The 143,375-nt window shown below is 50.5% G+C and overlaps 1 protein-coding gene across 1 annotated transcript; it reads right to left on the reverse strand.

Moving 5' to 3' along the window:
- Window positions 1-10,092: 10,092 nt before the first annotated feature.
- LOC128336063 (sarcoplasmic/endoplasmic reticulum calcium ATPase 3) lies at window positions 10,093-112,889 on the reverse strand. Its single transcript, XM_053275201.1, has 21 exons — window positions 112,328-112,889; window positions 73,993-74,010; window positions 72,184-72,266; window positions 66,899-67,003; window positions 65,063-65,201; window positions 64,556-64,636; window positions 59,357-59,442; window positions 56,303-56,767; window positions 36,100-36,188; window positions 32,879-32,981; window positions 31,735-31,866; window positions 30,736-30,861; window positions 26,418-26,636; window positions 25,580-25,915; window positions 23,466-23,686; window positions 22,144-22,346; window positions 21,180-21,265; window positions 19,644-19,777; window positions 16,356-16,473; window positions 15,002-15,119; window positions 10,093-12,049 (listed from the first exon to the last, which is right to left on the reverse strand). The coding sequence occupies exons 1-21, from the start codon at window positions 112,443-112,445 to the stop codon at window positions 12,030-12,032; spliced, it is 3,000 nt and encodes a 999-aa protein (XP_053131176.1). The 5' UTR covers window positions 112,446-112,889; the 3' UTR covers window positions 10,093-12,029.
- Window positions 112,890-143,375: the final 30,486 nt, after the last annotated feature.

Consider the following 143,375-nt stretch of genomic DNA (forward strand, 5'->3'; position numbering starts at 1 on the left):
CTTCTACTGGGGCCTCCCTGGGGTTTCTTTCGAGAGTGACTGGAACCTCTTTGGGGCAGGGAACCATTTTCTTCCCCCCTGGTGTCTGGCAGGGAAACGGCTGTGGGAGCTTTTCCGTGGCCAAGCCGGCTGGGCAGGTGCTCCATAGATAATAAACGAGCTTCCCCCCACTCAGGCAAAAGTCAGCCTCGTTAAGGGGCCCCCCAGGCCAGAAGTGGGCATCTTTTCAAAATCTTTTCACTCCCTTGGAGTGAGGGAGAGAAGGAAGAAGATTGTTGTGGGGCAGTTAGGGTGGGGTGGGGTGGAGCTGGAGGTGGTGCCTCTAATTTCCCCCCTCCGTTCCGCAAATGTCTGAAGCCGGCCTGTGTCGGATGACATCTGCACCTGCTAAATGGTCTGGGACATAGAAACATAGGAAGCTGCTGTATACTGAGTCTGACCCTTGGTCCAGCTAGCTCAGTATTGTCTTCACAGATTGGCAGCGGCTTCTCCAAGGTTGCAGGCAGGAGTCTCTCTGCCAGCCCTATCTCGTTGGAGATGCTGCCAGGGAGGGAACTTAGGACCTTCAGCTCTTCCCAGAGCGGCCCCATTATCCCCTGAGGGGGTATATCTTCCAGTGCTCACACTTCTAGTCTCCCTCTCATATGCAACCAGGGCGGACCCTGCTTAGCTAAGGGGACAAGTCGTGCTCGTGACCACAAGACCAGCTTTTCTCTCCTAAAAAGGTCTCAAGTACAGAGCCAGGAAAGATCTGAGGGAATATAGGAAGCTGCCACATACTGAGTCAGACCATCGGTCTCTCTAGCTCAGTATTGTCTTCACAGACTGGCAGCGGCTTCTCCCAGGTTGCAGGCAGGAGTCTCTCTCGTTGGAGATGCTGCCAGGGAGGGAACTGGGAACCTTCTGCTCTTCCCAGAGCGGCCCCCCTTATCCCCTGAGGGGGAATCTCTCCCAGTGCTCACACTTCTAGTCTCCCTTTCATATGCAAGCCAGGGTGGACCCTGCTTAGCTAAGGGGACAAGTCGTGCTTGCGGCCACCAGACCAGCTCTCCTCTCCTGGTCCCAGACAGAAGCACCGCCTTAACTTTTTGCAGTGGTCCAACAGGGAGGTTTTAGCAACCGTCCCTCTTCAGCCCAGCTCAGCATCCCTCCAGTGGCTGTTGCTGGTCTCTCCTTTTAGACTGGGAGCCTCTTGGGGCAGAGAACCATCTTCTCCTTCCTTTTGCGATGGGGAACCCGGCGGGGACTTTTTCCTGTGGAAAAGCAGCATCGGCCCGGCATGCAGGAAGTCCTGGATTCAACCCATAGGGCGTCCAGGCCGGACTGGGAAAATACTTTGACCTGAGACCCCGGAGTGCTGCTGCCAGTCAGTGTAGACCATCCCGAGTTAGATGAACCAAGGGTCTGAATCAGTGGGAGGCATCAGGAGCCTCCATAGCTCAGAAGATGGGCGTCTGCTTTGCATGCAGAAGGCCCCACTTTCCACCCCTGGCAGCATCTCCAGGTAGGGCTGGGAGAGACCCCTGCCTGGAGACCCCGGAGAGCTGCTGCTGCCAGCCAGTGTGGACAATCCTGAGCTTGAGCGACCAAGGGTCTGACTCCGCACACAGCCGCTTCCCCTCTTCCGGTGGTCCATCCATCCTAGTGTTTTCCCCTCAGAAAAGAGGTCAGAGGCACCTTTCCAATGGCAGACGCAGCAACTGTCCAGCTCCGCATAGCCTCCTTCCCAGGGGCTGTGCCTGGGGCCTCCCTGGGGTTTCTTTTGGGATTGGGAGCCTCTTTGGGGCAGGGAACCATCTTTTGGCGTGGAAAGCGCTGCGGGGACTTTTCTGGGGCCAAGCCGGCTGGGCAGCTGCTCTATAAATAATAAATGAGTTTTCTCCCCTCAGGCAAAGGTCGGCCTCGTTAAGGGGCCCCCACTGAACAGGCCAGAAGTGGGCATCTTTTCAAAATGGTGGCGCTCTCGTCTTCTGCTGACTGGACCATATCAAAATGGCGTCTCTCTCATATCCAGCTGACTGGTCCAAGGGATACTCTCTCAAAATGGCGTCTCTCTCATATTCAGCTGACTGGTCCGAGGGACACTTTCTCAAAATGGCGTCTCTCTCATATCCAGCTGATTGGGCCGAGGGATACTTTCTCAAAATGGCGTCTCTCTCATATTCAGCTGATTGGGCCGAAGGATACTTTCTCAAAATGGCGTCTCTCTCATATTCAGCTGACTGGTCCGAGGGACACTTTCTCAAAATGGCGTCTCTCTCATATCCAGCTGATTGGGCCAAGGGACACTTTCTCAAAATGGCGTCTCTCTCATATTCAGCTGATTGGGCCGAAGGACACTTTCTCAAAATGGCGTCTCTCTCATATTCAGCTGACTGGATCAAGGGATACTTTCTCAAAATGGCGGCACTCTCATATCCAGCTGACTGGTCCGAGGGACACTTTCTCAAAATGGCGTCTCTCTCATATCCAGCTGATTGGGCCGAGGGACACTTTCTCAAAATGGCGTCTCTCTCATATTCAGCTGATTGGGCCGAGGGATACTTTCTCAAAATGGCGTCTCTCTCATATTCAGCTGACTGGTCCAAGGGATACTCTCTCAAAATGGCGTCTCTCTCATATTCAGCTGACTGGTCCGAGGGACACTTTCTCAAAATGGCGTCTCTCTCATATCCAGCTGATTGGGCCGAGGGATACTTTCTCAAAATGGCGTCTCTCTCATATTCAGCTGATTGGGCCGAAGGATACTTTCTCAAAATGGCGTCTCTCTCATATTCAGCTGACTGGTCCGAGGGACACTTTCTCAAAATGGCGTCTCTCTCATATCCAGCTGATTGGGCCGAGGGACACTTTCTCAAAATGGCGTCTCTCTCATATTCAGCTGATTGGGCCGAAGGACACTTTCTCAAAATGGCGTCTCTCTCATATTCAGCTGACTGGTCCGAGGGATACTTTCTCAAAATGGCGTCTCTCTCATATTCAGCTGACTGGTCCGAGGGACACTTTCTCAAAATGGCGTCTCTCTCATATCCAGCTGATTGGGCCGAGGGACACTTTCTCAAAATGGCGTCTCTCTCATATTCAGCTGATTGGGCCGAAGGATACTTTCTCAAAATGGCGTCTCTCTCATATTCAGCTGACTGGTCCGAGGGATACTTTCTCAAAATGGCGTCTCTCTCATATTCAGCTGATTGGTCCGAGGGATACTTTCTCAAAATGGCGTCTCTCTCATATTCAGCTGATTGCTCTGAGGGATACTTTCTCAAAATGGCATCTCTCTCATATTCAGCTGATTGGTCCGAGGGATACCTTCTCAAAATGGCATCTCTCTCATATTCAGCTGACTGGATCAAGGGATACTTTCTCAAAATGGCGGCACTCTCATATTCAGCTGACTGGGACAAGGGGGTGTGCCCTTTCCAAATGGCGGCTCCCTCATATTCAGCCGACTGGGCCTTTTCAAAATGGCGGCACTCTCGTCTTCAGCTGACTGGACCAATGGAACCCCCGTTTCAAAATGGCAGCTCCTTCATGTTTAGCTGACTGGGCCGCTTTTCAAGATGGCAGCCCTCGTGTTTAGCCAACCGGGCCAAGGGGTCGCCTTCTCACCACGTTAGCGCTCTCATATGGAGCAGGGTGGGGAGAGCAACTGTCCCTGCTCAGCCCAGGTGTTTCTTTCGAGACTTGGAGCCTCTTTGGGGCAGAGAACTATCTCCTCGTTTCTGTCCCTATGAAAGCTCAGGGTGGGAATCTTTTGTGGTGGTTTAAAAGCAAATTGGACAGACGCTGAATAAATAGAGGAGAGGCCCCCTCAGGCAAACATTAAGGTGCCCCTTCTAAAAATGGCAGCATGGCTTTGCGCATTTCTTTCGTCTCTCCCCTGTCTACCCTACCCTCTGGCTCAGGGCTGCACAACTTCAGCCCTCCAACTGCCATTGGACTACAACTCCCATTACCCCCTGCCACTGTGGGGATGATGGGAGTTGTAGTCCGACAGCTGCAGGAGGGCCGAAGCCATGCTTGACTGAAAGAGGGCAAGCATATTATTTTAATCTGTCCACATTCTCTGCTCCACACCCTTTTTACAGAGCTCTATGATGAGGTTTTTAAATGGGATGCATCCAGACCTTTTTCTTTTTCTTTTTTTTTTTGGTCAATAAAAATGCTAACAAATTTTGTTTTTCCTTTCCTCACAGGGATTTGGAGAACGCTCCACATTCCCCAGCCACACACCCATTTTCTCCTTAAATGAGCAGGGGGAAACCCTCTTTTTTCTATGATGTAACAGATCCAGGTTTAAACCCACAGATTATCTACGGTCATGTCTGGTCTGGCCCTGGGATATTAAGATGGGGTATAATTAGGCAGGCCTAAAAATGTCAGGCGTCCTGCTTAAACCACCCAGAGATGGAAGTTTGGAGTGATCTACAAATCTAATAAAATAAAATGTGGTGCACCCAGCCTCATAGGAACATAGGAAGCTGCCATATACTGAGTCAGACCCTTGGTCCCTCTAGCTCAGGATTGTCTACACAGACTGGCAGCAGCTTCTCCAAGGCTGCAGGCAGGAGTCTCTCTCAGTCCTCTCTTGGAGATGCTGCCAGGGAGGGAACTTGGAGCCTAGATGCTCTTCCCAGAGCGGCCCCATCATCCCCTGAGAGGAATCTCTTCCAGTGCTGCTCACACTTCTAGTCTCCCATTTCAGATGCAACCAGGGCGGACCCTGCTTAGCTAAGGGGACAAGTCCTGCTTACTCCCACCAGACCAGCTTTCCTCTCCTAAAAAGATCTCAAGTACAGAGCCAGGAAAGATCTTAGGGAATATAGGAAGCTGCCACATACTGAGTCAGACCTTTGGTCCACCTAGCTGAGTATTGTCTTCACAGACTGGCAGCGGCTTCTCCCAGGTTGCAGGCAGGAGTCTCTCTCCCAGCCCTCTCTCCTTGGAGATGCTGCCAGGGAGGGAACTGGGAACCTTCTGCTCTTCCCAGAGCGGCCCCATTATCCCCTGAGGGGGAATCTCTTCCAGTGCTCACACTTCTGGTCTCCCTTTCCTATGCAACCAGGGTGGACCCTGCTTAGCTAAGGGGACAAGTCCTGCTTGCGACCACAAGACCAGCTTTCCTCTCCTAAAAGGATCTCAAGTACAAAGCCAGGAAAGATCTTAGGGAACAAAGGAAGCTGCCACATCCTGAGTCAGACCCTTGGTCCATCTAGCTCAGGATTGTCTTCACAGACTGGCAGCAGCGGAAACTCGCTTTGGAATCTCTCTCAGCAGGAATCTCTCTTAGCCCAGGGGAATCTCTTCCAGTGCTGCTCACACTTCTAGTCTCCCATTCATAAGCAACCAGGGCAGACCCTGCTTAGCTAAGGGGACAAGTCCTGCTGGCTACCACATCTCGAACATCACACCCCATTCAAATTTTCCACCCGGCTCCCTGCGTGACTCCACACAGCCTGTGATTCATCCGCAGAGTCCCTTTCGCTTGGGGGGGGACGGAATCTCTGGGGAATGAGGAGGAGATTAATCAAGAAGGGACTCTAGGAAAGCTGGGAGGGAAAGCTGCCAAGAAGGAAAGCAGAGAAGCACTCGGGCGATGCAGAAGAGCACCAGGCAGACCTTTTGCAATAGTCACGTGGCATCTAGCCTCCATCTTTTCCAGCTGGAAATAGGCACACTTTTGCTAGCGATCGCACTGAGGAACAATCTGTTATGCTGAAGTTTTGTGGGTTGTTTTTTGTTTGTTTGGAATATTCTTTTCCATTCTAGTTGGCATGCAGGTGCTGAACAAAGTGAAGTTTTTCAGAGAGGCCTTTCCTGAGATTTGCCTCTGTTCTGTGCTTGTCCCCTTCTTTGTCCCAAGGCAAACTGGGAGGAGAGCTGGTCTGGTGGTAGCAAGCATTAAATCTCCCCCTTTGCTAAGCATGGTCCACCCTGGTTTGCATTTGGATGGGAGGACTGCATCACCATTGGATGGGAGTACGGTAAGATATTCCCCTTGGGGGAAGGGGCCACTCTCGGAAGGAGCTCTTACAGGCAGAAGGTTCCCAGTTCCCTCCCTGGCAGCATCTCCAAGATAGGGCTGGGAGAGAGACTCCTGCCTGCAACCTTGGAGAAGCTGCTGCCAGTCTGTGCAGACAATCCTGAGCTAGATGGGACAATGGTCTGACTCAGTAGAAGGCAGCTTCCTATGTGCCTATGAGATCAAGGAAGCAGCCACAGTTTTATCCTCACAAGCTGCAAGGTCAGTTAGGATGAGAGAAGGTGACTGGGCAGAGTCCAGCCAGTGAGGCTTCATGGTCATGTGTACATTCGAACCCAGGACTCCACAGTTCTAAGTCCACCACACTGACCCAGTATTTCCCAAACTTTGCAGCGTGCCTTTGCCAAGACTTCATTTTATTTTATTTTATTCTTGCATTTACAGGTGAAACTCGGAAAATTAGAATATCGTGCAAAAGTCCATTAATTTCAGTCATGCAAATTAAAAGGTGAAACTGATCTATGAGACAGACGCATTACATGCAAAGCGAGGTCAAGCCTTAATTGGTTATCATTGTGATGATCATAGCGTACAGCTCATGAAAACCCCAAATCCACGATCCCAGATAATTAGAATATTACATGGAACCAAGAAGACAAGGATTGTAGAAGAGAACAATATCGGACCTCTGAAAAGTATACAGTGTACTGTGCTTGATTGGCCAACAAACGCGCCTGACCTGACCCCATAGAGAATCTATGGGGCATTGCCAAGAGAAGGATGAGAGACATGAGAGCAAACAATGCAGAAGAGCTGAAGGCCGCTAAGGAAGCATCCTGGTCTTCCATAACACCTCCTCAGTGCCACAGGCTGAGAGCATCCATGCCACGCCGCATGGAGGCAGGAATTGCTGCCAAAGGGGCCCCAACCAAGGACTGAATACATAGGCATGCTTCTACTTTTCAGAGCTCCGATATTGTTCGATTCTACCATCCTTGTCTTCTTGGTTCCATGTAATCTTCTAATTTTCTGGGATTGTGGATTTGGGGTTCTCAGGAGCTGTACGCCATGATCATCACAATGATAACAAATTAAGGCTGGACTTCTCTCGCTTTGCATGTAATGCGTCTGTCTCATAGATCAGTTTCACCTTTTAATTTGCATGACTGAAATTAAGGGACTTTTGCACGATATTCTAATTTTCCGAGTTTCACCTGTATATCCCGCTCTCCCTCCAAGGAGCCCAGGGCGACCTACATGGCTATGTTTACCTTCACAACAGCCCTCCTAGGTAGGAAAGGCTGAGAAGTGACTGGCCCAGATTCGCCTGCCGAGTTCCATGGCAGACCGGGGATTTGAACTCGGGTTCCCTCGGTCCTCGTCCAACACTCTAACCAGGACATCATGCAATTCCGAGAGTTCCCTCTCCTAAAAAACAACCCCCCAAAAAACAACCCAATAGCAACAGCCTTTTGTGTGTTGTTTATATTGACTTAGAAGTTAGCCATCAGAGCACTACAAGGGACCCCAAGAAAGCCCCCAAGTACCTCTTAAGGGCACATAAACCCCCCAAATCCCCTCCTCACACCACTCCGGTCCTGGTCCTTGCAGAGACCTGCCTGCTCGACAGAACAAGAAAAGACACCCAAGACATTCAGAAAATGAAGAATAAGTTTTCTTTCTTTGTTTCTTAAAACAACTCTCCTGTAACCACACAGTATCTATAAAGGGTTATTTTTTTTTCTCAAAAGCTCCATATTAAAATTCCTTGAATACATTTATATATTAAATACAGCAACAACATTCCATGCAAGGTGTGTTTTTCTTCTTCTTCTTCTTCTTCTTCTGTACAGTTCAACCAATTTCAGTAGTATATTCAAGTCTATACATTTCCAGAGGTTTGGTGACACCCTATTCCCGGGATGGGGAATCTTGGCACTCCTGCAGATGTTGGCCTACAATTCCCATAATCCCTAGCTATTGGCCTCTGTGGCTGGGGATTATGGGAGTTGTAATCCAAAAACAGCTGGAGTACCAAGGTTCCCCATCCCTGCGTGATTCCTTCCACCCCACTTACTTTATTTTACACAATTCTGGTGATAAACAAGGGCATATTATATTTTTTTGGCATGGACCTTTGAGGGGATGGTTGTCTTCATGAAATCTATGGAGACGTTCAAGGCCATTGGGCATGGTCTCTGTTTATTTTTTAAAAGCCCAAAAGCAAGAGGGTAAAATAATCACTGGCATCTTTTCTAGGGTGGTACATGTGAGATTTTGCTCGGTAAAATAAAATATGGTGGGTGTTTCCGACACATGAGAAGGTCCCAGCTCACCCAAGGCCTTGGAAAGAGACCAAATCATCAGTGGCATCTCAGAAAAGAAAAAGGTAAGTCAATGATAACAAATTAAAACCAGACTGGAAACTGTAATAGCTTAACTGTAAGGGCATTCCCGGTAACAAAGAATTCCAGCTGATGTTGACTACAACTCCCAACATCCCCAGCCGAAGGTCACTGCAGCTGGGGATGCTGGGAGTCGTAGTCAACCACATCAGGGATCCCCTGTTACAGAGAACACTGCTTCCACCTGAGACTTTTTAAAAAATGAAGTGGTTTCGGGTACATTCTTCAGATCAGAGCTGCAGGGAAGATCCTGCAAGTTCTGATCTTGGGGTAGAAAACCAACTATTTCAACCAGTTTGAAATTCCCCCTTCCACCCAAATTCAGACTGTATATTCATAGTTGTAGCCTGTTCACGGCCTTGGTCCTACCCAGCCGAGGAAGCAATCAGAAACCAGGCAAATACATCACAATTCTATGTTGCCAAACAGGTTCAGCTAAAGTGGTGGACAGTGAGGACAACTGAGGGCAAACATTTTCACAAGGATTTCCAAGAAGTCACCCAAAGAAAAGGCTACGGCCATAAATATGATAGTTCTCCGCGATATTTTGCTTAACAGATAAGCAGGATCACAAAACTAGTTTCTGGGGGCATATGAAAAGAATCCAGTTTCAATGCTTCACAGCCAGATTTGACGATGTGATGAGCCAGTGAGGACAACTGAAGGCAATGGCTGTAAACAAGGACAACCCCATCCTGGGACTGAGATACCCGGGGAAAGGGGGGTTCCCAGCCGGTGGTACTCCAGAAGTCACTGGACTACAACTCCCATCACCTTCCAGTCATTCATTGTAGCTGGGGGTGATGGGAATTGCATTTCTGCCACATTGGGGAGTACCACGGGTTGGGAACCCCTAGTCTGGGAGAGAAAGCCAAGTTAGCACATACAGGTGAAACTCGGAAAATTAGAATATCGTGCAAAAGTCCATTAATTTCAGTCATGCAAATTAAAAGGTGAAACTAATCTATGAGACAGACGCATTACATGCAAAGCGAGAGAAGTCCAGCCTTAATTTGGTATCATTGTGATGATCATGGCGTACAGCTCATGAAAACCCCAAATCCACAATCCCAGAAATTTAGAATATTGCATGGAACCAAGAAGACAAGGATGGTAGAAGAGAACAATATCGGACCTCCGAAAAGTAGAAGCATGCATATGTATTCAGTCCTTGGTTTGGGCCCCTTTGGCAGCAATGACTGCCTCCGTGCGGCGTGGCATGGATGCTCTCAGCCTGTGGCCCTGAGGAGGTGTTATGGAAGACCAGGATGCTTCATTAGCGGCCTTCAGCTCTTCTGCATGGTTTGGTCTCATGTCTCTCATCCTGCTCTCGGCAATGCCCCATAGATTCTCTATGGGGTCAGGTCAGGTGGGTTTGCTGGCCAATCAAGCACAGTACACTGTCTACTTTTCGGAGGTCCGATATTGTTCTATTCTACCATCCTTGTCTTCTTGGTTCCATGTAATGTTCTAATTTTCTGGGATTGTGGATTTGGGGTTTTCCTGAGCTGTACGCTATGATCATCGCAATGATAACCAATTAAGGCTTGACTGATCTCGCTTTGCATGTAATGCGTCTGCCTCATAGATCAGTTTCACCTTTTAATCTGCGTGACTGAAATTAATGGACTTTGCACGATATTCTAATTTTCCGAGTTTCACCTGTACAGACCACTCAAGGGAAAAGCAAGCCACACAAAAGGGTTGCCAGGTTTTCTGGTAGGACTTCTGTCTTTAATGGCAACCTCACAGGTGAGAATATTAGTATCGCTTTTCCCAGAATGAAGGGAAAGCTTTGTTGACTGAACACGCAGCTCAGCCCTCGTTCAGCCTCAGAAAAAATGCACTTTCCGGATGCATTTCGGGTCTAGATATACTCGCCCCAACTCTCCACTGAATCTCCTTTTTGGTTAACAATGCCCACTCAAAAGCTAAAACTTTTCCGGGGGACTCGGAAATGCACCTCGATAACCCTAGCGGAGCTTCACGGCAAGGTGCCAGGATTGAGATCCTTCACCCGAGACACCACACCCCAATCCCTCTGCCGGACAGACTGGCGCCAAACTTTTAGCAAACGCCTTGTGCAAAAGGAAATATACAAAAGGCATCAACCGCTTGCAGAACTGCCGTGCCAGAGGGACATCCCTGAGAGGATCAGGCAATGCCGTGACGTGCGGGGTGTGTGTGTGTGTGTGTGTGTACGCTGGCGAGAGCATTTATTCCCTAGGGCAAGAGCATCTATGCTACCCCTTCAAACTGGATCAAAATCCATTTCCACTGTCATAGCATCTCCCATTAAAAACAAACCAACACATAATGCACACACACCCCCAAGTCCTAGGCATTGCAGATGCACGACACACAGAGAAATTCTTCTTGCATCTTCTTCTCAAGACTACAGTTTTCCAGGATTCCTAGACAGAAAGGGGTGGAAACGGGGTCAGGCTTCTCGGGGGATTGTGCCCAAAGGGCGAGTCGGAAGTTCCCAGATGAGAACGTGCAACTCGGAACGAACGTAGGAAGCGGACGCATCCTGAGTCAGACCTTTGGTCCCTGCCTGCTTTGACGGCTGGCCCCTTCCTAAGGTCTTTTTCAATCCTACTTGAAAAAGACCTACTAAGGTCTTTTTCAATCCGGTTCAATCCCAAGGACTGAACCGGAGATCTTCTGCATGCAAAGCAGATGCTCTTCATCGGAGCACCTGCCGGATGGTGTCAATCCACTGGTAGTGGGAGTGACCATTTTGTCCCCCAAATCCTGCCCCCAGAATGATGGTGAGTACTCTGAAAGACTCTGGGAGGGAGCCGGGGGAACTCCACCGGGAATGAAGTCAGGTTGGCTTAAATAACGGTGGGATAGTGACAGATTTCTCTGCCCAGGAGTGCTAATCGAGGAGGGCTATGGCTAAAGTGCCGCCATCTTGTTCCAAACTCCAGAGGAAGAAAAGCAGCTCTTGAACCTCCAAACTGGTGGGAGATCGGATCTCCAAGGTCTGCCCCGTAGGAGGGAATGACAGCTGGATCTATCCAACCAAGAGGCCTCTTGGACAGTGATAGGGCCGAAGAGGTCACGGGACATTCCCTGACCTCTGTAGAAGGATCCAGTTCAGGCATTATTCAATCAAGGAACTCTCCTACTTTTTTCCCTGTGACAGATAAGAGTGTCTGATGGGGGGGCGACTACATCGCACCTTGAAACCAGCCAAGCTGTTTTCTCAAGACGGGGTGGGGATCAGTTATTATTGAAGGAGGAAAAACGAGGAGAGAAGAAGACAGGAAAAAGAGCAATGAAATCTTCAGAAGCAGATCTTCTAAAATCTGGGCTACCCTGCTGCCATTCCAGAGCAAGTTCCCACGCCCCCACCCTGCACACACACACACACCCCAAAACCCATAATTCAGATGTCCAGTATTTGCTCCATTATATACAGAAAAAAGGAGACACAACCTAACAGGCGTAAAAAAACAAAAACAAAAGAAGAGATCCGTTTTTCGTTTCTTTTGACGATTCACCCGCATCGAGTCCGAGACTTCAAAAAACATGCAAAATCCTCGCTGTCTTCTGGCAATGTTCAAGCATGCAAATACTTCAGTCCCAGTGGAAAGTTTAGGGTTCGCTTTGCTGTGTTTCCTGGGTGTCATTCATTTCTTGGCCTCTTTGCCTGCAAGAGAACAAAGGAAGGGAAGGAAACGACTTAAATGCTTGTGTTAGCGAACAAACTTTGTGTATGTGTGTATATATAAAATACTTAAACTTGACCACTTCACCCTCATATACAGGTGAAACTCGGAAAATTAGAATATCGTGCAAAAGTCCATTAATTTCAGTCATGCCAATTAAAAGGTGAAACTGATCTATGAGACAGACGCATTACATGCAAAGTGAGAGAAGTCCAGCCTTAATTTGTTATCATTGTGATGATCATGGCGTACAGCTCATGAAAACCCCAAATCCACAATCCCAGAAAATTAGAATATTACATGGAACCAAGAAGACGAGGATTGTAGAATAGAACAATATTGGACCTCCGAAAAGCATACAGTGTACTGTGCTTGATGGGCCAGCAAACTCGCCTGACCTGACCCCATAGAGAATCTATGGGGCATTGCCGAGAGAAGGATGAGAGACATGAGACCAAACAATGCAGAAGAGCTGAAGGCCGCTAAGGAAGCATCCTGGTCTTCCATAACACCTCCTCAGTGCCACAGGCTGAGAGCATCCATGCCACGCTGCATTGAGGCAGTCATTGCTGCAAAAAGGGACCCCAACCAAGTACTGAATACATATGCATGCTTCTACTTTTCAGAGGTCCGATATTGTTCTCTTCTACAATCCTTGTCTTCTTGGTTCCATGTAATATTCTAATTTTCTGGGATTGTGGATTTGGGGTTTTCATGAGCTGTACGCCATGATCATCACAATGATAACCAATTAAGGCTGGACTTCTCTCGCTTTGCAGGTAATGCGTCTGTCTCATAGATCAGTTTCACCTTTTAATTTGCATGACTGAAATTAATGGACTTTTGCACGATATTCCAATTTTCTGAGTTTCACCTGTAGAAATCTAGCATGCTGGAGAAAGGCTAAGGTGGAACTAACCCTCCTTGGTACGGTCATCGTCTGCATGCAGGAAGCAGAGGCGGGGGGGGTGTGCACGGCGGTCCATCCAGTGAGCAGTCCGGAAATGGGACCGTGAAAAACCACGCAGGTTCGCAACCGGGCCGAGAATGAGAACTAGGACCTCACCAAGAGCCCTTTCCTTATGGGACGAGGCTGCCGCATCGGAGACTTGTTTAGTTTAGGGGGGAAAGACGCCTAAGGGGAGGCTTATAAAACTATGCATGATGGATGGGTGGGGAGTTCCCAACCAGCGGGGATGATGGGAGTCGTAGTTGAGCCACACCTGGAGGACCACCGGTCGGGAACCCCGGATCTAGGGTGGAGAGAGTGTGGACAGAGAGAAATGTTTCTCCCTCTCGCACAACAGTAGGCTGCAAGGCAGGACGCCTCTCAATCCCACTTGCAGGGGAGCAAGGGCGGCAGCAGCAGCAGGAGAGAGGGCTAGCCATTAAATGCGATGGACTGTGGAATCCCAGGCCTTTTGTTTTCTTCTAACATGCGCTTGTGTCAGCACTGTGTGACATAATCACGGGCAAATTCATGTGGCGGGGGGTGACACAGCCCATCAAATTAGGCGAAGGAAGACCGGCAAAGAACAGCACCCCAAAGGCCACCAATGTGTTTGCAATCGTGGTTGAGGAAGACGGGCGATAGAGGCGCTTTTAGACCCATGCCCAGCACACATGGAAATGAGGCTCTTTCGGCGCAGTCTTCGTTGAGCTGAACATTCCTGCCCTCCACGACCCCAGATTATTTCCACTAGGGCTAGGGCAACGCCCCAGAGCAAGGAGGAAGAAGCCCAAGAGAAATGGATATTTGCTTTTGAGGAATGCGGGGGGAGACCGATGAACAAGGGCGTCAACGCAGAGAGGAGAGATGGCCTGGTGGGAGCAAGCAGGACTTGTCCCCTTCGCTAAGCAGGGTCTGCCCTGGTTGCATAGGAAAGGGAGACTAGAAGTGTGAGCACTGGAAGAGATTCCCCCTCAGGGGATAATGGAGCCGCCCTGGGAAGAGCATTGAGGTCCCAAGTTCCCTCCATGGCAGCATCTCCAACGAGAGAGGGCTGGGAGAGAGACTCCTGCCTGCAACCTGGGAGAAGCCGCTGCCAGTCTGTGAAGACAATACCGAGCTAGGTGGACCAAGGGTCTGACTCAGTATATGGCAGCTTCCTATACTCCCTAATTTCTTTCCTGGCTCTTTTCTTGAGATCTTTTTAGGAGAGGAAAGCTGGTCTTGTGGTCGCAAGCAGGACTTGTCCCCTTAGCTAAGCAGGGTCTGCCCTGGTTGCATAGGAAAGGGAGACTAGAAGTGTGAGCACTGGAAGAGATTCCCCTTCATAGGGATAATGGAGCCGCTCTGGGAAGAGCATCTAGGCTCCAAGTTCCCTCCCTGGCAGCATCTCCAACAAGATAGGGCTGGGAGAGAGACTCCTGCCTGCAACCTGGGAGAAGCCGCTGCCAGTCTGTGAAGACAATACTGAACTAGATACACCAATGGTCTGACTCAGTATATGGCAGCTCCCTATGTTCCTAACATTCCCAGTTGCTGAGGACTGTACCACCTTCATAAAAACAGAGGGGAACCTGCACGCTTGAATGCAGCCATGTATTACATTTCCCCGTAGGTGATAGATTTTTATTTTATTTTTTAAACTTAATAACTCCCTGATTACTTGCCTACATTTCTTGGAAATCAAGTCAAGGGCTTCCCAGTCAGATTTGTACATCGTCGTCAGTCCATACAACCAAGTGTGGGCAAGAGGGAAGGGGAGAGCCGAGAAGCAAGACCAGGCCAAGACCAGAGCCAGGGAGACCTGGGTTCAAATCCCCATTCACGGAGTAACCTCTGGCCGACCACTCTTTCACAGCCTGGCCTACCTCGCCGGCTTGTTGTGAGGCTGAAATGGGCAGGCATGTCACCCCCACTCAGCTCTCTGAAAGCCGGACAGGGTCGACATTGAACAAGTGACTGGTCAATCACAAGGTGTGCTCACCGTCTAAATGGTTGCGGGAGAGATACTTCAGCAATTCGTCCAGCAATATGACGGGCAGGGAGATCTTCAGCACAACCACCCATTGAGGCCAGCTGAGAGGTGTCACTTGGAATATCAGCTGCAAAGCAAAAAGAAAAAAGAAAAGAAAGGTATCGATATTGCATTTTCTTTTTTAAGAAACCATATATTTCATTGGCATCAAACATGATAGGCATTGCATGGGGACATCGGCAGCTGCCATCGACTGAGTCAGACCCTTGGTCCACCTAGCTCAGTATTGGCTTCACAGACTGGCAGCGGCTTCTCCCAGGTTGCAGGCAGGAGTCTCTCTCTCCCAGCCCTATCTCGTTGGAGATGCTGCCAGGGAGGGAACTGGGAACCTTCTGCTCTTCCCAGAGCGGCTCCATCCCCTGAGGGGGAATCTCTTCCAGTGCTGCTCACATTTCTAGTCTCCCTTTCAAATGCAACCAGGGTGGACCCTGCTTAGCTAAGGGGACAAGTCCTGCTTGCGACCACCAGACCAGTTTTCCTCTCCTAAAAAGATCTCAACTACAGAGCCAGGAAAGATCTTAGGGAATATAGGAAGCTGCCATATACTGAGTCAGACCCTTGGTCCACCTAGCTCAGTATTGGCTTCACAGACTGGCAGCGGCTTCTCCAAGGTGGCAGGCAGGGGTCGCTCCCAGCCCTACCTGGAGATGCTGCCAGGAGCCGCCTTCTGCATGCAAAGCAGATTCTCTACCACTGACCTACAGCCCCATCTCCAAAAGGTGGGGCGAACGTTCGGAAGCACAGCAAATATTTTGCCCAGGCAAAGTCTAGCTGCCAGCTTCCAACCCGCCCTCTTCAGCCCAAGGCCACCCCGACGGGCCAGGAGAAATTTAAAATAATTCAGATCGATTAAGCAGCAGCAGAACAAATCGCCTGATCCACACAATCATTCCAATCCAGGTTTCATGTGGCTTACCAACATTGGCATGGTTCTATGAACCCAAACCAAGGCAGGAATCTCAGACTCGTCTCGGGCCATACACCGCCTTGGCGTGGGTCCGCACCCCCACGCTAATTTTAGTCGCCCACATTAAACCCAAATTTGTACGATACATTAGCCGGTGTCGATACATTGCCGATATCGAACCAGGCCGATACATTAGCCAGTGTCGTAAAACTCCAGCAGAAAGATCTCGCAGGCCTGAGCAAAGAAAAACGCCTTCGCCTGACTCAGAAAAGACCTTGGGGTCTGCGCCAGGTGGAGCTTCTTGGGGGGGGGGACCAGTCCACGGGGAGACACCCTGGCCTGCCAATTTTTGGTTCTGAGGGGTTCCCGTCTCAAGGTGCAGATCTGGCTACTTACAGGCAACGGCTTCACATAGAGAATCAGGAAGTGCAATGCCATCGACACGACAATGGCCCCCAAGAGCCAGAGGTTAAGCCAGGGGGGCATCCTCAGTAGCGACTGGTTTTCGGACACACTGCGAAAGAAACAGGGGTGAGTATCAGAGGCGTATCTAGGGAAAATAGCGCCTAGGGCAAGCACTGAAATTGCACCCCCTGTCCAAACATCTGACACCCATCTTTCCAATAACTTTACCATAATATCAGTGGAAAAATACAAGTCTGAAGGTCACATACAAGTCACATATCTGAATATGTGTACAGTGACTTTTATATATATATATATATATATATATATATATATATATATATATATATATATATATATATATAAAAAATTACCTTTAGCCCCTTCGGGGGGCTTCCTAAAGGCTGTGGGGGGTCTGCAAAGGTTTCCCCTCCCCCCCTGCTGGCCTCTAGGGCCTCACAGGGACCATTTAAGCAAGTGCAGTGGCCATTTTTAAAAATAATTTGTTTTCAAAAAATTGCAACTGAAAACAAAATGGCCACCACAAATGCTCAAATGGCCTCTGTGAGGCCTGGTATGGCCTAGGGCCTCACAGAGGCCATTTGAGCATGCGCAGCGGCCATTTTGTTTTCGGCAGCCTTTTTTTTTTTTTAATTAATTTTAAGAAATGGTGGCCCCCTTCAAGTGGCGCCCGGGGCACGTGCCCTGCCTGCCCCACCCTAGATACGCCCCTGGGTGAGTTCCTCGGCCTTTTTACCCACACGCCTAGAGCTTGTCGGCTGAGCCGTTTCCCCCTTCAAGACCTTAGGGCAGGGGTCTCCATCCTGTGGGGACGCCAGATGTTGCTGAACTACAACTCCCACCATCCCCAGCCACAGCTGGGGATGATCGGAGTGGTAGTCCAGCAGCGTCTGGAGTACCACAGGTTTTGCACCGCTACTTTAGAGCAAGAACTTACTTTCGCTCGAAGACCTGGCCACCTCGTTCTCTGGAACATACACAGCAAGAGGCCTTCTACTGAGTCAGAGCCGTGGTCCATCTAGCTCAGTATCGTCTACACCAGGGCTGCTCAACTTTGGCCCTCCTGCAGATGTTGGCCTACAACTCCCATAAACCCTGGCTATTGGCCGCTGTGGCTGGGGATTACGGTGCTGGAGACAACTTTGGAGGAGACCGTGGATAGCCAGGAAAAACAAACCAATGGATCATACAACAAAGCAACCCAGAATTTTCACCCGGGGCACAAATGACCAGGCTACAATCAAACGATCCTACTCTGGACACATGATGCAAAGACCCAGCTCCCTTGAGAAGTCCATAATGCTGGGGAAAGTGGAAGGCAAGAGAAGAAGAGGATGGCCAGCAGCAAGGTGGGTGGACTCGATGACGACAGCAACGACCCTGCTTAGCTAAGGGGACAAGTCCTGCTTGCAACCACAAGACCAGCTTTCCTCTCCTAAAAAGATCTCCAGTACAGAGCCAGGAAAGATCTTAGGGAATAGAGGAAGCTGCCATCTACTGAGTCAGACCCTTGGTCCACCTAGCTGAGTATTGTCTTCACAGACTGGCAGCAGCGGCTTTTCCAAGGTTGCAGGCAGGAGTCTCTCTCCCAGCCCTCTCTCGTTGGAGATGCTGCCAGGGAGGGAACTGGGAACCTTCAGCTCTTCCCAGAGCGGCCCCATCCTCTAAGGGGAAGACCTTCCAGTGCTTGCACATGTAGTCTCCCATCCAAATGCAAACCGAGGAGGATGCTACTTAGCAAACGGGACCATTCATGCTCAGTACTTCAAGCCTGGCTTTAGTAGGGCGACTTCTTCCTCCCTCCCTTCCACTCTGCCATGCAACGCAAACTGAGATCCCCACACAGATGAGGCCTTCCCAGTGGCGGCATCTCGGCTGTGGAACCTTCTTCCAAGAGCGATTTGCTGGGCTCCCTGATTGTTTGGTCTCATACAAAAACTCCACCAGTTTCTTTTTAGACTGTGAGCCCTTTGAGGACAGGGAGTCATCTCATTTATTTATGTATTATTTCTCTATGTAAACCGCTTTAGAAACTCTTGTTGAAAAGCAGTATATAAATATTTGTAATAGTAGTCGCTAGTAAGTTAAGACAACATTAGCAAAAGATAGTGAGCCATTGGCAGCCATTTTGCTTTCCCTTCGACCCTGGAGACCCCCAAATCTTACGTCGCCAGTTCTCAGTGGAGGACTTTGAGCAATGTCTTACCTCCAACCCTCACGCATCTCCAACACCACCTACCTCTGCTAAATTTCTACCACTGTCTGACTGACAAAGACAACCTCTACAGGTGAAACTCGGAAAATTAGAATATCGTGCAAAAGTCCATTAATCTCAGTCATGCAAATTAAAAGGTGGAACTGATATATGAGACAGACGCATTACATGCAAAGCGAGATCAGTCAAGCCTTAATGTGTTATCATTTTGATGATCATGGCGTACAGCTCATGAAAACCCCAAATCCACAATCCCAGAAAATGAGAATATTACATGGAACCAAGAAGACAAGGATTGTAGAAGAGAACAATATCGGACCTCCAAAAAGTATACAGTGTACTGTGCTTGATTGGCCAGCAAACCCGCCTGACCTGACCCCATAGAGAATCTATGGGGCATTGCCGAGAGAAGGATGAGAGACATGAGACCAGACAATGCAGAAGAGCTGAAGGCCGCTAAGGAAGCATCCTGTTCTTCCATAACACCTCCGCAGTGCCACAGGCTGAGAGCATCCCTGCCACGCCGCATGGAGGCAGGAATTGCTGCCAAAGGGGCCCCAACCAAGGACTGAATACATAGGCATGCTTCTACTTTTCGGAGGTCCGATATTGTTCTAGTCTACAATCCTTGTCTTCTTGGTTCCATGTAATATTCTCATTTTCTGGGATTGTGGATTTGGGGTTTTCACGAGCTGTACGCCATGATCATCACAATGATAACAAATGAAGGCCGGACTTCTCTCGCTTTGCATGTAATGCGTCTGTCTCATAGATCAGTTTCACCTTTTAATTTGCATGACTGAAATTAATGGACTTTTGCACGATATTCTAATTTTCCAAGTTTCACCTGTACTTCTGCTAGATTTCTACCACTGTGTGACTGCCAAAGACAACCTCTATTCGCCAAAAAAAAAAAAAAGTTGCCCAAATCTACCCAGGGTAGTTTAATGAACAAATGCCCAGTCCCCTAATTGATGGATCATTTCCCCATTCCATATCCTAATTGTTTTAAAAAAGCAGGCCAGAGAAAGAAGATGCCAGACCTGTTGAGGGCATTGCACATCTCAATGGTCACCAGCACGGAGAGGGCCATGGTGGTTGGGTAGCGGGACTCAAAGATTTCGCACTCGACGCCTTCAAAGATGGGGTTGTCTTCTGTGCATCTCATGAAGTTTCTCTGCAGGGAAGAGGAAACGGAGCAAAAATGAGGACGCCCTCCCGTTTCCCCCACATGGGTGGAAAATGGGGATGGGACACATTGGTAACTTCCTTCGACCACGTCAGACCATATCCAGAAGAGAGTGGCAGCTTGGAGTAGCGGTTAAGAGTGTTCGACTACAACCAGGGAGACGCTCGTTCAAATCTCTGCTCAGCCACCAAACTTACTGGCTGACTCTGGACCAGTCTCCACTCTCTCAGCCTAACATACCTCACAGGGTTGTTGTGAGGATGAACGATCACATACATCGCTCTGGGCTCCATGCAAGAAGAGTGGGAGGTCAAGGTGAAAATTGAAATAAGACGCCCAACACTGCCCAATCAAGGACAGAACAATGAGAGGAGGGCGGTTCTCCACCCCGCCCCAAATCTCGAGTGGCGAAGACCCTTTGCTCAGCCCTGTCTTTTGACTGCTTTATGATTTGAACCATTTTTGTTCTCTGTTTGGGGTGCTTTCAGCAGGAGGAGGAGGTGCAGTTGTCTCTTGCCAACCACAAGGGTTATAGTCCTGGAAAACCTCGCGGCTGTGAATTCACATAGGAACAGAGGAAGCTGCCATAGACTGAGTCAGACCTTTGGTCCATCTCGCTCAGTATTGTCTACCCAGACTGGCAGCGGCTTCTCCAAGGCTGCAGGCAGGAATCTCTCTCAGCCCTCTCTTGGAGATGCTGCCAGGGAGGGAACTTGGGACCTCGATGCTCTTCCCAGAGTGACTCCATGATCCCCTTAAGGGGGAATCTCTTCCAGTGCTCACACTTCTAGTCTCCCTTTCGTATGCAACCAGGGTGGACCCTGCTTAGCTCAAAGGGACAAGTCATGCTTGCAACCACCAGACCAGCTCTCTTCCAGGGTTGGCAAGGCATTAAAACCAATGGGAAACAAGGGGTTAGGGGAATCGCTGTCGCAAAACAACTGGAGGGAATAGTTTAAAATAGGAAAAAACCACCCCCTGAGCCCCAGAAATCGCCCCGACCTCTGGAAATCGTTCCCTGATCCCCGAAATCCCTCCCTCAAAATCCACAAATTCCCCCAAAATCTCACCAAGCCACGGATACTCAGGTTGCGGCTGGCGAGACCTGACACAATTTCCCAGACTCGCCGATACTCAAATCTGGGATGGGGGGCAACCCGTGGTTGGCCAGGGACAACTGCATACACATTTTGACCAACTAAGCAGGGGCTCATCCTTTGAGCCTTGAGCCGGGAGGAAGCGGCATCCAACTCAGAAGGATTTGCTTCTCAGCAGACGGCCTCGGGATCCTGCTGCCGAGAGAGCCCAGCCATTCCCGAAGCTTCGGGGTAGAAGACAGCTGAGGATGCCAAGTGGGCCACCATGGCCCCGATCCGGCCGATCCACTTACCAGCTGCTGGAAAGTAACCTGAGGCCCCTCCGCGTCATACAGAAACCACCAGGTTGCTGCTCCCACGGTGGCCAGGCCGACATACACTACAAGGGAGGGACATAAAAGGCCTGTTCACACGACCATTGGGGGGCAGGGGAGACCCTCCCCCTAGATGCAAACCCAAGCCAGGCATGGTTGAAAGCGGGAGAGTCCTCCAGGGCTTGCAAGCCTTCCCAGCATGCTCTGCGCTGCCAGTTGACCGGGACGCCTCATGGGCATCAGCCACTGCCCTTCGATTGGCCAAGAGGAGGATGAGGCAGGCCCAGCCCTGCTGAAGGCAACAGGATCATAGAGTGGGCTTGGCAGAGTGGCACATCTGTGGCAGGCAGCCCCTCTAGCCACAGCTCTCTGTGGTTTCAGGCCTGTCCCCAGGGTAGGAAAGGCGAGCGGGTTCACACTACCAGCAGAGCAAAAAGGACTTCTCCCTTGGTTAAAAGCAGGGTACAGAGTCTGGGTTACCCCAGTTGGAGAGGATTTTTGTGAGTTCACACAAGCATTAAAATGTGGGTAGCCCAGCTTTTACCACCCCCCCCCATTTGATTGTCTGAACAAAGTGTAAAATGAGTGAGAAAATTCACGCAGCAGGTTCACGTTAGGCGGTTTTTCCTGGGCTGTACCATTTCAGGGTGCAGTCAGAGACCGGCACCTTCCAGCACTCCATGCCAAAAAAAACAACCCCCAAAGTCTTCTCCTTGCAAGCAGAAAGCTAGGACAGGTAGCTTCCAGCTAGTTTTCTACACGCAGGGAGCATCCAAATATGCAAGGCCCTGCCCTGCAGTCTGAAGTGCTACCGTCCAGGTAAAGTATGACCACGTGGTTCCACCCCGAGTATAAAATGGGCTGCCGTGACCTGGGGATACAAATGCCAGTTTAGGGTGAGGTATGCCACACGGCCCACCTCTATCGTGCAAGGGGTTCTCACCTCCAATGGCCAGGTAGCGGAAAAAGAGCCAACCACTGATGAGAGGCTCTCGTGGATTCCGAGGAAGTTTGTCCATGATGTCGAGATCGGGGGGGTTGAAGCCGAGGGCCGTGGCCGGCAGGCCGTCGGTCACCAGGTTCACCCAAAGCAGCTGGACTGGGATCAGAGCTTCAGGGAGGCCCAGGATGGCCGTTAGGAAGATACTGAAAAGTGACGGGGGAAACAGAACATGGAGATCTGGGCAAGGGTTACAAGCACTGGTCGAAACACATTTGGCTGCAGACACTTTAAGGGTAAAGTGTGCCGTCGAGTCGGTGTCGACTTGTGGCACCCACAGAGCCCTGTGGCTTTTCTTTGGTAGAATACAGGAGGGGTGGACCATTGCCTCCTCCCGCGCAGAACAGGTGAAACTCGGAAAATTAGAATATCGTGCAAAAGTCCATTAATTTCAGTCATGCAAATTAAAAGGTGAGACTGATCTATGAGACAGACGCATTACATGCAAAGCGAGAGAAGTCCAGCCTTCATTGGTTATCATTGTGATGATCATGGCGCACAGCTCATGAAAACCCCAAATCCACAATCCCAGAAAATCAGAATATGACATGGACCCAAGAAGACAAGGATTGAAGAATCGAACAATATCGGACCTCCGAAAAGTAGAAGCATGCATATGTATTCAGTCCTTGGTTGGGGCCCCTTTGGCAGCAATTCCTGCCTCCGTGCGGCGTGGCATGGATGCTCTCAGCCTGTGGCACTGAGGAGGTGTTATGGAAGACCAGGATGCTTCCTTAGCGGCCTTCAGCTCTTCTGCATTGTTTGGTCTCATGTCTCTCATCCTTCTCTCGGCAATGCCCCATAGATTCTCTATGGGGCCAGGTCAGGCGAGTTTGCTGGCCAATCAAGCACAGTACACTGTATACTTTTCGGAGGTCCGATATTGTTCTATTCTACAATCCTTGTCTTCTGGGTTCCATGTAATATTCTAATTTTCTGGGATTGTGGATTTGGGGTTTTCACGAGCTGTACGCCATGATCATCACAATGATAACCAATGAAGGCTGGACTTCTCTCGCTTTGCATGTAATGCGTCTGTCTCATAGATCAGTTTCACCTTTTAATTTGCATGACTGAAATTAATGGACTTTTGCACGATATTCTAATTTTCCAAGTTTCACCTGTATGAGATGATTCCTTTCAGCCAGCACTGTGCAAAGCCCTGGCCGCCGAGGAAAGGGACAGAGCCTCCCCTCTTCCCGAAACGGCCTTTCCTTTTCCCCCTGGAGCGACTCTGCTCAGAAAAGGGGACCTCGCGCTCTCACCAGACGACCTCCCCGACGTTGGAGGAGATCAGGTAGCGGATGAACTGCTTCATGTTGTTGTAGATGGCCCGGCCCTCCTCCACGGCGGCCACGATGGTGGAGAAGTTGTCGTCGGACAGGACCATTTCCGCAGCCGACTTCGCTACGGCGGTGCCGGAGCCCATGGCGATGCCGATCTCGGCTTTCTTCAAGGCCGGGGCGTCGTTCACACCGTCGCCGGTCTGCGGGAAGCAAAGATACCCCTTTTTAAGTCTCGAAGGAGATCCCGGCAAGAGCAGACTGAAGGGCGAGGAGGACGGTGGCTCAGGAGAAGAGCCTCTGCTTTATACGCAGGTCTCGGGTTCAGTCCCTGGCAGCATCTTCAGGCCGGCCTGGGAAAGACCCAGCTGAAACCCTGACGAGCTGCTGCCAGTCAGAGCCCATCTAGCTCATCGTGAGCCAGCCGGACACAGGTCTGACTCAGCGGAAGGCCGCTCCATTTGTCAATCAGGAGCCTCTATCATGGCAGAGCATCTGGTTTGGCATGCAGAAGGTCCCAATTTCCATCCGGGGCATCTGCAGGTAGGGAAAGGCCCCTCTCTGAAACCCTGGGGAGCGGCTGCCTGTCAGTGTTGACAATACTGAGCTGGACAGACTAAGGTTCTGACGCGGCTTCCTATGTAGCCTCTGCTCACCTAGCCTGATGTTTCCAGCAGTGGCAGGCAAGAGACAAACAAGACCTGAAGGCAACAGCCCTCCCTGTTTGCCTCCTGGCACCTGGTATTTGTTGGTATACTACCTCTGAACATGGAGGTTCCATATACCCATCAGGGCCAATCACCAAGGACAGACCTACCACCCTCTGCCACAAAAGTGCAGAAACTTTCCGAGAAAGTCAGCTTAGCTTCCTTATACTGACTTGGTTTCCCTTGAACAGCTGTTTTGATTTCGGTGGGAAGCTTCACTCCCAAAGCCGCCTTTTTTGACATTTCTGCACAATCCTTAAGAATCCTCTTTTTTAAAAAAAGTCTATATCTGTTTATTTAAAAGACTGATATGCAGCTTGCATCAAAATATGTTTATAAAACAGAACACAAGTTCTAAAATCATAGAAAGGAAGGATTAGGCAGCCCTTAGAACAAGGAGCCATGTGTGAGCATTGTAAGATATTCCCCTTAGGGGATGGAGCCGCTCTGGGAAGAGCAACTAGGCTCCAAGTTCCTTCCCTGGCAGCATCTGCAACGAGATTGGGCTGGCAGAGAGACTCCTGCCTGCAACCTTGGAGAAGCTGCTGCCAGTCTGTGAAGACAATCCTGAGCTAGGTGGACCAAGGGTCTGACTCAGTAGATGGCAGCTTCCTATATTCCCTAAGATCGTTCCTGGCTCTGTACTGGAGATCTTTTTAGGAGAGGAAAGCTGGTCTTGTGGTCGCAAGCATGCCTTGTCCCCTTAGCTAAGCAGGGTCTGCCCTGGTTGCATATGAAAGGGAAACTAGAAGCGTGAGCACTGGAAGAGATTCCACCTCAAGGGATCATGGAGCCACTCTGGGAAGAGCTGAAGGTTCCCAGTTCCCTCCCTGGCAGCATCTCCAACGAGATAGGGCTGGGAGAGAGACTCCTGCCTGCAACCTTGGAGAAGCCGCTGCCAGTCTGTGAAGACAATCCTGAGCTAGGTGGACCAAGGGTCTGACTCAGTATATGGCAGTTTCCACTGTTAGGCAATCACAGAGAAATGTATGAAATTAGGGGAAGTCCTACTGAAATAAATAAGTCTTCAACTTCCACTTAACATTAAAGAGGGCGGGCGCAAGCCTAAGATCAAGGGGGCAAGGAGTTCCACAGAGCCGGGGCCACCAGGGAGAAGGCTCAGCCCATGTCTTGCTGACAAACGTCCTTCAGAAGGGAACTGAAGGAGACCCTCCCTGCGTGATCCAATGGGCCGGGTGGGCAGAACGTGCCATCTCTGTGGCATCGGGCGAAAGATCTGAGCTCATCTAGCGCCCTCTTTCCCCCACCGTGGCCAACGAGAGACTTCCAACAGGTTGGGCATACGGACACTGGACCGCAACATATCCAAGAACCCAAGAGGCAAACCTGACCCCACAGAAAGGCCCGCTGGCATCAACCCTAGCTCACCATCGCTGTGATCTCATTGAACGACTGCAGGTATTCAACGATCTTGGACTTGTGGGCGGGCTCCACCCGGGCGAAGCAGCGGGCCGAGCGGCAGGCCTCGCGCTGAGCCTCCGGCGTGAGATCGTCGAATTCTCTCCCCGTGTAGGCTTTGCCTGTCACCTCCTCGCTCTCCGAGAAGATCCCGATCCTTCGGCAGATCGCTACGGCCGTCCCCTTGTTGTCTCCCGTTATCATGATGACCCGGATCCCGGCGTTCTTACACATCTCGATGGACGACATCACTTCCTTCCGGGGCGGGTCCAGCATCCCCACGCAGCCAACAAAGGTGAGGTTCGTCTGCAAGCAAGAGGGGAGGGGCGGGTTAATCCTTCCGGGGATATAGCAGTACCTTCGTCTTCCCAACGGCCTGCACCGGGATGGGCAAACCTGGACCCCCAGCTGTTGTTATTCAATCATTCATTCATTCATTTGATTTTTATACTGCCCTTCCAAAATGGCTCGGGACAAAACCATTAAAATCAATTAACAATTAAAACAAAAACTATGAAACAGTATAAAACAATCAACAATTAAAAACAGTAATGAAACCATTGTTGAACTGCAACTCCCGTCATCACCAACAAATGGTGTTTGGGTGTGATGGGGATTGTAGTTCAGCAGCTCAGAGGGCCAAGTTTGCCCACCACAGGCCTACACAGAGGACCGCGGCAGAAAAGGAAGGACGGAGCCGGCTGCAGGGATCGCCTTGAGCCGGTGCCGTTCCGATCTGCATCGGGCGGCCCCTTGGGGTAGCCTTGTGGTTGTAGCAACATGGGTACTTTTGCCGACTCTCTGTTACCTCGTAGATGACAAACTGGCTGGCGTCGTCCAGGCGCATGTCCTCTTTCCGCGGGGGGTGGTCCCGAGTGGCCAAGGCCAGGCAGCGCAGGGTGTCGATGCCCGTGCCCCACTCCCGGATCTTGGAGAGGATCTTCTCCTTGGCGGAGTGGGTCAAGGTGACCCGGTGGTTGCCGATGCGGACGTAGTTGCAGCGCTCAATGACACTCTCCGGGGCGCCCTTCGGGGAGGAAAGGAGAGGATGGGATGCATCACAGAACTGGGCACGGACAAAGAGAAGCGGGCAAGGCCGGCAAGATGGCGAGGAGTCCAAGAGGAAACCGTTCAAGGGTTCCCAACCGGAGATAATAGTGTCCCAAAGGGTACTGAATGGCCCAGAAGGGAAGGAACCTGCCTACAGAGCAGGAGGCTGTTGGTCCGAATCCTCATGGGGGTGTTTCCCAGAATATGGGGGACTCCGATATCGGGCAGCAGCCATATAGGAAGGTGCCGGAAGGCATCGTCTCATACTGTGCGGGAGGAGGCAATGGTCAACCCCTCCTGCATTCTACCAAAAGAAAACCACAGGGCTCTGTGGGCGCCAGGAGTCGGCTCCGTCCCGACGGCACAAAGGGTACCTTTGTGTCTTTGTGTCTTTACCCGGGGGTAAAGACCCTCCTCTTCTGCCCCTGACTGGCCGGCTGTGTGCTGGCACTCAGAGCGCCCCTCGCCTCGGCCTGACTGACCCGCTCCAGGAAAGCAGCGCTGCAGACCCCCATTGAAATGTGTCTCATTAAGGTCAGTAAGGCTGTTTATGGGTAACTTCATAAGCAGCCCTTTAAATTAATGGGACACGTTCACTGGTCCTGTTTTCAGTCAGAGGACTCATAAGAACATAAGAACAGCCCTACTGGATCAGGCCCAAGGAGGCCCATCTAGTCCAGCATCCTGTTTCGCACAGTGGCCCACCAGATGCCGCTGGAAGCCACAGACAGGAGTTGAGGGCGTGCCCTCTCATCTCCTGCTGTGACTCCCCTGCAACTGGTACTCAGAGGCACACCCTTGAGGCTGGAGGTGGCCCACAGCCCTCCGACTAGTAGCCATTGATAGACCTCTCCTCCATGAAGTCATCCAAACCCCTCTTCAAGCCATCCAGGTTGTTGGCTGTCACCACATCCTGTGGCAGAGAGTTCCACAAGTGGATCACGCGTTGTGTGAAAAAGGACTTCCGTTTGTTGGTCCTAGACCTCCTGGCCATCAATTTCATGGAGTGACCCCTGGTTCTAGTGTTGTGTGAGAGGGAAAAGAATCTCTCTCTCTCCACTTTCTCCACACCGTGCATGATTTTATAGACCTCTATCATGTCTCCCTGCAGTTGTCTTTTCTCCAAACTAAAAAGCCCCAGGTGTTGTAGTCTTGCATCATAAGAAAGGTGCTCCAGGCCCCTGATCATCTGGGTTGCCCTCTTCTGTACCATGAATGACCTAATCTGGATGTAACCCAGCGACTGGAGTAGCCCATCTCAAAACGGTAACTTTTAGAGTGTGTGCGTATGTACACACATAGATACACATCAACAGATTTTTAGTGTCACAGGCTACCCCCATCACTGGCTCGTAATACACACACTGAAAATCTTGAAGAGGGACCTGAGCTGAAGGTGTGTGACCAAAGGGATATACTCGTCTAAAAAGGCTGGGAACCCCTGGAATGGGTGTGTGTGTGTGTGTGTGTGCAGACATTCTAGCCCTGCGGTACTTTGCCCAGCTTAGACTCGTTGCAGTTCCGTCACTCGGAATCGGCTATGTGACACCCCAGTTGAGCATTCTCTTTCTTTCCCAGAATTCACGGAAGGGCGCATTTCTTCAAGCCCTCTAGATGGCAGCATCTTCCCAGCCTTCCATGCAAGATTTCTTGCGAAGGACAAGGTTGGCTTTTCCCTTCTTTTTTTTTATATATAAAGTACAGCTAAGAGGATGAATTTCTGCTTAGGTCAACTGATCCAGGAGGAGATCTCCAGTTCAAACCACCTTCCCCCCTCCCCCCGGCAATGATTTTGTGTGGAAATCTCTGCAAATTGGATTTAATCAATCAATCAATAAGAATAAATGACTCTCTCAACAAAGTGGACTGCCTTAACAAGCAACTACTGGGCAATTCCAAGGGTAACGGAATCAGGCACGTTGCCAGTTTTTCGATGACTGTAACCATAAGCAAGTTTTCAAGTTGATATTATAGATACCCATTGGCAAGAGAACATCTCTTACTATAAGGCCGTATTTTTACAAAGCCCTTAAATACTATAGTGTCTAAAATGTGCAAAACACGTCGATAACGGAATCAGTATTTTTGGACAGCACTTCTGATTCCGTTACTGGTGCATTTTCACACCAGCACACTTACGCTTTGCTTATGGCTACAGTGAATGGCAAAGTGCTAACCTGTCCAACGACGTCCACCTTGGAATTGCCCAGTTGAGCAAAACTGAAACTTCACTTGTGTAGACTTGCAGCACGAAATTTGGAATATAGGATAGGAAGTTTCCCTGAGATGTCCCACTCCTTTTCCCTACTCCTTTAGGCAGCCCCCATTTTCAATTCTTACTGGTCTCTATGTGACGATGTCGTTTGCTCCTGAGGGATTGTGGGAAACAGACATGTCTGCCACCCACAGAAGTGCTGCCAGCAGAAAAGCTCCTCTGTTTTGCATCCCTCCAGCATGGTGTGGCGGTTAGGATGTTGGACAAGGACCAAGGAGACCTGAGTTCAAATCCCCGTTCAGCCATGAAATGCACCGGGTGACTCTGGGCCCTTTTCTCTCAGCTCAACCTACCTCACAGGGTTGTTGTGGGGATAAACATAACCATGTAGCCTCCTTAAAGGAAGAGCAGGGAATATAATTCATCACCACCACAGTAAAGTGCTGTTGACTACCTCTAAAGCCCTAACTGAACCTCTGCTAACTGGGCAAAGAGGCACCTTTTACCATGGTGATCCTCTTGATTTAGCAGGGGGAGAGTAACTGGCCCTCTCCGTCCCCAGCACAGGACTTCCAGTGACTGTTGCTGGTGTGTGTCTTATGTTTCTTTTTAGAATGTGAGCCCTTTGGGGACAGGGAGCCATCTTATTTGTTTTATTTCTCTTTGTAAACCGCCCTGAGCCATTTTTGGAAGGGCAGTATAGAAATCGAATTATTATTATTATTATTATTATTATTATTATTATTATTATTATTATACGGCTTGGGCTCACGGTGTTTAAGGGAGAGCGCCTTCAGCTTCACTTCTTGGAAGGTCTCCTTGAGAGGTCCACCTGTGGTTCTCACTTGGCGCCAACTCGGGGCCAGGCCTTTTCTAGAGCGGCCCCAAGACTTTGGAACAAACTTCCCGTGAGGGTAAAGAGCCTCCCCATCTCTGCTAGCCTTTAAAAAAAGAGCTCTCGTTTTATTCACAGGAACCTTCGGCCACTTGGGTTGGTTCCAGCGCTGCTATAAACTGTTTTAAATGTGCGGTTTTATTTCTGTAAACCGCCACGGGGCATTTTCGGGGGGCGGTATAGAAATGTAACAGACCAACATCAGCACAGCCCTGCTGTATCAGGCCCAAGGGGGCCCATCGAGTCCAGCATCTCGTTTCCCACAGTGGCCCACCAGATGCCGCTGGAAGCCACAGGCAGGAGTTGAGGGCGTGCCCTCTCTCCTGCTGCTGTGACTCCCCTGCCCACAGAGGCTTATCTAGGGAAAATAGCACCTAGGGCAAGCACTGAAATTGTGCCCCCTGTCCAAACAGCTGACACCCACCTTTCAGATAACTTTACCATAATATCAGCTCAAAAAATACAAGTCAAGCTCATTAATCTTTTAATATTTCAAAAACTATTTAGCAGTGGATGTAGCCAGACCAAAAAATGCTCAAAAACTACAAATTTCAGTATGCTGGGGCTCATGAAATACCCAAATACGATGTGGAGGTGTACTTGGAAAACTAAACATTAGTGCCTGTCTAATTCTCTACTATGCATTGTAGCATCACCATTACATAAGTTTTTTTTAAAAATGGAGAATTTGACTTTTCCCAGATACAACGGCCTTGCAGAGGCCATTTGAGCATGCGTGGTGGCCATTTAGTTTTCAGTAGCCATTAAAAAATTTTTTTTTCATTTTAAAAAATGGCGCCCCCTTCAAGTGGCACCCAGGGCACGTGCCCTGCCTGCCCTGCCCTAGATACGCCCCTGCCTGCCCTTGGTGTTAAAGCCCAGCGCGCAGGTCACAAAAATCGAACGGCCACACCCCTTTGTCCCGGGGGTGCTTTTCCCCAGCCCAGCGAGGAGCCTGCCCATTACCTTGACGAAGAGTTTGCCACTGGAGGAGTTGTGACTGGGTGTGACGGGCGCACAGTACACCGACATGGACTTGCGGTCGCGGGAGAACTCCAGGGTACATTCCTTCTTCATGAGCTGCTTAATCACCTGGAGAGAGAAAGGCAGGTGGCATTACTCAAGCTGCCAGGAGGGGCATTTCTGGAAAGCAGAGGGGGAAACGTTCGGGCTCACCGTCCGTTGTGGATGCCGCTGGACTACGACTCCCATCATCCCCAGCAACAAACATAGGAACATAGGAAACTGCCGTATACTGAGTCAGACCATTGGTGTATCTAGCTGAGTATTGTCTTCACAGACTGGCAGCGGCTTCTCCAAGGTGGCAGGCAGGAATCTCTCTCAGCCCTATTTGGGAGATGCTGCCAGGGAGGGAACTGGGAACCTTCCACTCTTCCCAGAGCGGCTCCATCCCCTGAGGGGGAATCTCTTCCAGTGCCGCTCACACTTCTAGTCTCCCTTTCATATGCAACCAGGGCGGACCCTGCTTAGCTAAGGGGACCAGTCCTGCTTGCGACCACAAGACCAGCTTTCCTCTCCTAAAAAGATCTCAAGTACAGAGCCAGGAAAGATCTTAGGGAATATAGGAAGCTGCCATATACCGAGTCAGACCCTTGGTCCACCTAGCTCAGTATTGGCTTCACAGACTGGCAGCAGCTTCTCCCAGGTTGCAGGCAGGAGTCTCTCTCCCAGCCCTATCTCGTTGGAGATGCTGCCAGGGAGGGAACTGGGAACCTCCTGCTCTTCCCAGAGCGGCTCCATCCCCTGAGGGGGAATCTCTTTCAGGGCTGACACTTCTAATCTCCCTTTCATATGCAACCAGGGTGGACCCTGCTTAGCTATGGGGACAAGTCATGCTGGCGACCACCAGACCAGCTCTCCTCTCTACTGAGCAGCAGATCCTTTACTACTGAGCTAATCCTAACTTGGTTAGCATGCAGGATAGGACCCTTCTTGGCTACTCACTGTGTTGCAGGCATTGGCTCTTTCCACCTTGGAGAGGACGCTGGTGTCCGTGTCGAAAACATTCATCTTCTCCACCAGGCACGTCAGGGCCGTCTCCGTCGCCTCCCCGACTTTCTCGTAGACTTTCTTAGACTGAGAGCAGGAAAGACATTACAAATCACTGAGAGAGAAATCTCCCCCGCGTTCTCGCTAGAGTTCACGCTTAGCAGATCATACCATAAGATCAGTTCTGGTTTATAGGGTAGGCAATATATGAAATTTAGTCCAGCAGGAGAGAGAAACTCTTAATCTCCTCCACAGTTTTGCAGGAGGCATGAAACATGTCCACTCCTTCAGTTCTGGAAAAATGGAGGGCTGCTTTTGTTAGATATGGATGCCAACAATTAATCGGCAGTGACACTAGATGTTACTCCGAGGCTTGTGGAACTTTGTTCTCATTTTGCTTGTATTGCGTTTGCTAGTTTTGTGGGATGCATTTTTTATATTATTGTTTTGTACGTTTTAAATGGAAAAAATGAAAACTAAATAGTTTTTTAAAAAACAAAAACAACTTATCAAGGAGTTGAACTCAATCCAAAAGCTTGTTGAAAGAGGGTGTTGTTTTGTTTTTGTCTTTTCCCAGTGAACTGAAACTGAATCAAATCCTAAAATCTCTTGGTTGCTTTGAACCTGAAGCAGAACAGAATCCCCAAACCACAGGAAAAGGTAAGGAATTCAAAATAAGTGGTTTAATAATCTGGCAATTAACTTTCAAGTGTATCGTTTTCTTGTCTGTTTTTTTACGGATTTTGTCTGTTAAAAAAAATCCTCAAAAATAAGCACTTGGAAATAATAAATGTTTTTCTTGCATCGCTATAATTGAACTCATTTTCTCGAGTTCAGCTGTAAATGAGAGTTTTATATTATTCTACCTGAAACATTCTCTAAACTAGTTCGAAGTGTCGGCACAAGTAACCAAACCACTTTTCAAAGTGTGGGTTTGCGCTGAAGAGTCCAAAGTGCTGATCACAACCAGAACAGACTCCAGATTTTGACTCCCTGCTGGGCACACCTCACAGATGGGGACGCGATCTCTCTCTGCCACTTGACAGAGTTCTCACTGTGCAGAAGCAACAGAGGTGGCAAGGTGGCAGGTACCACCCACCTCATTGTAATCCAGCGAGGAATCATTGCAGAGGGCGCAAATCGTGGCCAATTCCACCAGACCATCATATTTCCCGCACTGAACAGGGCTGTCATTTTTCAGGCTGCAATTAAAAGAGAGAGAAAACCAAACACACACACACACACACACACACACACACACACACACCACAATTTAATCTGACTGGAGAACAAACCCTCTTATGACATGCACTTCAGACATGCTGAATGACAGGACAGAACAAGATCCGAGAGTAACGGAATCAGAACAAGATCCGAGAGTAACGGAATCAGAACAAGATCCGAGAGTAACGGAATCAGAACAAGATCCGAGAGTAACGGAATCAAGCATTTTATCACTTTTTCCGTGTCTGTAACCATAAGGAAGTTTTATTCATTCATTCATTCAACACATTTTATTCCACCCCAAACCCAAGTCTCTAGGTGGTTTACAACAAAAGAATAAAAACGAGAGAGAAAAAGATGAAAACATTTCAACAATTAGAATTTAATTCTTAAAAACACAATTAAAACAATATCTAATTAAAAGCCTGGGTGAACAAATGCATCTTGACTGCCTTTTTAAAAGTTGTAAGAGATGGGGAGGCTCTGATTTCAGCAGGAAGTGTGTTCCGGTGGTGTGGTTCATAGCAAAGAAAATGTTCTCTTAAATACCCAGGGCCCAAGCTGTTTAGGGCTTTATAGGTTATAACCAAAAGCTTATATTTTGCCCAGAAACTTATTGGCAGCCAGTGTAGATCTTTTAAGCGAGGAGTGATATGGTCTCTCCGGGATGACCCAGAGACCAACTTGGCTGCCGCATTCTGGACCAACTGCAGTTTCCAGACTACGTACAAAGGCAGCCCCACATAAAGTGCATTGCAGTAGTCAAGTCTGGAGATGAGCAGCAGATGTACTACTGTTCTGCGATCATTTATCTCAAGAAACTGACGCAGCTGGCTTATCAGCCAAAGCTGATAAAAGGCACCTCTGGCCACTGCCTCAACCTGGGACACCGGGGAGAGTTTTGTGTCCAGAAGCATCCCCAGACTGTGCACCTGTTCCTTCTGGCCAAGTGTGACCCCATCCAGAACTGGGAGATCAAAATCATCTCCCGAGTTCAAGTCAATCTTATATATACCCCCTGGCAAGAGAACAAATATCTCCTACTATATGGCGACATTTTTACAAAATGTCTGAAATGTGCAAAATACAACGCTGATTCCGTTACCACCATATTCTGCATCTTTCAGACACATTCCAGGGTCAACTGCTGGTGAGCCTCAACTCAAATTAAGCCCCAGGTCTGCCCTAAAGAATCTCTGAACCGAATGCGGCAAGGAAGGGACATTTTTGGTACCGCGTAGGACGCCCGTGAACGGCTGCTGTCAATTAGCCGTGTCTAAGCAAGCGACAAATTATAGCCTTTTCCTGACAGATGCCTCGGACAAAGTGCAGCTGAGATGGAAAAGGTTTGCTAATTGAAGGATCCTCCCTAACGGGGAAGAAGCTTCGCACAAATAGCACATGTGTTCTTCCCACTCTGTCGTCAACAGAAGCTGGGGTGGGGGGGGGAGGCATCTCTTCCAGGATCCTCAACGAGGATTTCTAGAACCAAATTGTGGAACTTGACGAGAATTTAAACTATAATTCCGAAGAAAACGGGCAGAGAATGTGAGCCCTTTGGGGACAGGGAGCCCTCTTATTTGTTTGTTATCTCTCTTTGTAAACCGCCCTGAGCCATTTTTGGAAGGGCGGTATAGAAATCGAATTATTATTAATAATAATAATAATAATAATAATAATTCCCCCCAGTGAGGCACTACCTTGACGTGGTTGTGGGGCTTGTGTGCTCTGAGGAAGGTGAGAGCTATGCCAGAGGTCCAACCATACTGGACAGGTCTCACCAGAGGAGCCAGACAAAGAGTGCCTCTCCCATCAACAATATGGTGAGACGTAACTTTAATAAATCTATACCGGATCGGTCGTCGCCCGGGTCAACAAGGACCGCGCCAGGTGCTATAGTCCCTGGACATCTGGTGGCAAGTGGGCTACAGGACTCAGGATCTTCAGTTGAGCAACCAGGGATGGAGACTGCAAGGTTACTGGAAGAAACGTCGCTTAACCGGAAAAAATATACCAAAAATGCCAACAAGAACCAAAATAATCCCAGTGGTCATTGGCGCCCTGGGTGCAGTCCCAAAAGACCTTGAAGAGCACCTCAACACCATCGGGGCCACAGAAATCACCATCAGCCAATGACAAAAAGCAGCTTTTCTGGGAACAGCCTATCTTCTGCGACGATATCTATAACCATTGACAATAAAATTCTGGCATCCCAGGTCCTTGGGAAGGACTCGATGTCTGGATAAAACAAACCGGTCAATAACGCCTGTCTGACTGTGTGAACAGTCAGTATTATTATTATTAGTATTATTATTAATAATAATAAAACCAAGGAAGGGATTGTGCGGGGGTACCCTCTCATCCCTACAAGAAGATCCTGCCCTTATTCTCACTGCACTGTCGTGACACTCCACATGGAAAATAAATCAAACACAGGGTTTAAATCTCTTCAACCAACATGGTAATGACAAAACGAGATATTTTCAAGACTCGGGCTCCACGACCCCCTTTGTTTAGATCCTGGGAGAAAGACACCCAGGCCATCTGGAAAGCTAGAGAGAACTGGGGAGTGGTTTGTATTTTTTAAATTTTTTTAATTTAGAGGGGGAAAGAACTGCAGACGGCTGGAAGGCCCTGGAAAAACCCAAAGCAAACAGAGGGAGTGTTTGCAAGAAACACAGGATGGATCTTCCTGTTCTCTCCCCCGTGGCATATGCTGCATCCCAGGGCTAAAGGAGGAGGCTGATCTGCAATGCCTTGTGCTTCGGTGGCTCGATTCAGACATCACAAGGACATAAGAAAAGCCCCGCTGGGTCACATCACGAGCCCAGCAAGTGACACACATTTCCCAGTAGTGGCAGGCGTGAACCTCTTTGGGGGCTGCCAGCAATTTTTATCCCCCAGAATGCCCCTGAGAATGACACTGCATCGTGCCATGCAGAGGGTCTTTCTGGGGGGAACATGGCAGCCGCTAAACTGCAGCCCCCAGAAGCAACACAAAGCTTGCGCCCTTAGACACATTATCAGGAGTGTGGGCTGAGTGATCCACAGAAATGTAGGCGTGTGTGTGCAAAAAAAACCCCAGACAAAACTCACACTTCTCCCTCTGGGGTGTACGTCGTCCCAGTGATCATGAACTCATGAAGGCTGCTGTGAATCCCCTCAATCTTCTCCACAATGAACATCTACAACAGAGTGAGAGAGAGACGGGTACAATTAAAGGGTGACACAGCGACTGTTGGTGACCTGCAAAGACGCCCGTCCTGTCCCACGAAACAAGCCATTTTCTAAGCTCCCGGAAACGCATGCGCACGTACGTGTGTACGGATATCTGTGCGGACATATACCACGTAATGCAGAGGCGGAACTGTGATTGAGCAGACATGTTCGGTGAACACAGGCCACCTTGGCCGCCGGCGGCCCCACTGAGGGGCCACTAAGGACTGTGCACTCACCAGCCCTCCCTCCACAGCTAACCCACTACAGCAGCCACACTCAGCAGACCGCTGCCAGAGTTTAGCAAGCTAATTGTGTGTGGGTCTGTAGTGGGTTTGCCGCAGAGGTGATCTAGAGGGAGGTTTGCACACAAGCAAGCAGCTACAGGTGAAACTCGGAAAATGAGAATATCGTGCAAAAGTCCATTAATTTCAGTCATGCAAATTAAAAGGTGAAACTGATCTATGAGACAGACGCATTACATGCAAAGCGAGAGAAGTCCAGCCTTCATTTGTTATCATTGTGATGATCATGGCGTACAGCTCTTGAGAACCCCAAATCCACAATCCCAGAAAATTAGAATATTGCATGGAACCAAGAAGACAAGGATTGTAGAAGAGAACAATATCAGACCTCTGAAAAGTAGAAGCATGCATATGTATTCAGTCCTTGGTTGGGGCCCCTTTGGCAGCAATGACTGCCTCCATGCGGCGTGGCATGGATGCTCTCAGCCTGTGGCACTGAGGAGGTGTTATGGAAGACCAGGATGCTTCCTTAGCGGCCTTCAGCTCTTCTGCATTGTTTGGTCTCATGTCTCTCATCCTTCTCTTGGCAATGCCCCATAGATTCTCTGTGGGGTCAGGTCAGGCGGGTTTGCTGGCCAATCAAGCACAGTACACTGTATACTTTTCGGAGGTCCAATATTGTTCTCTTCTACAATCCTTGTCTTCTTGGTTCCATGTAATATTCTAATTTTCTGGGATTGTGGATTTGGGGTTCTCATGAGCTGTACGCCATGATCATCACAATGATAACCAATTAAGGCTGGACTGATCTCGCTTTGCAGGTAATGCGTCTGTCTCATAGATCAGTTTCACCTTTTAATTTGCATGACTGAAATTAATGGACTTTTGCACGATATTCTAATTTTCCGAGTTTCACCTGTAGGAGAGGAAGGCTGGTAACACACACACACCCCAACAATCGGTGACATCGATGGCACCACAAAAAGAAAAGAAAAGGAAGCACCCATCAATGTCACCTTCTTGAACGTGGCCCCCTTCAGACCTTGTTACCCCCGACGTAATGTCTGAATGGGGCTTCAGTGTTTTGTCTAGTGCAACTAGCAGGCCAATTCTAGATGAAGTTAGTCGGAACTAAGCACCAAAGCATCGGAATCAGTAAGCCAAGTTAGTCAGGACTAACCTGGACAGGGGAAGGCCCTGTGAGCTCATGGCCTGGTTGGTAGTGCCCCCTTGAATGCTGAGACGCATCTGTTTGGTGGGTGGAATAAATGAAATTCACATTCATGCGTATCGGATCAAGCCAGGGATCGGCGCGAGCTGCATGTCAGATTAAAGTGGTGCACAAACCCATGTGAACATTGGTACGCAGTTGAGAGTAGACACAGTTTTAGTACTCATTCGGGGCAGGGCAGAGTGCGGGGGAAAGAGGCCAAACCCGCGGAATCTGCTGCATCCGAGTGAGACCTTTGAAGCAAGAGCAGAAGCCGTCCCATCAAAAGTCGAAGAGCTTCCTATTTGGATTCCCTCGCAGCTGGAAGAGATATTATGAAGTGTCGCACCCCACCAGAACCAAGCAGGAACAAAGCCTTCCGCACGCTGTTCTCCAAATAAAAGAGCTCAAAAAGAAATACCTTCCTATCTGAACCGTATCCGATTCCCTGGCTAAAATTAGACAACGGGGGTATAAACAGTGAATCGAGCCAAGCCGCTATCCTCCACGGGCAGAGATGAAAGCTTGTTCAAGGCAGCCAGTGGTTCTTGAAATAAATAGCCGCGCTTGAGATGTGTTACGCACTTGGCGAAGACAGATGGGGCTGTTGCGTAGGCCCAAAGAGCGAGGTCTCTCCCTGGATTTTTTTTTTTTTTTTTTTGCACAGCGGGGAGACGCTTGACTCACAAGCAGAAGGTTGCCGGTCCAAATCCCCAGTGGTTACATGGGGCAGCAGCGATATAGGGAGATGCTGAAAGGCATCATCTCATGTTGTGCGGGAGATGGCAATGGTCAACCCCTCCTGTATTCTACCAAAAGAAAACCACAGGGCTCTGTCGGCACCAGGAATCGAAATTGACTCGACAGCACATTTTACCTTTACGGGGGATAAGCTGCAAGATTTAGGCCTGTTTCCCGAGGATTTTACTTGTGTATGCATTATTAATATTAATAATAATAATAATAATAATAATAATTCAACTGTGAAGTCTGTGCACGGGTGGTGGGAGGGGGAGGGCAGAGGGGGGGCAGTGTTCTCAGTGGGCAGAGTAAAAAGATGCTCTTTTAGCTCCCATATAAGGAATACGGAAAGGAACAGTATGCCTGAACCAGGCATGTGATGCTCCGCTATCAGAACTCACCTGCACCCGGCTCCCCTCTCAGGAGAAGATCAAATCCCAACTGAGACCCCCAGCACCAATGAGAGGCCCACAGACCCCACACACCAAAGTTCATTTTGCCCCTGACTTTAGGGCAGTCTCCTAAGCAATAGGGCAGCTCTGTTTACCAATTTTGCGGAGAGCGGGGTATGTGCCCTGAAATGACAGCTGGGCCGGAGGGCTTTTCCTCCTCCTTCATCCAAGACCTGGGTACAGCTCCTGGGTAGGACAGAGGCCTCCCACCCAGTTGCCGCTTAGCGAACGAGTCACCGATCGCGAATGGGCAAACTCCCCAAATCCTCAAAACTCAAATTTGCAAACAATTTGAAACATTTTGCGTTCACAACATTGTGAGTTCAAACACTCAAATCTGCAAAATTATCAAACATCCACAAGTATTTTTTTTTTTAATTGCATACCATCACAAAATGTGCACTGCCTAGGACGCATCTCGTACTCGAGTACCAATTGCATGAACGGCCCTAATAGATAGTCCTTACGGAAGATGCCACCTCCCCAAGTCCAAACCCAGGAGAACAGAACTGAAAGAGTACGGAAGACGAACTGTCCGTGTTTGCACATTGCGGGTCCACCATCCTCTCGCATGGATTTTCCGGCTGCTTCCAATCAGTTTCCACTTTGTGTGATGTGGACTGTCAGTGCTGCCGAAATCCGATTCGTGTTCCAGAGGGAGGAAGACATGGCCAAGGAGGGAAGATGAAAAGTGGAGTCAAGCTACTGAGCGCTGAGTTGACTGGTGCTAATTTAAAACTCAGTCTCAGGGAACAGGGCCTTGGTGCGTCCCTTTGCGCATCCTCTCCTGGAGAGCCAGTGGGGGAGATACCATCCCCACCCATCTCAGTCAGAACGGGACATGCCACGAGCGTACCAGTTGGAACATCCACCATGGATGCCCCAATACCCTTGTAGGGCATTCCTTTGTTGTATGGGGGCCCGCCATTCATCTGAACTTGTTTTTTAAAAAACAAGTATCTGGGGTGTGTGTAAATGGGCCATTTGGATGAACTGCACCCCCATGCGAACAGCACCCGCCCCCATATGCCAGGACGGCATCAGGAGGCACCCAAGAGCTGCCATCTTGGCCCACCTCTTTCTAAACTCACGGGAGGTGATGGCTTCGTCCAAAAATAGCCGTATCTCGGACTAGTGAGCTTCGTCCAAAATAGCCGTATCTCGGACTAGTGAACCAGCGTGGTGTAGTGGTTAGAGTGCTGGACTAGGACCGGGGAGACCCGAGTTCGAATCCCCATTCAGCCATGAGACTCGCTGGGTGACTCTGGGCCAATCACTTCTCTCTCAGCCTAACCTACTTCACAGGGTTGTTGTGAAAGAGAAACTCAAGTATGTCGTACACCGCTCTGGGCTCCTTGGAGGAAGAGCGGGATAGAAATGCAGAATAATAATAATAATAATAATAATAATAATAATAATAATAATAATAGAAGATCATGGCTGCACCACTCTGGCCCATGAACTGTTAAGACGACAACTCCCACCCATCCCAGCTCTTGCCACTATGGATGAGGGGAGTTGTAGTCCAGCAACAGCGAGGGCGCCAAGGCGGTGCCAAGCCCTAGACCAGATCGGCAAGGGGTGGATTTGGTATAAAGCCGCGTTCGACGTTCTGGGGAAGGGGCCACTGATCTCAAACAGAAGGCCTGAGGTCAGTGCTCTTCACTGTAAGGCCCGGGGGGCAGTAGCCACCCCGTCAACACAAAGCGTGGCTCCCGGACGAATCGCCTCTGTGAAGCTTCGGCCAACGCTGAATCCTCTGTACAGCCCCCTAGAACTTTCCCAAACAGCAGGATTTCCCACAGGTTTGCTGGAAGGCTTTGTTGCGCGTTCAAAGTTGCCCCCGAAACCCGACATAAAAAGTGGATTTTTTTTTTTTAACCCCAGATATAAATCGGGCTACACTCCGATGCGTGACGAAAAACCCGTATCGTGTGTGAAGTGCTCCCCGAGAGCTTGCAGGGACTTCGGGGTAAATCTGGCCGATATGTGAACACACGTCTCCATTCCGGAGGAGATGCGAACTAAAAGCCGGGTGCGGAAAACTTCCGGGCGCCCTGCAAAGACGACCATTTCCTCCGTTCCCTCTTAGGTGAGAAGTCCCGAGGTGTGGACGGGGGACGATCCAGAAGGAAGGGTCCGGAAATGGCCAAGAGCAGGCTGGAGCCATCCCCAGATCTCAGGCACGTGTGGTTTCACCCATGTTTAATCGGTTGTTGGGTGACTTCAAGAACGGTCCGGGCATGCCTAGATTGACTTGAGTTCAGGCTTTGGCCTGCAACGCCCAGAAAGACTCACGCCGCCGGGCAAACCAGGGCTGGAAGTCCGGCGGCTGAGAAAGCCGACTGAGGTTCTCCCTCAGGTGCACCATTGTGCTTTCTCCCTCCTCTGGGTGGTGGGTCTTTCCAAGGAGTTGGCAACCCAAAGTAAGTAGCGGAGCAGACGCTGCGGAGGGCCAATCCCCGGACCAGATAGGCAAGGCTTCGATCTTCCAGGAACCTTTTTATTTTTAAAGGGACCTGGAAGGCACCCAATGCTGCAGGGCCGCTGAACAAACACCTGGCCACGTTTCACCTTGCAAGGTGTGACGGGTGCAGAGGAGAACACCTGGGTCCCAGCTGTGGAAAACTCCACTGGCCTGTGGCCAAAAGCTCACTTGGACACAGAAGTCAACTTGACACCTGTCCACACATCCTTCTTCAGGGGTTACTCCAAGGGGTAGGGGCTGTTCCCCGTGTATATATATCTCGAATCGGTGTCGACTCGTGGTGACCATAGAGCGCTGTGGTTGTCTTTGGTAGAATACAGGAGGGGTTGACCGTGGCCTCCTCCTGCGCAGTATGAGATGATGCCTTTCAGGATCTTTCCTCGATCTCTGCGGCCCGATATCGGTGTTTCCCATCTGGGGAACATACCAGCGGGGATTCGAACCGGCAACCTCTGGCTGGCTAGGCAAGTCCTTTCCCCACTGCGCCACTAGGTGGTGCTCATGCTCTTTTTCTCTCTCATAGATAGTTTCTTGCACTCCCATCCTCCAGCAAAATGGGTTTTGCTGGAACTTTACAGCCCAGCGTCAGACCGCACCATCATCGTGTTAATGTCTAACTGTTTTAATGGGGTTGTTTATTTTGCTGTTATTTGTTTTTAGTCATACACGGACTGCCTAGAGCCATCTGGGTTGTATAAAAATATATATAAATAAATAAAAATAAATAGAGTACATGATGGTAGCATTGCGTGTTTTTTAAAGGCCTCTGCTCAAAGAAGCCTCCTTCGCTCCGTCCCTCCCCAGGACAAGCCGCAGAAACCAACCGAGTCCTTCGCCCCCTTTCCGGCCAGGAACTGGGCTGGGGGAGACCATGTGTGCAGCGGGGGGGTTAGGGTGGGCAGTGTCACCCCCCTTGCAGATTGCAGCCGGCCTGGCCCTGGTCGCCTTCTCCCCCCACCACCCCAGTCTTTCTGGCCACATGGTCTTGGACAGGAAAAGCAGACCGGCTTGGGCTGGAAGCCTTGGCCGAATCCAAGACGACCGTCTTTCCCCAGAGGCATCTGGCCCATTATTTGAGTCTGGAAAAGTCAAGCCAGCTTCGTTCACAAGATAACTGACCCAAGGAATTGCTCCATCAGTACTGAACAGAGAGCCACAACCTCGCTCCCCTCATGACGTTCTTTCCCACCCCTTTGCTCTCCAAAGCTCGTTGTCCTAGAGCAGGCCTGCTCAACTTAGGCCCCCCCCAGCTGTTTTTGGACTACAACTCCCATAATCCCCAGCCACAGTAGCCAATAGCCAAGGATTATGGGAGTTGTAGGCCAACATCTGCAGGAGGGCCAAAGTTGAGAATCCCTGTTCTAGAGGCACCCCGGTCGGTATCACAGCCTGGCAGCGGCCGCTTCAGGCGCCCAAGGGGTGCCCAGCTGCCCACAGTAGGGTGGACAAACCCTTCGGGACCGGCCTGGCTTCTCCAGGAATTGGCCTCCGTCTCCTGGTCACTCCTGCAAGGCCTTAAGAGAGGGATCTTGGGGAAGAAATCTCTCTAGCAATCCGAGTGGGCACGCCTGGCTTCTGCATCGCCCGTTCCTTCTATATAAAGCCCTCCTTCCCAAAGGTCCCGTGCAGACCTCACGACGTACGTGTGTGCACAAGCAACAGCGTACAGGGACACGTCTGCGTGTGCACAACGGCGCGTTTCAGAGGGCCTCCTCTCACGCAGGAGGCAGGTGGGAAATTCACTCTGGGGCGTGCGCCGTGGAACATAATGTTGGAAATTCTCTGTGGTGAGAGAATCCCTTTCTCATGATAGCAGAGTGCACAGAGGCACAACACACAGCGGTAGATTAGTTAGGCATGCGTGTTTGCTGAGAGTAAAGCAACTTGGAGCCAATTCATAGTTTCCAATCAATATAAGTGGTATTTATTAGAGAACTCCATTCTAGATAGGAAAGTGAGGAGTTAGGATCTCTCATCTATCTATCTAGCTCAGGGGTTCTCAGCATTGGGTCTCCAGAGGTTATTGGACTTCAACTCCCATAATCCCATGCCCCAGTGGCCTTTGGTTGGGAATTATGGGAGTTGACGTCCAACTACATCTGGGGACCCACATGTTGAGAATCCCTGATCTAGCTGGATGCAGATGGATTCTGCATCCTCTCTGCACACGTGGTTCAGGGAGAGAGGCTTGCCATGTTGCAAGGTAGGAGGGCAGGTAGGGAAGAGAGAGAGAGAGAGGAAGTTAATCCCTGAGATTAGCAATCTACATATCCAAAGGGATTGGGTCAGAGCAGTGGAGAAGGGGTGACCAATGTCTTGACCCTCTAGCCCTCTGACTTACTAGTCTGTCCTCCACTGTCTGAGGCAAAGAGGCAGCACAAAGTCCTTTAACTTCCAACACATAATGGGTGAATGCAGGTACACTGACCTGTGTGCATTGAACATGCTGTGTGAATAGGACTCAAGATTCTCGGCTGGCATTTGAATGGGTGACTACATGTCCGCGCCGCCTGCTTTAAGATAGTTCAGTGGAAGAATATCTGCCTTGCATGGTAGGCCTGGGAGAGAGGCCTGCCTGAATCCTCGGAGAAGCGGCTGCCGGTCAGTGTAGACAACACAGCGCTAGATGGGCCCATGGTCTGACTCCGTAGGCAGCAGCTTCCTGGGTTCCGCCTGCATTTCTGAACCCCCGTCTTCCAAGACCTCCTGGACGGTGCCGGCATTCAAGCGTCAAGCATCGGTGACCACCGTGAAGCCTGAAGACTGAGTCGCAGGGATCCGCCACGCCTTTCCCAACGCCCGCATCCTGGGTCGCACCCACGGGATTATCACCGCTAATCACTTCATCTTCTTCTCAGCATTCTCAACACACACATAAACACACACACACACACACACACACACTTAAAGCATGCGGTTAAATACCTTGTTGACGGAGCGCAAACGCGATTTGCTTAATCAAAAAGGCCCTGAGGCCAAGCGGAGGTACCGACACAAAAAACAGCCCTAATTGTCAAGAAAAAAATTAAGAGATTCGGAGGGTTACGCTGATTTTACAAGGATGACGCCTGGGAATGTGGGCCAAACCAGTTATGCGCTGCTGAGGGAGAGAAAGAAGGGAAAGGGGGGGAGGCATGTGTGACCATTTCTGTAACGCCCCTCATGAGGTGTAGTGGTCAGAGCAGGGCTGCACCAATCTGGCCCTCCTGCAGACACTGGACTGAGCAGAGGGTTGAACTAGATGACCTCTGGGGGTCCCTCCCAACTCTAAAAAGTTATGATTCCACCGTTCGGGGCCGTGTGCTTTTTCGGAACGTGCCTTCCAACCACCCACCCCGCGGAGGCATTTGCAAATGGGTGCTCAATCAAGGAGCGACCCTAACGAGAAAGGAAGCCATCCCTGCTTTCGGAGCAGAGAGAGAGAGAGCGAGGCAGATGAGTCATATGCTTTGGCAGGGCTGCTGCCTATAAGCGACACATTCGCGTTGAATGGGGGCGGGAGAAAGTCAGCATATTGCCACCTTGATCCATCTGTGGGCCGAGGCATTTCAGAAAGCCCTACCAACAAGCTCCTGCAGCTAAGCCGTCTGTTAATTAAACTTTCCCCAGAGGTACAGGTGAAACTCGGAAAATTAGAATATCGCGCAAAAGTCCATTAATTTCAGTCATGCAAATTAAAAGGTGAAACTGATCTATGAGACAGACGCATTACATGCAAAGCGAGAGAAGTCCAGCCTTGATTTGTTATCATTGTGATGATCATGGCGTACAGCTCAGGAGAACCCCAAATCCACCATCCCAGAAAATTAGAATATTACATGGAACCAAGAAGACAAGGATTGAAGAATAGAACAATATCGGACCTCTGAAAAGTATACAGTGTACTGTGCTTGATTGGCCAGCAAACTCGCCTGACCTGACCCCATAGAGAATCTATGGGGCATTGCCGAGAGAAGGATGAGAGACATGAGACCAAACAATGCAGAAGAGCTGAAGGCCGCTAAGGAAGCATCCTGGTCTTCCAGAACACCTCCTCAGTGCCACAGGCTGAGAGCATCCATGCCACGCCACATGGAGGCAGGAATTGCTGCCAAAGGGGCCCCAACCAAGGACTGAATACATATGCATGCTTCTACTTTTCTGAGGTCCGATGTTGTTCTCTTCTACAATCCTTGTCTTCTTGGTTCCATGTCATATTCTAATTTTCTGGGATTGTGGATTTGGGGTTTTCATGAGCTGTACGCCAAGATCATCACAATGATAACAAATTAAGGCTGGACTGATCTCGCTTTGCATGTAATGCGTCTGTCTCATAGATCAGTTTCACCTTTTAATTTGCATGACTGAAATTAATGGACTTTTGCACGATATTCTAATTTTCCGAGTTTCACCTGTATAGACCCTCAGCAAGCAAGACCATCATCCTGGGTTACGAGGACAGCATGGATTCCAGCGCTCTGAGTACTGCCCAAAGACAAGAGCCAGGGTGGCATCATGGCTGGTGTTTGGGACGAGGGCCAAGGAGTCCAAATCCCCATTCAGTCATGAAACTCACTGGGTGACTTTGGGCCAGTCTCTTCTCTCTCAGCCTCACCTCCCTCACAGGGTTGTTGTGAGGAGACACCTAACCGCCCACACGGCTCTCGGCTCCTTGGAGGAAGAGCGGGAGAGTAAAAATAAGTCAATGCATGTTTGTCAGGGCTGTCAACACAGAGGGCTTGATCCCTTTGGGGACATTTTAGGCCACTCCCTGAATGGCCTCCTTTCGATTTTAAAAAGAGAGCTAAGCCTCTAGTCCCTGTTGCTTGTGGAGACGTAAGGAAGAGCATGCAGGGAGGACAGTGTTTATCGCATATATTTTAAGGATTGCCTTCCAACCAAATCGATCTCAAGGCAGATTCCAATGGAGTCCAGTCATGTTAATTAAAAACAAACCCACAGATATACCCGCAGATCCGTGGGGCTTAGCCCTCCAGCTGATAGCAGAAGCCAGTGAGTGCCTCCTTTGGGAACTGCAGGCTTCCAGCCACTTCCCAATTACCTCTAACCTTGCTGTTGGTTACTAGAGTAACTCACACATGAGGCCAAGCAATGGCTACCATCCTCTGGCTGCCTGTGGCCGGGTCCTCCGACGTCCAGAGAACCTGAGCCAGCATCCGCTCTATGAACCGAGGCCGCAGCCCTGCCTTCACCCACAAACTCAGAGGAGTCCCTTGAGGACCTGGCACGCCCAGTAGAGATCGCAGGAAGAGAGGAAGCTGCCTTCTACTGAGTCAGGCCCTTGGTCCGTCCAACTCAGGATTGTCTACACGGACTGGGAGCCCTCCGTGGTTTCAGGCAGGAGTCTCTCTCCCAGGCCTACCTGGAGATGCTGCCCGGGATTGAACTGGGGACCTTCTGCATGCAAAGCAGATGCTCCACCACGTGCCACAGAGCCGGAAAATTGGACAAGACCCAAGTGGAAAGGGAAGGAGTCTGTTCCCTGTCTAGAAAGCAGCTATTTAAAAAAAAAAAAACCTGCTTCGAGCAACTGCTGGAGCAACGTCTCTCTTGCATTGCTACATCCAGCTCTTGTGTGCTGCTGCTGGAGCAACGTCTCTCTTGCATTGCTACATCCAGCTCTTGTGTGCTGCTGCTGGAGCAACGTCTCTCTTGCATTGCTACATCCAGCTCTTGTGTGCTGCTGCTCGGCACTCTCCGTGGTCCTGAACTCTTTCCCTTGGGAATCGGTCCATGGCCGGGGTCCCTCCTGGATTCTTGGCCTGGTTTGGCCTGGCACAAGCCCTCCCAACCCCCCTAAAGAGGAACACCTGGATCCTCCATGCCCCCCCAAGCAAGGAACCCCAAAGACTCCAGCCCATAAGCTCAGTTCCATCAATGGGCTGGTACCTGCTCAGAGCTGTCTGTCCTGAAACTCCCACTCAACAAAAACTTCTCCTATTCTGTGGATGGCTGCACTCACAACAGGGGTCTAGGAAGCAGCTATAAAAAAAACCCAGCAGTCTGCTTCGAGCAGCTGCTGGAGCAACATCTCTCTTGCATTGCTACATCCAGCTCTTGTGTGCTGCTAGATGAGCGTCAGGGTCAGCGCATGGCATGGGATGTCCCCAGGGGCGTCCCAAAAGTCTCGAGAATGTCTTTCCTCCACTTCCAAAGCAGTAACAGCCAAGGCAGGCAGGAAAGACGGTTTTGTGGTAGCGAGCAGGAACTGTCCCCTTTGCTCAGCAGGGCCCACCCTGGTTTGGATTTGGATGGGCATGTAAGGGCTCTAAGATATTCCCCTTCCGGGATGGGGGCCATAGCTCAGTGGAAGAGCTTCTGCTGGGCATGCAGAAGGTCCCAGGTTCAATCCCTGGCAGCATCTCCAGGTCGGGTTGGAAGAGACTGCTGCCAGTCAGAGTAGAGCATTCTGAGCAAGACGAACCAGCCGTCTGACTTTGCATCAGGCGGTTCCTATTTCACCCAAGTTGCCTTGAGGAATTGCCAACTCCGTCACTACAACAGAAGCAAGTCCAATACTGAGGCAACCCCTGAAGAGGTTCTGAATGCCATACTAACCTGTTTAGCAACAAATATAATCTCCCCGGCGAAAGGGTGGAGGATGTTCCACAACAGGCAGAACCACGCCAGGCAAATATTTAACTTTTTCAAACCTGCCAGCAAACCAGCCTACAATCTCCATATTCCTGCCAGTAAACTATTTGCTTTTATTTGACCAGGAAACTCCTGATGGTTAAACATTAACTCACATTTTCTCCTGGTCCTAGAGTTCTCTGGCATACGGAATAATAAATATTTATCCAAGACATCCACAATTTGACTTCTTCTTTTTTTAAGGAGGAGAATGAGAAAAAGGGATGAAATTTGTATAACCCTTAGAGTTGTTCAAGTCGTATTTGGAGTTGCATTTAGCACAGGTGCTAAATTTTGGCTTGGCTGCATAGCCTGATTCTCCACCAGAGGTACGAAACACCCACAAATAAATAGATAGGTAGGTAGGTAGGTAGGTAGGTAGATAGATAGATAGATAGATAGATAGATAGATAGATAGATAGATAGATAGATTTGTTGATCCAGAGAATTGATTTGTCATATAATATTTTTAAATTTTATTTTCTCTTTATATTGCCCTCCCTCTAACGGGTTCAGGACAATTATTTATTGTTGTTGTTATTGTTATTAGAAATATTCAAATTTGCAACTCCAAATAGTCGTATTTGGAGTTGCATTTAGCACAGGTGCTAAATTTTGGCTTGGCTGCATAGCCTGATTCTCCACCAGAGGTACGAAACGCCCACAAATAAATAGGTAGGTAGGTAGGTAGGTAGGTAGGTAGGTAGGTAGGTAGATAGATAGATAGATAGATAGATAGATAGATAGATAGATAGATAGATAGATTTGTTGATCCAGAGAATTGATTTGCCATATAATATTTTTAAATTTTATTTTCTTTTTATATTGCCCTCCCTCTAACGGGTTCAGGACAATTATTTATTATTGTTGTTGTTATTGTTATTAGAAATATTTATAACCCCGCCGCTCCAGGACACTATTGCTTGGGGCGGTTCACGACAATAAAGTAGATGCATTGTAAAATAAAATTAATAAAATTAACCAACTTAAGTAAACAAGTTAAAAGTCCAGGCTAAAACTACAATGTGTGGTTTAGTGGTTAGAGTGTTGGACTAAGACCGGGAAGACCTGAGTTCAAATTCCCATTCAGCCTTGAAACTCACTGGGCGACTCTGGGCCAGTCACTTAACTCTCAGCCTAACCTACCTTACAGGGTTGTTGTGAGGAGAAACATAACCAAGTACTGGAACCCTGGGCTCCATGGAGGAAGAGCGGGATAGAAATGTAAAATAAATTTAAATTTTAAAAAAAAAATCAGAGTTTTCAAATGAAAAGTTATTTTAAAATCTAAAAATTAAGCATAATAAAAACAAAAAACTAAAGAACCTACCAGATATAACCAAAGATGGAATATTTAAAAACCTGTTTTAAAGGATGTGTTTTAAGCTGTTTTTTAAAAACACTGAGGGAGGGGGCATGGCGAGGCTCTTCAGGGAGGGCGTTCCAGAGCCGAGGGGCCACCACCGGAAAGGCCCTGCCTCTAGTCACCGGCTCTCTGTTAGCGGCCATGAGCCGGGCCTGAAAGCACATGGTTCTGTTTATCCTCACCACCACTCGGTGATGGTGATTGGGCCAAGAGAGTTTTGTGACGGAGTCGGGATTTGAACCCGGGTCCTTCCAGTTTGTCCATGCTCCCATCCTTGTTTATGGATGGGATATACAAGGATACAGGTACAGTTAACAGAGCATACAGTATACACAGGTCAATATACTGTATAAGATGCATGAGTGGAGAGGCACAACCCCGTCATATTGGACCACTCGTTTGAGTTTTATCGTGGACCTCGTTTACCGTGGAACTTATCATGACTCCCGGCCCCAGGGCTCCACAACCCCAGCCCTCCAGCTCTTGGACTACAACTCCCATCACCCGCAGCCACATGTGGCAACAGCTGGTGAGTACGGGAGCTGCAGACCAACGTCTGCAGGTGGCCCCATTCCCAACGGCGGCATACACAGGTCTCCCATCCAGGCCCTGAGCACACCAAGACCTGCTTAGCTCCAGAAGGGTGGCTGTCTTGTGATTCAGGCACGGAAAGCCTTTGAGCTGACCCGACATCACAACCCTCCACTTAAGAGCTTTCCTCCTTGTGAGGACTTGGCATTGGCCTTGCTAGCCAAGGGCTGCATCTACCGGCCAAATTTCCGCATCAGCCCCCAACTCAACAGCGTCCGATATTCCCGCCGTTGGGAGGCGGAAACAGCAACGCCGGCACCACCACCCTTCTCACAAAGGGCGGTGAGATTCATCCCTTGTGGACCAAGGAACACAGAAAGCCGCCTTCGACCGAGTCGGACCACCGGTCTGTCTAGCTTAGCACGGTCTACAGGTGAAGCTCGGAAAATTAGAATATCGTGCAAAAGTCCCTTAATTTCAGTCATGCAAATTAAAAGGTGAAACTGATCTATGAGACAGACGCATTACATGCAAAGCGAGAGAAGTCCAGCCTCAATTTGTTATCATTGTGATGATCATGGCGTACAGCTCCTGAAAACCCCAAATCCACAATCCCAGAAAATTAGAATATTACATGGAACCAAGAAGACAAGGATTGTCGAATAGAACAATATCGGACCTCTGAAAAGTAGACAGTGTACTGTGCTTGATTGGCCAGCAAACTCGCCTGACCTGACCCCATAGAGAATCTATGGGGCATTGCCGAGAGAAGGATGAGAGACATGAGAGCAAACAATGCAGAAGAGCTGAAGGCCGCTAAGGAAGCATCCTGGTCTTCCATAACACCTCCACAGTGCCACAGGCTGAGAGCATCCATGCCACGCCGCATGGAGGCAGTCATTGCTGCCGAAGGGGCCCCAACCAAGGACGGAATACATATGCATGCTTCTACTTTTCGGAGGTCCGATATTGTTCAATTCTACAATCCTTGTCTTCTTGGTTCCATGGAATATTCTAATTTTCTGGGATTGTGGATTTGGGGTTTTCATGAGCTGTACGCCATGATCATCACAATGATAACAAATCGAGGCTGGACTTCTCTCGCTTTGCAGGTAATGCGTCTGTCTCATAGATCAGTTTCACCTTTTAATGTGCATGACTGAAATTAATGGACTTTTGCACGATATTCTAATTTTCCGAGTTTCACCTGTATACTCTGACCGGCAGCAGCCACCCAAGGTTTCAAGCAGGAGTCTTTCCCGGCCCTACCCAGAGATGCTGCCAGAGACGGAACTCGGGGTCTCGGGTACGCTTGAGGCAGACATGCTTAAAACCCGTTTCCGTCCGTCGGCAATGCATGCCAGCCCTTTGTGCCTGTGGCTCGAAAGCGCCGGCCGAGAGATCCCGACGGCAAACGCAAGGCAGCCCCCCTTTCCCCCCCCCCCACCGCGTGCACAAGGGGGCCTCCCCCCCCCCCGGCCAGGAGAACATTTAAAAAGTCATCCAAGCCGGTTCCTCGAGAGATGAGCTGTTCCTCCCGCCTGCGGGTGAGTAAGCGCCGCTCCTACGGCTGGGCACGACCCCGTCAAGTTCCGCCCGGATCGGCTTGCCGCCTCCCCCACGTCCCCGGCACGGAGTTTTGAGCGGCACGGAGGCCACGGGCGGGGGGGGGGGGGCTGCGTCCCTCAGGAAGCCGCCGAAGAGCCCCCCGAGGGGTCCGCCTGCCCGCCGGCCCCAAAGCAGAACCGAAATGCCGAGGGGAAGCAGACACACACACCCCTCCAACACACACGACGGCCTCGGCGGACGCGGCAAGAGACGGGGGCCATTTGACCTCTCCAGCCCCGCCGCCTTCGGCCGGCTGAGGGTCCTCAGCGCTCTCTGGTGACTCGGCGCCTGAATCGCCCTCTCCGTGCCCCACAGATTTCCTGCCCCTTTAACGTGTTTTTCCTTGCCCTCGCTGACCCTTAGGCCTGCAACCCCCTCCCTCCCCAAGCCCCACAAACCCTCCTGCTCCTTTCTAGGACTCTGCCCTTTCTGCCGGGAAACCTCCTCTCTGCACCCCTGATGCCCATTTGCAAGAATCGCCTCTCTCCTCCCTCGCTGCCCCTTAGGCTTGCAACCCCTTTCCCGAGCCTTATCAAAGCTCCGGCTCCTTGAAACTCCCTCTTTCTCCCTGGAAGTCCTTGATGCCTGGAAGTCCCACCCCAAGGCCCTGAGATGGCCATTTAGACTTCTCCCTTATTGCCCCTTATGCCCAGAACCCCTTCCCCGAGCCACCCAGATCGACGGCTTGGGAGGGATTTTGGCCAAGGCGAGAGCCATTTCCCACTGGGTTGACTTCTCAGCGCTGGGCGGGCCCCATTTGCAGAGCGCTGGGGAGGGCCACGCTCCGCGGCTTTCTGTGCACACCTTTCCACGGCAGGGCGGGGGCTCACGGGGGCCCCGTTTCCTTTACGGGAGCCCCCCACGCTGGACACAGCACTGCGCGGCGGGGACGGACGCCTCCCAGGGGAGACGGGCAGAGGACGCAGCTCTGGCCAAAGCGAAGCAAAGGGGGCTGCTCTTAGGGTGGGGGGGCTGCCACTGCCCCCCCAGGCCTGACAATGAGCAAGACGGGCTGAGACCGCGTAAGGGCCCGACTCGGTAGAGAAGAGCTGGTCTTGGGGTAGCAAGCAGGGATCGGCCCCTTTGCTGAGCAGGGTCTGCCCTGGTTTGCATTCGGCTGGGTGACTAGATGTGTGAGCGCTGGGAGATCTTCCCCCTAGGGGATAATGGGGCCTCTCTGGGAAGAGCAAGAAAGTTCCCCGTTCCCTTCCTGGCAGCATCTCCAACGAGAGAGGGCTGGGAGAGAGACTCCTGCCTGCAGCCTTGGAGAAGCTGCTGCCAGTCTGTGAAGACAATGCTTAGCTAAGTGGACCAAGGGTCAGACTCAGTATATGGCAACTTCCTATATTCCTCTGTACTTGAGATCTTTTTAGGAGAGGAAAACTGATCTTGTGGTCGCAAGCAGGACTTGTCCCCTTAGCTAAGCAGGGTCCGCCCTGGTTGCATATTATGAAAGGGAGACTAAAAGTGTGAGCACTGGAAGAGATTCCCCCTCAGGGGATGGAGCCGCTCTGGGAAGAGCTGAAAGTTCCCAGTTCCCTCCCTGGCAGCATCTCCAACGAGATAGGGCTGGGAGAGAGACTCCTGCCTGCCACCTGGGAGAAGCCGCTGCCAGTCTGTGCAGACAATCCTGAGCTAGGTGGACCAAGGGTCTGACTCAGTATATGGCAGCTTCCTATATTCCCTAAGATCTTTCCTGGCTCTGTACTTGAGATCTTTTTAGGAGAGGAAAGCTGGTCTTGTGGTCGCAAGCATGACTGGTCCCCTTAGCTAAGCAGGGTCCGCCCTGGTTGCATATTATGAAAGGGAGACTAGAAGTGTGAGCACGGGAAGAGATTCCCCTTCTCTGGGGATGGAGCCGCTCTGGGAAGAGCGGAAGGTTCCCACTTCCCTCCCTGGCAGCATCTCCGAGAGAGGGCTGAGAGGAGAAATTCCTGCCTGCAACCTTGGAGAAGCTGCTGCCAGTCTGTGAAGACAATACTGAGCTAGGTGAACCAAGGGTCTGACTCAGTAGATGGCAACTTCCTATATTCCTCTGTACTTGAGACCTTTTTAGGAGAGGAAAGCTGGTCTTGTGGTCACAAGCAGGACTTGTCCCCTTAGCTAAGCAGGGTCCACCCTGGTTGCATCTGAAAGGGAGACTTGATGTGTGAGCCCTGGAAGAGATTCCCCCTCAGGGGATGGAGCCACTCTGGGAAGAGCAACTAGGCTCCAAGTTCCCTCCATGGCAGCATCTCCAACGAGACCAGGCTGGGAGAGAGACTCCTGCCTGCCACCTGGGAGAAGCCGCTGCTGCCAGTCTGTGAAGACAACACTGAGCTAGATGGACCGAGGCTCAGACTCAGTATGTGGCAGCTCCCTCTGTCCCTGTGTCACTTCATAAGCTCTGCTGATCTCTAGTCTGGCGTCGGAGAGGCGTTCAGCCTTCACGTTCATACTTCAGCTGGGCAGGTAAGACGACCGAGAAGAGCGGCCGCTGCGAAAACACATGTGCTTACGGGGGCTTTCGGTTTAAGTCGATGCCTCATCACATGGCAGAGGGTTCTCTCTCCTCTTAATCTCAGAAAAGCCGACTCCAGAGCCGGGGATCAGCCGCGTCTTTCGTGCAGCCCTTGTTTGAACCGCAGAGCGTCGCCTCCTGCATTTCAAGCCCGCCGGGAGCCTCAAGGCAGGTCACTATTCATTGCCTGTATTACTGAAAGCAGGTTGTGACTAAGTCCCATGGAAAGCAAGGAGACTGAGCTGAGCCATGACTAACTTGTCTCACTGACGCCAGAGGCGCTCAGTCATGACTCACTCATCTAGAGAGGAACGGAGGGAGATGCTGTATCCTGAGTCAGACCCTTGGTCCACCTAGCTCAGTATTGGCTTCACAGACTGGCAGCAGCGGCTTCTCCCAGGTGGCAGGCAGGAGTCTCTCTCCCAGCCCTCTCTCGTCCTTGGAGATGCTGCCAGGGAGGGAACTGGGGACCTTCTGCTCTTCCCACAGCGGCCCCATTATCCCCTAATAAGGGGAATATCTTACGGGGCCCACACTTCTAGTCTCCCATCCAAATGCAAACCAAGGCAGACCCTGCTTAGCTAAGGGGACAAGTCATGCTTGCGACCACAAGACCAGCTTTCCTCTCCTAAAAAGATCTCAAGTACTGAGCCAGGAAAGATCTTAGGGAATATAGGAAGCTGCCATATACTGAGTCAGACCCTTGGTCTATCTAGCTCAGGATTGTCTTCACAGACTGGCAGCGGCTTCTCCCGGGTTGCAGGCAGGAGTCTCTCTCCCAGCCCTCTCTCGTTGGAGATGCTGCCAGGGAGGGAACTTGGGACCTTCTGGACTGAAAGCAGATACTCTGGGGAATGTACTATAATTAATTAATTAATTAATTAATAGATTTATAGACCGCTCTTCCAAAATGGCTCAGGGCGGTTTACAGCACCGTGAAAACAATTAAAACAAGTTAACGATTAAAATCAAACAATTAAAACACAATAAAACCAATTTGCAGTCAGAATGACAGGGAATGCCCACTGAAAAGCCCTGGTTCCTTCCAAAGGGCCATGGAATGCATTGAATTTGAGGAACATGAGAAGCTGCATTTTACTGAGTCAGACCTTTTGTCCATCTTGCTCAGGATTGTCTACCCAGACTGGCAGCGGCTTCTCCCAGGTTGCAGGCAGGAATCTCTCCCAGCCCTGTCTTGGAGATGCTGCCAGGGAGGGAACTGGGAGCCTTCTGGATGCAAACATCCCAAAGCGTGCAAGCGTGCAAAGAAGCGCGCCTTCTGTGTGTAAACATCTAGAAGCCAGAGGGCCCCCAGGCAGGATAGACAGATAGATAGGAGCCCATTCTGACCCATCTCAACATTATCCTAACCTACTTGCTTCACACATGCTGAGCTCTAAATCCAAGATCTCCACATCCCAGGATGCCTGCAAATCTTCATCCTTCCCATAATTTTACTCGGGTTGCAGTCGGACCCTTGGTCTATCCAGCTCAGTCTTGTCTACCCAGGCGGGCAGCGGCTTCTCCGAGGCTGCAGGCTGGAGTCCCTCTCAGTTTTATCTGGGGATGCTGCCGCCAGGGAGGGAATGTGGAACCTTCTGCACGCAAGCAGGCAGGTGCTCTACCCAGAGCGGCCCCATGATCCCCTAAGGCAGGGATTCTCAACATGTGGGTCCCCAGATGTCATTGGACTTCAGCTCCCATAATTCCCAACCAAAGGCCACTGGGGCTGGGGATGATGGGAGTTGAAGACCAATAACATCTGGGGACCCAACGTTGTTGGGAATTATGGGAGTTGAAGTCCAATCACATCTGGGGACCCAACGTTGTTGGGAATTATGGGAGTTGAAGTCCAACCACATCTGGGGACCCAACGTTGTTGGGAATTATGGGAGTTGAAGTCCAATCACATCTGGGGACCCAACGTTGTTGGGAATTATGGGAGTTGAAGTCCAACCACATCTGGGGACCCAACGTTGTTGGGAATTATGGGAGTTGAAGTCCAATCACATCTGGGGACCCAACGTTGTTGGGAATTATGGGAGTTGAAGTCCAATCACATCTGGGGACCCAACGTTGTTGGGAATTATGGGAGTTGAAGTCCAATCACATCTGGGGACCCACACGTTGAGAAACCCTGCCCTAAGGGGAAAGTCTTCCCGTGCTCACCCACACACGCCGTCTCCCATCCAAATGCAAACCAGGGCAGACCCTGCTTAGCCAAGGGGGCCATCCACGCTTGCGGCCGCAAGCCCAGCTCCCCTCAAGCGTGGCACGGCCCCGCGAACCTCCCTCTCCCCGGGACTCACCCTGCAGACGGACATCTGGTTGGTGGTCAGGGTGCCCGTCTTGTCTGAGCAGATCACGGAAGTGCAGCCCAGGGTCTCCACGGACGGGAGGCTCCTCACGATGGCGTTCTTCTTGGCCATCCGGCGGGTGCCCAGCGCCAGGCACGTGGTGATGACCGCCGGCAGCCCCTCGGGGATGGCGGCCACCGCCAAGGCCACGGCGATCTTGAAGTAGTAGATGGCGCCACGGAACCACGAGCCGCCGTGGACCGGGTCGCTGAAGTGGCTGATGTTGATCACCCAGACCGCCACGCAGACCAGGGAGATGACCTTGGAGAGCTGCTGGCTGAACTCGTCCAGCTTCTGCTGCAGCGGGGTCTTCTCGGGCTCGGTGGCCACCATCTGGTTCCGGATCTTCCCGATCTCCGTGTAGACCCCCGTGGCGATGACGACGCCCACCGCTTTGCCGGCAGCAATGTTGGTGCCCTAGAGAGAGAGAGAGAGAGAGAAAGAAAGGAGAAACAGGGCTGGTGGCATGCTCAAGTGGCATGCTCTCGGGCTTTGGGTGCAAGACATTCCTCTCTCCCTCTCGCCCAGGGCTAGAACCTGGGGTCCCTCTCATGGAACGGGTGGCCGGGAAATTTAGGACCGACAAGAGAACATAGGAACATAGGAAGCTGCCATATACTGAGTCAGACCCTTGGTCTATCTAGCTCAGTATTGGCTTTACAGACTGGCAGCGGCTTCTCCAAGGTTGCAGGCAGGAATCTCTCTCAGCCCTCTCTTCAAGATGCTGCCAGGGAGGGAACTGGGAGCCTTCAGCTCTTCCCAGAGCGGCCCCATTATCCCCTAGGGGGAAGATCTTCCAGCGCTCACGCATCTAGTCACCCAGCCGAATGCAAACCAGGGCAGACCCTGCTTAGCTATGGGGACAAGTCATGCTCACGACCACAAGACCAGCTCTCCTCTCCGCAGGAAGAGGAAGTACTTTTTTTCACACGGCGCAGAATGAATCTGTGGAACTCTCTGCCACGGGATGGGACAATGGCCATTGGCTGGGATGGCTTTTAAGCAGGGCTTAGCCAAGTTTACAGGGGACCAATCCATCCATGGCTACTCACCTTGATGGCTATAGACCTCCTCCAGGCTCAGAGGCAGGATGCCTCTCCATACCAGTGGCAGAGGAGCAACCGCAGGAGAGGGGGGCATGCCCTTAATGCTTGCCTGCGGGCCGTTCTGGTTTGTCATGAAGACAATTTGGGGAGATAGGGCTTCTCTCCACAATATCTGTTTACAAACAGCAGGTTCTCACGTGTCTGGTGCTTTGCAGGGTACAGGGCTCTGTCCCAAAGAGCATACAATCGAAAACTTGCCTATATATCTACTTCCACTGGGACACGATGCCGCCGAGGAAATGAAACAACGCATTATGGAGAAGCAATCTGACGCAAGTCTTGTTCACTTTAGTTCCAGGTGGCTTCTCAAATGACCCTCTGCCAGTGGCATACCTTACAAATCTGACCACTCTAAACCCGAGGAGAGCGTTCTCACTGGCATGGTTTCACGCCCCTTGCCTTCTGCTATTCCGGGTGGCAGATTTAAGAGAATCCCGCTCAGGAACCGGCTCTGTCCATGCGGTTCGGGCAATAGCGAGTCCATCTCACATGTGTGCTTTTATACTCTTCATATTGCAGGGACATTTGCAGTGCCTGGATTGAACCACTTACAGGTGAAACTCGGAAAATTAGAATATCGTGCAAAAGTCCATTAATTTCAGTCATGCAAATTAAAAGGTGAAACGGATATATGAGACAGACGCATTACATGCAACGCGAGAGAAGTCCAGCCTTGATTGGTTATCATTGTGATGATCATGGCGTACAGCTCATGAGAACCCCAAATCCACAATCCCAGAAAATCAGAATATTACGTGGAACCAAGAAGACAAGGGTGGTAGAATAGAACAATATCGGATCTCCGAAAAGTAGAAGCATGCCTATGTATTCAGTCCTTGGTTGGGGCCCCTTTGGCAGCAATGACTGCCTCCATGCGGCGTGGCATGGATGCTCTCAGCCTGTGGCACTGAGGAGGTGTTATGGAAGACCAGGATGCTTCCTTAGCGGCCTTCAGCTCTTCTGCATTGTCTGGTCTCATGTCTCTCATCCTTCTCTTGGCAATGCCCCATAGATTCTCTATGGGGTCAGGTCAGGCGAGTTTGCTGGCCAATCAAGCACAGTACACTGTATACTTTTCAGAGGTCCGATATTGTTCTATTCTTCAATCCTTGTCTTCTTGGTTCCATGCAATATTCTAATTTTCTGGGATTGTGGATTTGGGGTTTTCACGAGCTATACGCCATGATCATTACAATGATAACAAATTAAGGCTTGACTTATCTCGCTTTGCATGTAATGCGTCTGCCTCATATATCAGTTTCACCTTTTAATTTGCATGACTGAAATTAATGGACTTTTGCACGATATTCTCGTTTTCCAAGTTTCACCTGTATTAAAAGCATGCCAGGTCGACCAGAAGAGTGTTTTTATTTACTTATTTCAAAATATTTCTATACCGCCCAAAACCTGCGTCTCCAGGAGGTTGACAATGAAAATCATTTAAAACATCAAATCAGTTAACAATTAAAATAATTTAAAACATTAAAAAAACATTTGACACATTTACAAAAAGGAGGTATTACACTTCCTTTCTGCTGGTGGGCAAGTCTACAGCAGTTACAAGAATTCTGTCCCGCAGCATGCAAACAGAGACAGGGGCAGCGGATGGATTGTAACGGAGACCTTGGTCTGTATATGTTTTGAGACTCTCATCACCCAGTCCGGTTTTTGATTTGATTTGACTCTGATGTCATTCTCCATTTTATTTTCTGATTGCTGGCTACTGACTGTAATAGTAAGATTCAAGACTAGTGCCCCTTGCTAAGAATCCCAACTTCGTTAAGAACCCTGACTTAGTTAAGCGACTCAGTGAAAAAAACACCTGCTGAGAAGCAAGACGGATTCGCGGATACAACTCCTTCTCCCCCCAGACGATCCCTGCAAGCACGAGAACACTCACCGAAAAGAGCATGTTCTTTTTATCCTGGTTGACGGCCCGGGGGTCGGGAACGGGGTCTGTGTGTTTAATGACCGACAGAGATTCGCCTGCAAAGCAAAAGCATGCCATTCATGGGGGCTGCCTCCTACACGACGCCCAGAGGCCAGCCTAGGGTAAGGGGAGCCGTCTCCATGCTGTTGAGACACGGAACTAAGGCTAAAGCATTTTGGGACATGATATATAATGAGTTAAAGAAAATATTTAAAATGACATTTCCTAAGAAGCCAGAATCCTTCCTGCTGGGAATAACACAAGGTGCAATCTCTACAACTAACTTAACATTCTTTATGTACGCTTCTACGGCGGCCAGAATTATATATGCACAGAAATGGAAAAGCAATGAACTGCCTTCAAAAGAAGATTGGCTGATAAAAATTTTGGAATATGCGGAGATAGCAAAACTCACAGTACTGATAAGAGATCAAAATTTAGAATGTTTCAAAGAAGATTGGAAACCATTTTTGTTGTATCTAAAGAACTACTTTCCTAATACTGATTTTACAACAGGGTTTGAAATTTAGTAATATTAGCAGGTCGAGTAGATCAAAATTGTGTTTCTCAGGTTCAAATTTATGTTTTGAATCATTATTATAGCAAGGGTTAATTTTATAGTTGGTGATTCACGAGGAGGTGTGAGCGGGAAGTCCACATTTGTTTAATGTGTTGTAAATGATGATTGTCAAAATTAATAACAATTGAATTTTTTTTTAATAAAAAGTTTAGACACGGAACGCAGGGGGTGGTTCCCCCACCGTTCGGAAGGCCACCTTTTCTGTTCCGTGGTGTGGCTCAAAGACAGAGCGAGGCCAGGGTAACGAGGAGTCGGCAAACCCGTTGCTCCGACCGGAGCGTCCCGAAAAGCTCTTGCTGAGAGCCAAGGGACTTTCGGCAAGGCGGTGGGCTTGGAGCAGGAGGAGGACAGAGAGCCCGGGAGAGCCACACCCGTCCCGTAGAGTTCTGCCCGGTTCCCCGGTTCTCTCCTTTCCCTGCAGCCGCCCCCCGTGTCCCCCCGAGGGTCCCTCGGTCGTCTTGACTGATCCCGACGGACTTTTGAGTTCTGCCCCTTCATTCTGGGCGAATGCAAGGCAAGCTGGAAGGCTGCTTCTCCCAGCCACAGAAGAGCCCTGACCTTGGCTCGGCGGGATGTGCTGCCCTCTGCGGTACCAGAGGGTACGGTTAGGGGAGTGCCCTATTTGGTGGAGGGACGGTGCGCTTGTGGAAACGGAAGGGTATTCTGCATTCTGTGCTTTTCTGTATTCTTTCCATTGGGAGCTGCATCCCAAACAGGGTCCTCTCTAAGAGGGATTCCCAGATGTTCTGGACTACAACTCCCATAACCCCCAAGCAAAAGCCACTGCAGCTGGGGATTCTGGGAGCTGTTGTCAACCACATCTGGGAATCCCTCTTAGAGGTCCCAAATATATTGCTCCTCTCATTCTTAAGATACCCTGACAATTCGGATGGATTTTTTTAATAAACTTACTTCTTTCTGATAAACACACTTCTGTCTTGCACACAGTAGCCAAATTCTGTCCGGCTGCGATTAAGATCCACACATGATGTGCCAGAAACGGTCGTTTTTAATCGCATCACACACACACACACCCCACACACACTTTTTCTTTCTTTTTTAATTGTGTTTTATCCTATACTATTTTATCTCAATTTTCGATGTGTACATGCATATGTGTGTTTCTACTGTTATCTACCTTCAAGGTTTCTTTTATTTGATCTGGATTGTATATTTGATCAGAGATTGCAATAAAACTGAACTGAGCTTCTCCCTGAGCAAACCCATCAGTTTGCAAGAGCTGTAGTTGGAGGGAGTCCTTTCGGTAATTCCCCCTTGATCTTCAGCAAGAGCTTTTCGGGAAGCTGAGGGGGCCATCCGGGGAGGAAATGGCCGTTTTCTCCTGGCAGCACTCTGGATGTGAGCCAATTGTATGTATCTATTCAAAATATGTATATCCCGCCCTTCTAGAGCAAAATTAGTAAATTAGTACAATAAGGGTGAATGGATATTAAGACTAGGTTAAAACCACATCTAAAAGTTACAAGTTAAAGTTAAAAGCTAAAAACTAACTAGATATGGACAGCTCTTCTGGGCATCCCAAAGCCAAAGGGGACACAACCAAAAAGGCCCTGTATGCATGGATAATTTTTTAATAATTCCGAGGTTCTCAAAGCTGGGTGCCCAGATGTTGTTGGACAACAGCTCCCAAGGTCCCCAGTGGCTTGAGGCTGTTGGGGATGATACGAGTTCTAGTCCAACATCTGGGCACCCATGTCTGAGAAGCTCAGAATTATAAAATGCATTCAGCATTAATCACTGAGTAAGTTATTCAATGTCCATTAATAAATGCATGCTCTGTATGAACGCAGAGTTTCTTCTAACAGCTCAGTGCGCTGCATGGGAAATCATTACAGCCGCTCTCAAAAATAGTTTAACATTATTATTTTCCCCACTCCACGCCACTGCAGATGAGCGGAGAACCGATCTATACAGGCTGTGTATAAAGCTTTGCTAGAAGTTCTTCGCGGAGAACTTTTGATTTGAATGAGGGGTGGTGGGGAAACCACCTCTGTGCACCTCAGCTTAGACATACTGCCACCCACTTTGTGGTGTGGGGGGGGCACCATTCCCCCCCTAAAAGTCCCTCATAAAAATACTATGGGATAAAGTCAGGCATCTACAGGTGAAACTCGGAAAATTAGAATAACGTGCAAAAGTCCATAAATTCCAGTCATGCAAATTAAAAGGTGAAACTGATATATGAGACAGACGCGTTACATGCAAAGCGAGAGAAGTCAAGCCTTCATTTGTTATCATTGTGATGATCACGGTGTACAGCTCATGAAAACCCCAAATCCACAATCCCAGAAAATCAGAATATTACATGGAACCAAGAAGAGAAGGATTGTAGACTAGAACAATATCGGACCTCCGGAAAGTAGAAGCATGCATATGTATTCAGTCCTTGGTTGGGGCCCCTTTGGCAGCAATGACTGCCTCCATGCGGCGTGGCATGGATGCTCTCAGCCTGTGGCCCTGAGGAGGTGTTATGGAAGACCAGGATGCTTCCTTAGCGGCCTTCAGCTCTTCTGCATGGTTTGGTCTCATGTCTCTCATCCTGCTCTTGGCAATGCCCCATAGATTCTCTATGGGGTCAGGTCAGGCGAGTTTGCTGGCCAATCAAGCACAGTACACTGTCTACTTTTCGGAGGTCCGATATTGTTCTCTTCTTCAATCCTTGTCTTCTGGGTTCCATGTAATATTCTAAATTTCTGGGATTGTGGATTTGGGGTTCTCATGAGCTGTACGCCATGATCATCACAATGATAACAAATTAAGGCTGGACTTATCTCGCTTTGCATGTAATGCGTCTGTCTTATAGATCAGTTTCACCTTTTAATTTGCATGACTGAAATTAATGGACTTTTGCACGATATTCTAATTTTCCGAGTTTCACCTGTATTTCATACGGGGACGCTTCAGAAATACAGCGTGCCACCTCTGACCTCCAAAAGCAAAACACAGCGCGGATTTCTACCATCATAGACTGTAGCAACAGCCAAGGTTTAATATCAGGATTAATCTCCGCCGGCTGTATTGATTCCATCTCAAGGCCGGCAAAACTGGGAAGGGGAGGCAGAACTGGAAGCCCAGACAGGCTCTGACAAATGACTCAGCAGAAGTGGCCATCTCAGAAAAACAGGCCTAAATCTCTCCTTTCGGTCCATCACGTGAACACAACAGCAGCTTCGGTTCGTGGCAAAAGGCACACGTTATTTGGGGCCACGGGGGACTCTAGGGAGGGCGGGCCCCTGGAACGCAGCCCCTGCTCCTAGGAAGATACTCGGTTATCTGTCGAAGCAGCAAGAGACACACTCCCGAGACTCACGTGGTTGTGACACAGGATATAAAAAACAAGGATTCTCTGAAAGGGCTGGAATCGAGACCATTTGGAATGATATCTTTGCCTCTCAGTTTACTGCGGATGTGAGATGACTAGCAGCAAAATGAGTTGCCTTGGGGTCATTCCTTTTTTGTTACTGCTTCCGTTTAATAAATAAAACTTATTTATAGCTGTCCTTTTTATCCAGGTTTTTGGACAATGAATGGCTGCCAGGCTGCCTTTTTATGTAAAATAAAGTGTGCCGTCAAGTCGATTTCAACTCCTGGCGCCCACAGAGCCCTGTGGTTGTCTGGGGTAGAATACAGGAGAGGTTGACCATTGCCTCCTCCCGCTCAGTATGAGATGACGCCTTTCAGCATCCCTGTGGTTGTCTTGGGTCGAATGCAGGAGGGGTTGACCATTGCCTCCTCCCGCGCAGTATGAGAGGATGCCTTTCAGCACCTTCCCATATCACTGCTGCCCAATATAGGTGTTTCCCATAGTCTGGGAAACATACCGGTGGGGATTCGAACCGGCAATCTCCTGCTTGCTAGTCGAGCATTTCTCCACTAGCTGTGTTTTATTTTCAGTTTGTTTTCACTGAAATGTGATGACTGTTTTTATCTTGTCGTTAACCGCCTCGGGGTCTTATGACAAAGGGCAGTATACAAATAATAAAAATAAATAAAGATATATAGATAAATATATCATTTTTCAAACAAGAAAAGTCCAAAAGGCAGTTTACGTGGCAAAAGGAAGGAGACCTCCCGTTTCTGCTGGACTAGGCGACATCAGTTAAGAACCAGTATTTATTAATTTATTTATTTATTTATTACATTTACCTCCCGCTCTTCCTCCAAGGAGCCCAGAGCGGTGTGCTACATACTTGAGTTTCTCTTTCACAACAACCCTGTGAGGTAGGTTAGGCTGAGAGAGAGGTGACTGGTCCAGAGTCACCCAGCTAGTTTCATGGCTGAAGGGGGATTTGAACTCGGGTCTCCCCGGTCCTAGTCCAGCACTCTAGCCACTACACCACGCTGGCTCCCTCCTGCGGTGTACTACACATACTTGAGTTTCTCTTTCACAACAACCCTGTGAAGTAGGCTAGGCTGAGAGAGAAGTGACTGGCCCAGAGTCACCCAGCTAGTCTCATGGCTGAAGGGGGATTTGAACTCGGGTCTCCCAGGTCCTAGTCCAGCACTCTAACCACTACACCACGCTGGCTATGCACATGCCTTAAATTCATCTCCCGCCCCACACTTACCGGTGAGAATTGACTGGTCTACCCGTAACGTCGTGGACTTGATTTCAATGATCCGGATGTCAGCGGGTACTTTGTCACCAACTACAAAATGAAAGATACTGGATCAGTTAGAAGTGCTCAGAAATGTGCAGGGCATTAAAGCCAATGGGAAAGAGGGGTTCAGGGGAGTCACGATCATGAAAATGCCTAGGAAAAAAGAAAGAAATAGAAGATTGGCCAAAAAAAAAAAATATCCCTTAAAATCGGCAGGAGTCAGCAAGAGGAGAGAGTAGGTTGAACCTCTGGAACACTTTTGAATCCCACAAAATCCCTAAAAGGCACTTTTGAAGCCCTAAAATCACACAAAACCACTTTTAATCAGCAGGGCCAGCAAGAGGAATGAGCAGAGTGAACCTCTGAACCCCACCAAATTGCCAAATATCCCCCACTGGGGGAACCGCGATTGGTGAGAAATGACTGTATAGGGCGAACCCATACAGGTAAGCACATCCAGGCCGACAGTCATACCTGCCACTTCCACAATATCTCCAGGGACGATGTCTCGAGCTCGGATCCGTTGGACTCCGCTCCGGTCGGATCGGATCACCTTCCCCATTTCTGGCTCGTATTCCTTTAAGGCTTCGATGGCGCTCTCGGCGTTCCTTTCCTACAAAACCGGCAAAGAGAGGCAGCTTCTGAGCAACAGAGCGCCCCGGATTGCTGGAATAATTTTTGGTGGACGCTTCCTTTGACTCCCTCGTGGATGTCTTCCCACCGATTCGGACAAAGCAGCTCCGATTCGTCCATGAGTTTGCAAACAGATTCCTGCTGGCTTCGTTGCCTCTTCGACTGGCCCGAGTTTAGGATATCGATATTACCGTATTTTACGGACCATAAGACGCTACTAATAAGACGCACCTTAATTTTAATCCAGTTTTTCAGAGTTTTAACCTATTAAACTGTTAAAACATATAAGACGCTCCTGAATTTGGGCGGATATTTTTCGAGGAAAAAAGTGAGTCTTATAGTCCATAAAATGCGGTATATGGTTCTCTACGGGATTGTTTTTCATTGCGATTTTGCTTGCTCATTTGGTTGGGAGCAGTAGAAAGATTCCATGCTAAAATACGTAAGATAAAGCTACCACAGTTCTACATGACATGGTGCACACGATACATAACAAAGCGACCACGATACCATAAGTTGGCCAGGCTGTTTTTCCTCACACCTGCTTACTTAAAAATAAATAAATCCAAATTTAACAGTGACAATCGGTAAGAAGGTCAGACACGAAGCACCGTGGCACTTTCGGACGACCTTCTAACTTCTGGCCAGTCCTTCTCGAGAGTAGAATCGTTGCAGGGGTGAAATATCCATCTCAGCCAGGATAAATTGGGCTGAACCCGCCTTCTTCAGTGAGGGGAAAAAGGTGACCGAGCTGAACCCACCTTCCCTTAGGGAGAACCTGATTCAGTTTAACCAGTTTTCCTCCGCCAGAGATAAACCGACTAGGTTGAATGGGAAGAAATTGACCAGGTTTAACCCCCTTGCCCCTGCTGTCTTACCTCTGAGAAAGAAAAATAGGAAGCTGCCATATACTGAGTCAGACCCTTGGTCCGTCTAGCTCAGGATTGCCTTCACAGACTGGCAGCGTCTTCTCCAAGGATGCAGGCAAGAGTCTCTCTCCCAGCCCGATCTCGTTGGAGATGCTGCCAAGGAAGGAGCTTGGAGCCTAGTTGCTCCTACAAGATCGGCTCCATCCCCTCAAGGGGGAATCTCTTCCAGTGCTCACACTTCTAGTCCCCCATTCATATGCAACCAGGGCGGACCCTGCTTAGCTAAGGGGACAAGTCCTGCTTGCGACCACAAGACCAGCTTTTCTCTCCTAAAAAGAGCTCCAGTACAGAGCCAGGAAAGATCTTAGGGAATATGGGAAGCTGCCATATACTGAGTCAGACCATTGGTCTATCTAGCTCAGGATTGCCTTCACAGACTGGCAGCGTCTTCTCCAAGGATGCAGGCAAGAGTCTCTCTCCCAGCCCTATCTTGTTGGAGGTGCTGTCAGGGAGGGAACTGGGAACCTTCTGCATGCGAGCAGCCAGGTGCTCTTCCCAAAGCGGCCCCACCCCCTCAGGGGAATATCTTCCAGTGCTCACGCATTTAGTCTCCCATTCAAATGCAAACCAGGGCGGACCCTGCTTAGCAAAGGGGACAACCCAGGCTTGCGATCCTGCCAAGGCATCGGGCAACTGCGAGAGGCCGCCTTTGACCGTTAAAAGCTTTCCCCCGCTTGACTTCGGGGCGCACAGGAATGCCACAAAAGGATTATCCACAAAATGCCACAAAAGGATTACCCTCCCGTACCTGCCACACGCCCACCACCGCGTTGGCGATGAGGATCATGATGATGACGACAGGCTCCACAAAGGCCGTGGTGGTTTCGTCACCTTCCTCAAACCAGGCTAAGATCTGCAGCAGGAAAGAGGAGAGACAGAGAGGGTGAAGATGAGCAACGTCCCTGCAAAAGGAGAGAGAGACCAACTCAACACGCAGCCAACCGCAGGCCAGGCGAAGCCGACGGTGCTGTGTGGTGGGGAAGTGAGAATAGGGAGAGAAAGCCCCAAGGCAGGGCCCTTGTTCGGACACAGGAAGCTGCCGCCGCCTGAGCCTGACCTTTGGGCTCACCAACCTAAGATTGCCTACACTTGCTGGCAGCGGCAACCCCGGATTTCCACAGCCCTACTGAGAGATGACGGGGATTGAACCAGGGACCTCCCAAAAGTCAGGGGCTCTACAGCTGAGTTAGGGAAGCTCCAGATGAACTCGTGAAGTTGCCATTTACTGAGTCAGGCCCTTGGTCCACCTAGCTCAGTATTGTCTTCACAGACTGGCAGCGGCTTCTCCAAGGTGGCAGGCAGGAGTCTCTCTCCCAGCCCTATCTCGTTGGAGATGCTGCCAGGGAGGGAACTGGGGACCTTCTGCTCTTCCCAGAGCGGCCCCATTATCCCCTGAGGGGGAATCTCTTCCAGTGATCACACTTCTGGTCTCCCATCCAAATGCAAACTAGGGCAGACCCTGCTTAGCTATGGGGACAAGTCATGCTTGCGACCACAAGACCAGCTTTCCTCTCCTAAAAATATCTCAAGTACAGAGCCAGGCAAGAAACAGAGGAAGCTGCCACATACTGAGTCAGACCCTTGGTCCACCTAGCTCAGTATTGTCTTCACAGACTGGCAGCAGCGGCTTCTCCAAGGTGGCAGGCAGGAGTCTCTCTCCCAGCCCTCTCTCGTCCTTGGAGATGCTGCCAGGGAGGGAACTGGGAACCCTCTGCATGCAAGCAGGTTGATGCTGCTCCCCAAAGGCAAGGAAATCTCTCCCTCTTTTAAACGCGGCCTCCTTTCATAGGCACAACAGGCATGCAAGAAGAACTTTGCTCCATCCGATCCTGTGGCCCCCCAAGGAACCCTCTGGTGGCAGAGGGGAAAGCTCTGCTAATTAATTTTCCCTGCCAGGTTTCACGGACAGACCTGACCTTTCAGGATGTTGGTTCCCTTCTCGGGGTTTTCAGCAGGAGTAGTAAGGACCAAATCGTGGGGGGTAAGTGGCTTTTGATTAGTTTACACACTCTTCCTAATCCGGTTTGCAAGCTGTCTTGGGGGGTCAGGAAGTGCCAGAAATTAGACACGGTAGGAAAGAATGGCTAATTAGTGGCCATTTGGTTAAGAGCCCCTCTTATCTGCCTCCGTGCCAGAACGGCCCTGCTGCTCCCGCTGGTCAAAGGTCGCCTGCTAAAAGCTTTGGAAAGATAATCTGAAAAAGGAGAATTAAAATGTCCTGGCAAATATAAATAAGGGGCGGGCCCGCTGGATGCACATTGAATGGGCAAACCCCAGATCTGGGTTTTGTGGGGAGGAGAGCTGGTCTGGCGGCAATGAGCCCGAATTGCTCCCTTTTGCTAAGCAGGGTCTCCCTTGGTTTGCATTTGGATGGGAGACGACACCTGAGTCCTGTAAGACAGTTCCCTTAGGGCAGGGTTTCTCAACGTGTGGGTCCCCAGATGTTATTGGACTTCAACTCCCATCATCCCCAGCCCCAGTGGTCTCTGGTTGGGAATTATGGGAGCTGAAGTCCAATGACATCTGGGGACCCACACGTTGAGAAACCCTGCCTTAGGGGGATGGGGTTAGTGGCAGAACATCTGCTTTGCATGCAGCCGCTCCGGGTTCATCCGCTGGCAGCATCTCCAGTTGGGCCTGGGAAAGACTCCTGCCTGCAACGCTGCTGCCAGCCTGGGTAGACAATCCTGAGCTAGGTGGACCAAGGGTCTGACTCAGTATATGGCAGCTTCCGATGTTCCTCTCTTCTCTAGTCCTGTGCCCGATAGCAAGAGCGAGGCAAACAAAACGTCACCGGGAGAACAACGATTTAATCTCCGCTGTTGCTACTGGCTTTGTTTCTGCCTTGCCCTGTTCCTTGGTTAGCCACGGAAATTACGTTTTCCTTGTCTGGGTGTGTGGCCAAGTCAACAACCTGTTGTGTTAATGGCACAGGCGGGGAGGAGGGACAGACCGATTCGTACGAGTCTTATTTAATTCCAGCAGAGCCGCTCGGCTCTCTGTGTTTTCGTTTTCACCCGATTAAGTAATTGACGTTAATCAGAAAACAAAGTGGCGGGGAGGGGATAGGAAACCCACCGGGGGCTAATTGCTCTTCTATTCAATATAATTCAATTATATTCTATAATTCCACAAAGCGGGGTGTGGGTAGGGGAAGCCAAGAAGAATGAGGCTGTACTCTGAGGAACAGTTTCTTGGGGAAAGAATGGGAATGTAGGAAGCTGCCTTCTACGGAGTCAGACCCTTGGTCCGTCCGGCTCAGGACTGTCTTCCCAGGCTGGCAGCGGCTTCTCCAAGGCTGCAGGCCAGAGTCTCTCCCAGCCCTACCTAGAGATGCTGCCAGGGAGGGAACCTAAGACCTTCGACATGCAGAGGCTCTTCCACTGAGCTATGGCCCCATCCCCGAAGAGCAACGCCTTACAGCGCTCACAGGTAGTAGTCACCCATCCAAATGCAAACCAAGGCAAACCCTGCTTAGCAAAGGGGACAATCCATGCCCACTGTCCCTAGACTTCTTCCCCACCCCGCCGATGAGGGGAACTGTCGCATTTGAACTGGAGATCCAGGAAGGCGCGTGACTGAACGCTCCCCTCTGCAGATAGGAGATGTCCCCGTTCACAGAAAGCCAGCACGTCAGGCTAGGACCACCCTCCACCTTGCTAGTTTTTTAAAAAAATCATCCTTAAAACGACTCGGCCCTGTAAAGCAAGGGAGCTTTGTAAGACTGCTCCAGGAGCCGATGAGTATGCAGACACACACACACACACACACACACCCCTTCTTCACCCTGCAGGGGAATTTGCAGGGAGGTATGATTGACGCAGGCCCACGGCTGTCTGCTTACTCACGAGGAGCGAGGGAGCAGGAGAGGAGGTGGGCCGTGCATTCCTGACAGACGCAGCCTCAAAAATGAGGTGGTGGGAGGAGGGGGCTGTGATGCACAAGAGACCCCTCGGGGGAGTCGAAGAGCCGGTTCTTTCTTCGATTCCGAGGCCGCCCTTGCAAAAATGACTCAGGGCGGTTTGCACAGAGAAAATAACAAATAACTAAGATGGCTTTGCATACAGAAGGGTCCCGGGTTCAATGAGACCCCCTGCCTGGGACCTTGGAGAGCTGATGCTGGTCAGCGCGGGCAATATGGGAAGAGAACTGGTCTGGTGGTCGCAAGCATGGCTGGTCCCCTTAGCTAAGCAGGGTCTGCCCTGGTTTGCATTTGAATGGGAGACTAAATGTGTGAGCACTGGAAGAGATTCCCCCTCAGGGGATAATGGGGCCACTCTGGGAAGAGCTGAAGGTTCCACGTTCCCTCCCTGGCAGCATCTCCAACGAGATAGGGCTGGGAGAGAGACTCCTGCCTGCCACCTGGGAGAAGCCGCTGCCAGTCTGTGAAGACAGTACTCAGCTAGGTGGACCAAGGGTCTGACTCCGTATAGGGCAGCTTCCTATATTCCCTGAGATCTTTCCTGGCTCTGTACTTGAGATCTTTTTAGGAGAGGAAAGCTGGTCTTGTGGTCACAAGCATGACTTGTCCCCTTAGCTAAGCAGGGTCCGCCCTGGTTGCATATGAAAGGGAGACTAGATGTGTGAGCACCGGAAGAGATTCCCCCTCAGGGGATCATGGAGCCGCTCTGGGAAGAGCTGAAGGTTCCCAGTTCCCTCCCCGGCTGCATCTCCAAGAGAGGGCTGAGAGAGACTCCTGCCTGCAACCTTGGAGAAGCCGCTGCCAGTCTGTGAAGACAATACGGAGCTAGATGGTCCGAGGGTCTGACTCGGTATCTGGCAGCTTCCTGTGTTCCTATGTGTACTGGGTCAGGTGGCCCAAGGGTCTGGCTCAGACGACGACAGGTTTCCTAGGCACCCTACAGAGGGGGGTTCTCAAGACAGTAGGGTGGCCCCACTCCAGAGGTTACAAGATCCAAGCGAGGTAAACATGCAGAATGTCTCGGGTCCGATTCGCGGCACGATCCACGAATTCTCCACCTGAAATCCTCAAGGGCTGCTGCCAGTCAGTGTAGACAGTTCTGAGATAGACGGACCAAGGGTCTGACTCGGTAGAAGGCAGCGGAGAGGGGAAAGGGCTGTAGCGCTGTGACCAGGAGCCTCGGCTTTGCATGGCTGGAGGTCCTGGGTTCGAACCCTGGAGGCATTTCCAGGTGGGGCTGGGAAAGACCGCTGGCTTAGAATGGCAGGGAGCGGTTTCCAGTTAGTGTGGAAACCACTAAATGGTCTGGCGACCAAACCCCATATTAAGGCCACTTCCTATTATTATCATTATTATTATTATTATTATTTACATTTATAGCCCGCTCTTCCTCCAAGGAGCCCAGAGCGGTGGACTACAGACTTGAGTTTCTCTTTCAGAACAACCCTGTGGAGTAGGCGAGGCTGAGAGAGAAGTGACTGGCCCAGAGTCACCCAGCTAGTCTCATGGCTGAATGGGGATTCGAACTCGGGTCTCCCCGGTCCTAGTCCAGCACTCTCACCACTACACCACGCTGGCTCTCTATGTGACACGTGTGTGTGTGTGTGTGTGTGTGTGTGTGTGTGTGTGCGCGCGCGCGCATGCAAACCCTTCCCAAGCAGCTGGTATTCAGCAGGTAGACTGCCTCCAAACAGGGAGGTTCATTTAAGATATCCAGTTCAGACCCCCGGAGGTTCGTTTGAGGATCCTTGCTGCAACCCATCCACAGAGACAGCTCTGAACAGGGATTTCAAAACAACCAAGTCATCGTGCTCACTCTGGGGGCTTCATCCCCATAGCGTGGTGTCGTGGTTAGAAGGCTGGACCAGGACCGGGGGAGACCCGAGTTCCAAATCCCCATTCGGCCATGAGACTTGCTGGATGTGACCCTGGGCCAGTCACTCCTCTCTCAGCCTAGCCTACTTTACAGGGTTGTTGTTGTGAGTAGAAACCTAAGTATGTCGTGCACTGCTCTGGGCTCCTTGGAGGAAGAGCGGGATATAATATGTAAAAATAAATAAATAAATAAATACACAAATCCACAGGAGAAAGGTCTGGGCCCAAACACTTACAAAGGAAACTAAGGCAGCCAAGAGCAAAATCCGTACGAGAAGATCTTCAAACTGCTCCACGATCAGCTCCAACAGAGACTTCCCTAGCAAGAAGAAGCAGAAAGAAAGAGTAACCCAATGGCTTCAGCCAAGCCAAACCCCAACACCTCCTCCCATCCCTACACACACACACACACACACACACACACACAACACACATGTTTGCACATTGCCCATGGTCCTGTCTGGCTGCTTGGACCGAAGCAAAACTCAGCCCAACGGGACTACTTAGGTGTTTAGACGGACGCGGCAATCCTGTGTGTGAGACACACTGATTTTGTGTACGCTACCATGAAGGCAAATCCCAAGCGATTCAATGGGACTCTCAGTAAAAAGTATTAGTAAAAAATATTATAATTATAATTATACTAATTATAAATTAGTATCAGTAAAAAAATCTACCAAAATATTTATATTATATGCAGTGAAAGCATTTATCTGTTTTCCACCAATAAAAAGAGGTCTCAAAACAGTTTGCTCAGCAGGAGGTATGAGAAGGTGGCTCCCTGCCCCAAAGAGCTTACATTCTTTAAAAGAAACCCAAGGTAGACACCAGCAGCAGGCCACTGGGAGAGACACTATGCTGGGGTAGACACAGTTGCTCTCCTCCTCCTGCTAAACATGAGAGCCGCCACTTGAAAAGGTGCCTCTGTTTCTCATTCGATGCCCAAACTGCCCCCCAAGAGGGTCTGAAAATGGTTCCCTGTCCCAAAGGGGCTCCCAGGCTCAAAAAGGAACACAGTGGAGACCCTAGTGAGCTAAAAAGGAGAGCGTCGCCATTTTGAAAAGGCAACCCTTGGCCCAGCCAGCTCAAAATGGGAGCACCGCCATTTGGAGAAGGTGTACACTCTGCTCAACATGAGGGGGGCGCCATTTTGAGGAGGTGCCCACTCTGCTCAACATGAGAGGGCCGCCATTTTGAGAAGGTGCTGACTACTCGGCCAGCCAACTCAATATGAGGGGGCTGCCATTTTGAGGAGGCGCCGACTACTGGCCCAGCCAACTCAATATGAGGGGGCCGCCATTTTGAGGAGGCGCCGACTACTGGCCCAGCCAACTCAATATGAGGGGGCCGCCATTTTGAGGAGGCGCCGACTACTGGCCCAGCCAACTCAATATGAGGGGGCCGCCATTTTGAGGAGGCGCCGACTACTGGCCCAGCCAACTCAATATGAGGGGGCCGCCATTTTGAGGAGGCGCCAACTACTGGCCCAGCCAACTCAATATGAGGGGGCCGCCATTTTGAGGAGGCGCCGACTACTGGCCCAGCCAACTCAACATGAGAGGGCCGCCATTTTGAGGCGGTGCCCACTCTTGGCCCAGTCAGCAGAGGCCGCTTAACGAGGCCGACCTTTGCCTGAGGGGGGAAGCTCATTTATGATCGATGGCGCACCTGTCCTACCTGCTTGGCCACAGAAAGGTTCCCAGAGCCGTTGCCAGGAGAAGAGGGTTCTCTGCGCCAAAGAGGCTCTCAAACTACAAGACACACACTAGGGAGATCCCAGCCCCGGACCCTGGAGAGATGCCACGTTGGGCCGAGGAGGGGCCTACAAGGCTCCCCCCTCTGCTAAACAAAAGAGTGAGCCGCCATTTTAAAGGGGCACCTCTTGGCCCAGCCAAGCAAGAGACACGGGACGGGCCCCGGCCTATAGGAGGAGGCAGCCCAGGGGGGCCGTGGGCCATTTGGGGTTAGGGTAGAGACCTTGGTACCTGCCCCAAAGGTTAGGAAGGGTTCCTTGTGGGGAAACCCAGTGAACGGAGCCAACTTACCCTCTTCAGCCGGGAGCTCTGCAGTGGTTCAGTTGAAGATGCCCAAACGGCGGCCATGAAAGAGAAAAGGGAGAGACAAATTATTGCCCTGCACACACACACACAGAGTCACCATGACGAGATCTTCTTCCCTGTTCTGCTCACCATCTTTTAGGTTTTGTTTAAGTTCATTTGGGAAGCACCCCTAATTTGGGAAGCACCCCAAATTAGGGGTGCAATCAGATACTTTTATCATCATCAACTACTACTACTACTACTACTACTACTTATACAATAGAGCCAGCGTGGTGTAGTGGTTAGAGTGCTGGACTAAGACCTGAGTTCAAATTCCCATCCAGCCATGAAACTTACTGGGTGACTCTGGACCAGGCATTTCTCTCTCAGCCTAACCTACCTCACAGGGCTGTTGTGAGGATAACCACCACCTCTTCCTTGGAGGAAGAGCGGGATAGAAATGTAAAAAAATAAATACTTCGTTTTGCGGTCTGAACGTTCAAAGCCGTTCACATAAAAAATAAAGTGAATGAGCAGGTTTCTAAATTCAAAAGTCCACAAATCCTGCAGCCTCTCCTTGTGGCGAAGGTGCTTCGTCACCCCCCTCGTCATCTGGGGTGCTGTTTTTCTGCCTTTTTTGGCCTGCCCTGCGATATCCCCTTTGGCAGCAGGGAGGCAATCTTGGCAGTCCAGCGGCTGTGGAACTACAACTCCCATCATCCCCTGCCACAGAAGCTGGGGATGGTGGAAGCTGTAGATCTGCAACAGCCGGACTGCCAAGGTTCCCTAATCTTGTGTCTGGAGATGGGGCGGCCCGAAGGCTGCAGAGAAATCCAAGACCTATAGCTTTGCATTAAGTCTGATTTTCAGCCCTTTTCCTAATACCGTATTTTATGGACTATAAGACTCACTTTTTTCCTCGAAAAATATCCGCCAAAATTCAGGTGCGTCTTATATGGTTTAACAGTTTAATATGTTAAAACTCTGAAAAACTGGATAAAAATTAAGGTGCGTCTTATAGTCCGTAGCGTCTTATAGTCCGTAAAATGCGGTAATCCCCAGAATGGAATGTGCCTCTAAGAACATAAGAACATAAGACCAGCCCTGCTGGATCAGGCCCAAGGAGGCCCATCTAGTCCAGCATCCTGTTTCACACAGTGGCCCACCAGATGCCTCTGGGAAGCCCACAGGCAGGAGTTGAAAGGGGCCTGCCCTCCCTCCTGCTGTTACCCCGCCTGCAACTGGTCCTCAAGAGGCATCGTGCCCCTGAGGCTGGAGGTGGCCTACAGCCCTCCAAGTAGCAGCCCTTGGTAGACCCATCCTCCACGAATCTGTCTACACCCCCTTTTAAAGGCATCCAAACTGGTGGCCATCACCACATCCTGTGGCAGAGAGTTCCATAGATTGATCATGTGCTGTGTGAAAAAGTGCATCCTCTTGTCAGTCCTCCATTTCCCAACCTTCCGTTTCATGGGGTGACCACCGGTTCTAGTGTGGTGAGAGAGGGAGAGAAGAGTTCTCTCTGTCCACCCTCTCTGCTCCGTGCCTGATTTTATCCACCTCGATCCCGTCTCCCCAGAGTCGCCTCTTTTCCAAGCTCAAGAGCCCCGGATGCTGCTGTCGCCTGGCCTCATCGGGAAGGTGCTCCAGGCCCCTGATCATCTATCTGGGGTGCCCACTTCTGCATCTGTCTCTCACAGCCGCCAGGCACTCCTAAGCAACTCTGTGCCTAAAGGCGATTTCAGAGGAGGCTTTGCAGCTACCCTGCTCAGGAATAGGTCCAACCCCCCGCCTAGCAGCACAGAGAGCAAGGAGAGGAAAGCTGGTCTTGTGGTCGCCAGCATGACTTGTCCCCTTAGCTAAGCAGGGTCCGCCCTGGTTGCATATGAAAGGGAGACTAGAAGTGTGAGCACTGGAAGAAATTCCCCCTCAGGGGATGGAGCCGCTCTGGGAAGAGCATCGAGGTTCCCAGTTCCCTCCTTGGCAGCATCTCCAACGAGAAAGAGCTAAGAGAGAGACTCCTGCCTGGAACCTGGGAGAAGCCGCTGCCAGTCTGTGAAGACAATACTGAGCTAAGTGGACCAAGGGACTGACTCAGTAGATGGCAGCTTCCTATATTCCCTGAGATCTTTCCTGGCTCTGTACTTGAGATCTTTTTAGGAGAGGAAAGCTGGTCTTGTGGTCACAAGCATGACTGGTCCCCTTAGCTAAGCAGGGTCCACCCTGGTTGCATATGAATGGGAGACTTGATGTGTGAGCACTGGAAGAGATTCCCCTCTTAGGGGATGGAGCCGCTGTGGGAAGAGCTGAAGGTTCCCAGTCCCCTCCCTGGCAGCAGCTCCAACGAGATAGGGCTGAGAGAGAGACTCCTGCCTGCAACCTGGGAGAAGCCGCTGCCAGTCTGTGAAGACAATACTCAGCTAGCTAGACCAAGGGTCTGACTCAGTATATGGCAGCTTCCTATGTTCCTATATAAGGACCGGCCCAGGGATTCCAGAGTAGGTGCTTTCGGGTGGCTTCTGTCCAAACAACGGCAGCTTACATCTTTAAAAGCGGCAATGAATCATTTCTGGCGAAGAGCGGAATCACTTACACACACACACACACACACACACACACACACACTTGGGCATGCATTGCTCTATACATCACGTGTGCTCTTTTTCTGGTTTTCTTTATGTTCTGAAAGAACCCGATTAGCATTCCGTGAATGAATTCTCCGCTTGTAGCAAGCCCCCAAGTGACTCAGAACGGCAGAGAACGTTGGAAGGGAACTAGAGAACAAGAGATGGCGGGAAGTGGCATCAGAGACAGGCATCAGAGTGCCACTTTCCGACGGGGAACGGGAAGGAGACGGAGCTGTTCACGCGCTCTGCTCACAAGAGTGCACAAACACACACACAATTGTATTGTGGCGGGGATGATGGGCCCACACTTCAGTCCCTCACACACAACCCCACTTGACAGCTTTTGCCAGCAGGAAAAACCACGGCTTCCCAGCACACACAATTCTCATCTACGGCGGCCGCAACACAAAACAGGGTGAACCACCAAGTCCGGCAGCTGGCGACGTTTCTGGGAAGGCCTGCAAGTATGGCCCAAAGGCAATCGTCTCCTGTCCTTGCACGTCCCTAGCACGGGGTTCACAAAGGTATACTGCAGCTGCACGTGGAAGTTCCACTTAGTTAACAGATTCCCCTGGGGTGGCCGGTCACCCCGAGGAATTCCGCCTGCTTTCAGCACTCATATCTGCGGACAAGTGCTGAATGTGGCAACGTCTGGGGGGACCACAGGCGGGTCACAGCAGGAGAGAGGGCCTGCCCCTTTCAGCTCTTGCTTGTGGGCTCCCCAGAGGTCATCTGGTGGGCCACTGTGTGAAGCAGGATGCTGGACTCGATGGGCCTTCTTGGGCCTGATCCAGCAGGGCTGTTCTGATGTCAAAATTTGCAGGCCTGGGCATGAGACCAGACCCAGTTAAAAATGCAAATTTTAGCCAACTACTTATGATGCAGCAACTTGTGGTGTGTGCTTCTCCGTTCTTAAAAAACAGGGCTCTTCATTTCTCTCAAGGTCTTCAGGCAAAGGCTGAGGCAGTCTCCCAGAGAGCAGGCTTTATTGGACGGGTTTTCTGCGAGGCTTTATTATTTATTACTTATTTTTTTATTATTATTACATTTATATCCCGCTCTTCCTCCAAGGAGCCCAGAGCGGTGTCCTACATACTTGCGTTTCTCTTTCACAACAACCCTGTGAAGTAGGTTAGGCTGGGAGAGAGAAGTGGCTGGCTCAGAGTCACCCAGCTAGTTTCATGGGGATTTGAACTCGGGTCTCCCCGGTCCTAGTCCAGCACTCTAACCACTACACCACGCTGGCTCTCATTATTATTATCATTATATATAATTATTATCATCACTATTGCAAGTCCGAAGGGGCCCCCAAAAACCCTAAAGAAAAAGTGTATTTTTTTTCCAACGCGGGATGAAAAACCCGGACCGTGTGCAGAGTGCAGGGACTTCGTAAATTTGGCCGATACGTGAAAGCCCATCTCCAGTCTGGAGGAGATGCGAACTCAAAGCCGGGCGTGGGGAAACTTCAAGGCCGCTTTTAAATGAACTGGGTAACTTTGGCCCCAGGCAGGCATGAGTTAAACCTCGCAGAGATCCATCTGGATGAGAAAAAGAGACGAGAGCAGCCCCCAGGGAACTGGAACTCCTCCGGCTGCACGACTTGTGCTGACATTTCAGCCGCTGCCAACTCAAACAAACCTCCCCCTGCGAAGGGAAGCCCTCGGCCTTCCCGAGCTCACATGGAAAACACACGGCGGACAGGTGACGAGAGGTGGGTCAACACACGGGGACTTTGGAAAGGCAACCCCAGCGACACCAGGAGTCGGAGTCACTCTCTGTGCCCTGTTCTCATGATGAGAATTTAAAGTTTGGCAAGGATTAACCTGCTTGACCTGGTTTAAGCTTCTCCCGTTCATCGTAAGAAGGGGCAAGGAGGCGGTTATCCTCTCCACTCCCTAGATATATAGATGTCCCCAGAGATGGCTTGCCATTTTTCAAACGGGAACCTTGAGGACTAGCATCTTATGGTCTAAGGCAGTGATTCTCCAACTTGGGTCCTCAGGTGTTATTGGACTTCAACTCCCATCATCCCCAACCAAAGGCCACTGAGGCTGGGGATTATGGGAGTTGAAGTCCAATAACACCTGAGGACCCAAGTTTGAGAATCCCTGGTCTAAGGAATCACGAGCTCTCCTTCTCCAGGGCAAAGCAGCCATGGAGGGGGACCCAAAGAGGAAGCGGTGGGTGGGAAGGCTAAACCCTCCCCCTGCCTGCCACGTTTCTCCCTGCAATGCCTATTTCCCCCCTCCCTCAGCACAGGAAAGATGCATCTGGTGAGTCAAGCTGGGAAGTGATTTCAGAGTGAAATACAAAGGAGTCCGTGGGACTCATGCACACAACACCTCATGTTACTTAGCCGTGGAGGAGAGGTAGCGAGGGTTCCTATACTGACCCCAGAACTTTCCAACCAACTTGGGCATCTTGGATTCTGTCCTCAGTACTGATTGATTAAGTGCCGTCGAGTCCGTGTCGACTCTTAGCAACCCCATAGAGAGATTCTCTCCAGGATGGTCCGTCTTCCACTTGGCCTTGAAGGTTCTCTCCGTGGTGCATTCATGGCTGTCGTCATTGAGTCCATCTACTTTGCTGCTGGCCGTCCTCTTCTTCTCTTTCCCCCAACTTTTCCCAGCATTATGGACTTCTCAAGGGAGTTGGGTTTTTGCATCATGTGTCCCAAGTATGAGCCTGGTCATTTGTGCCTCGAGTGAGAATTCTGCATGGATTTGTTCTTGGATCCGTTGGTTTGTGTTCCTGGCTGTCCATGGGATCCTCAAAAAGCCTTCTCCAGCACCCGAGTTCAAAAGCGTCCATACTTTTTCCAATCTTGCTTCTTCCAAGTCCAGCTTTCGCATCCATAGAGCGCCACGGGGAAAACCACGGCCCGAACGATTCTAACCTTTGTAGGTATACAGGTGAAACTCGGAAAATTAGAATATCGTGCCAAAGTCCATTAATTTCAGTCATGCAAATTAAAAGGTGAAACTGATCTATGAGACAGACGCATTCCATGCAAAGCGAGATCAGTCAAGCCTTAATTTGTTATCATTGTGATGATCATGGCGTACAGCTCATGAGAACCCCAAATCCACAATCCCAGAAAATCAGAATATTACATGGAACCAAGAAGACAAGGATTGAAGAATCGAACAATATCGGACCTCCGAAAAGTATACAGTGTACTGTGCTTGATTGGCCAGCAAACTTGCCTGACCTGACCCCATAGAGAATCTATGGGGCATTGCCAAGAGCAGGATGAGAGACATGAGACCAAACCATGCAGAAGAGCTGAAGGCCGCTAAGGAAGCATCCTGGTCTTCCATAATACCTCCTCAGTGCCACAGGCTGAGAGCATCCATGCCACGCCGCATGGAGGCAGTCATTGCTGCCAAAGGGGCCCCAACCAAGGACTGAATACATATGCATGCTTCTACTTTTCGGAGGTCCGATATTGTTCTATTCTTCAATCCTTGTCTTCTTGGTTCCATGCAATATTCTAATTTTCTGGGATTGTGGATTTGGGGTTCTCATGAGCTGTACGCCATGATCATCACAATGATAACCAATGAAGGCTTGACTGATCTCGCTTTGCATGTAATGCGTCTGTCTCATAGATCAGTTCCACCTTTTAATTTGCATGACTGAAATTAATGGACTTTTGCACGATATTCTAATTTTCCGAGTTTCACCTGTATTCTAACCTTTGTAGGTATAGACACGTCACGGCATCTCAGTCTCCTTTCCAAGGCCTTCATGGCAACCCTCCCAAGTGCTCGTACTCCATTTCGTGTTTTCTGGGCCCTTTTAGGTGCTGAGGAAGCTGCCTTCCACTGGGTCAGACCCTCCTCCAGCCCATCTAGCTTTGTATGGCTTGCGCTGACCGGAAGTAACTTCCCAGGATTTGAAACAGGAGTGTTTTCCCCAACCCGGATTGGGGATACCTGGGATCTTCTGCATGCAAATCAGGTGCTATGCCCCCATCCCTGTCCTGAAGAACACCAAATTCACATGCAATCCTGAATATGTCTGGTTTTCCATGCAGGGTGTGGGCTCCGCATTCCTGGAGAATAAAGAGAGCATCCCCAAGAAGCACTATAGGCTGCTTCTGCTGCACCCAAGGTAAGGCTCCCCTGACGGCCTAGTGGTTAGAGTGCTGGACTAGGACCGGGGAGACCCGAGTTCAAATCCCCATTCATCCATGAAGTTCACTGGGTGACTCGGGGCCGGTCATGTCTCTCTCAGCCTAAGCCACCTCACAGGGTTGTTGTGAGGATAAACATAACCACCATGTACACCGCTCTGGGCTCCTTGGAGGAGGAGCGGATATAAAACGTAAAAATAAAGAAGAAGGAAGAAAGAAGAAAGAAGAAGAAGAAGGAAGGAAGAAGGAAGGAAGAAGAAGAAGAAGGAAGGAAGAAGAAGAAGAAGGAAGGAAGAAGAAGAAGAAGGAAGAAAGAAGAAGAAAGAAGGAAGAAAGAAGAAGAAAGAAAGAAGAAGGAAGAAAGAAGAAGGAAGAAGGAAGAAGAAGGAAGGAAGGAAGGAAGGAAGAAGAAGAAGAAGAAGAAGAAGGAAGAAAGAAGAAGGAAGAAGGAAGAAGAAGAAAGAAAGAAGAAGAAGAAGGAAGAAAGAAGAAGGAAGAAGAAGGAAGGAAGAAGAAGGAAGGAAGGAAGGAAGGAAGAAGAAGAAGAAGAAAGAAGAAAGAAGAAGAAAGAAGTATTTAGGGGCCCTCTGGCTAGCATTGCTCAAAACTGGAACTCCTTGAAACTGGGAAATCAAAACAGGACAGGAAGAGACCCTGTCAGGGACGGGAGAGAGACAAAGAACAGCCATCTCTCGTCGATACCATTTTTGGGACACAACTTCTCATCAAGAGGCTTTGTAACATAAATTGTTATTTTAACACATCTCCATTTCAACCCACAGGCCGCCAGAAACCACGTCATGAAGGAGACAGGTATCTGTCGTGCATCAGCCAGGGATGACAGCTTAGAGAGAATGTCAGGCTGCCAAATGCGCCCCGCCCTGCTTTGAAGGCAAATGTACACACACACATTTGTGTGCATAAATAAGAAACAGAAATACGATAAATAAATGTAAACTTTTGTTAAAATATAAGAAGAAAGGCCTGTCTGATCTCAGGGCCTTTGTATTCCTTAGCCGAAATGAGGACAGCTGAGGGAGTACTGGGGTGGGATCCTGACCATTTACCATATTTACCTGAATCCGATGAATTCCCCCCCCCACCCCGCCCCAAGTTCTTTGCTGTTAGAAAATCGGGAGGTTGTCTTGGGGTCCTCTTTCATTTTGGGTGAGTCTAGGTACAAGAGGTATTGGGCCTCTGTTTTTTAAGGGTGGGGTGTCTTAAATTCAGAATTAAATTAATACGGCATTTCCGTTTATCTCCAAAAATAAGAGGACTAGAAACTTGGGTCTTGCTTTTCAGAAGCCAAACCCTCAATATGGCCTTGGAGGGTAGGTCCTCAAAGAACCCCCCAGGTCCTTTTATTTCCTACCATTTCATTAAGCCTTTTTCATCCACAACCTACGTAGTTCTATTTGTATATGGTTGATTAACCTGATCTGCAAAGGCCTACAGCTAAAAAAAAATCCTTAACGTGGCACCACATCACCGGGCTAACCGTTAAAACTTTGCCGAGTTCAGTGCATCTCCGCTTGCGTTCTGCACACACTCAGAGAAGCCTCTGTCCTAAGGGGAGGCAACAGACTGTAACGGCGATTGAGATTGCAAACATTTTCCGTTATGGGAGCCACGGTAAAGCGGGTGCAAAAAAAGAAAGATGTGATGGAGATAAGGCGTCACCAGGCAGAGAGGGCTTGGTTTTTCTTAATAGCCACTAAAAACGCTCATTTAGCAAGTCAACACAGTTTGCGGCGGCAGCAGACAGGAAGGAAACAGGAAGCCCGGAGCATACACAGAAACAGACCCTTTCTTGCGCATGCACGCTAGAGAAGAGAAGGAGAGATCGTCCCTTACATTGAAGGAGGGGTTTTTTCCGTTCTCTCTCTCTCTTGCTACTCACACAAGATTTGCACACTGGGGACCTCCACTGTAAAACCACAAAATTAAAAAAAGAGAGATTTTAAAAAAACACAAAACAAAAAAACATTCCCCGATGAAAGACAAGAGTTTGAACACAAGATGGCGGGATATCTGAAGAGGGGAGATGGCTATAAAGAGATGAAACGGCCTTGGATGGAGAGAGAATTACCAACTTTGAGGTCTCCAGATCTAGCTGGAGTACAGCTAGAGCTGCCTACTAGAGTCAGACCCTGGGTCTGTCTAGCTCAGGATTGTCTACCCAGACCGGCAGCGGCTTCTCCAAGGTTGTAGGCAGGAGTCTCTCCCAGCCCCGTCTGTGGCTGGGGATGGTGCAAGTTGTACCGCAACTACACCCAGGGCTCTAGAAAGTAGATGACCAAGTCTCCAATGTGCAAATTGGATGTGCAAATCGATTTGTACCCGAATCTAGCTGATTCGTGCGATCTAGAGACAGAACAAATCACCTCTGTGGTCCATTGGCTAGATTCAGGTCCAAATCGAATCGCGCCAGATACAAATCGAATCGAGATTCAGATTTCACCTATTAATTTCCCCAGATTCCCAGCTTTCATTTTTTAAAAAAAGCTAAGTTCTAGCCCTTATAGAAGTGGAGTTATGGAGCAAAATGTGTGGTCACTATTTTTCAAGCATTTGGATTCTTTGGCGTCTAATAACTTTTCCTCATAATGAATCCCTATGAGGATTCATTATATGCCTTCATTTCTTCTGTTCATTTTGACTCTCATTGGACAGTGCCAACTGCCATGTGTCAACTACACACACACACACACACGTATGCAGTTTATTTTTTTAGGAATTTTTGAAGTGTTTAGATTCTTTGGTGTCTTCATTACACACCTTCATTTCTTCTGTTCATTTTGACTCTCATTGGACAGTGCCAACAGCCATGTGTCAACTACATACACACACACACACACACACACACACACACACTGGGGTATGCAGTTTATTTATTTTTTTAGGAATTTTTGAAGTGTTTAGATTCTTTGGTATCTTCATTACACACCTTCATTTCTTCTGTTCATTTTGACCCCCCTCCATTACGGGTGGTGGTGGGGTCAAAGTGAACAGAAAAATCAATTTGTGCACATCCCTAGACTCCAAGCCCACTGGCTAGACCTGTGTCGCTAGAATCCAGCACCCAGGAATGCCCAAAGTTCACCGCACAGACCCAGGCCGAATCGATCGTTTCGTTTTCAGGAAAGCCCCCTTTGCTTTCCCTGCTGCATTGCCAAGTTTGCTTTGCTCCACTTCCGACCAATGTAATGACAGATCAAAAGGGGGCTGAGGTTACCCTGCCGTGCTGGGTCCCGGGAATCCCCTTTGTAGTCAGGACTGCCCAATCAGCTTCCAACTGGGGGGGAAACCCTACACAGTTGTCAGGCAACTATCAGCGGTTGTGAGCAAACCCCTTTGCTGGGAAGTCAAAGTTCATCGTGCACAGGTTCAGCTGCCAGTAGTGTGTGTGTGTGTGTGTGTGTGTGTGTGTGTGTGTGTGTGTGCGCTTCCGTTTTTTTGCAGAAGTTTCCAGCTAAATCCTCGATGCAGAAATAGTGTGTGCATGTGTTCGTTCTCTCTCTCTCTCTCACACACACACACACACCCAAAAGACCAGAAACAGGTGAAACTCGGAAAATTAGAATATCGTGCAGAAGTCCATTAATTTCAGTCATGCAAATTAAAAAGTGAAACTGATCTATGAGACAGACGCATTATGTGCAAAGCGAGATAAGTCCAGCCTTAATTTGTTATCATTGTGATGATCGTGGCGTACAGCTCATGAGAACCCCAAATCCACAATCCCAGAAAATTAGAATATTACATGGAACCCAGAAGACAAGGATTGTCGAATCGAACAATATCGGACCTCCGAAAAGTATACAGTGTACTGTGCTTGATTGGCCAGCAAACCCGCCTGACCTGACCCCATAGAGAATCTATGGGGCATTGCCGAGAGAAGGATGAGAGACATGGGAGCAAACAATGCAGAAGAGCTGAAGGCCGCTAAGGAAGCATCCTGGTCTTCCATAACACCTCCTCAGGGCCACAGGCTGAGAGCATCCATGCCACGCCGCACGGAGGCAGGAGTTGCTGCCAAAGGGGCCCCAACCAAGGACTGAATACATGTGCATGCTTCTACTTTTCAGAGGTCCGTCTCCAGCCCCTCAGAGCAATCCCTCCCAGGGCCAGCTGCAGCTGCCTCCTTTATGCCTTTCTCTTAGTACCGCCTACACGGGCTGGCAGCAGCTCTCCGCGGCTGCAGGCCGGAGTCTTTCCCAGCCCTACCGGGGCAGGCAAAACACAACAACGCCAGCCCCTGCCAACTGTGTCTGCTGCTGTGCCGAACGCCCCGACAGTGCCGACACTCGACCGCAGAGCTTCCTCCGGCGGCCTCTTATCAAGGGCTTCCTTCAGAGGTGTTCCCTTCCCCTCCCCACACACAAACGGCCTCTTGTTGGAAACTTGGCAGGCGGAGGCCAAACAGAGGCGTCACCGCCGAGGTTTCCACAGAAGCAGATAGCCCGGCTGGCTGGCCTTCCTCCCTTCCACCTGTGTCGACGACGACGACGTTGGGTCTTCTCAGCCCTAGCGAGTCTGCGCGCGAGGCGGGGAGCTTTGCAGAAGGCTGCAGACGCGAAACAGCACCGAACCCCCCGCTGAAAAGCAGGACGCATTCGGTACCAAAGTACTCGCCCGATACGGGGAGGTTCGCCTCGGATCCCCTCCCGCCCCGCCCAAGCCTCACAGAGGAGCACAACAACAAAAAAGGCAAACAAAAGCTTCCTGGCATGGAGCATAGGAAGCTGCCTTATACTGAGTCAGGCCCTTGCTCTATCGAGCTCAGCCTTGCCGACACAGGCCGGCAGCAGCTCTTTCTGACAAATATTTCCCAGCCCGACTCAGAGATGTTCACCCAGGACTGAACCCGGGACCTGCTGCTATGGGGAGAGCTGGTCTTGTGGTCTTGTCCCCATTGCTAAGCGGGGTCCAGCCTGGTTTGCATTTGAATGGGAGACTAAAGGCGTGAGCACTGGAAGAGATTCCCTCTCAGGGGATAATAGGGCTGCTCTGGGAAGAGCACCTACCGACTTGCAGGCGGAAGGCTCCACGTCCCCTCCCTGGTGGCGTCTCCAAGAGAGGACTGAGCGAGACTCCTGCCTGCCACCTTGGAGAAGCCGCTGCCAGCCTGGGGAGACAATACTAAGCTAGACGGACCAAGGGTCAGACTCAGTATATGGCAGCTGCCTAGGCCCCCTATGAACTTAAGCTGCCTTATCCGGAGTCAGACCCTTGGTCCACTTAGCTCAGTAACATCTATACACCATCCAAGCAGGCCGCCCGTTCCAATGGGACTACTTGTGAGCAATCGAGTCTGGGCCACTGTCACTCATGCAGCCTCCTCCGGAAGCCCCGGTTGATGCACGCAAGCCAGCGGATGGGGGGGGGGACTTCCTGGCAGCGATATCATCAACACCCAAGTTGGGTGGGGGCGGGGGGGGAGAAAGAGATGGTGTGGGAAACCTGCCACCCCAATGCATTCTGGGCAGAGGAAGGAGCCCTACCGTTGGAGAGGCGCGCAGCAATTGCCTAGCAGAGCAAGCTGGTCTCCCCCCGCCCCGCCCCCCCGCCACTTATTCTTAAATCGGTTTTCCACTCTGTAACCTCCCAAGGTCAACAAAGGGACTAAAATAAGGAAAATGCGGTGAGGGGGTGGAAAGACGGAGCGGAGTGGAGGGGGATGAAAGAGGGGGTGGAAAGACGGAGCAGAGTGGAGGGGGATGAAAGAGGGGGTGGAAAGACGGAGCAGAGTGGAGGGGAATGAAAGAGGGGGTGGAAAGACGGAGCAGAGTGGAGGGGGATGAAAGAGGGGGTGGAAAGACGGAGCGGGGTGGGGCGGGGATGAAACCGTACAGAACAAGGCTGCCATTGAGCCCGCATAACCCTGTGCCGATATCAACACTGACTGAAGCAGGGGAACGGCCCAGCCCATGAGGGCTGCAGGCTGGGGAGAAGAAGCCAGAGTCTCTGTCTCTCTGTCTCTCTCTCACCAACAACAACCATACAAGAAAAAACCCCACAGGGCTTTAGGATGCTTCGCTCAGAGCAAGACGTCCCAACCTCCGCTTCCCCGCTCCGCAGCACGGCAGGGGTGGATGGGCCCTGTAGTCCAAGAACGTCCAAGGAGCGCCCAGGTTTTGAGAGCCCCCAGGACTGCGTTGTACCCGGGGGGGGGCAGTTCGAGGCACTGCCTTTAAAGCCCGAGACAACGCGGAGCCGCGGAGAATGCGGAGGGCCGGCTGCTCCGAGTCACAACCGGATCCCTCCACCGGACGAGGTCAGCTGTCCGTGCGCCGCCAAAGCCTGCAGGAGCTCAGTTGTTGAGCAGGCAGGACGGGGCCTTCTCAGTGATGGCCCCATCCAGCTGTGGAATAGGCGAGATCCAAGTGGCTCCCTCACTCCCAGACTGTTGGAGGCGACAGTCAAGCCTTTGGCAGGTGCCCTCTGAGTCAGCTTTGGAGGGGTGTTTGCTGGGTGAGCAAAAGGCGTCATGCTTAGTGGGAGTGCTGCCTGCCTGGGGGAGACCTTCCTTCCTTAGGAGAGGAAAGCTGGCCTGGTGGAAGCCAGCATGACTTGTCCCCTTAGCTAAGCAGGGTCTGCCCTGGTTGCATATGAAAGGGAGATTAGCTCTGTAAGATATTCCTCTTTGAGGATAATGGGGCCACTCTGGGAAGAGCATCTCTATGCTTGCAGGCAGAAGGTCCCAAGGTCCCTCCCTGGCAGCATCTCCAAGAGAGGGCTGAGAGAGACTCCTGCCTGCAACCTTGGAGAAGCCGCTGCCAGTCTGTGAAGACAATACTGAGCGAGGTGGACCAAGGGTCTGACTCTGTATATGGCAGCTTCCTCTATTCCCTAAGATCTTTCCTGGCTCTGTACTTGAGATCTTTTTAGGAGAAGAAAGCTGGTCTTGTGGTAGCAAGCATGCCTTGTCCCCTTAGCTAAGCAGGGTCTGCCCTGGCTTGCATATGAAAGGGAGACTAGAAGTGTCAACACTGCAAGAGATTCCCCCTTAAAGGGATGGGGCCACTCTGGGAAGAGCAGAAGGTTCCCAGTTCCCTCCCTGGCAGCATCTCCAACGAGACAGGGCTGGGAGAGAGACTCCTGCCTGCAACCCTGGAGAAGCCGCTGCCAGTCTGTGAAGACAATACTGAGCTAGGTGGACCAAGGGTCTGACTCAGTATATGGCGGCTTCCTCTGTTCTTGACAGTTGTTCAGCGCATGCATTCTCCTTTTAAGAACCAGCTTTTGTCTTGGCTTGTCTACACACGGAAACGCACAACCCACAAGAGACCCGCCACACGGCTCAAGGCTTGGAGGCCCGAATCGACTGCACAGCGCCGATGTGTCGTTCAGGAACGCCCCGTCCGCAAGGGTCGCACCGGCGAGTGCATCTGGCCCAGGGAAGAGAGCTGGTCTTGGGGCCGCGAGCTTGGCCGGTCCCCTTTGCTAAGCAGGGTCCGCCTTGGTTTGCTCTGGAAGGGGAGCATAAAGATATTCCCCTAAAGGGACTCTCCTGCGGTGGCTGAACGTCAACACCCGCCACAATAAATTGCTCTTGAGGAGGGTGCGAGTTCTAGTTCAGCCGCTGGGGGAGCCAGGGTTGCCGACCCCTGCTTGGGGGGATGGGGCCGTAACTCCGTGGGAAAGCATCCGCCTTGCAGGCAGAAGGTCCCCGATTCACCCACTGGCAACATCTCTAGGCAGGGCTGCGAGAGACCCCTGACCCTGAAACCTGGGAGAAGCTGCTGCCAGTCTGGGTAGACAATGCTGAGCTAGATGGACCCAGGGTCGGACTCTGCAGGAGGCCGCTTCCTAGGTTCACACACACACAGAGAGAGCCTCAAAAGTGGCTCACGCCATATTTATTACAGTCCGTCCCTCACCACCCTCTTTGAACTGGGTTAAAAATACACATCGAAATAGCTCTGAATTGCCAGGAAAGAGTGGATTCCAAAATACAAACCAGCTAACGGCAGAGACAGGAACCAAGAGACTCACAGCCCAGAGCAGGGACGCAGGCCCAGGAGGGAACGAGGAACGGATTTCCTCTCCCCCAAATCACTCCTCCTCCGCTGCCGGCTGAGCAACAGTCAAAACTGAACAGCTCCCACCCAGGCAGGCAGCGCCCGGAACAAAGCCGGCAGCCATGTTTTGTGAACTGCCTTTATTAATTATTATTATTATTATTTTTACATTTATATCCCGCTCTTCCTCCAAGGAGCCCAGAGTACTACATCCTTGAGTTTCTCTTTCACAACAACCCTGTGAAGTAGGCTAGGCGGAGAGAGAAGTGACTGGCCCAGGGTCACCCAGATACTTTCATGGCTGAATAGGGATTTGAACTCGGGTCTCCCCGGTCCTAGTCCAGCACTCTAACCACTACACCACGCTGGCTCTCTAAAACAAAAGACCCGAACACAGAGAACTGAAAGAGGAATAATCTGGTTTTCCAGGTCCTTAATTCTGAAACTTGGCTTTTTCTTGCAAGGGACTGGACTATGACAGCACACAGAACCTTGCACACCAGTCTCCGGGAAATTTAAGGGTAATATCTTAGAATGGAACAGAGGAAACTGCCATATACTGAGTCAGACCATGGATCCATTTAGCTCAGTATTGTCAACCCAGGCTGGCAGCGGCTTCTCCCAGGTTGCAGGCAGGAGTCTCTCTGCCAGCCCTTTCTCGTTGGAGATGCTGCCAGGGAGGGAACTGGGAACCTTCAGCTCTTCCCAGAGCGGCCCGCTTATCCCCTGAGGGGGAATCTCTCCCAGTGCTCACACTTCTAGTCTCCCTTTCAGATGCAACCAGGGCGGACCCTGCTTAGCTAAGGGGACAAGTCCTGCTTGTGACCACAAGACCAGCTTTCCTCTCCTAAAAAGATCTCAAGTACAGAGCCAGGCAAGAAACAGAGGAAGCTGCCATCTACTGAGTCAGACCCTTGGTCCACCTAGCTCAGTATTGTCTTCACAGACTGGCAGCAGCTTCTCCAAGGTTGCAGGCAGGAATCTCTCTCCCAGCCTTATCTCGTTGGAGAGGCTGCCAGGGAGGGAACTTGGAGCCTAGTTGCTCTTCCCAGAGTGGCCCCATTATCCCCTGAGGGGAATATCTTCCAGTGCTCACACTTCTAGTCTCCCTTTCATATGCAACCAGGGCGGACCCTGCTTAGCTAAGGGGACAAGTCCTGCTTGCGACCACAAGACCAGCTTTCCTCTCCTAAAAAGATCTCAAGTACAGAGCCAGGAAAGATCTTAGGGAGTATAGGAAGCTGCCATATACTGAGTCAGACCCTTGGTCCACCTAGCTCAGTATTGTCTACCCAGGCTGGCAGCGGCTTCTCCCAGGCTGCAGGCAGGAGTCTCTCTCAACCCTGTCTTGGAGATGCTGCCAGGGAGGGAACTGGGAACCTTCTGCAGGGAAGCAGGCAGATGCTCTTCCCCTGAGTTATGACCCTGACATGCCGTGCTGGAAGAAGACTAGCCCTCCTCTTCAGCAAGGACATCCAAGCTGTATATTTTAACTGCGCTTTTCCAGGGCATCTTAAATTGAGCATAAAGGACAGGATGGACAAAAAAAATTAGTTTAATGAGGGCTTGCTTTCTGTTTTTTAATCATGAAGGCAAGCTGGCTCCAGCCTCCTACTTCCCAAGGCATGCTGATTATTGCTAACAAAGGAAAGTTAAGAAGCCGTGAACATTTTTTTTCCCCCCTCACCGCTTGGGAAACAGGTGGCAGCGTTCCATTTTGGCTCCAACAGCTTCTCTCAAAAACGGTTAAACTTATCGAGGTTTTAATCCTACGGAAGAATGAATCTTTCTTACACACACACACACACACAACCAGCCACGTCATGGAAATTTTCGAGAAGTCTCACCGAGATCCTTTGCCTCTCCGACACACCACGACTTCGGGGCCACCGAGTTCGTACCTTTGATGCCGCTTTGATAAAAGCAACACTTGCTGGGCTCAAGACAGCAGTGCCTCAGAGGAACAAGAACGCCTGAAAAGTGCTAAAAGCAGGGGCCATTGGATTTCGGAGCCAGAAAGGACCCGAGGGGCCCCAAGCCCCAGCTCCGTGCAACATCCCTGAGGGACAGCCACCCAGCCTCTGCTTGAAAAGCTCCAGAGCCCACCATTGCATGAGGCAGGCTGTTCCACTGGCCAACTGCCCCAACAGATGGGAAATCCCTCCTAATGTCTAGCCGGGGGCTGCTTCCTTGTCCTTTCCAACCCATTGGTTCTGTACTGCCCTCAGGAGAGACAGAGAACAAGTCTGCTCCTTCCCAGGAACATAGGAAGCTGCCTTCTGCCAAGTCAGACCCTTGGTCCACGTAGCTCAGTATTGTCTTCACAGACTGGCAGCAGCTTCTCCCAGGTTGCAGGCAGGAGTCTCTCTCCCAGCCCTATCTCGTCCTTGGAGATGCTGCCAGGGAAGGAACTGGAGACCTAGATGCTCTTCCCAGAGCGGCCCCATTATCCCCTGAGGGGGAATCTCTTCCAGTGCTCACACTAGTCTAGACACTAGACACTAGTCTCCCTTTCCTATGCAACCAGGGCGGTCCCTGCTTAGCTAAGGGGACAAGGCATGCTTGCGACCACCAGACCAGCTTTCCTCTCCTAAAAAGATCTCAAGTACAGAGCCAGGAAAGATCTTAGGGAATATAGGAAGCTGCCATATACTGAGTCAGACCCTTGGTCCACCTAGCTCAGGATTGTCTTCACAGACTGGCAGCAGCTTCTCCCAGGTTGCAGGCAGGAGTCTCTCTCCCAGCCCTATCTTGGAGAGGCTGCCAGGGACCGACTGCATGCAAGAATGCAGCTGCTCTTGCATCAGAGTGACTCGATTCCGTAAGGGGAATATCAGAGTTTTCACATGCAGTCTCCCATTCAAATGCAAACCAGGAAGGACTCTGCTTAGCAAAGGGGACAATTCATGCTTGCCGCTACAAGGCCCACTCTCATTCCTCCCCTTCTCTTCATACCCAGTTCCATCAGCCATTCCTCTGAGGTCTTGATTTCCAGACACTTCACCCTCTGCAGTGCCCTACTCCGAGCTGGGGTGTGCACAAAACCAGCTGGCCCAGTTTGGTTTGTCAGAACTGGACCCGCACTGGACCGGGTCAGTGCAGTTCTGCACCCCCTTGGAACCCCCCCCCCCCCCCAGCCAGTATAGTGACCACTTGGTTTATGGATAAACTGGAATGGACTCAAGAGTAGGGATGTGCAGGTTTGACATCGAACCTGTTCGGACCGACCATCCAATATAGAACCCAACTCCCACCCCCCAGTTCGGTTCGATTTAATATTGAACTCTGACACCACCACCCGCCCTTTGGGGGGGTTCATGATCTTCTATTTATTATTATTATTATTATTATTATTATTATATTATATTATATTATATTATATTATATTATATTATATTATATTATATTATATTTTACTCACACACACCCCACTCGGGGGCTTCTCCAAGGCCGTGTGAGGTCTCCAGAGTTCCCCTTTCCCCCCACCATCCTCCATTATGCTAAAAATTGCCCATTCTGGGCCTGCCCTGTGTGGTGGTGGCCATTTTGGAGACCACCACGAACACCCAATGGGCCTTAAAAAAAATCAACCCCCCCCAAATGGGCCTTTAAAAATGGGCCTTAAAAAACACCCAATGGGCCTTAAAAAAAATCAAAAAAAACCCCAAATGGCAGGGGGGGTTAGAGTCCAATATTGAATCGAACCGAACTGGGGGGTGGAGTTCGGTTCGGATGGTCGGACTGAACAGGTTCGGTGGTCGGACCGAACAGGTTCGGTGGTCCGACCATATTGGATGGTCGGACCGAACAGGTTCGATGACAAACCTGCACATCCCCACTCTTGAGTCCATTCCAGTTGATCCATAAACTAAGTGGTCACTATTCCAAGCAGCGCACCAGCAAGTGGAACTATCCCTTCTTGGGCTCTGGACACTCTGCTACAGTTATGGCAGCCCAAGATTTCATTGGCTTTTTAGCAGCCGCTGCACCGTGCTGCCTCCCGTTCAATGCGTGGTCCACGGAGTCACTTAAAATGTGTGCTAGTACAACTTAAGAGAAGAGGTGCTTCCCAAGAGCAAAGTGTATGCTTGGAATGGCCAACTTCATATTTTATGTCAACGTCTAAGTCTGCGTTCTTCTTCCAAAGCAAAACACACACACAAGGTTAAAGTGACACCATTATATACAACCCCAGATTCATCATTTGCAGAAAGCCACACAAATAAAACTACAGGGCTTTGGGGAACATAAATGTTGAGCACAGCAGAACTCTAACAACATTCATTCATTCATTCATTCTATTTTTATACCGCCCTTCGAAAGCAGCTCAGGGCCATGTTTGAAGCAGGATGCTGGACTAGATCGGCCTTGGGCCTGATCCAGCAGGGATGTTCTTAACCCTGGTTGGGAACTCCTGGTCTAGGGTAGAGAGGAGAGCTGGTCTGGTGGTCGCAAGCATGACTTGTCCCCTTAGCTAAGCAGGGTCCACCCTGGTTGCATATGAATGGGAGACCACATGTGTGAGCACTGGAAGAGATTCCCCCTCCGGGGATGGAGCCGCTCTGGGAAGAGCTGAAGGTTCCCAGTTCCCTCCCTGGCAGCATCTCCAACGATTTAGGGCTGGCAGAGAGACTCCTGCCTGCAACCTGGGAGAAGCCGCTGCTGCCAGTCTGTGAAGACAGTACTGAGCTAGGTGGACCAAGGGTCTGACTCAGTATATGGCAGCTTCCTATATTCCCTAAGATCTTTCCTGGCTCTGTACTTGAGATCTTTTTAGGAGAGGAAAGCTGGTCTTGTGGTCGCAAGCAGGACTTGTCCCCTTAGCTAAGCAGGGTCTGCCCTGGTTGCATAGGAAAGGGAGACTAGAAGTGTGAGCACTGGAAGAGATTCCCCCTCAGGGGATGGAGCCGCTCTAGGAAGAGCAGAAGGTTCCCAGTTCTCTCCCTGGCAGCATCTCCAAGACAGGGCTGGGAGAGAGATTCCTGCCTGCCACCTTGGAGAAGCCGCTGCCAGTCTGTGAAGACAATACTGAGCGAGGTGGACCAAGGGTCTGACTCAGTAGATGGCGGCTTCCTATGCCACAATGAACTAATTGATGCCCTCTCTCCATGCGAGTCATCTCTGGAGGACTTTCCTGCCCATTTTCATTTCCATTCCTCTGACAACATCGATAAAATCTGGCCGTGGTTTCTATGCTGTAAAAGCTTTTATTAAATCACCACTGCAAAGCAGGCCACTGTCAGCCTGATGGTCAGGACAAGAAAAGCATGATAGAACACTGAAAGCTGGACATCGCGCAAGGAAATCACTGGTTTCCCACCTCTTGGTGTGCAGACCTGGTCAAAGGTCACCACCAGTATTCGTCCTCCCAGATGGTAGATAGGAAGCTGCCATATACTGAGTCCACCTCGCTCAGTATTGGTCTACCTCACTCAGTATTGTCTTCACAGACTGGCAGCGGCTTCTCCAGGATCGCAGGCAGGAGTCTCTCCCAGCCCTGTCTTGGAGATGATGCCAGGGAGGGAACTGGGAACTTTCTGCCTGCTCTTCCCAGAGGGGCCCCATTCTCCCCGGAGGCGAATATCTTCCAGGGCTCACACATGTAGTCTCCCACCCGAATGCAAACCAGGGCAGACCCTGCTTAGCAAAGGAGACAATTCGTGCTTGCTACCACAAGACCAGCTCTCCTCCCAGTTGGTGACCACCCCAGTGGGCTCGTGGACTAAATTCCACACCACCCACCCTGGCAAAGGTGGGTCAGTCTTTGGCCCAGAATACATCTTCTTTCCCCCTCGCCCAATTAACTGCTTGCAGCCAGCCAAGATTCTTTAGCCTCTCCAGAAATACAACTACAGTTTTTCCCTAAACAGAATAAATCAGCCCAAGGGGGGCGTTGGGGAGCAGGCAACCGAATCTTTATGAATCAGACGGTTTAAGTGTGTACATCAGGGGCTGAAAAGTGGGCGATGTACAGAAGAAGAGGAGAGAGCTGATCTGGATGAGTCAGGAAGCAGGGGGTGCGGGGAGAAAATTGTGTCGCTTTCCTCCTCTTCCTGGCATCTCAGGAAGCTCAAGACATCCGAAGGCATGTTGGAGTGTTGTTATTTGTGCCTGTTTACCAGCAGAAACCGTTCCGTAAGGGCTCCTATTAAGCACTGCGGGTTAATTTGCCAGTTATTTATTCCATTTAATACAGTACCTTGCAGGCGCTGCAGTCCAAAACGGCAGCTCACAGAGCATTTTTTGTTGTGAACCATTTGCAAACACACACACACACACACACACACACACACACACACACACTCCAGCCTCAACAGAGAAACAAAACTTTTTATCCAACAACATGCATGCAGAGATGCCTTGCTCAAAAGACCCTTAATAGGTCTGGCACGCCATGTATCCGCAGGAATCCAATATTAGTTTTTTTCCCTCCAAGTTCTTGGATGTTAGAAATTATTGGGGGGGTGGCAGAATCTTAAATGCAGAGTCCTCTTCCTTTCGGGTAGTAACTGGTATTTAGACATTTATTTTTCGGGGCAGGGGGGCCACTTGAATTCAGAGTTGTCTTCTCTTCGGGTAAATACGGTAGCTGCTTAGTATGAATTTGCAACAGATTTAAAGGAAGCCAACATAAAATAAAGCAAACTGAGGGAGTGGCTGAACTAGTAGAGACTATCCTATCTGATTGGATGGATTGAATGGATTGAATGGATGGATTGAATGGATTGAATGGATGGATTGAATGGATGGATTGAATGGATGGATGGATGGATGGATTGAATGGATGGATTGAATGGAAGGATGGATGGATTGAATGGATTGATTGCCGTCAAGTTGGTGTCAACTCTTAGAAACCACATAGACAGATTCTCTCCAGGATAATCCATCTTCAACTTGGCCTTTAAGGTCTCTCAGTGGTTCATTCATTGTTGTCGTGATCAATTCCACCCACCTTGCTGCTGGCCGTCCTCTTCTTCTCTTTCCTGCAACGTTTCCCAGCATTACGGACTTCTCCAGGGAGCTGGGTCTTTGCATAATGTTTCTTAAGTACAAAAGTTTGAGCCTGGTCATTTGTGCCTCTAGTGACAATTCGGGATTGATTTGTTATATGATCCACTTGTTTGTTTTCCTGGCTGTCCGTGGTCTCCTCAAAAGTCCTCTCCAACACCCAAGTTCAAAAGCGTCAATGCTTTTTCTGTCTTGCTTCTTCAAAGTCCAGCTTTCGCATCCATAGAGCGTCACGGGAAAAACCACGGTCCGGACAATTCTAATCTTTGTAGGTGTAGACCCGTCACAGCATCTCAATATCCTTTCCAAGGCCTTCGTGGCAACCCTACCAAGTGCTAGTCTGCAGCGTATTTCTTAACTGCTGGATCCATGACTGTTGACGGTCGATCCTAGAAGGCAGAAGCAAGTTCTCCACCACTTCCATGTCTTCATGGTCAATTCTGAGGCTGGTTGCCGTCCCCACTGCAATGAGTTTAGTCTTCTTGACATTTAGCCGTAGCCGCATTTTCTCACTGTGCTCCTTGACTTCCATTCCTAGAGCTTGCAGGTCATCTACATTCTCAGCGATCAGAGTGGCATCATCAGCATAGCGCAAGTTATTGATGTTTATCCAAATGGAAATATTGATTCAGTGAACAGCCGTGGGGGAAAGGGGAACTCAATAATAGTTAATGTGATGATTACTCATTGCACCATTTCTCAAACTCAGGTCCCCAGATATTGGACTACAACTCCCATCATCCCCAGCCAAAGGGAGTTGGGACCACAACTCCCAAAACTGTCAGGCCATTGCGCCTGGGGAAGATGGGAATTGCAGCCCTACGAAATCTGGGGATAACAGTTTATCTCCGATACGGTTTATCTCCGTATCCTCCGATACGGCATTGTATCCAGGGACAGTTCAGGGTGGGGGCTATCTTTAAAGCCCTAAACAACTCGGGGCCCTGGTAACTGGAGGACTGCCTCCTCCCAGTTGAGTCTCTTCTCCCCATCTGTCTAGGGTGACTGGGAAGACTCTGATCTGCCCACCAACGCCTGCAGAAGCTTGCCCATCGGTCATGTGGAACATGGTCTTCTTGGCGATTGCCCCCCGGTTGTGAAAAAGGTGAAATCCATATGGTTCCCTCACTCCCAGTGAAGGTTACTCAAGACTGCCTTTTCCACTCAGGCCATTATTATTATTATTTTACATTTATATCCTGCTCTTCCTCCAAGTAGCCCAGAGCGGTGTACTACATCCTTGAGTTTCTCTTTCACAACAACCCTGCGAAGTAGGCTAGGCTGAGAGAGAAGTGACTGGCCCAGAGTCGCCCAGCTAGTTTCATGGCTGAAGGGGGATTTGAACTCGGGTCTCCCCGGTCCTAGTCCAGCACTCTCACCACTACACCACGCTGGCTCTCTTTCCTTTGGCTGGAAAGCAGATGTCCTCGAACATCCCTTTGTAGCTCTGTGTTCCGTTTCTAATTGCATTTTTAAGACGGTTTTGCTGTTTACTTGTTATTCTCCACCCTGTGCTTGAAGGGCAGTTTGCAAATGTAAATCTATTATATATTTGAAAGCCTTTGTTTATGCAAAATAAAGCCGGACTTCCTGGTGACCTACAGATTCCAAATTTTGCATGAACAATCCTGCTACTGACATTAGCTGAATGCACTACTTTTTAACACCGGAATATGCTGGGAGAAAGACTTAAATAATATTGGGGGGCTGGCTGTTTGTCTGTTTCCTAGAAGCAACCCTGAATAGAAGGATCTTGTTCTTGTTTTCTCAACAGATTTTTAATACTCAGTGATCAAACCAATAATTCAAGAACCCCATCATGCCCAAGAGAAGCAGAAGATCTTCCTCAGATTCAGATTTACTATGATTCAAACTTACAACGTACAGTAAACTACTTAAGAAAGTGCCTTCTCTGCCATGAACCCCACCGCTTACTGAGATTGGTCGTTTGGTGGCGACCCAGTGATGGACCGGGCCTTCTCTGGGGCTGCCCCAGAGCGAATACACCCCCTGTCAATATAAGAGCTTCTGTATCTGTGGAGACCTTCAAAAAATTGCTTAATACGCACCTGTTTACCAGGCCTTTTGTTAAATCTAATTTGTTTCATTAATTTTAATGTGCTTTATTTTATTGTTTTCAATCCCTGAACACCACCTTGGGATGCAGATGTTAGGTGCTTTATAGATCTGATAAAATAAATAGGTTTTTCCATAAGATGAACAGCATTTGAAGTCAAAATCCTACAAATCTAACACTGTTCTTTGGCCTCCCATTTCTAAGCACCTTAACAAAAAATTCGAGGACCCACTTAATTTCTTTTCCTATCGGTGTAATCTATGCAAAATGATTTTGCCCATTCAATGACGGGCCTCACTTACAAGGAAATACACAAAAGATGGCCATTTCTTCACTTCCTGCCTATTATCCGACATGACCCCGAGTTACTCCGGGATCTCTGGAGGCCAAGGTCCTTCCTACCCAGCGCATCACAAATCTATGCAAAATGATTTTGCCCAGTCAATGACGGGCCTCACTTACGAGGAAATACACAAAAGATGGCCATTTCTTCACTTCCTGCCTATTATTCGACATGACCCCGAGTTACTCCGGGATCTCTGGAGGCCAAGGTCCTTCCTACCCAGCGCATCACAAATCTATGCAAAATGATTTTGCCCAGTCAATGACGGGCCTCACTTACGAGGAAATACACAAAAGATGGCCATTTCTTTACTTCCTGCCTATTATCCAACATGACCCCGAGTTACTTCAGGATCTCTGGAGGCCAAGGTCCTTCCTACCCAGCACATCACAAGAAGAACCACAAGCTCGTTCACCAGGGCCGGTTTATCCCCCCTCCCTGCACTCTTCAGTAAAGAGTTTACAGTCTGTTCTGCAGCTTTGCAGGCAGTTAAAAGCAAAGCACCGAGGAGAAGTGTGTGGGATCAAGTAGTCGTGCATCAGCCAGAGGACTACTTCCTAGCAACCGTGCATCACTTTTAAAAAAACGGAGGGGTGATGAAGACATCGACATATTGCAGGTTTCACTGCCAACTCAGTCCACTGCTTGAAAGCAAACCTGGCTAGCCAGTGGGGTCAAGGAACCGGGCTGGGGAGAATCCACTCACCGTCACCAGCGACAGACGGGGATCGCTTGGAGGCGACTAAGAAGGAAGGCTTTACAACGGGGATGAATAGGAATGCAGGCAGCTGCCATATACTGAGTCAGACCCTTGGTCCAACTAGCTCAGGATTGTCTTCACAGACTGGCAGCGGCTTCTCCCAGGTTGCAGGCAGGAGTCTCTCTGCCAGCCCTATCTCGTTGGAGATGCTGCCAGGGAGGGAACTGGGAACCTTCAGCTCTTCCCAGAGTGGCCCCATTATCCCCTGAGGGAGAATCTCTTCCAGTGCTCACACTTCTAGTCTCCCTTTCATATGCAACCAGGGCAGACCCTGCTTAGCTAAGGGGGACAAGTCATGCTGGCTACCACAAGACCAGCTTTCCTCTCCTAAAAAGATCTCAAGTACAGAGCCAGGAAAGATCTTAGGGAATATAGGAAGCTGCCACATACTGAGTCAGACCCTTGGTCCACCTAGCTCAGGATAGTCTTCACAGACTGGCAGCGGCTTCTCCCAGGTTGCAGGCAGGAGTCTCTCCAAATCCTACCTTGGAGATGCTACCAGGAAGTGAACCTGAGACCTTCAGCGGCTGCTACTCTGACCTCTGCCTGCCCCTCCCCTGAAGGAAATATCTTCCTGGGCTCCTGGGTTGTCCCCCATCCAAAGGCAAAGGAGGGCAGACCCTGCTTGCTACCACAAGACCAGCTCTCCTCCCCAGTCAGACCTCATCCGGAGTGCTGAGTCCAGGTCTGGGCTGGGAGGGATTCAGAGGGCCATGAAAATGGCCAGCGATCTGGAAGACAGTTGGGGGAGGAACTGGGCATGATCTGCCGGGAGAGAAGAGCAGGCTAATTAGCACCCCGCTGCAGATCTCTGAGGGCCTGTCACCGAAAAGAGGGCAAAAAATTCTCCAGAGGGCAGGACTAGATCTAATGGACTTCCGTTACAGGAGGGTGGATTTGGGGCAAACATCACGAGATCCCTCTGGACAAGAAGTGCATGCCGGCAGTGGGATCAGTTACTGGATGTCGGGGGGGTTCACACACACACACACACACACACACACACTGGATGTCTCTAAGCAGAGGCTGGACTGACATTTGCCGAGAATGCCTTGGCTCTGCGCGCTTCTTGCTTTGCTCAGGGGGCTGGTCTAGATGGCCTCTGAGGCCCCTTCAAACTCAAATTCTACAGGTGAAACTCGGAAAATTAGAATATCGTGCAAAAGTCCATTAATTTCTGAAAAGTAGAAGCATGCATCTGTATTCAGTCCTTGGTTGGGGCCCCTTTGGCAGCAATGACTGCCTCAATGCGGCGTGGCATGGATGCTCTCAGCCTGTGGCACTGAGGAGGTATTATGGAAGACCAGTATGCTTCCTTAGCGGCCTTCAGCTCTTCTGCATGGTTTGGTCTCATGTCTCTCATCCTTCTCTTGGCAATGCCCCATAGATTCTCTTTGGGGTCAGGTCAGGCGCGTTTGCTGGCCAATCAAGCACAGTACACTGTATACTTTTCGGAGGTCCGATATTGTTCTATTCTTCAATCCTTGTCTTCTTGGTTCCATGGAATATTCTAATTTTCTGGGATTGTGGATTTGGGGTTCTCATGAGCTGTACGCCATGATCATCACAATGATAACAAATTAAGGCTGGACTTCTCTCGCTTTGCATGTAATGCGTCTGTCTCATAGATCAGTTTCACCTTTTAATTTGCATGACTGAAATTAATGGACTTCTGCACGATATTCTGATTTTCCGAGTTTCACCTGTAGATGCAGTAAAAGTGGAAATCAATTCACTCAGAGCTGAAGAGGAGTGGATTCAGTTCTGCCCGAAACCCGGTGCTGTACAATATTGTCCATTCTGGAAATAAGTGGGCAAGGGGTGAACTGGGATTTGACGCTGGGTCCCCGAGCGCTGACACGACATTTCAGGAGGAACACTGTGCCTTTAAAATGGCCCAAATCATCACCTGTGAGAAGGGTCACCTCCCTGGTTTCAAGCACCCAGTGGAAGATTCCAGATGATAAACTGGGCTGCGTTCCCACAACCACATTTATTATGTGATAACCTGCCACAAACTGGACCCTCTCCAAAGATTTTGGCACAGTGGATCTGTCTTGCCAAGACACCCAAGAGGCGTTGGGATGGCGGTGAGTCACTTTAAGGTTGGCTCGGCTCGGGTTTTGAACGCAGGCCAGAATGCGGCAACAACCTCCTTTTAATTAGAAAATTAGAAATAAATGCCATTCCAAAGAAACTTTTTTTTTTTTTTACAATACACATTCCAGTAATTTCTAAATGAGTCACTTTCACCATGGAATCATCCATCATAACTATCCATCTCTCATTTGAGTAATTGAGACTGTAAAATGGGTGGGGGGGAGCACAGAGTCTCCTTCCACCCCCCCCCCCACCCCCACAAAAGGACCAAGAAAGGGAATCGCATTAAGACTTTTAAAAAAATAAATACACATTTATATCCCGCTTTTCCTCCAAGGAGCCCAGCGTGATGTGCCTGGCTAGGTTTATTTCATTTACAAACAACATGTAGCTAACAGGTTAAAAAGCAGGAAAATGAAGCAGGAGTCATACAATTCAAAGTTTAAAAAAAAAAATTGGTTTCCACGTCCAAATTTGGGACTCAGCATTCCCTCTAAGAGGGATTCCCGGATGTTGACGACTACAACTCCCAGCATCCCCCAACTGCAATAGCCTTTGCTTGAGGATTCTGGGAGTTGTAGTCAACCACATCTGGGACTCCCTCTGAGAGGGAGCACTGGTGGCACTACAACTCCCATCGCCCCCTGCGATTCTGATCAAAGGCCAGCATGGACGGGGATGATGGGGTAGTGGGTTGGTTTTTGTTTACTACGTCCGTATCACACTCTTCCTCCAAAGAGCCTAGATAAGGGTTGCATGTTTATCCCCTACAACCACTCGGTGAGGCAGGCGAGGCTAAGAGAGAAGTGACTGGCTCAGTGAGTTGCGTGGCTGAACGGGGATTTGAACTCGGGCCTCGGGGATTTGAACTCAGGATTTGAACTCGGGCCTAGTGCCATACTCCATACTTGTGTACCATATACAAGGTGGTCCCTTTCCATCAAAAGGTTTTGACACAGCAGGGATAGCACTTGAATGGGCACGGATGGCTAAAAGGCTGACCCCAAGACCACCTCTGCGCCCACCACATTTATGGGCGATGGTGCTGTAACACTCTCGGGGGCGATGGTGCTGTAACACTCTCGGGGGCGATGGTGCTGTAACACTCTCGGGACCCACCATGGCGGCAAACAGCTTACCCTCCCTATTACTAGCTCTCCGTCTTCCCCAGCCCTACCTGGAGGTGTTGCCAGAGTTCCAACTTGGGACTCTCCCACTGAGCTTCCCCATCCGCCAAGGGGAATCTCCTCCGGGGCTCACATATAGTCTCCCATCCAGATGCAAGCCAGAGTAGACCCTTCTTAGCCAAGGGAACCATCCAGGCAGGCAGCAACCACAAGACTCACTCTCCTCTGATCCATCACGATGCTTCGGATTGCAGGGTCAGCATCACAACCCACAACACGAACGGCTGTGGGCTGTAGCTGTCTCTAGCGGGGACTAGAGGCAGGGCCTTTTCGGTCGTGGCCCCTTGGCTTTGGAATGCCCTCCCTGAAGAGCTTCGCCCTGCTCCCTCCCTCAGTGTTCTTAAAACGCACCTTTTTAAGGAATCTTTTTAATGCTCAATTTATTATTTATTATTATTATTATTATTATTATTATTATTATTAATTAACACAGACAGGTATTATTGACTGGTTTGTTTTATCCAGACATCGAGTCCTTCCCAAGGACCTGGGATGGCTGAATTTTATTGTCAATGTTGTTGTTGTTGTTACTAGTTTGTTGTTGTTGTCGTTGTTATATCTGGTAGGTTCTTTAGCTTTTTATAATTTTCCAGGTTTAGCTTTTAAAATAACCTTTAATTTGAACCAAAGAATGATTGTGCTTTTTAATCTGACCATTTTTTTTTTTTGGCTCAATTCAGTTAATTTTATTACTTCAGTTAATTTTATTACTAATTTTATTACTAATGCAGGTTGGGTAGACGAACGTTTTTTTCTTTTTTCTTTAAGCTTTAAATTTGTGGTTTTTTAAATTAATATTATAATAAGGTAAACTTTACAGTTTTTATTTCACGAAAAGAGGTGCGCGGGAAGTCCAATTGTGTTTATTATGGATGTGATGATTATTGTTAAAAACTAATAAAAATCAAATTTCAAAAAAATAATTTTATTACTTTTATTGTATCTTGTCTCTATCTTCTTGTTGTGAGCACTAGAGGAACGGGGTATAAATATTTTTAAATAAATAAATAAACACAAGCACACGCGGCCACGGACCGAGCGCTTGATTCAACGCTCAAGACGCTCTCGAGGTTAGGAACATAGGAAGCTGCCATATACGGAGTCAGACCCTTGGTCCACCTAGCTCAGTATTGTCTTCACAGACTGGCAGCGGCTTCTCCCAGGTTGCAGGCAGGAGTCTCTCTCCCAGCCCCATCTCGTTGGAGATGCTGCCAGGGAAGGAACTTGGAGCCTTGTTGCTCTTCCCAGAGCGGCTCCATCCCCTGAGGGGGAATCTCTTGCAGTGCTCACACTTCTAGTCTCCCTTTCATATGCAACCAGGGCAGACCCTGCTTAGCTAAGGGGACAAGTCCTGCTTGCGACCACCAGACCAGCTTTCCTCTCCTAAAAAGATCTCAAGTACAGAGCCAGGAAAGATCTCGGGGGATATAGGAAGCTGCCATATACTGAGTCAGACCCTTGGTCCACCTAGCTCAGTATTGTCAACCCAGGCTGGCAGCGGCTTCTCCAAGGCTGCAGGAAGCAGGAGTCTCTCTCCCAGCCCTATCTCGTTGGAGATGCTGCCAGGGAGGGAACTGGGAACCTTCAGCTCCATCCCCGGAGGGGGAATCTCTTCCAGGGCTCACACATGTGGTCTCCCTTTCATATGCAACCAGGGCAGACCCTGCTTAGCTATGTGGACAAGTCATGCTTGCGACCACAAGACCAGCTCTTCTCTCCTCCCAGGAACGGCGAGTTCTTCCACACTTGTCAACTGCCGCGGACGCACTGCAGGAGTTTGGTCTCCGGTGCAGACACCACTTCTGGAGCAGAGTTGCACACACAACCCTAGCCCGCCCGCTGCTGCTGCAGGGCGCTTTATTATTTCATTTCAGTTTATTTATTTGGTATACCTAGAACCTCCAAAGGTTCTAGGCAGTTCACAAAAACAGAGCGAAGTCGATCGAAAGCGCTCCTGGCCATGGCCTCAACCTAAGAAACCAGAGTGAGGCCTGGGTCCAGAAACACTCCCAAGCTATGTACCCGTAGCTACATATCTACTACAACTCCCATCCTCCTCCGCCACAGTGGCAAATAGTCAGGGATGATGGGAGTTGTAGTCCAACAGCTGGAAGGCCGAAGGAGAACAGCCCTAGTCTTGAGAAACTTTGTTTTTTCTTTTTTTCTTTTAAGGAAAACTGCACCCTAGACGACAACTGCAGAAAGCAGAAGAGGAGATTGAAAAGGTCCGATCCTGCCGGGGATGACGGAGCCTCTCGGTTCCCCTCCAGCTTCCAAGTCAAACCTGTAAAACCACTTAAATTTGGAGCGAGTTCAGGAATTGCCGGCCGAGCTGTCCAAAGAGACCTATGGGAGGGGAAAGGTGACAGATTCTGAAGGTATCGAGACCAAAACAGCGGAAAGGAGGTCTTGTTGTGGGAGCAAGCATGAAGGCTCCCCTTCGATAAGCAGGGCCCACCCTGGTTTGGATTTGAATGGGAGACTCCACGTGTGAGCACTGGGGGATCTTCCCCTTAGGGGACGGGGCCGCTCTGGGAAGGGAACCTGCCTGCTTGCATGCAGAAAGTTCCCAGTTCCCTCCCTGACAGCATCTCCAACGAGAGAGGGCTGGGAGAGAGACTCCTGCCTGCAACCTGGGAGAAGCCACTGCCAGTCTGTGAAGACAATACTGAGCTAGGTGGACCAAGGGTCTGACTCAGTAGATGGCAGCTTCTTACATTCCCTAAGATCTTTCCTGGCTCTGTACTTGAGATCCTTTTAGGAGAGGAAAGCTGGTCTTGTGGTCGCAAGCATGACTTGTCCCCTTAGCTAAGCAGGGTCCACCCTGGTTGCATATGAAAGGGAGACTAGAAGTGTGAGCACTGGAAGAGATTCCCCCTCAGGGGATAATGGGGCCACTCAGGGAAGAGCTGAAGGTTCCCAGTTCCCTCCCTGGCAGCATCTCCAACGAGACAGGGCTGGGAGAGAGACTCCTGCCTGCCACCTGGGAGAAGCCGCTGCCAGTCTGAAGACAATACTGAGCAAGATAGATCAATGGTCTGACTCAGTATACGGCAGCTTCCTATGTTCTGAAAAGGAGCTTTGCCAGTCTAGAACCCGCACAGACAACTCCTCTCCGCTCGACAATATTTAGCCTTCCCTTTAAAAAAAAAAAAAAGTGCCTCTATAAAAAGGACGCGCAGATGATCACAAATTGCTTCTCAAAACTTAATTTAGTTTACGGTTTGTATAAAACCCTGCCACATCCCTTCCTCCATCTGCTTCACGTCTCCCAGCACACTCGCTCCGCTTCGGCTTCGTCAACGCCATTTGCATATGCAAATATTGGCTGGGCCAAAAAGGACCTTTCCAACCGGCTTCTTAAAATTAGACAAACATTGACTCAGGTGCGGTTACGCACCCTCTCGGTGGAGAGTCCCACCCGTGTTTGTTTTTGAACAACAAAAATTTCACACCACTCATGGGCTCCCAGAAACCTCTGCCGAGCGGCAACCACACCTGCACCTTCTCTGTCAGTTGATCTGAATGCCCTTTTAAAGCCGTCGCAGTCAGTGGTTGTCATTGCATCTTGTGTCGGGGAGTTCCGTATGCTAATCCTGAGCTGTGTGACAAAGGCCAGTTGAACACACACACACACACACACCCCTCACCCACCTGGTGATCATGCTGACTGGATGACTGCCAGTTTGAGTCTTGTACAAGCGAGAGCAAACCCTTTCCATGTCCACTTCCACCACCCCAAGCATCAAATTCTAAGATGTGCCCCTTCTACTTAGGAACATAGGAAGCTGCCATATACTGAGTCAGACCCTTGGTCCACCTAGCTGAGTATTGTCTTCACAGACTGGCAGCGGCTTCTCCAAGGTTACAGGCAGGAGTCTCTCTCCCAGCCCTCTCTCCTTGGAGATGCTGCCAGGGAGGGAACTGGGAACCTTCAGCTCTTCCCAGATCGGCTCCATCCCCTGAGAGGGAATCTCTTCCAGGGCTCACATGTGGCCTCCCATTCCAATGTAAACCATGGCAGACCCTGCTTAGGAAAGGTGACCATTCATGGTCGCGACCACAAGACCTGCTCACCACACTCTCCCTCTTTAAGCACAGCCAGAAGTTGTTTTTATTCCGCCCAATTTTCACCACCAGCCATCGGCCCTGAAGCATCTGCCATCACGCTGGTGTCCAGATGACTTTTCACTCCACCAAGCAGCGGTTTGACGGCTTCTCTTGCTTTCAACCTTGTGACATAGTTTTCGCCTCTCTCCATCCAACCCCTTTACTCCGAAGCGTAAAGTCCACCAATGGACTGATCCTCTGTTGCCCTCTGTCCAGCCATGGGTAAAAACTGTATTTTTAAGAAGAGTTATCTAAATATATACCCAAGGATGAGCAGGCAATCTCAGAACGGGAAGTTAAAGTCACTTGGCCACCAAGACCCCAAACGTGGCACACTTTCCCCTCCCCTGGCAGGGATGACTTCCGACCGATTACTTCACAGGTTATAGCACTCGGACCAGAACAAGAAGGTCCAATATACATAAAGCAAGGCAATCCTTAAAGTTACATAAAAGCAGCACACCCACAGGTGAAACTCGGAAAATTAGAATATCGTGCAAAAGTCTATTAATTTCAGTCATGCAGATTAAAAGGTGAAACTGATCTATGAGACAGACGCATTACATGCAAAGCGAGAGAAGTCCAGCCTTAATTTGTTATCATTGTGATGATCATGGCGTATAGCTCGTGAAAACCCCAAATCCACAATCCCAGAAAATTAGAATATGACATGGAACCAAGAAGACAAGGATTGTAGAATCGAACAGTATCGGACCTCTGAAAAGTAGACAGTGTACTGTGCTTGATTGGCCAGCAAACTCGCCTGACCTGACCCCATAGAGAATCTATGGGGCATTGCCAAGAGAAGGATGAGAGACATGAGACCAAACCATGCAGAAGAGCTGAAGGCCGCTAAGGAAGCATCCTGGTCTTCCATAACACCTCCTCAGTGCCACAGGCTGAGAGCATCCATGCCACGCCGCATGGAGGCAGTCATTGCTGCAAAAGGAGCCCAAACCGAGTACTGAATACATAGGCATGCTTCTACTTTTCAGAGGTCCGATATTGTTCGATTCTGCAATCCTTGTCTTCTTGGTTCCATGCAATATTCTAGTTTTCTGGGATTGTGGATTTGGGGTTCTCACGAGCTGTACGCCATGAACGTCACAATGATAACCAATTAAGGCTGGACTGATCTCGCTTTGCATGTAATGCGTCTGCCTCATAGATCAGTTTCACCTTTTAATTTGCATGACTGAAATTAATAGACTTTTGCACGATATTCTAATTTTCTGAGTTTCACCTGTAAAAGAAATGAACAGCAGTCCACAAAAATGGTCACCCCAGAGCAGATTCCGGGCAGAAAAGCCCTATTTTCGCATTTCGTAGACTTCAGCCAACGCCCAAGAACATAATTCGTCCAATGGGATTTTTTTAGTTTCTTTATATGGGGTTTTGCTTCATCGGCACGCATATCCCAATTGGTAAGGTCCTAAGAGCTGGTCTTGTGGCAGCAAGCATGAATTGGCCTCTTCGCTAAGCTGGGTCCACCCTGGATTGCATTTGAATGGGAGACGACATGTGTGAGCATTGTAAGATATGCCCCTCAGGGGATAATGGGACTGCTTTGGGAAGAGCATCTGCCTGCTTCCAAGTTCCCTCCCCGGCGGCATCTCCAAGGTAGAGCTGAGAGAGACTCCTGCCTACAACCTGGGAGAAGCCGCTGCCAGTCTGTGAAGACAATACTGAGCTAGGTGGACCAAGGGCCTGACTCAGTAGATGGCAGCTTCCTATATTCCCTAAGATCTTTCCTGGCTCTGTACTTGAGATCTTTTTAGGAAAGGAAAGCTGGTCTGGTGGTCGCAAGCAGGACTTGTCTCCTTAGCTAAGCAGGGTCCGCCCTGGTTGCATATGAAAGGGAGACTAGAAGTGTCAGCACTGGAAGAGATTCCCCCCTTAGGGGATGGAGCTGCTCTGGGAAGAGCAACTATGCTCCAAGTTCCTTCCCTGGCAGCATCTCCAAGACAGGGCTGGGAGAGAGACTCCTGCCTGCAACCTGGGAGAAGCCGCTGCCAGTCTGGGTAGACAATACTGAGCTAGATAGACCAAGAGTCTGACTCAGTATATGGCAGCTTCCTATGATCCTAAGATGGCTTGCGAATTCATATACATCTTTCGCACAAATCACACAATGAAGGCAAACTTAAGTATGGACATCAAACTAAAAAAACAACCACCATGAGAGGAAGAAATAAAAAAACCAAGAAGTAATCCTCCGTAAACGTTTTGGGTAAATAAACGTTCTGCTCAGAAGACTGAAGAAAAAGAGAGCTCGTGCCAGGAAAGTTTCTGGGGAAAGTGAGGTGCCAATGCACCTTGGAGCCAGCGTGGTGTAGTGGTGAGAGTGCTGGACTAGGACCGGGGAGACCCGAGTTCAAATCCCCCTTCAGCCATGAGACTAGCTGGGTGACTCTGGGCCAGTCACTTCTCCCTCAGCCTAGCCTACCTCACAGGGTTGTTGTGAAAGAGGAACTCAAGTCTGTAGTACACCGCTCTGGGCTCCTTGGAGGAAGAGCGGGATATAAATGTAAAAATAATAATAATAATATGAAAAGCTGGCACTCTGACCCCCAAGACATGCACGCAGCCAATTAATCTATGAAGTTGCCTTCTAGTGAGTCAGAACATTGGTCCATCTAGACCAATAAGTTCTGCCACCAGTTCTGGGAGCCTAATTTTGCAGAAGTGCACCGTCCAGCAAATTAAACCCCTAGCCTGCCTGGTGGCATTATTATTATTATTACTACTACTACTATTACTGCTACATTTATATTATATCCCGCTCTTCCTCCCAGGAGCCCAGAGCGGTGTACGACAGACTTGAGTTTCTCTTTCACAACAACCCTGTGAAGTAGGTTAGGCTGAGACGGGCCCAGAGTCACCCAGCAAGTATCCTGGCTGAAGGGGGATTTGAACTTGGGTCTCCCCGGTTCTAGTCCAGCACTCTAACCACTAGACCACGTTGGCATAACTGTCCTTGTCATTTAGGCAGCATCAGTAACCTAGAAAAGGGAGGGGGAATGTTTTGACAGAATCATTGTCTAGTCTGGTCCTCTGGGGAGAATCCCTGCTCGCCGCAGGCGACCAGACCATTTGCAACTCCCTGAATGTCCAGCTGAAAGGTTTTCGGGAAGCAGATGTCAGGAAAGAACCCTCCCTCAAGACCTGAGGGGCTGCTGCCAGCCAGTGTTGCTGATACTAGGCTAGATAAAGCAAGGGTCTGACTCCTTGGGAAGGCAGCGCCCTGTGTCCATAGACTGACACAACAGAGAATTCTAGCCTTCCCCGGCACTTTGACGCTTCCGTAGCTAACCATCTTCTCGCTCCCAGCTTTTGGTTCTCTTTTGCAAACAGCCTCCCATGGGAGGAGAGGAGAAGGTAGAGAGATTTGTCTAGGCAACAGTGGGATCTGGGCCCTGCTGCAGAACAAGCTGGAGAGGAGAGCTGGTCTGGTGGTCGCCAGCATGACTTGTCCCCATAGCTAAGCAGGGTCTGCCCTGGTTGCATTATGAAAGGGAGACGAGAAGTGTGAGCACTGGGAGAGATTCCCCCTTCAGGGGATGATGGAGCCGCTCTGGGAAGAGCTGAAGGTTCCCAGTTCCCTCCCTGGCAGCAGCATCTCCAACGAGACAGGGCTGGGAGAGAGGCTCCTGCCTGCCACCTGGGAGAAGCTGCTGCCAGTCTGTGAAGACAAGACTGAGCTAGGTGGACCAAGGGTCTGACTCAGTATATGGCAGCTTCCTAAATTCCCTGAGATCTTTCCTGGCTCTGTACTTGAGATCTTTTTAGGAGAGGAAAGCTGGTCTGGTGGTCACAAGCAGGACTGGTCCCCTTAGCTAAGCAGGGTCCGCCCTGGTTGCATATGAAAGGGAGACTAGAAGTGTGAGCACTGGAAGAGATTCCCCCTCAGGGGATAAGGGGGCTGCTCTGGGAAGAGCTGAAGGTTCCCAGTTCCCTCCCTGGCAGCATCTCCAACCAGAGAGAGACTCCTGCCTGCAACCCTGGAGAAGCCGCTGCCAGTCTGTGAAGACAATACTCAACTAGAGGGACCAAGGGTCTGACTCAGTATATGGCAGCTTCCTATGTTTCCTATGTTATGTTTACTCTGCAGGTAGCCCCAACCGTGTAACCATGCCCGTTGTGTGCCAAGGAGGAGTGTCCGCTATCAGCAACAACTTTCCGAGGCATTCCCCAAGTGGAAGGACCGAGACGAGCAACGGGGGGAGCGACTTTCTCAAGCCACTCCGTGGCCAAGTGTGTGTTTTGACGCCTGAACTTTCAGCACTTTCTGTTCCACAGAGGCCTGGTGGCAAAGTTGACCGGAGCTGCTGTCAGTCAGAGCAGTCAATATTTGGCTAGATGGGCCCAAAGTCAGACTCTGTACAAGGCAGCTTCATAGGCACAGGCAGAGGCCATATAGCTCAATAACAGAGCCCTGTTTTGCATGCAGAACACCCCGGGTTCGATCCCTGACATCTCAGCAGGGCTAGCAATGCGGGGATTCTGCCTCTGAGTGACGGTCTTTCCATATAGCTTCAGTCGCTGCCCATAGACACCATATGAGTAGCGACAGTTAAAATGGAGCCTCCAGGTTCAGAGGCACTACATCTATAAAATACCGGAAGACAGACAAGCACTCAGGGATTGTTCTTGTCTTCATGCCCTGCGTATGGACTTCCCAAAGAACCTGGCTGTCCCCTCTTGGAAACAGGATACTGGACTTGATGGACCCAGCAGGGCTGCTCTTATTGGCTGCTCTAGTTCAGAACTGAACCTCCATATCTAAGGGAAGTATACCTCCCAAGGCCAGAGACTGGAAACAAACAAGGGAAGGCAATTCTGACCTTGTGGGCTTCCCAGAAGCATCTACCTAGCAGAGTTTCCAACACCAGCCTGGAGAAAGGACTCCTGACTCCAGAAAGCGACCCTGTAGATTTACCTGAACAGAACACAACTGAATCTAAGAGGAGCCCTTTAAAAATCCAGATTAAAATCCAGATTATACCTGTATTTTCCCAGCAGTAAGAGCACCACGAATTCAAGGTGAGCTCCCAGTTACCAAAATCAAACAAGGTGGGGTGCTAGTCTTGGATTCAGATAAATTCACAGCAATAGCTCGATCTGGGGGGTGGCCAGGGGAATACAGAAGACAATAATGACAAGAAAACCATCGCCAGGAACAGCTCCAGAATGGGCAAGGCTACCACCACTCCTCCAATTAGCTCCGGGAAGCAGGCATCATCGCCCCGCTTCTTTCTGCCCACACAACAACCTTGGGAGGTAGGGCTGCCAGCCCGCCAAGGTCTCCGGGAACTCCTGACCACTCTCCAAAGCAACCTGGGACGTCTTAAGAGGCTCGATTCTGGGGGGAACGGCGGGACCCGGAATCTCTCCGGGAACGGCTTCGGTCCGAGTTAGGCCCCTGTGGCCCCCGGGATGGCGAATGTGGACGCAGGAGGAGGTCGCTGCTTGAGCCCAGGGGTCGAGGCACCCGCCGGGCCCCCTTTCCCAAGCTCGGCAATGCTTTGAAGGGCCCGATCCCTCCCAAAGCGCTACTCCTCCAGTGGCAGCTGTGGGGCGGGGGGGGCAGCTGGCCACCCCACCGGCCCCCCCCCGGTAACCCGCTGCCTGAGGTCACCCCCTCCGTGAAGGGCCGCCTCTGCCTGACCCCTAACTAACCAGCCTTGCCAGCATCCGCCAGGTCCCAAAACCCAGCAGGGGCCAGGCGCATTCCTGGGGGGGGGGGCGAGCCGGGGGCCCACATCTTACGTGTCCGCCCTAGCAAGGGGAGGCAAGCCAGCCACTGGGCAGGGCTCACCGCCCCCAGCCCTAGAGGACCAGAACGGCCCCCCCGCCGCCGCCGCCGCGCCTGCCCCGCTGGCTTCCGAGTCGCCCCACCGGGCAGGGCAGCGCGCCTCCCGCCCCACACCACAAGCCCCCGCAGCAGCGGGACGGGACGGGACTCACCGTTGGGGCCGTACTTCTCCCGCTGCCGCCGGACCTGCTCGGCGCTCAGCCCGCAGCTCTCCCGCACCTCGAAGCGGCGCAGCGCCTCGTCGGCGGCCAGGCTGTGCGCGCCCTCCATGGCGGCCGGCGGGGCGCCCCTCTCCGCCCCGAGCCAGGAGCCCGCGGGCGGCGGGAAGGCTGGCCGCCGGGGACGGCGAGGGCGCGCTGGCTGCTCCCTGCGCCGGAGCGCAGCCGCTCAGCCCCGCCAGGCACCTCTCCAAGCCGTGCGCTCCTGCCCCGCCGACGGCCGGCCGCCGGGGCGCCCTCCCAGCTGGCGGGCGGGCGGGCGGGCGGGCGGGGGGCGCGCTCTGCCTCTCTGCCCTGCTGCCTCCGCGGGGGCCGCCCGCCTCTGCTCTCCGCCGCCGCCGACGGGCGTTCACTGCCTGCGCGCCCGGCTTCTCCCCGCCGCCGCTGCCATCCCGCGCCCGGCAAAGTTACTTTCTGCTCTGTTGCTGCTGCGGCGCCGGGGGGGGGGGGGGGCGAGGTGGGGCTGCCCCGCCCACGGCTTCCTCCCCTCCTCTCCTCCTCCTCCTCCTCCTCCGCCCGCGCGCGCGCAGGGGGAGGCGTCCCCCCCCCCGGCTCCCTTGGACCGCTCGCCCTTTGCCGATGCTCGCCCTCCGGCGCCGGGCTCCGCCCCCTTAGGCCGGCCGGCCCCCATTCACAAGCTACCTGCCGCCTCCCCATTGGCTCCGGCGCTCTCCGGAGGCCGGCCTGCGCGCCTGCCATTGGCCCAGGCGAGCCTGCTCATTTGCATCTCCCTCGCTCGCGCGCGAGGACCGGGAAAGGTGTGCGCTGCGCTCGAATGGACGCGTGTACTCTTGTCTTATTATGTATGTCTGTATGTATTCAAGTGTCGATACCGCCCTTCCAAAAATGGCTCAGGGCGGTTTTTGCTTGAGCCTTCCTCCTTGCCACCTGCGTGGCAAAACGGTCCTCCCCCTATGTAGCAGCAGGGAGGCTGCACCGGTTGGATTTCTGCTGCCCCTGCCGGACACCTGTCCAAGGCACAGTTGCTTGTAGAGCTTGAGACGATGCAGACAGATTTCTGCATAGGGGTAGGGGCAGGCCGACGGACTGGGGAAAGCAAAAAGGAAGGGAGGCAGAACCACTCATTCAAGCAACTGATTTTTAAATGGTGCAGATCAAATAAGTGGGGCTGAGGTCCATTTCTGCTTTTAGAAACATTCTTTTCCTGTGACTTCTTTGTCATTGCTGGCTTACATGTCTTTATCCCCAGCCCCCCTTATTTGAAAGGGGGCTGGCCGCACCAGAGGCATGGAGGGAGAGCAGGGTATAAAATATAAATAATAATAATAATAATAATAATAATAATAATAATAATAATAATAATAAAGAATTTAGTACCTGCTTCAGCGGGGGTATACCTTGGACCGTCTCAGAAAGAGAGGATGATTGCGGGTGGTCAGCCACAGGAGAAGAGTGCAGCCTGTGTGTGTGCATTTTCAAGTGTGCATTTTCAAGTGTGCATTTTCACGACCTTCCAGGAGGCTGCTTTGACTAGTCAAGAGATGAGTAGAACTTCCATGATTTGAGGCAGTATACCTGAGAGTGCAGTTACACTGGCAATAAAACAGTGGGAAAGGGCTGTCAGCCTCCCGAAGACTTCCAGTAGCCTATGAGCCAGGCCCACAACGTTGACCAGTGGTACCACCTCAAGTGATGAAGGATTGTAGTGATTTATTATTATTATTATTATTATTATTATTATTATTATTAATAATTCCCTTCCAAAAATGGCTCAGGGCGGTTTACAAAGAGAAATAAAACAAATAATTTTGACGTCTACCTCCCAAGCAAGGGCCAAGAAATGACAGAACTGTGGCACTGACTGTTTTCTCGGTGTTCTCTATCCCCAACCCCAAATCATTAGGATAATGTTGCAGTCGATTTTGCACAGAGCAAACCGAGGAAGCTGCCATAGACTGAGTCTGACCCTTGGTCCATCTCGCTCAGGATTGTCTCCCCAGACGGGCAGCGGCTTCTCCAAGGTTGCAGTCAGGAGTCTCTCTCAGCCCGATCTTGGAGAAGCCAGGGAGGGAACTGGGAACCTTCTGCTCTTCCCAGAGCGGCCCCATCATCACCTAAGAGGGGAATATCTTGCAGGGCTCACACATCAAGTCTCCCTTTCATATGCAACCAGGGTGGACCCTGCTTAGCTAAGGGGACAAGTCCTGCTTGCGACCACCAGACCAGCTTTCCTCTCCTAAAAAGATCTCAAGTACAGAGCCAGGAAAGATCTTGGGGAATATAGGAAGCTGCCATAGACTGAGTCAGACCCTTGGTCCACCTCGCTCAGTATTGTCTTCACAGACTGGCAGCGGCTTCTCCCAGGTTGCAGGCGGGAGTCTCTCTCAGCCCTCTCTTGGAGATGCTGCCAGGGAGGGAACTGGGAACCTTCCGCTCTTCCCAGAGCGGCCCCGTTATCCCCTGAGGGGAATCTCTCCCAGTGCTCACACTTCTAGTCCCCCATTCATATGCAAGCCAGGGCGGACCCTGCTTAGCTAAGGGGACAAGTCCTGCTTGCTCCTAGGAGACCAGCCAAAGGGCAGGGTGACAATGAACAAATGGTCCTACTCTTGACCGTGGCGTTGTCCTTGGAGGACGCGCCTGTCTTTTCCATCCCTCTGACAACATTCCCAAGGACAGCCCTACGGTTTGCACTGAGCAAATTTTTGGTTGGTTTCCAGGCTGCTCCGGGGGTGAGGGTTGCACCCATCCTTGGGCGTGGCAAAACTGAGCCAGGTAAACAGAAAGAAGAATTAAAAAGCACAGCCTGGACCCAGCAGGAACGGATCCCGGCCGCCTGACCCGCCTCTGTCAATATTGGAGAATCTGCGAGGAGGAGGAGGAGGAGGAGGAGGATAGAAAACACACACACACACACACACCCCGGCTTTAAACTTTCCACGTTGCTGAGCAGATCCTCCTTTCCTCCTTCGGAGGAGGATGTTTGCTTTCCTGTGCATGCTCTGCGCATGGTGTTTCTGCATCCTCGGTGTTTCTATTTTCATAGGCAGGGTGGGAGGAAGGTTCCGCGCGCCGGAGAGCTGGAACAGATGCCCGAGGGGGAGGATTGGGCACAGCTCCGTGCCCGGCGTGCCCGCCTCGCAGCGACATTCTCCTGACAATATGGGATAAAAGGCCGTTACATAACCGTGGGCTGCGATCACGGAACGGGCCCTCTTTCCCTCTTGCCCCCCCCCGCCATTTGTTGTTTCGGGGTGGGTGGGGGAGCATGTAGCATCAGTGCTGAAGGTATGAGCCAGCGCGGCGTAGTGGTGAGAGTGCTGGACTAGGGCCGGGCAGACCCGAGTTCGAATCCCCATTCAGCCATGAAAACTAGCTGGGTGACTCTGGGGCCAGTCACGTCTCTCTCGGCCTAGCCTACTTCACAGGGTGGTTGTGAAAGAGAAACTCAAGGATGTAGGACACCGCTCTGGGCTCCTTGGAGGAAGAGCGGGATTTAAATGTAAAATAATAATAATAATAATAATAATAATAATAATAATAATAATAATATGCCACCCGTCAGCCCCTGCTAACTGAGCCAAGAGGCAGAATGGTGCAAAAATGGTGATTTGCAAAATGGTGCAAAAATGGTGATTCTCTTTGCAAAATGGTGATTCTCTTGATTGAGCAGGGGGGAGAGCGACTGGCCTTCTCCGTCCCCAGCACAGCATCCCTCCAGTGGCTGTTGCTGGGGTCCGTCTTATGTTTCTTTTTTTAGATTGTGAGCCCTTTGGGGACAGGGAGCCCTCTTTTATTTATTCATTATTTCTCTATGCAAATAGCTTTGGGGACTTTGGTTGAAAAGCGGTATATAGCCAGTGTGGTGTAGTGGCTAGAGTGCTGGAGTAGGACCGGGGAGACCCGAGTTCAAATCCCCATTCAGCCATAAAAATACTAGCTGGGTGACTCTGGGCCAGTCGCTTCTCTCTCAGCCTACATCACAGGGTTGTTGTGAAAGAGAAACTCAAGTATGTAGTCTGGGTGCAACCCTCTGGGCTCCTTGGAGGAAAAAGCGGGATATAAATGTAAAATTAATAATAATAATCGTCATCATCATCATCATCATCATCATCATCTTCTCTGTTCCAGCAAGCAGGGCGGTTCAGTCACACCTCCAGCTTGCAGCAGACAGGCTGAAATAACCCATAGCTTGCTTAAGGCCACCCCTCACCGCCAGGTGGCTGACGGTAGATCCGAACACAGGTCCTCACAGGGAGGAGAGCTGGTCTCTTGGCAGGGAGCATGAAGGGCCTACTTTGCTAAGCAGGGTCTGCCTTGGTTTGCATTTGGATGGGGCTGAATCCCTGCATGAGAATCCAGTATCCCCACTGGGCGGTGGCAGAATGATGAACTAGCCTCTACAGATTCTGATATTGGGTTTCCCGCTCTCAGCAATGGCTCTCCTGGGTTTCGGGCAGGGTCCCGTCCCCACCAACCCATCTGGTGGCAGCTCAGAGGTGGGTCTTCTCTGTGGCTGCTCCTGGTCTGTGGAAATGCACTCCGGGCAGAAATCCGCAATCTGAGTTCATTATTATTATTTATTTTTACATTTATATCCCGCTTTTTCCTCCAAGGAGCCCAGAGCGGTGCACTACATACTTGAGTTTCTCTTTCACAACAACCCTGTGAAGTAGGCGAGACTGAGAGAGAAGCGGCTGGCCCAGAGTCACCCAGCTAGTTTTTTTTATGGCTGAAGGGGGATTTGAACTCGGGTCTCCCCGGTCCTACTCCAGCACTCTAACCACTACACCACGCTGCCTCTTTATTATTGGCCTTCAGGAGGGCCCTGAAGACCTCTCTGTTTGGCCTGGCCTTCCAGGGTTTTAGAAAACCGTTTTAATGACCGTTTTATGTTTATTCTATTTATTTGGTACATTGACTTAATATATTTATATACCGCCCCAAACGCAAGTTATGTTGTTTTTACAGTGTGTGGTTTTAATAGTTAATTGATTTTAGTTTTGATTTAATGTAGCCGTTTTGGAAGGGCAGTATAGAAATCAATCAATCAATCAATCAATCAAATAAATATGCAATTGCTTTATCTGGAGTCTCAGACCATTGGTGCATCTAGCTCAGTATTGTTTACTCTGACTGACAGCGGTCCTTTCAGGCAGAGGTCTTCCCCGGCCCCACCTCGAGCTGCTGCCAGGAATTGAACCCGGGACCTTCACGCACGCCAAGTAGCTGTTCTTCCGCCGAGCTGCAGCCGAATTCCCTAAGAAGCTGCTGCCTACAGAGTCAGTCCCTCGGTCCATCTGGCTCTATACGGTCTACACTGACTGGCAGCAGCTAGCTCACCAAGGTTTCAGGCAGGGGTCTTTCCCAGGCCTACCTGGAGCAGACACCAGGATTTGAACCTGGGACCATCTGCATGCAAAGCAGTGGCTCCACCATCAACAAGGACCCTTTCCCCTGTGAAGCTGCCTCTTACTGAGTCCACCTGACTCACGATTGTCAACACTGACTGGCAGCAGCAGCCCAGCGTTTCAGACGGGGGGGGGTCTTTCCCAGCCTCACCTGGGAGTGCTTTGGGCATCCACATGCAAAGCGCAGAGCTACACTCCTTCCGCTTCGGCTGGCTCAGACCCGGAGTCAAAGACAGACACCTGTTGAACGTCAAACAAATGAGGTCTATCCGTGGGGGTGGATCTCATTTGGGTAACTAACTCGCATCCTATGTGGATTTGCCTGGGATGCAAATGATACAGCCCAGATTGGGAGGCGTTGCACCCAGCCAACCTCACCCCGGCTCTGACCCTCACCAGGACGGTGAGGTTTCCGTCAAAACAGCCCAATTGTGTCTGGATAAAAGCAGGATTCTTCATCCAGAGATGGCTACTGCCCTTTCAAAGGACCCGGATTGATTGATTGGTTTGATTTGATTTCTATACTGCCTTTCCAAAATGGCTCAGGCTTTAATGTTCACATTAAAACAAAGCTAAAATCAATTATTCAATTGACAGAATTGAAAGCTAAAATCAATTTTAATGTTTACATTAAAACAAAGCTAGAATCCACTATTCAATTCAAAAAACGGTAAGAACAACATAAAACCATTATTAAAGCAATTCGAACCGTTTTTAAAACCCCGGAAAACCAGGGTGTCCTGTATGTTTAGATAACCAGGGTTTTCCGTATGTTCTGTGTAACCCTATGTTATGTTGTTGTGATTATTATTATTATTATTATTTACATTTATATCACGCTCTTCCTCCAAGGAGCCCAGAGCGGTGTCCTACATGCTTGAGTTTCTCTTTCACAACAACCCTGTGAAGTAGGCTAGGCTGAGAGAGAAGTGACTGGCCCAGAGTCGCCCAGCTAGTTTCGTGGCTGAAGGGGGATTTTAACTCGGGTCAAAGCAAGCAGCTTATACGTTTATTATTATTTTATTTTTATTATTTACATTTCTATCCCGCTCTCCCTCCAAGGAGCCCAGAGCGGTGTACTACTACATCCTTGAGTTTCTCTTTCACAACAACCCTGTGAAGTAGGCTAGGCTGAGAGAGAAGTGACTGGCCTAGAGTCACCCAGCTAGTCTCATGGCTGAATGGGGATTCGAACTCGGGTCTCCCCGGTCCTAGTCCAGCTCTCTCACCACTACAGCACGCTGACTCTCATAGGGCAGGACTTTAGTTTATAGCCAACAACCAGGGTGGCTTTCAAAGGAGGTTAGACAGATTCATGGAGGGCAGTGCTATCAATGGCTACTAGTCTGGTGGCTATAAGCCACCTCCAGAGACAGGATGCCTTCAAAGAGCCGCTGCAGGGGAGCCACAGCAGGAGAGAGGGCATGCCCCTTGCAGCTCTTGCCCGTGGGCTTCTCAGAGGCAGCTGGTAAAAAGCCATTTTAATTGCTTTTGTTTCCATGGAAAGCTGCCCTGAGCCATTTTTGGAAGGGCGGTATATAAATAAAATAAGATAAAATAATGATTAAAAATACTTAAGAACAATTTAAAGGGCAGAGCTGGTCTGGTGGTAGCGAGCACGACTTGTCCCCTTAGCTAAGCAGGGACCACCCTGGTTGCATATGAAAGGGAGACTTGATGTGTCGGCACTGGAAGAGATTCCCCTCCGGAGAAGGAGCCGCTCTGGGAAGAGCAACTAGGCTCCAAGTTCCCTCCCTGGTAGCATCTCCAACGAGAGAGGGCTGGGAGAGAGATTCCTGCCTGCAGCCTTGGAGAAGCCGCTGCCAGTCTGTGAAGACAATACTCAGCTAGGTGGACCAAGGGTCTGACTCAGTATATGGCAGCTTCCTATATCCCCCGAGAGCTTTCCTGGCTCTGTGCTTGAGATCTTTTTAGGAGAGGAAAGCTGGTCTTGTGGTCGCAAGCAGGACTTGTCCCTTTAGCTAAGCAGGGTCCACCCTGGTTGCATATGAAAGGGAGACTAGAAGTGTCAGCACCGGAAGAGATTCCCCCTCAGGGGATAATGGGGCCACTCTGGGAAGAGCTGAAGGTTCCCAGTTCCCTCCCTGGCAGCATCTCCAACGAGACAGGGCTGGGAGAGAGACTCCTGCTTGCAGCCTTAGAGAAGCCGCTGCCAGTCTGTGAAGACAATCTTGAGCTAGGTGGACCAAGGGTCTGACTCAGTAGATGGCAGCTTCCTATGTTCCTATGTTCAAACAAGTACGTCTTTAGGGCTCTCTTGGAGGCCAACAACGAGCCCAGACTATGCCCAGTTGCAAGTTTTATGCAGTTGTAGGTTTTGACCTTGACTCAGGAGTGTTGTCCTGGGAAAAGCTTGTCAGTGTCAGTGTCACATAGCAGTTCTGCCTCCTTTCCCTGAAATCTAATCCATCTGACAAGGTCCCGGAGAATCACTGTCAGTGTCACAGTTGCCAACTTCCCTCCTCCTCTGCTTGCTGGTGAATCTGGCCATACTTGCCCCTTGGCAGGTTCACTGGAGTGGAGGAGAGGAAACCAGAGGAACCTCGGAGGGGCTGCGTTCAAGTCTGAACACAGGATCTCGAGGAGGCCAGCGTGGGAGTATCTCCTCCCACAAGGGCTAAAACGAGGGAGGTGACACTTCAAAGTGGGAGAAGTGTAAACGGTGAACGGCCCATTCAAACGGAGGCCCAAAAGGGTGGAAAGCTTTTGGAGGAATAACAAAAGGGAGTTTTAGAATTGGGGTGTCACTTCCCCACAAATGTTTTGGAGGAATAACAAAAGGAGGTTTGGAGGTTTGCAGGTTTTGGAGGAATAACAAAAGGGAGTTTTAGAATTGGGGTGTCACTTCCCCACAAATGTTTTGGAGGAATAACAAAAGGAGGTTTGGAGGTTTTGGAGGTTTGGAGGTTTGTTTGGAGGTTTTGGAGGAATAACAAAAGGGAGTTTTAGAATTGGGGTGTCACTTCCCCACAAATGTTTTGGAGGAATAACAAAAGGAGGTTTGGAGGTTTGTTTGGAGGTTTGGAGGTTTTGGAGGAATAACAAAAGGGAGTTTTAGAATTGGGGTGTCACTTCCCCACAAATGTGTGCCCAAAGAGACTCAGAACACAGCACCAAATAACAACAAATCTTCAGCAAATGTACCCATTTCATTGCAATGAAGTCAGAGTTAGGAACATAGGAGGCTGCCATATACTGAGTCAGACCGTCTAGCTCTCGGTACTGTCTACCCAGGCTGGCAACGGCTTCTCCGAGGTTGCAAGCAGGAGTCCCTTAGAGACCCTGCTTAGAAAAGGGGGCAATTCATGCTCGCTCCCCACCAGACCAGCTCTCTGAACCAGCTAATGATTGGACAAACATATCGCACTTTTGGGGCATGGATTTTTAGTGCGTTTTTAGAAATGTTGAGCTGAAAGCAGCAAATGGGGCGGCGGGTGGGGTGGGTGGGTGTCCCACCATGTCCCAAGCCCAGTGCTTGCTCCGGAGAAATGGCTACGTGTTGGCAAAGATCAAGGTGAGTGGAGAAGAAGTGCTAGCCGCAATCCCAGCTTCTGCTCCTTCGGAAACCAGACCAAGCTTCAGCAAGGGACTAGACTTGGAAAGGGAAAAGAAGAGATACCTGTTTGCATTCGGGAGACCAAAGGAAGAAGGGGGGGAGTCATTCTAAACTCTCCCCCCCCCACTCCACTGCCTGTCTACATCTCAGTCTTGTGGATGCTGGGAAAAGAGAGCAGGTCTGGTGGTCGCAAGCAGGACTTGTCCCCTTAGCTAAGCGGGGTCCACCCTGGTTGCATATGAAAGGGAGACCAGAAGTGTGAGCACTGGAAGAAACTCCCCCTCAGGGGATAATGGAGCCGCTCTGGGAAGAGCATCAAGGTTCCCAGTTCCCTTCCTGGCAGCCTCTCCAACGAGATAGGGCTTGGAGAGAGACTCCTGCCTGCAGTCTTGAATAAGCCGCTGCCAGTCTGTGAAGACAATACTGAGCTAGGTGGACCAAGGGTCAGACTCAGTATAAAGCAGCTTCCTATATTCTCCAAGATCTTTCCTGGCTCTGTACTTGAGATCTTTTTAGGAGAGGAAAGCTGGTCTGGTGGTCGCAAGCATGACTGGTCCCCTTAGCTAAGCAGGGTCCGCCCTGGTTGCATATGAAAGGGAGACCAGAAGTGTGAGCACTGGAAGAGATTCCCCCTCAGGGAATGGAGCCGCTCTGGGAAGAGCTGAAGGTTCCCAGTTCCTTCCCTGGCAGCATCTCCAAGGAGAGAGGGCTGGCAGAGAGACTCCTGCCTGCAACCTTGGAGAAGCGGCTGCCAGTCTGTGAAGACAATCCTGAGCTAGGTGACCAAGGGTCTGACTCAGTATATGGCAGCTTCCTATGTTACTAATACAGGGAGTTCCCTTTGATTAGCTTAGCATGTCCAGAGGAGGGACTTACTCTGTGTAGGGCCTCTTTGCCTTTGTCAGCCACATGGATCATGGCCAACAGCAGCAGAAGTCCGACAGAAATCTCACAAGTGTACCTCTTGTGTCTGGAATCTGGCATGGCCATCTGAAACAAGACAGTTTCAAGATGATTTCTCGGAGATAGTTTTGCAGTTTGGAGCGGTATCTGCTGATAGGAACCTAGGAAGCCGCCATATCCTGAGTCAGACCCTTGGTCCACCTAGCTCGGGATAGTCTACCCAGACTGGCAGCGGCTTCTCCAAAGTGGCAGGCATGAGTCTCTCTGCCAGCCCTATCTCGTTGGAGATGCTGCCAGGGAAGGAACTTGGAGCCTTGTTGCTCTTCCCAGAGCGGCTCCATCATCCCCTGAGGGGGAATCTCTTCCAGTGCTCACACTTCTAGCCTCCCTTTCATATGCAAGCCAGGGCGTACCCTGCTTAGCTAAGGGGACAAGGCATACTTGCAACCACCAGACCTGCTTTCCTCTCCTAAAAAGATCTCAAGTACAGAGCCAGGAAAGATCTCAGGGAATATAGGAAGCTGCCACATACTGAGTCAGACCCTTGGTCCCTCTAGCTCAGGATTGTCAACCCAGACTGGCAGTGGCTTCTCCCAGGTTGCAGGCAGGAATCTCTCTTGGGAGATGCTGCCAGGGAGGGAACTTGGGACCTTGATGCTCTTCCCAGAGCAGCTCCATTATTATTATGTATCATAGTTTTATACTGCCTGATAAATACACACCTCTAGCGTTTAGTGGGAGGCGGGGAAGAGACAGAGCAAATATTCCCACTGACCACAGTACACGGACGCCAGCCGCTTCTCGATGGGGGCCTCGGAGTCCATCTTCCCAACCCACAGCCAAGCCAAGGCGATCAAACATTAAGATATGTTTATCGCGCGTGAGAGCCGTTTTTCTCAGAGCCGGGCCCAACCCCCTTACTTTCTTTCTTTCTTTCTTTCATTAATATGCTTTGTCATGGAAACAGCAAAAGGTAGCTGGAAACCATGGCGATAAATGGGTGGCATTACAGGGCCGATTTGAGTCGAGTAAGGGAAGCCCAAGAGAATAGGAGACCTGTCCACACGGCCGGTAGGAGAAGCATCCTAGCCAGCTTTGGGAGCTGAGGGTGCTCCCAATTTTTGGCCGTGTGCTGGCGAAAAACCTAGGCAGGAGGAGGGACCGTCTGCGAGATGGGAGCTGGGGAGGCCGCCTTGCCCTCCTTCCTCCTTAAAATGCTGGGTGCAAGTAGGAAAGGAACATAGGAAGCTGCCATATACTGAGTCAGACTCTTGGTCCACCTCGCTCAGTATTGTCTTCACAGACTGGCAGCGGCTTCTCCAAGGTGGCAGGCAGGAGTCTCTCTCCAAGCCCTATCTCCTTGGAGATGCTGCCAGGGAGGGAACTGGGAACCTTCAGCTCTTCCCAGATCGGCTGCATCCCCTGAGGGGGGATTTCTTCCAGTGCTCACACTTCTAGTCTCCTTTTCATATGCAACCAAGGTGGACCCTGCTTAGCTAAGGGGACAAGTCCTGCTTGCGACCACAAGACCAGCTTTCCTCTCCTAAAAAGATCTCAAGTACACAGCCAGGAAAGATCTCAGGGAATATAGGAAGCTGCCATATAAAGAGTCAGACCCTCAGTCCACCTAGCTCAGTATTGTCTACACAGACTGGCAGCGGCTTCTTCAAGGTTGCAGGCAGGAGTCTCTCTCTCTCAGCCCTGTCTTGGAGGTTCCCTATCTTGGAACCGTCTGCTCTTCCCAGAGTGGCTCCATCCCTTAAGGGGAATGAATACCTTCCAGTGCTGACACTTCTTGTCTCCCTTTCATATGCAAGCCAGGGCAGACCCTGCTTAGCTAAGGGGACAAGGCATGCTGGCGACCACCAGACCAGCTTTCCGCTCCTAAAAAGATCTCCAGTACAGAGCCAGGAAAGATCTTAGGGAATATAGGAAGCTGCCATATAAAGAGTCAGACCCTCGGTCCACCTAGCTCAGTATTGTCTACACCAGTGTTTCTCAACCACCGGTCCCTGGACCGCTGCCGGTCCCCGAAGGGTTGATTGCCGGTCCCTGACTGGGAGGCAACCCCCCCCCCAACTGAAATCAAGGCACTCACTTCCTCAATTTTGCACATGGCACGGAAGAGGAAGAGTATCACGGAGGCATGGGACCCTTCTTGTGCCTTGTCTCCATGTGCTGCTGAGATCTTCCTACAGCTATCTTATTCCCTATCTTTACAGCTTCAAACTGTATGCGGTGCGGGGGCATGGAGGAAAAAGTATGGCAGTGGGCACCACTTGAAGGGCTGCTGGTTCTTGCATGCTCATTATTTGCAGCCAAAGGTTGGTTGATTGAAACCCAGCTGCCTGTTGTGGTCGAGGCGCCTTGAGAGGGAACGCTGTTTCCCTCTTGCATCAGTGGGGCTTGCTTGTATGTTGTTTTCATTGGCCCCATGTAGCTTTTGAATTTTTCTAATGGCCCAACATCCCCTCTCCATTGAGTAATCACAAGCACCTCCACTCCAGACATACTGGAGACAAATTTGTTCACCCAGGCTTTTAAATTCAGGGGTTCTCAACCTTGGGTACCCAGACGTTGGTGGACTTCTACTCCCATAATCCCCAGCCATAATGGCCAAATGCCATTGTGGTTGGGGGTTATGGGAGTTTAACTGAGGGACCCAAGGTTAAGAACCCCTAATATTCCATGTTTGCAAAAGATTCCAAATTTAATTATTTCAATGCTTATATTATTTTCATTCTAAACTGCCCAGAGATGCAAGTTTTGGGCAGTATAGAAGTCTGATAGATAGATAGACAGACAGACTTGAAACCCCTTTACTAACTGCTGGTCCGGGAAACTGCGCATGAAGAATGTAGCGGTCCTTGAAACTCTGCACGAAGAATTTAGCGGTCCTTGACTCCAAAAAGTTTGAGAAACACTGGTCTACACAGACTGGCAGCGGCTTCTTCAAGGTTGCAGGCAGGAGTCTCTCTCTCTCAGCCCTGTCTTGGAGGTTCCCTATCTTGGAACCGTCTGCTCTTCCCAGAGTGGCTCCATCCCTTAAGGGGAATGAATCTCTTCCAGTGCTGACACTTCTAGTCTCCCTTTCATATGCAACCAGGGTGGACCCTGCTTAGCTAAGGGGACAAGGCATGCTTGCGACCACAAGACCAGCTTTCCTCTCCTAAAAAGATCTCAAGTACACAGCCAGGAAAGATCTCAGGGAATATAGGAAGCTGCCATAGACTGAGTCAGACCCTTGGTCCACCTAGCTGAGTATTGTCTTCACAGACTGGCAGCGGCTTCTCCAGGGTTGCAGGCAGGAGTCTCTCTCCCAGCCCTGTCTCGTTGGAGATGCTGCCAGGGAGGGAACTGGGAACCTTCAGCTCTACCCTGAGCAGCTCCATGATCCCTTAAAGGGAATCTCTTACAGTGCTCACACCTCAAGGATCGCTCCCATCTCCTGTAAAAAAACGGGCAGGAGAGCTGGTCTTGTGGCAGCAAGCATGAACAGTCCCCTTTGCTAAGCAGGGTCCACCCTGGTTTGCATTTGAATGGGATACTACATGTGAGCGCTGTAAGATATCCTCCTTAGGGGATGGGACAGTAGCTCACTGGTAGAACATCTGCCTGCTTGCATGCAGATGGCACCAGGTTCCCTCCCTGGCAGCATCTCCAAGGTAGGGCTGAGGGAGACTCCTGCCTGCAGCCTTGGAAAAGCCGCTGCCAGTCTGTGCAGACAGTACTGAGCTAGATGGACCAAGAGTCTGACTCAGTATATGGCAGCTTCCTATGTTCCTATAATCACGCCCTCATCCTCCTTCCTAGGCTTTCACTAGCACACAATTGAAAATGGGGAGACCCCTCAGCTCCCGAAGGGGGTAGGGACACTTGTGCAACCCCCATTAACCAGTTCTGTAAACCGCCTGACTTATACCTAGGGGGCACCATGAAGTCTGCTAACCCACCCTCTGCTTTGAAATACGACATCTGGTTGTCTGCTTTGGCTTGTCTTCAGAACATGATTCTTTTTTTATGCACTGCTCTTCAACAAACAAGTTCTCAAATCAGTTGACAGAGAAAAAATAATACGGTTTCCCAAGAGCTCACAAGAAGGAGGAGGAGGAGGAGGGGGGGAGAGGAAGGAGGAGGTTCCCTGCCCCCAAAGAGCTTACAATCTAAAAAGTAACACAAGGCAGACACCAGCAACAGTTGCTCTCGCCCAGGCGTATTTGAAGAACCCCCCCCCTTCTAAAAGCACCTCTTGAACCAGTTAGCAGGAGTTCAGTTAAGCGACGTTCTCCCCGAGAGATCAGAGGCAAGCCTTTTGCAGAACCTCAGTCCACTGCTTTGCTAGACCTCAGCTGCAATATAGTGAACTGTACACAATACTGTGGTCTGACATCTTGCAGTCTGTGCTACCACCTCTGAACTCTGGTGCATGGCTAGTCTAGGCCTGAGAATTTTGTGTGTGTGTGTTTTAATGTGGGATAGCCCTGTCTTTTCCCGGAACAGTTGCACGAGCGCACAGACACACACAGACACCTGATGCAGGCCTATTTTTAAGAGCACCACTTCAGGTCACCAGGACTGGACTGGGCAGATTCCTTTGGTATATATTAGTCTTTCCAGAGGAAACGTTCGCTGACATACATCCAAAGGTGAACAGCTGGCTTGGTTCCCCAGCTGCAAAAAATAGCTGCGTCTCCGCAGTGTTTGCCGTACCACCACCACGCCTACCACCCTGCCCCGGTATTTATGCTGCAGCATGGCGGGGGGAAGTGGAAAATCCTGCCTTTGGCTCAGGGAACGGAATCGCCGGAGGGAAACTGTCTCTGTGTAGACGTTCCACGCGGCTGCTTTCGATAAACAAGGTGCGTGTGTGCGCGCGCGCATGCGTGTGCACATGCGTTCACATGTGCATCTCCACCCCACCCTCCTGTAATTCTTAATGCACTTTTAACAGAGCTGTGCTACCTGCTGGGTGACATGCCTCGGGAGGAAGAGGGACCTGATAAGGTGGCCACAAGCACTGACTAATTCTACCAATTTGACCAATGAAACGATGTTCTCTCAAACAACCAGTATTAAGGCCTGGGGGGGGGCGGAATTAGACACAACCAGGGGTCTCCAATTTCCATCCCCACCTGATAGGTGGTGGCAGGCTCCGCCCACAAAGAGCATGTTTCCACCCTGGCTCCGCCCCTCGGGTATTTCAACCTTCCGCTTTCTTTTTATTTATGTATTTAACATATTTGTAAACCACCCACTAGCCAAGTTTCTGGGTGGTTTACAGCAAAAAAGCAAACCAAGACATGTTAACAATTAAAAGCATCTCGAAAATCAAATCAAAATACCTGTAAAACTACCAGATGGCTTAAAAGCTTGTCTGAAGTGTCTTTTAGTCACTGCATAGTGGAAATCAGTCAGTCAGTAGATTTGTTTAACCTTAGCCATAGCAAAGGGGTTAAGCTGAAAAATTAAGTCGTTAATGGAATAAAAGATTAACAGGGAGTTTTTCCACACGGAGCTTTTGAAGCCCTTTAACTCACATCCCCTCCAGAATGGACATGCATATCGGCCAGATTTACCCCGAAGTCCCTGCAAGTTATCGGGGAGCAGTTCACACACAATTCGGGCTTTTCACTGCACATTAGAGTGTAGCTTGATTTATATCCGGGGTAAAAAAAAATCCCACCATTTGCATTGGTTTTTGGGGACAATTTCAAGTTCACAGGAAAGGCTTCCTGCTGTGTATAAAAGCCCCTGGACACTCAAAAACAAACAGAATAATTCAGATTTTCTCGGTTGGCCATGTACATTGACAGCAGAAACGAAAAAGCTGGCTGCTTTTCTTGAGACACTGAGCCTGGTATCATCAGCTAATTTTAAAAAATGGCAAAGACTGCCCAGGATAAACCGTAAGCTGTGTGGTTGGATAAATGCATCGCCTAAAAACCGTTGCAGAAATTACCCACCCACCCCTAAGGATCAAACCTTTCCCTTCCCCAGACCCACATGACCACAGACGGCAATTCTGAAAAGGGAATTCCAGCCATACGGCTTGTCAACACTGCGGATGGCAAGAGGAACATAGGAACATAGGAAGCTGCCATATACTGAGTCTGACCCTTGGTCCATCTAGCTCAGTATTGTCTTCACAGACTGGCAGCGGCTTCTCCCAGGTTGCAGGCAGGAGTCTCTCTCCCAGCCCTATCTCGTTGGAGATGCTGCCAGGGAGGGAACTGGGAACCTTCTGCTCTTCCCAGAGTGGCTCCATCCCCTGAGGGGGAGTTTCTTCCATTGCTCACACATCAAGTCTCCCATTCAGATGCAACCAGGGCAGACCCTGCTTAGCTAAGGGGACAAGTCATGCTTGCTACCACCAGACCAGCTCTCCTCTCCTTAGGTTGAATCCAGTCGGCGAAAAGGCTTTCCTAAACCTTATCTCTGCCAGGTTTGATATGTAGGGTGTTGGAAATGAGGAAGAAGAAAAGCTAATGGAAGTGGAGAGCCCCCCGAGAATCAAATGCACCAAGGACTTTCTGCACTAAGTACCTGGCGCTCCCCGAAACCTGCACACACCAATCCAGGTGGGACTTGACGGAACAGAAGAGAAGGACCGGACGCCAGGTACGAAGGTAGCTGCTTTCTACCGAGCCCGGCCACTGGTGTCCCGAAATTAGGAAGAGGCAAAGTGCTGAGAACTGCAGGACCCTGGAGAGCACCACGTCTGAGACTTATTCTGACCATGTCCAGAACTGGAATGAGGATTTAAATACCTCCTAGCTCCTCAGGGGCGTATCTAGGGTAGGGCAGGCAGGGCACATGCCCCGGGCGCCACTTGAAGGGGGCGCCATTTTTTTAAATGATTTTTTTAAAAAAAAATGGCCACTGAAAACAAAATGGCCACCACACATGCTCAAATGGCCTCTGCAAGGCCCTAGTATCTGGGGAAAGTCAAATTCTCCATTTATTTTTTAAACTTATGTAATAGTGATGCTACAATGCATAGTAGAGAATTAGACAGGCACTTCTGTTTAGTTTTCCAAGTACATCTCCACATAGTATTTGGGTATTTCATGAGCCGCAGCATACTGAAATTGGTAGTTTTCCAGCATTTTTTGGTCTGGCTACGTCCACTGCTAAATAGTTTTTGTAATATGAAAAGATTAATGAGCTTGACTTGTATTTTTGAGCTGATATTATGGTGAAGTTATCTGAAAGATGGGTGTCAGATGTCTGGACAGGGGGCGCAATTTCAGTGCTTGCCCTAGGCGCTATTTTCCCTAGGTACGCCTCTGCTCCCCCTACCCCTCCCAGCTTCCTGGCTGGGATGGGAGTCATAGCTCAGTAGAAGGACATCTGCTTTGGATGCAAGGCATTCACAGTTCAGCCCTGGCATCCCCGGGTCTGACTGGGAAAGACCCCCGCCGGAGACCTTCAGCCTGCGAAAGCACACCCTGCCCAGTGGTGGTGGTGGGTGGGCCTACATGTTGCATGAATTAACATGAAGGAAACGGAATAACTTCAATGTAGGGCTAGGGACAAGGCCATAACGCCTTGGGATTTTCTTTTAACGAAAGGCGGTATAAAAATGTAAAAATAAAATAAATAAAATAAAACTCAGTGGCAGACCGTCTGCGTTGCATGCAGAAGGTCTCACTCGCATGCCAACAGAGAACAATATGATTTACCTACAGAGTGCCAGGACAGAATCTTTCCTTGGAGCATGAGGAAACGCATGGCCGAGCATCTGCTTTGCATGCCCAGGTTTCGATCCCTGGCCGCATCCTCCAGGTAGGGGCGGGAGAAACTCCTGCCTGAAACCTTGGAGAAGCTGCTGCCACTGCCAGTTAATGCACAGCCCCGACGGCAAAATATTTACATGCCGCTTTTCAGCAAAGGTTCTCAAAGCAGTTTACATAGAAATAAACAAGGCATTCCCCCCGTCCCCAAAGGGTTCACAATCGAAAAAGAAATGCAAGGAAAGCACCAGCAGAGACAGACAGACCCTGAAGGGACGCTGTGTTGGGGTCGGACAGGGACAGTCGCTCTCCCCCTGCTAAATATAAGAGAATCACCACTTTATAAGACGCCGCTTGGCTCAGTTAGCAGACACTACCTATGCAGACACTACCGAGCTGGGAGGACCGATGATCTGGTTCAGTATAAGCAGCTTCTGATGTTCCAAACTTTGCTGCTTAATGCCTTCAGAAATTGGGAGGGGGGGAAAAGCCCTCTCCCCCAAAGTGGGAGGGGGTGATCCCCTCCTCCTCATCCGTGGGTCTGTTTTCAAGTGGCTGTCACGCACAAGAATGACTAGGAGGAAGGAAGCAGAGACACACCACCACCACACCAAGACCGGCATATGTGCTCTGCAAAGGTCACCTCCTTGACAGCTTACTGCAGAAAACGTAGCCTCCGAATCTCTCCCCGGCTGATCCTCCCTCCCAACATTCGCAAGTGAAAATATGCTTTCAATACACCCCAGTTCCCATGCTGGGTATCTCTGCCTGAACCGTTTTGCTTCACCTCACTGTGACACCGGGTCAGAGAAACCCCCGTGCCTTTGCTATTTATTCAGCACCGGTAGCCTTTCTCCGCTAATTATTGCGAACTCCTCCTTGGAAGAACTCCAGGCATTGAACTTAGATGGTGGGGAGAAGCAGCACCATTTATTTGTGGTGTGGACAGTCTCCAGTTTCTAGTCCAGCTGGGCCCGGCCTAGAACCGCTCAGGCCCCCGAAGGGGATTAAACACACACACACACCCCCGGCCACAGAGGCACCTGTTGCAAAACAGAAACCGTTTTCTTAGTTCTGTCACAAGGCCTTTCCCACCCTGAGGCCTTCTGGCCTTGCGCCTCAAAGAGGCCATAGGCAACAGCCACCCGTTCAAAATCGCGGCAACTACAGTGTGTTTGGAATAGCAGGCTGTGTGTGGAATAGCAGGCCTTAGTGTTCATGTGCGGTCATTATCCGCATGGATGCTAGAGAAGAGGATGAGTGTCCCCTCTCACAGGGATTCCCAGATGTTGTTGACTACAACTCCCAGAATCCCCAGCTGCAATAGCTTTTGCTTGGGGGTTATGGGAGTTGTCGTCAACAACATCTGGGAAGCCCTGTGAGAGGGGACACTGCACAGGATGCATCCACTCCCTGCTGAGATATAACTGGGGAGGAGAGCTGGTCTGGTGGCAGCAAGTGTAACCTAGGGTTTTTTTGCACCATAGGGAAATTATCTTGGTGCCCCAATCCCCAGCTGAGAAGTGTAGAGCCTTAGTTTTAAACCTGAGCCATGCGGGCTATGAGGTCGAATGACCAGCCCGCGCACATGATCGCCAGATGACTAGTGCGGGCTGGTTCGAGGATCCAGTGGGAGGGAGTTCCCCGTCCATCCCGGGGGCAAAACCCTAGCACTTCAGAGAGGAGAGCTGGTCTTGTGGTAGCCAGCATGACTTGCCTCCATAGCTAAGTAGGGTCTGCCCAGGTTGCATATGAATGGGAGACTTGATGTGTGAGCACTGCAAGATATTCCGCTCAGGGGATGAAGCCGCTCTGGGAAGAGCAGAAGGTCTCAAGTTCCCTCTCTGGCTTCTCCAAGATGGGGCTGAGAGAGATTCCTGCCTGCAGCCTTGGAGAAGAAGCCGCTGCCAGTCTGTGAAGACAATACTGAGCTAGATAGACCAAGGGTCTGACTCAGTATATGGCAGTTTCCTATGTTTCCTATGTTCCTATGTGCCGTTGATTCGGAAATCCAGCCCGAGACCATTTCCGTGTCGGAAACGGATGCCGAGGCAGGCGATCCGTCGAGGGAGGGAGTGCCGTTTCCGAGGCTGTTTTCTTGGGGGCTGAGGTGCCATGAGCCATGGAGGCTCACCTCATCTTTGTGGGTGCAGAACATGCAGGCCCTTGGAAGGATCCCGGGGGCAGGACGACGTCTTCCATTCTTCCCCCACGGCGTGCTACTTCAGGGGTGCAATACAAGAGGGGCAGAAAGAATAACGGGCTGTCATCTATTCCGACGCTGTTTGTTCCGACGCTCCCCACGAACCGGAGCCCGAGGCGACCGCTTCCTTCCGACTTACTCCCCCCCATGCCCAGCCGGGTCCCCCCTCCATCCTTTCGTTCTTCTGCATAAGGAGGAGAGGTTTCCAACCTCCGGCGGCGGCAGGTGTGAGGAATCCGACGGCTGAGGGGAGGTTGGCAGAGGACAGACTTCAACTTCCCCGTTTCATTAGTCATTGCTGGCACAGCCAGACCTCCCGAGAAGACTCCCGGGGAGGGTAAATTATGGCCGGCGGAGGCCTTCCAAGTTACCCTGCTCCCGGACGCCTGGAGCCCGAGGCTCCCGGACCACCCCCTGGCACGTCTCCCCTTGCAAAATTATAAGGGGGCCTGGGGGGAAAAAAGGCAGGCCAGTTTCTCTGTCCAGAGGGTGACTCACCGGGAGGCCATTCAAGCCGGGCTAATTAAAAAGCGGGGACATCTGGATTTGAATTAATGGATGGTGGAGGAATCTGCGGACGGAGCCGTGAAAGGCACGGCCTGCCATCGGCTGACTCAGCAGAGAGGCTGGAAACAGAAAATGTGTGGGTGGGTTGCGGGATGCCGCGGCGAAAAGCTCCCCAAAAAGGCGGCCGGGGGGGGGGGACAACGACGACGGGGACAGGCAAGATGAGAGGCCCAGATTATTAGATCCTGGGAAATATTTATAGGCGGCTTTTCGAGAAAAGGGTTCTAGTCCCCAAGCAGCTTATGTAGCAAAAGGAATGGGGGAAATGGAGCCCCCGCCGGTTCCAAAAGGGATTTTTGCTTTTATTTTATTCCTGTGTTCCAAAAGGGCTCCCAGATGAACCGAACAAAAAGAGACACCAGCCACAGGCCCTGGGAATGGATAGGGGCCGCTGCTCGCCTCTTGCTCAACAGAAGAGAGACGCCATTTGGAGAAGGCGCCCACTCCCGGCGCGGTCAGCTCCATAGGAGAGAGCCGCCAGTTTGGAAAGGTGTCCCCCTTGGCCAAGTCGACGAACTATGAGGAACTTGCCATTTTGAAAAGGTGTGCCATTGGTCCGGTGAGCTGAAGAGGAGAGTGTGCCGCCATTTTGAAAAGGCACCTCTTGGGCCCAGTCCGCTGAATGTGAGGGAGCCGCCATTTTGAGAAGGTATCCCTTGGACCTGTCAACTGAATGTGAGGGAGCCACCATTTTGAGAAGGTATCCCTTGGACCTGTCAACTGAATGTGAGGGAGCCGCCATTTTGAGAAGGTATCCCTTGGCCCAGTCAGCTGAATGTGAGGGAGCCACCATTTTGAGAAGGTATTCCTTGGCCCAGTCAGCTGAATGTGAGGGAGCCGCCATTTTGAGAAGGTATTCCTTGGCCCAGTCAGCTGAATGTGAGGGAGCCGCCATTTTGAGAAGGTATTCCTTGGCCCAGTCAGCTGAATGTGAGGGAGCCGCCATTTTGAGAAGGTATTCCTTGGCCCAGTCAGCTGAATGTGAGGGAGCCACCATTTTGAGAAGGTATTCCTTGGCCCAGTCAGCTGAATGTGAGGGAGCCGCCATTTTGAGAAGGTATTCCTTGGCCCAGTCAGCTGAATGTGAGGGAGCCACCATTTTGAGAAGGTATTCCTTGGCCCAGTCAGCTGAATGTGAGGGAGCCGCCATTTTGAGAAGGTATTCCTTGGCCCAGTCAGCTGAATGTGAGGGAGCCGCCATTTTGAGAAGGTATTCCTTGGCCCAGTCAGCTGAATGTGAGGGAGCCGCCATTTTGAGAAGGTATTCCTTGGCCCAGTCAGCTGAATGTGAGGGAGCCACCATTTTGAGAAGGTATTCCTTGGCCCAGTCAGCTGAATGTGAGGGAGCCGCCATTTTGAGAAGGTATTCCTTGGCCCAGTCAGCTGAATGTGAGGGAGCCGCCATTTTGAGAAGGTATTCCTTGGCCCAGTCAGCTGAATGTGAGGGAGCCGCCATTTTGAGAAGGTATTCCTTGGCCCAGTCAGCTGAATGTGAGGGAGCCGCCATTTTGAGAAGGTATTCCTTGGCCCAGTCAGCTGAATGTGAGGGAGCCGCCATTTTGAGAAGGTATCCCTTGGACCAGTCAGCCGAATATGAGGCAGCCGCCATGTTGAAAGCGCCCCCCACCCCCGGCCCGGTCAGCAGGGGCCCCTTAACGAGGCTGACCTTTGCCTGAGGGGAGAAAACTCATTTATTATTTATGGAGCAGCTGCCCAGCCGGCTTGGCCCCAGAAAAGTCCCCGCAGCGCTTTCCACGCCAAAAGATGGTTCCCTGCCCCAAAGAGGCTCCCAATCCCAAAAGAAACCCCAGGGAGGCCCCAGCCCCAGCCGCTGGGAAGGAGGCTATGCGGAGCTGGACAGTTGCTGCATCTGCCATTGGAAAGGTGCCTCTGGCCTCTTTTCTGAGGGGAAAACACTAGGATGGATGGACCACCGGAAGAGGGGAAGCAGCTGTGTGTGGAGTCAGACCCTTGGTCGCTCAAGCTCAGGATTGTCCACACTGGCTGGCAGCAGCAGCTCTTCGGGGTCTCCAGGCAGGGGTCGTGGGGCCTTCTGCATGCAAAGCAGACGCCCATCTTCTGAGCTATGGAGGCTCCTGATGCCTCCCACTGATTCAGACCCTTGGTTCATCTAACTCAGGATGGTCTACACTGACTGGCAGCAGCACTGCAGGGTCTCAGGTCAAAGTATTTTCCCAGTCCGGCCTGGACGCCCTATGGATTGAATCCGGGACTTCCTGCATGCCAGGCCGATGCTGCTTTTCCACAGGAAAAAGTCCCCGTAGAGTTCCCCATGGCAAAAGGAAGGAGAAGATGGTTCTCTGCCCCAAGAGGCTCCCAGTCTAAAAGGAGAGACCAGCAACAGCCACTGGAGGGATGCTGAGCTGGGCTGAAGAGGGACGGTTGCTAAAACCTCCCTGTTAGACCACTGCAAAAAGTTAAGGCAGCACTTCTGTCTGGGACCAGGAGAGGAGAGCTGGTCTGGTGGTCGCAAGCAGGACTTGTCCCCATTAAGCAGGATCCACCCTGGTTGCATATGAAAGGGAGACTAGAAGTGTGAGCCCCATAAGATATTCCCCCTCAGGGGATGGAGCCGCTCTGGGAAGAGCTGAAGGTTCCCAGTTCCCTCCCTGGCAGCATCTCCAACGAGAGAGGGCTGGGAGAGAGACTCCTGCCTGCAACCTTGGAAAAGCCGCTGCTGCCAGTCTGCGAAGCCAATACTGAGCTAGGTGGACCAAGGGTCTGACTCAGTAGATGGCAGCTTCCTATATTCCCTCAGATCTTTCCTGGCTCTGTACTTGAGATCTTTTTAGGAGAGGAAAGCTGGTCTTGTGGTAGGAAGCATGACTTGTCCCTTTAGCTAAGCAGGGTCCACCCTGGTTGCATATGAAAGGGAGACTTGATGTGTGAGCACCGGAAGAGATTCCCCCTCAGGGGATAATGGAGCCGCTCTGGGAAGAGCATCTAGGTTCCCACTTCCCTCCCTGGCAGTATCTCCAAGATAGGGCTGGGAGAGAGATTCCTGCCTGCAACCTTGAAGAAGCCGCTGCCAGTCTGTGAAGCCAATACTGAGCTAGGTGGACCAAGGTTCTGACTCAGTATTCAGCAGCTTCCTATGTTTCTATGTTCCAGACCATTTAGCAGGTGCAGATGTCACCTGACACAGGCTGGCTTCAGACATTTGTGGAACGGAGGGGGGAAATTAAGAGACACCATCCTCCAGCTCCACCCCACCCGACCCTAACCGCCACACAACAATCTTCTTCCTTATCTCCCTCACTCCAAGGGGCGGCCAGAAAGAGGGGCGAACACACGCTCGCTCTCCCCTAGCGGTGCCCCTGGTCCATCCTCACAACAACCCTGCGAGGTAGGCTAGGATGAGAGAGAGAGAGGTGACAGACCCAGAGTCACCCAGGTTGTTCTACTCTCTCCACATAGATTTAATCTTTGGGAAACATCCTCACCCACGGTCACTGCTGCATGTCACCATTCAAATGAAGTTTGCCCACCAGGCTAAGGATTGGGTCTTACAATGATACCATCAGCCAGAAAACCCAAAGGCTGACAGCAGGGGTGAGGGAGGGATCAGGGATTAACCTCCTAACCCGGCCAGATGGCAGAATCCGCCTCCCTTCAACCTGGAATTAGACCTGCCCCAATTACCTCACGTGTAAATACTCTGCAGCCTGGGGATTAGCCGGAGCAGGTGGATCTGAAATGCAACCCGGTTCTATCGGAGAAAGAAAAGGGCCATGAAATCATCATTCCTCCTAACCTTGACACACATCTTTTCCAATTTCAAAAAGGTCTCAAAGCGGCTTACAAATCAGTGTGATGAGAAAAAGGGCTCCCTGTCCCCAAAAGGGCCCCCAGTCTAAAGATAAAACCCAAGGTAGACACCAGCAACAGCCGCTGGAAAATATCCCGTGCTGGGGGTGGACAGGGACAGTTTTATTTTTATTTAATTTTCTTTAACATACAGGAACTCGGAAAATTAGAATATTGTGCAAAAGTCCATTAATTCCAGTAATGCACCCCAGTAATCCACAATCCCAGATAATTAGAATATTACATGGAACCAAGAAGACAAGGATTGTCGAATCGAACAATATCGGAGCTCTGAAAAGTAGAAGCATGCCTATGTATTCAGTTCTTGGTTGGGGCCCCTTTGGCAGCAAGGACTGCCTCCATGCGGCGTGGCATGGATGCTCTCAGCCTGTGGCACTGAGGAGGTGTTATGGAAGACCAGGATGCTTCCTTAGCGGCCTTCAGCTCTTCTGCATTGTTTGCTCTCATGTCTCTCCTCCTTCTCTTGGCAATGCCCCATAGATTCCCTACGGGGTCAGGTCAGGCGAGTTTGCTGGCCAGTCAAGCACAGTACACTGTCTACTTTTCGGAGGTCCGATATTGTTCTATTCTTCAATCCTTGTCTTCTGGGTTCCACGTAATATTCTCATTTTCTGGGATTGTGGATTTGGGGTTCTCATGAGCTGTACACCATGATCATCACAATGATAACCAATTAAGGCTGGACTTCTCTCGCTTTGCATGTAATGCGTCTGTCTCATAGATCAGTTTCACCTTTTAATTTGCATGACTGAAATTAAGGGACTTTTGCACGATATTCTAATTTTCCGAGTTTCACCTGTATCACCCTCTGCAGGCATCCTGAGTAGCCAGGACTACAGCACCCATCATCCCACCACATTAATTTTCCGAGTTTCACCTGTATTTTTATACGGTCCCAAACTCACCTCTCTGTTGCTCTCCCCTTGCTAAATCCAAGAGAATCTCCAACTTTTTTTTTAATTTTTAATTTTACATTTTATATCCCGCTCTTCCTCTAAGGAGCCCAGAGTACTACATACTTAGGTTTCTCCTCACAACAACCCTATGAAGTAGCTTAGGCTGAGAGAGAAGTGACTGGTCCAGAGTCACCCAGCTAATCTCAGGGCTGAATGGGGATTCGAACTCGGGTCTCCCCGGTCCTAGTCCAGCACTCTCACCACTACACCACGCTGGCTCACTTGAAACGGTGCCTCTTTGCCCAGTTAACAGGGAGGCTCTATGGCTTTCTCGTCAAAAATCGGACGGGTTTTTAACAAATGCATAAAGAAAAGCGGTTCTCAGGTCAACCTCCGCACACATTTCAGACAGTATCTTGTGCCCTGATGAAGAGAAAGGTCTCTTAGGCTGTCCTCCTAATGCACAATTCTGTGCAGATGTTTATATATTTTATTAGCATTTTTTTTTAAAGGCTGCTGAATTGGCAAGGGAAACCCGCCAATCAAAATGCATCAAGTAATTTCGAATCCATCAGTGTTATCGAGGGTAGATGGACTCTTAGACATTAGAATCTAGTTTCTGCAGAACCTGGTTGTGTGTGGGGAGAGGGGCGGGTCACTTGCTGGTTTTGTTGCCGTCCCACCTTGTTCTGCAAGGCTCTTCGTAGCCATGACCCTTTAGGAAAGGAACCTCCCTGTCCAGGGGCAGTCTATCTACGGACACCAGCGGCTGGGGACGCCGGGCTACACTTTGGTTGGGATGAAAGGCTCATCTTGGTTCACATCCTGGCCGAGGCGGATTCTGTCCTTTTCTTCCCCTGTATGCCCGCCCAGCCCAGCCCACACATCCTCCAGCAGAGAATTAAGGGGTTGTGATGCACCGAAACGGCCCCGCTTCGGGCTGCTGCGGTTACGAAGCAGGGGACCCTCTGGCCACAAGACGTCCTGCAGCAGGACTTCCCCTCCAGTCTGGGAAAAGGATGGGCTTCAATTAAAGGATTCGGGCAGAGGAAGGCGGAGCAATGGAAAGAATGTTCCGGAATACAGCAGAGCCCACACGGACACCGCCGGGGACCCCTCAGCGGGTTCAAGAGGGGTTCACGGACTTCTTGGCGGAGGGCCGGCAGTCGCGGCCGCAGAGCTCGGCTGGGCCAAAGGGGTCGTCTCAGGTCTGCACTGTCACACTATCCATGCACCAAAAGAACAGTGGCAGGTCTCTGCCCTGAGGAGCCTACAGAAAACGACACAAAAAGGAACGGGAGAGGTAAGGGGGAGGGAGCAATACAGGCAGGAGTAATGGGCGTAGCTCATCAGAGGAGCCGAGGAAGCTGCTTTCTGCTGAGAAAGATCCGTCTAGCTCAGTATTGTCTTCACAGACTGGCAGCGGCTTCTCCGAGGTTGCAGGCAGGAGTCTTTCCCAGCCTCATCGGGAGGCGCTGCCAGGGACGGAACCGGAGGCCTTCTGCATGCAAAGCAGACGCTCTGCTACTCATATGAGCCAGTGTGGTGTCGTGGTTAGAGTGCCAGACTTGGACCGGGGAGACCCGAGTTCAAATCCCCCTTCAGCCATGATTCTTGCTGGGTGACGCTGGGCCAGTCACTTCTCTCTCAGCCTAGCCTACTTCACAGGGTTGTTGTGAAAGAGAAACTCAAGTATGCAGTAGTACACCGCTCTGGGCTCCTTGGAGGAAGAGCGGGATATAAATGTAATAATAATAATAATAATAATAATAATAATAATATGGCCCCAGTCTCAAATTAACGTTAAACCAGCAGGGACCGATGAGGGACCAAATCCTTCCCCGAGGTGGTACCGCCTGGCAAAAAACGTGTGGGCCGAGCTCATGCACAGCGAGGGCTAGAAACTTGGAAGAGGACTGTGAAGGCCTCTCAGATCCCGGCGCTAGGGAGTCTGACGTTGAGCGGCACGAGCTGAACTGGAACCCGAACCCCTTGCAGACAGGGTTCCTCCCCAGGAAACAGCGTCCCTTTCTGGGTCAGGGGGGTTCCTTTCTTCCCCCCACGAAGCCGCGGCCGCAGAGGGCCGCCGTCCTTGCCTGCGGCTCCGGGGGCTGCCGCCGAGAAACGAGCGGCAAACGGTTAAAAGGGGAATGCAAACTATAAGGAGGCTCGAGATGGTGAGTGGGAGTCCGAGCTGGGCCTCTGCAAACCCTCCGCACAGTCACACTGGGAGGGAGCGTCTCCTCCTCGCGGCGAAGCCTTTAAAAAATGGTGCAAGCTAGAGAAGAGCGTGCAGCCGTTGCTAGGCTTACGAGGAAGGGGCAGGCGAGATTTTGCTGAAAGGACAGGGGTGTGTAGGGGGGTGTGTGTGTGTGTGTCCACGCACATGGGATGTGTTACCTTCCACGGCTCCCGGCTTCCGCCAACAGCGGGGTCTTGGGGGGTCAGCACCGGAGAGGGTCAGTTCCCTTGCACACAGAGCACAGAGGTGAAGGTGCTGTCTGTTGAGTCCGACCCTTGGCCCCTCCCACTCAGTATCGTCTACACTGGCTGGCAGCAGCAACTCCCGGAGGTTTTCAGGCAGGGGTCTTTTTTCAGCCACACCGGGGGATGCTATGCAGGGAGTGAACCTGGGACCTTCTCCTCGCAAGCGGACACTCTTCCGCTGAGCTATGACCCCCCCCATCCCATTACCTATCCGAGTCCCCCATCCAAATGTAAACCAAGGCAGACCCTGCTTAGCAATGAGGACGATTAATGCTTGCTACCACAAGGCCAGTCTCTTCCTCCTCCTCCTGTCTAATTCCCTTTAAAACTCCCTGTTTCTAGTCCATGATGCTTTGCATGGGTGTTGTGCAGGCCTGCTCAACTTAGCCCCCCCCAGCTGTTTTGGGACTACAACTCCCATAATCCCCAGCTACAATGGCTAATAGCCAGGGATTATGGGAGTTGTAGGCCAACATCTGCAGGAGGGCCAAAGTTGAGCAGCCCTGGTGTTGTGGATGAAGACATGAAGCTACCAGACTGAGTCGGAGCCTCCGTCTCTCTAGCTCAGTATTGTCTACTCTGACCAGCAGCAGCTCTCTGGGGTGTCAGAGAGAAGTCCCCTGTCGCATTGCCCTCTCAGGAGCGGGTCCCAAGCGGTAGACTGCTCCTGTGTGTGGAGGTTCCATTCCTAACATTCCATGGCTAATTAGGCTGAAAGAAAGAAAAGCCCTGCTGGTTCCTTCACACATAAGAGGGACTAGTAACTTGCATTTAAATCAAGTCAGCTAGAAACTCAGGTAGGGCAGGGGTCCTCCAACCTGGGCCCCCAGATGTTGTTGGACAGCCAGTGGGGCTGGGGATTATGGGAACCGAAGCCCAACAGCATCTGGCGACTCTGAGAGGGGTCCAAAGCCCCTCTGCCCTCGTGATTCTCTCTCCTGCCGTCTTTCTGCTCCTAGGAAGGCTGTAGCCCAATGAAAACTATAAATGTATTCAATCAAACTACAAATCGGGTGCCCTTCTGACTCACGCACCAGCGATTCTGGAACGGGTGCAGGGTGCCCCCCACGGGTGCCATCTCGCTCGCCCTCCTCGGGGTGCTCCGAAGGGAGAGAGGAAGCGAGAGTCAGCAGCCATCTCCTCTTTCTGCATTGTTTGTTGTCTCTCTTTGTGAACCACCCTGGGCCATTTTTGGAAGGGCGGTATAGAAATCAAATTATTATTATTTATTTCTTGTTGACACAGCCAGACAGGTGTTCTTGACCGGTTTGTTTTATCCAGACATCGAGTCCTTCCCAAGGACCTGGGATGCCTGGATTTTATGGTCAATGGCTATAGATATCGTCGCAGAATATAGGCTGTTCCCAGTAAAGCTGCTTTTTGTAATTGGCTGGTGGTGATTTCTGGGGCCCCTCTGGTGTTGAGGTGCTCTTCAAGGTCTTTTGGAACTGCACCCAGGGCGCCAGTGACCACTGGGATTATTTTGGTCTTTTTCTGCCACAGCCTTTCAATTTCCATTTGTAGATCTTTGTATTTGGTGATTTTTTCGATTTCTTTTTCTTCTATTCTGCTATCCCCTGGTATTGCTATGTCGATTATTTTCACTTGTTTCTCTTTCTTCTCGACTACAGTCATATCTGGTGTATTGTGTGGCAGATGTTTGTCTGTTTGTAGTCGGAAGTCCCATAATATTTTTACATCTTCATTTTCTACCACTTTTTCAATTTGATGGTCCCACCAATTCTTGGCTACAGGTCGCTTGTATTTTTTGCAGATGTTCCAGTGCATCATCCCTGCTACCTTGTCATGCCTTTGTTTGTAGTCAGTCTGTACGATGTATAATGAAATAATAACAGAATTGCACAGCCTGCGATCTTCTTCCAACAGCTGATCAGGTGGTCCACGGTTTCATCTGCTTCTTTACAAAGGCGGCACTTGCTGTTTGTGGTGGATTTTTCTGTTTTGTGGTGGATTTTCTGTTTTGTGGTGGATTTTTCTACTTTTGCTCTTTTTTCTACTTTTGCTCTTATTGCATTTGCTCTTAGCGCCTGTTCTTGTGCAGCCAGTATTATTATTATTATTATTATTATTATTATTATTATTATTATTATTATTCTCTCTCTCTCTTCTCAGCCCTTCCCCTCCTCCTCCTCCCTGCAACGCCATGACATCATGTTGAAGTTAACACAACCGGGAAGGCCCAGTTATTGCTTCTGAACCGACGCCAGGGGGCAGCGGGCAAAGAAACGCCGCAGACCTCACGCGGCGGGTGAGTTTCTTCCCCCTTCTCGGGAGTTCTGACGCCATCCGCGGCCCGGTTTTCCCAAGCACTGTCGGAGTGGCCGGGAGCCCAAAAGGTTCATCCAGCACCATGGAGAGCTCCAGGAGAGGCCGTTGCTCCCGTCTGCTGTGAGGTCTCTTGGCCCCGCCCACCTCCCTCGGGCTCCACCCCCTTTTGTTTCAGGGGGCGGGTCCTTGGGTATCTTCTACTAAGCTGGCTTATACCCCAAAGTCAGGCAGTAGTCGCTTTCTTTCTGGTCATCGACGGCAACAAACCAACCCAAACCAAAAAAAACAACAGTTACACCTCTCGGAGATCCCGTGAAATTAACAGGAATTAGAATCAACCTGGAATAAAAATATCCGCCCGTCCAGAACAGACACCAGTAAGGCCCAACTTGAACAGATCTTGTGTGTCATCTTACAAACGGCAGCAACCAATTTCGCAAGCTTCGTATAAAATCTCCAAATTTAGACCCGGACACACCGCAAGCAACTTCAGAATATCCAGGATAGAAGGCTAAAAATGGAGCGAAGAAGGACCCTCCTAATTCAATGAAAAGAAGGGACAATTCAAGAGAGCGCTCAATCATTTGCACAGCACAAGAACCACAAGGGCAGATTTTCTCATGAAAAGGAGCTTCCCCGACATCTCCCAAGAAATCTCTCTCCCAGGCCCCTGCTAACTGAGCAAAGAGGGACCTTTGTAAAGCGGCGATTCCTTTTCCTGAGCAGGGGGAGAGCAACTGGCCCTATCCGTCCCCAGCACAGCATCCCTGCAGGGGCTGTTGCTGGTGTCTATCTTATGTTTCTTTTTTAAGATTGGGAGCCGTTTGGGGATAGGGAGCAATTTCATGCATTTAGTTTATATCTACGCCAACCACTTTGGGAACTTTTTTTGTTGAAAAGTGGTATATAAATATTCGTCAGACTCTTGGTCCATCTGGCGCAGTGGTGTCTAGTTTTCAGGCAAGAGTCTCTCCCAGCCCTACCAGGAGATGCTGCCAGGGAGGGAACCCGGGACCCTTCTGCATGCCAAGCAGAGGCTTTTCCCCTGAGCTCTGGCCCCATATATCTTACAGTGGCCACACGTAGTCACCCATCCAAATGCAAAC

Source organism: Hemicordylus capensis, chromosome 12 (assembly GCF_027244095.1).
Source record: "Hemicordylus capensis ecotype Gifberg chromosome 12, rHemCap1.1.pri, whole genome shotgun sequence".
In the NCBI taxonomy this organism is placed as follows: domain Eukaryota; kingdom Metazoa; phylum Chordata; class Lepidosauria; order Squamata; family Cordylidae; genus Hemicordylus; species Hemicordylus capensis.

What these genes read in the sequence shown, in the direction of transcription:
- LOC128336063 (XM_053275201.1), bottom strand. Translation starts at nt 112,445, where the DNA reads ATGGAGGGCGCGCACAGCCTGGCCGCCGACGAGGCGCTGCGCCGCTTC. An exon ending in CCTCGCTGGATTACAATGAG is followed by an intron (nt 31,867 to 32,878) that starts GTGGGTGGTACC and finishes TCCTGCTCTCAG; the next exon opens with TCTAAGAAAGTCTACGAGAA. An exon ending in TCAATGAGATCACAGCGATG is followed by an intron (nt 23,687 to 25,579) that starts GTGAGCTAGGGT and finishes TGCTTCCCGCAG; the next exon opens with ACCGGCGACGGTGTGAACGA.